This window comes from Lissotriton helveticus, chromosome 11 (genome assembly GCF_964261635.1).
Source record: "Lissotriton helveticus chromosome 11, aLisHel1.1, whole genome shotgun sequence".
Taxonomy (NCBI): Eukaryota; Metazoa; Chordata; class Amphibia; order Caudata; family Salamandridae; genus Lissotriton; species Lissotriton helveticus.
In genome coordinates this window covers 304,834,439-304,978,617 of record NC_136072.1, presented here as the reverse complement: position 1 = coordinate 304,978,617, position 144,179 = coordinate 304,834,439, and positions in this window count along the sequence as shown.

Below are 144,179 nucleotides of genomic sequence, written 5' to 3'. Positions count from 1 at the left end.
TGAAATGCACCATCTCACGTATGAAAAATAGTGTTACATTCTCACGGTAGGAAGCTCATTTAACCTCTTCTCCTGCACTCTGTATGTTGGGCTCTGATACTCAAGATGGATTTTTGTTAAGGATAATCTGTCTTTGTACCCCCATCCCACTTTCAAAAAGGACACAGAGCTTTGACTGTTTCAGATTCCTTTACCATTCCCCCTCCTACGTGGCTGGCAGTCATGAATACGGATAGTAACCTACTGCATAACTTCTGATATCTCATCCTCCTGTGTGGTCAGCTTCCACAAGGACAATTGGTCCAGGGGGGCCTGACATCATAAAGCTAAAGCAAGAAGTTGTCTGACATGTGGTGCCATTCTGTTGCCTAGCAGTCTGACATCATAAAGCTAAAGCAAGATGCTTTCTGACATGAGAGCCACTCTGTTGCCTAACAAAGAGTAGGATACATTTATCTTGGTAATGATATGAGTTGCCGGGTAGACAGGATGCCCAACTGAAAGTGTTGATGGTAAGATGAAAGAAATTAGGACTTTATTTAGACTTCTATATTTGTATGAACGCAAGTTTGAGCATAAGAGTCTCAACTTCACTCTTGCTGAACTGGTAGGATTTGGCTAAAGAGAAGATGGAAATGATGCTATTCATAGTTTCTATCATTCCCGTTAACTGTAGCATAACCCTTCCTCTCAACTTATCAGCTGGCTTAATTGCTACTGGTGTACCATATCCTAAAACTAAAGAAGTGAGAATGGTGCGCTGCCACTTGGCTGGCAAAAAGATCTATGTCCTAATGTACGTGCTCCAATTGTTTAGAGAGTTTTAGCAAATGAGTCAAGGGAATGCAGAGAAGTATGGGAGGTTATAAACACAAATTGAGATTTGATTTTTTTATTGAGCTGTTGATTTTCACAATAAAACAGACTCCATAGTATAGATCTGGTAACCCTTTATATAAATCAAAACTTTTTGTATTGCTTATATTAAATGTACTAACAGTGGACTTTTCCATCTGCAGATTATACTGAATGACCAGCAGTGGCAGTGTTTCACAGCAGAGTTTCTCTGAATTGCCGAGACTGAAGCAAAAAAAAAAAGGAAGTCTTCTGGCATAGTGCATCATTTTACCAATTTATGTGGTAAGTAAAACGCCCAATCATTCTTTTGGGCATTAAAAAGATGTTCATAGCAACGGAATGTCCTCACTACTTTATAGTGGAAACCTGTGCCTGAATATCATTTCTGTCAAGAAAGAAGTAATATGGATCACATTATGTTGGTCATGATAGTTAATAAAAGACTGACTGACTCGAACTCTACTAAAACCTGCTTTAGATCCTGGTGATAGCAATGTTCCATTCGAGGAAATTGCTGCCTTTGAGGCTGAAATGCACCATCTCACGTATGAAAAAGTAGTGTTACATTCTCACGGTAGGAAGCTCATTTAACCTCTTCTCCTGCACTCTGTATGTTGGGCTCTGATACTCAAGATGGATTTTTGTTAAGGATAATCTGTCTTTGTACCCCCATCCCACTTTCAAAAAGGACACAGAGCTTTGACTGTTTCAGATTCCTTTACCATTCCCCCTCTTACGTGGCTGGCAGTCATGAATACGGATAGTAACCTACTGCATAACTTCTGATATCTCATCCTCCTGTGTGGTCAGCTTCCACAAGGACAATTGGTCCAGGGGGGCCTGACATCATAAAGCTAAAGCAAGAAGTTGTCTGACATGTGGTGCCATTCTGTTGCCTAGCAGTCTGACATCATAAAGCTAAAGCAAGATGCTTTCTGACATGAGAGCCACTCTGTTGCCTAACAAAGAGTAGGATACATTTATCTTGGTAATGATATGAGTTGCAGGGTAGACAGGATGCCCAACTGAAAGTGTTGATGGTAAGATGAAAGAAATTAGGACTTTATTTAGACTTCTATATTTGTATGAACGCAAGTTTGAGCATAAGAGTCTCAACTTCACTCTTGCTGAACTGGTAGGATTTGGCTAAAGAGAAGATGGAAATGATGCTATTCATAGTTTCTATCATTCCCGTTAACTGTAGCATAACCCTTCCTCTCAACTTATCAGCTGGCTTAATTGCTACTGGTGTACCATATCCTAAAACTAAAGAAGTGAGAATGGTGCGCTGCCACTTGGCTGGCAAAAAGATCTATGTCCTAATGTACGTGCTACAATTGTTTAGAGAGTTTTAGCAAATGAGTCAAGGGAATGCAGAGAAGTATGGGAGGTTATAAACACAAATTGAGATTTGATTTTTTTATTGAGCTGTTGATTTTCACAATAAAACAGACTCCATAGTATAGATCTGGTAACCCTTTATATAAATCAAAACTTTTTGTATTGCTTATATTAAATGTACTAACAGTGGACTTTTCCATCTGCAGATTATACTGAATGACCAGCAGTGGCAGTGTTTCACAGCAGAGTTTCTCTGAATTGCCGAGACTGAAGCAAAAAAAAAAAAGGAAGTCTTCTGGCATAGTGCATCATTTTACCAATTTACGTGGTAAGTAAAACGCCCAATCATTCTTTTGGGCATTAAAAAGATGTTCATAGCAACGGAATGTCCTCACTACTTTATAGTGGAAACCTGTGCCTGAATATCATTTCTGTCAAGAAAGAAGTAATATGGATCACATTATGTTGGTCATGATAGTTAATAAAAGACTGACTGACTCGAACTCTACTAAAACCTGCTTTAGATCCTGGTGATAGCAATGTTCCATTCGAGGAAATTGCTGCCTTTGAGGCTGAAATGCACCATCTCACGTATGAAAAATAGTGTTACATTCTCACGGTAGGAAGCTCATTTAACCTCTTCTCCTGCACTCTGTATGTTGGGCTCTGATACTCAAGATGGATTTTTGTTAAGGATAATCTGTCTTTGTACCCCCATCCCACTTTCAAAAAGGACACAGAGCTTTGACTGTTTCAGATTCCTTTACCATTCCCCCTCCTACGTGGCTGGCAGTCATGAATACGGATAGTAACCTACTGCATAACTTCTGATATCTCATCCTCCTGTGTGGTCAGCTTCCACAAGGACAATTGGTCCAGGGGGGCCTGACATCATAAAGCTAAAGCAAGAAGTTGTCTGACATGTGGTGCCATTCTGTTGCCTAGCAGTCTGACATCATAAAGCTAAAGCAAGATGCTTTCTGACATGAGAGCCACTCTGTTGCCTAACAAAGAGTAGGATACATTTATCTTGGTAATGATATGAGTTGCAGGGTAGACAGGATGCCCAACTGAAAGTGTTGATGGTAAGATGAAAGAAATTAGGACTTTATTTAGACTTCTATATTTGTATGAACGCAAGTTTGAGCATAAGAGTCTCAACTTCACTCTTTCTGAACTGGTAGGATTTGGCTAAAGAGAAGATGGAAATGATGCTATTCATAGTTTCTATCATTCCCGTTAACTGTAGCATAACCCTTCCTCTCAACTTATCAGCTGGCTTAATTGCTACTGGTGTACCATATCCTAAAACTAAAGAAGTGAGAATGGTGCGCTGCCACTTGGCTGGCAAAAAGATCTATGTCCTAATGTACGTGCTACAATTGTTTAGAGAGTTTTAGCAAATGAGTCAAGGGAATGCAGAGAAGTATGGGAGGTTATAAACACAAATTGAGATTTGATTTTTTTATTGAGCTGTTGATTTTCACAATAAAACAGACTCCATAGTATAGATCTGGTAACCCTTTATATAAATCAAAACTTTTTGTATTGCTTATATTAAATGTACTAACAGTGGACTTTTCCATCTGCAGATTATACTGAATGACCAGCAGTGGCAGTGTTTCACAGCAGAGTTTCTCTGAATTGCAGAGACTGAAGCAAAAAAAAAAAAGGAAGTCTTCTGGCATAGTGCATCATTTTACCAATTTACGTGGTAAGTAAAACGCCCAATCATTCTTTTGGGCATTAAAAAGATGTTCATAGCAACGGAATGTCCTCACTACTTTATAGTGGAAACCTGTGCCTGAATATCATTTCTGTCAAGAAAGAAGTAATATGGATCACATTATGTTGGTCATGATAGTTAATAAAAGACTGACTGACTCGAACTCTACTAAAACCTGCTTTAGATCCTGGTGATAGCAATGTTCCATTCGAGGAAATTGCTGCCTTTGAGGCTGAAATGCACCATCTCACGTATGAAAAATAGTGTTACATTCTCACGGTAGGAAGCTCATTTAACCTCTTCTCCTGCACTCTGTATGTTGGGCTCTGATACTCAAGATGGATTTTTGTTAAGGATAATCTGTCTTTGTACCCCCATCCCACTTTCAAAAAGGACACAGAGCTTTGACTGTTTCAGATTCCTTTACCATTCCCCCTCCTACGTGGCTGGCAGTCATGAATACGGATAGTAACCTACTGCATAACTTCTGATATCTCATCCTCCTGTGTGGTCAGCTTCCACAAGGACAATTGGTCCAGGGGGGCCTGACATCATAAAGCTAAAGCAAGAAGTTGTCTGACATGTGGTGCCATTCTGTTGCCTAGCAGTCTGACATCATAAAGCTAAAGCAAGATGCTTTCTGACATGAGAGCCACTCTGTTGCCTAACAAAGAGTAGGATACATTTATCTTGGTAATGATATGAGTTGCAGGGTAGACAGGATGCCCAACTGAAAGTGTTGATGGTAAGATGAAAGAAATTAGGACTTTATTTAGACTTCTATATTTGTATGAACGCAAGTTTGAGCATAAGAGTCTCAACTTCACTCTTTCTGAACTGGTAGGATTTGGCTAAAGAGAAGATGGAAATGATGCTATTCATAGTTTCTATCATTCCCGTTAACTGTAGCATAACCCTTCCTCTCAACTTATCAGCTGGCTTAATTGCTACTGGTGTACCATATCCTAAAACTAAAGAAGTGAGAATGGTGCGCTGCCACTTGGCTGGCAAAAAGATCTATGTCCTAATGTACGTGCTACAATTGTTTAGAGAGTTTTAGCAAATGAGTCAAGGGAATGCAGAGAAGTATGGGAGGTTATAAACACAAATTGAGATTTGATTTTTTTATTGAGCTGTTGATTTTCACAATAAAACAGACTCCATAGTATAGATCTGGTAACCCTTTATATAAATCAAAACTTTTTGTATTGCTTATATTAAATGTACTAACAGTGGACTTTTCCATCTGCAGATTATACTGAATGACCAGCAGTGGCAGTGTTTCACAGCAGAGTTTCTCTGAATTGCCGAGACTGAAGCAAAAAAAAAAAAGGAAGTCTTCTGGCATAGTGCATCATTTTACCAATTTACGTGGTAAGTAAAACGCCCAATCATTCTTTTGGGCATTAAAAAGATGTTCATAGCAACGGAATGTCCTCACTACTTTATAGTGGAAACCTGTGCCTGAATATCATTTCTGTCAAGAAAGAAGTAATATGGATCACATTATGTTGGTCATGATAGTTAATAAAAGACTGACTGACTCGAACTCTACTAAAACCTGCTTTAGATCCTGGTGATAGCAATGTTCCATTCGAGGAAATTGCTGCCTTTGAGGCTGAAATGCACCATCTCACGTATGAAAAATAGTGTTACATTCTCACGGTAGGAAGCTCATTTAACCTCTTCTCCTGCACTCTGTATGTTGGGCTCTGATACTCAAGATGGATTTTTGTTAAGGATAATCTGTCTTTGTACCCCCATCCCACTTTCAAAAAGGACACAGAGCTTTGACTGTTTCAGATTCCTTTACCATTCCCCCTCCTACGTGGCTGGCAGTCATGAATACGGATAGTAACCTACTGCATAACTTCTGATATCTCATCCTCCTGTGTGGTCAGCTTCCACAAGGACAATTGGTCCAGGGGGGCCTGACATCATAAAGCTAAAGCAAGAAGTTGTCTGACATGTGGTGCCATTCTGTTGCCTAGCAGTCTGACATCATAAAGCTAAAGCAAGATGCTTTCTGACATGAGAGCCACTCTGTTGCCTAACAAAGAGTAGGATACATTTATCTTGGTAATGATATGAGTTGCAGGGTAGACAGGATGCCCAACTGAAAGTGTTGATGGTAAGATGAAAGAAATTAGGACTTTATTTAGACTTCTATATTTGTATGAACGCAAGTTTGAGCATAAGAGTCTCAACTTCACTCTTGCTGAACTGGTAGGATTTGGCTAAAGAGAAGATGGAAATGATGCTATTCATAGTTTCTATCATTCCCGTTAACTGTAGCATAACCCTTCCTCTCAACTTATCAGCTGGCTTAATTGCTACTGGTGTACCATATCCTAAAACTAAAGAAGTGAGAATGGTGCGCTGCCACTTGGCTGGCAAAAAGATCTATGTCCTAATGTACGTGCTACAATTGTTTAGAGAGTTTTAGCAAATGAGTCAAGGGAATGCAGAGAAGTATGGGAGGTTATAAACACAAATTGAGATTTGATTCTTTTATTGAGCTGTTGATTTTCACAATAAAACAGACTCCATAGTATAGATCTGGTAACCCTTTATATAAATCAAAACTTTTTGTATTGCTTATATTAAATGTACTAACAGTGGACTTTTCCATCTGCAGATTATACTGAATGACCAGCAGTGGCAGTGTTTCACAGCAGAGTTTCTCTGACTTGCCGAGACTGAAGCAAAAAAAAAAAAAGGAAGTCTTCTGGCATAGTGCATCATTTTACCAATTTACGTGGTAAGTAAAACGCCCAATCATTCTTTTGGGCATTAAAAAGATGTTCATAGCAACGGAATGTCCTCACTACTTTATAGTGGAAACCTGTGCCTGAATATCATTTCTGTCAAGAAAGAAGTAATATGGATCACATTATGTTGGTCATGATAGTTAATAAAAGACTGACTGACTCGAACTCTACTAAAACCTGCTTTAGATCCTGGTGATAGCAATGTTCCATTCGAGGAAATTGCTGCCTTTGAGGCTGAAATGCACCATCTCACGTATGAAAAATAGTGTTACATTCTCACGGTAGGAAGCTCATTTAACCTCTTCTCCTGCACTCTGTATGTTGGGCTCTGATACTCAAGATGGATTTTTGTTAAGGATAATCTGTCTTTGTACCCCCATCCCACTTTCAAAAAGGACACAGAGCTTTGACTGTTTCAGATTCCTTTACCATTCCCCCTCCTACGTGGCTGGCAGTCATGAATACGGATAGTAACCTACTGCATAACTTCTGATATCTCATCCTCCTGTGTGGTCAGCTTCCACAAGGACAATTGGTCCAGGGGGGCCTGACATCATAAAGCTAAAGCAAGAAGTTGTCTGACATGTGGTGCCATTCTGTTGCCTAGCAGTCTGACATCATAAAGCTAAAGCAAGATGCTTTCTGACATGAGAGCCACTCTGTTGCCTAACAAAGAGTAGGATACATTTATCTTGGTAATGATATGAGTTGCCGGGTAGACAGGATGCCCAACTGAAAGTGTTGATGGTAATATGAAAGAAATTAGGACTTTATTTAGACTTCTATATTTGTATGAACGCAAGTTTGAGCATAAGAGTCTCAACTTCACTCTTGCTGAACTGGTAGGATTTGGCTAAAGAGAAGATGGAAATGATGCTATTCATAGTTTCTATCATTCCCGTTAACTGTAGCATAACCCTTCCTCTCAACTTATCAGCTGGCTTAATTGCTACTGGTGTACCATATCCTAAAACTAAAGAAGTGAGAATGGTGCGCTGCCACTTGGCTGGCAAAAAGATCTATGTCCTAATGTACGTGCTACAATTGTTTAGAGAGTTTTAGCAAATGAGTCAAGGGAATGCAGAGAAGTATGGGAGGTTATAAACACAAATTGAGATTTGATTTTTTTATTGAGCTGTTGATTTTCACAATAAAACAGACTCCATAGTATAGATCTGGTAACCCTTTATATAAATCAAAACTTTTTGTATTGCTTATATTAAATGTACTAACAGTGGACTTTTCCATCTGCAGATTATACTGAATGACCAGCAGTGGCAGTGTTTCACAGCAGAGTTTCTCTGAATTGCCGAGACTGAAGCAAAAAAAAAAAAAGGAAGTCTTCTGGCATAGTGCATCATTTTACCAATTTACGTGGTAAGTAAAACGCCCAATCATTCTTTTGGGCATTAAAAAGATGTTCATAGCAACGGAATGTCCTCACTACTTTATAGTGGAAACCTGTGCCTGAATATCATTTCTGTCAAGAAAGAAGTAATATGGATCACATTATGTTGGTCATGATAGTTAATAAAAGACTGACTGACTCGAACTCTACTAAAACCTGCTTTAGATCCTGGTGATAGCAATGTTCCATTCGAGGAAATTGCTGCCTTTGAGGCTGAAATGCACCATCTCACGTATGAAAAATAGTGTTACATTCTCACGGTAGGAAGCTCATTTAACCTCTTCTCCTGCACTCTGTATGTTGGGCTCTGATACTCAAGATGGATTTTTGTTAAGGATAATCTGTCTTTGTACCCCCATCCCACTTTCAAAAAGGACACAGAGCTTTGACTGTTTCAGATTCCTTTACCATTCCCCCTCCTACGTGGCTGGCAGTCATGAATACGGATAGTAACCTACTGCATAACTTCTGATATCTCATCCTCCTGTGTGGTCAGCTTCCACAAGGACAATTGGTCCAGGGGGGCCTGACATCATAAAGCTAAAGCAAGAAGTTGTCTGACATGTGGTGCCATTCTGTTGCCTAGCAGTCTGACATCATAAAGCTAAAGCAAGATGCTTTCTGACATGAGAGCCACTCTGTTGCCTAACAAAGAGTAGGATACATTTATCTTGGTAATGATATGAGTTGCCGGGTAGACAGGATGCCCAACTGAAAGTGTTGATGGTAAGATGAAAGAAATTAGGACTTTATTTAGACTTCTATATTTGTATGAACGCAAGTTTGAGCATAAGAGTCTCAACTTCACTCTTGCTGAACTGGTAGGATTTGGCTAAAGAGAAGATGGAAATGATGCTATTCATAGTTTCTATCATTCCCGTTAACTGTAGCATAACCCTTCCTCTCAACTTATCAGCTGGCTTAATTGCTACTGGTGTACCATATCCTAAAACTAAAGAAGTGAGAATGGTGCGCTGCCACTTGGCTGGCAAAAAGATCTATGTCCTAATGTACGTGCTACAATTGTTTAGAGAGTTTTAGCAAATGAGTCAAGGGAATGCAGAGAAGTATGGGAGGTTATAAACACAAATTGAGATTTGATTTTTTTATTGAGCTGTTGATTTTCACAATAAAACAGACTCCATAGTATAGATCTGGTAACCCTTTATATAAATCAAAACTTTTTGTATTGCTTATATTAAATGTACTAACAGTGGACTTTTCCATCTGCAGATTATACTGAATGACCAGCAGTGGCAGTGTTTCACAGCAGAGTTTCTCTGAATTGCCGAGACTGAAGCAAAAAAAAAAAAGGAAGTCTTCTGGCATAGTGCATCATTTTACCAATTTACGTGGTAAGTAAAACGCCCAATCATTCTTTTGGGCATTAAAAAGATGTTCATAGCAACGGAATGTCCTCACTACTTTATAGTGGAAACCTGTGCCTGAATATCATTTCTGTCAAGAAAGAAGTAATATGGATCACATTATGTTGGTCATGATAGTTAATAAAAGACTGACTGACTCGAACTCTACTAAAACCTGCTTTAGATCCTGGTGATAGCAATGTTCCATTCGAGGAAATTGCTGCCTTTGAGGCTGAAATGCACCATCTCACGTATGAAAAATAGTGTTACATTCTCACGGTAGGAAGCTCATTTAACCTCTTCTCCTGCACTCTGTATGTTGGGCTCTGATACTCAAGATGGATTTTTGTTAAGGATAATCTGTCTTTGTACCCCCATCCCACTTTCAAAAAGGACACAGAGCTTTGACTGTTTCAGATTCCTTTACCATTCCCCCTCCTACGTGGCTGGCAGTCATGAATACGGATAGTAACCTACTGCATAACTTCTGATATCTCATCCTCCTGTGTGGTCAGCTTCCACAAGGACAATTGGTCCAGGGGGGCCTGACATCATAAAGCTAAAGCAAGAAGTTGTCTGACATGTGGTGCCATTCTGTTGCCTAGCAGTCTGACATCATAAAGCTAAAGCAAGATGCTTTCTGACATGAGAGCCACTCTGTTGCCTAACAAAGAGTAGGATACATTTATCTTGGTAATGATATGAGTTGCAGGGTAGACAGGATGCCCAACTGAAAGTGTTGATGGTAAGATGAAAGAAATTAGGACTTTATTTAGACTTCTATATTTGTATGAACGCAAGTTTGAGCATAAGAGTCTCAACTTCACTCTTGCTGAACTGGTAGGATTTGGCTAAAGAGAAGATGGAAATGATGCTATTCATAGTTTCTATCATTCCCGTTAACTGTAGCATAACCCTTCCTCTCAACTTATCAGCTGGCTTAATTGCTACTGGTGTACCATATCCTAAAACTAAAGAAGTGAGAATGGTGCGCTGCCACTTGGCTGGCAAAAAGATCTATGTCCTAATGTACGTGCTACAATTGTTTAGAGAGTTTTAGCAAATGAGTCAAGGGAATGCAGAGAAGTATGGGAGGTTATAAACACAAATTGAGATTTGATTTTTTTATTGAGCTGTTGATTTTCACAATAAAACAGACTCCATAGTATAGATCTGGTAACCCTTTATATAAATCAAAACTTTTTGTATTGCTTATATTAAATGTACTAACAGTGGACTTTTCCATCTGCAGATTATACTGAATGACCAGCAGTGGCAGTGTTTCACAGCAGAGTTTCTCTGAATTGCCGAGACTGAAGCAAAAAAAAAAAAGGAAGTCTTCTGGCATAGTGCATCATTTTACCAATTTACGTGGTAAGTAAAACGCCCAATCATTCTTTTGGGCATTAAAAAGATGTTCATAGCAACGGAATGTCCTCACTACTTTATAGTGGAAACCTGTGCCTGAATATCATTTCTGTCAAGAAAGAAGTAATATGGATCACATTATGTTGGTCATGATAGTTAATAAAAGACTGACTGACTCGAACTCTACTAAAACCTGCTTTAGATCCTGGTGATAGCAATGTTCCATTCGAGGAAATTGCTGCCTTTGAGGCTGAAATGCACCATCTCACGTATGAAAAATAGTGTTACATTCTCACGGTAGGAAGCTCATTTAACCTCTTCTCCTGCACTCTGTATGTTGGGCTCTGATACTCAAGATGGATTTTTGTTAAGGATAATCTGTCTTTGTACCCCCATCCCACTTTCAAAAAGGACACAGAGCTTTGACTGTTTCAGATTCCTTTACCATTCCCCCTCCTACGTGGCTGGCAGTCATGAATACGGATAGTAACCTACTGCATAACTTCTGATATCTCATCCTCCTGTGTGGTCAGCTTCCACAAGGACAATTGGTCCAGGGGGGCCTGACATCATAAAGCTAAAGCAAGAAGTTGTCTGACATGTGGTGCCATTCTGTTGCCTAGCAGTCTGACATCATAAAGCTAAAGCAAGATGCTTTCTGACATGAGAGCCACTCTGTTGCCTAACAAAGAGTAGGATACATTTATCTTGGTAATGATATGAGTTGCAGGGTAGACAGGATGCCCAACTGAAAGTGTTGATGGTAAGATGAAAGAAATTAGGACTTTATTTAGACTTCTATATTTGTATGAACGCAAGTTTGAGCATAAGAGTCTCAACTTCACTCTTTCTGAACTGGTAGGATTTGGCTAAAGAGAAGATGGAAATGATGCTATTCATAGTTTCTATCATTCCCGTTAACTGTAGCATAACCCTTCCTCTCAACTTATCAGCTGGCTTAATTGCTACTGGTGTACCATATCCTAAAACTAAAGAAGTGAGAATGGTGCGCTGCCACTTGGCTGGCAAAAAGATCTATGTCCTAATGTACGTGCTACAATTGTTTAGAGAGTTTTAGCAAATGAGTCAAGGGAATGCAGAGAAGTATGGGAGGTTATAAACACAAATTGAGATTTGATTTTTTTATTGAGCTGTTGATTTTCACAATAAAACAGACTCCATAGTATAGATCTGGTAACCCTTTATATAAATCAAAACTTTTTGTATTGCTTATATTAAATGTACTAACAGTGGACTTTTCCATCTGCAGATTATACTGAATGACCAGCAGTGGCAGTGTTTCACAGCAGAGTTTCTCTGAATTGCAGAGACTGAAGCAAAAAAAAAAAAGGAAGTCTTCTGGCATAGTGCATCATTTTACCAATTTACGTGGTAAGTAAAACGCCCAATCATTCTTTTGGGCATTAAAAAGATGTTCATAGCAACGGAATGTCCTCACTACTTTATAGTGGAAACCTGTGCCTGAATATCATTTCTGTCAAGAAAGAAGTAATATGGATCACATTATGTTGGTCATGATAGTTAATAAAAGACTGACTGACTCGAACTCTACTAAAACCTGCTTTAGATCCTGGTGATAGCAATGTTCCATTCGAGGAAATTGCTGCCTTTGAGGCTGAAATGCACCATCTCACGTATGAAAAATAGTGTTACATTCTCACGGTAGGAAGCTCATTTAACCTCTTCTCCTGCACTCTGTATGTTGGGCTCTGATACTCAAGATGGATTTTTGTTAAGGATAATCTGTCTTTGTACCCCCATCCCACTTTCAAAAAGGACACAGAGCTTTGACTGTTTCAGATTCCTTTACCATTCCCCCTCCTACGTGGCTGGCAGTCATGAATACGGATAGTAACCTACTGCATAACTTCTGATATCTCATCCTCCTGTGTGGTCAGCTTCCACAAGGACAATTGGTCCAGGGGGGCCTGACATCATAAAGCTAAAGCAAGAAGTTGTCTGACATGTGGTGCCATTCTGTTGCCTAGCAGTCTGACATCATAAAGCTAAAGCAAGATGCTTTCTGACATGAGAGCCACTCTGTTGCCTAACAAAGAGTAGGATACATTTATCTTGGTAATGATATGAGTTGCAGGGTAGACAGGATGCCCAACTGAAAGTGTTGATGGTAAGATGAAAGAAATTAGGACTTTATTTAGACTTCTATATTTGTATGAACGCAAGTTTGAGCATAAGAGTCTCAACTTCACTCTTGCTGAACTGGTAGGATTTGGCTAAAGAGAAGATGGAAATGATGCTATTCATAGTTTCTATCATTCCCGTTAACTGTAGCATAACCCTTCCTCTCAACTTATCAGCTGGCTTAATTGCTACTGGTGTACCATATCCTAAAACTAAAGAAGTGAGAATGGTGCGCTGCCACTTGGCTGGCAAAAAGATCTATGTCCTAATGTACGTGCTACAATTGTTTAGAGAGTTTTAGCAAATGAGTCAAGGGAATGCAGAGAAGTATGGGAGGTTATAAACACAAATTGAGATTTGATTCTTTTATTGAGCTGTTGATTTTCACAATAAAACAGACTCCATAGTATAGATCTGGTAACCCTTTATATAAATCAAAACTTTTTGTATTGCTTATATTAAATGTACTAACAGTGGACTTTTCCATCTGCAGATTATACTGAATGACCAGCAGTGGCAGTGTTTCACAGCAGAGTTTCTCTGACTTGCCGAGACTGAAGCAAAAAAAAAAAAAGGAAGTCTTCTGGCATAGTGCATCATTTTACCAATTTACGTGGTAAGTAAAACGCCCAATCATTCTTTTGGGCATTAAAAAGATGTTCATAGCAACGGAATGTCCTCACTACTTTATAGTGGAAACCTGTGCCTGAATATCATTTCTGTCAAGAAAGAAGTAATATGGATCACATTATGTTGGTCATGATAGTTAATAAAAGACTGACTGACTCGAACTCTACTAAAACCTGCTTTAGATCCTGGTGATAGCAATGTTCCATTCGAGGAAATTGCTGCCTTTGAGGCTGAAATGCACCATCTCACGTATGAAAAATAGTGTTACATTCTCACGGTAGGAAGCTCATTTAACCTCTTCTCCTGCACTCTGTATGTTGGGCTCTGATACTCAAGATGGATTTTTGTTAAGGATAATCTGTCTTTGTACCCCCATCCCACTTTCAAAAAGGACACAGAGCTTTGACTGTTTCAGATTCCTTTACCATTCCCCCTCCTACGTGGCTGGCAGTCATGAATACGGATAGTAACCTACTGCATAACTTCTGATATCTCATCCTCCTGTGTGGTCAGCTTCCACAAGGACAATTGGTCCAGGGGGGCCTGACATCATAAAGCTAAAGCAAGAAGTTGTCTGACATGTGGTGCCATTCTGTTGCCTAGCAGTCTGACATCATAAAGCTAAAGCAAGATGCTTTCTGACATGAGAGCCACTCTGTTGCCTAACAAAGAGTAGGATACATTTATCTTGGTAATGATATGAGTTGCCGGGTAGACAGGATGCCCAACTGAAAGTGTTGATGGTAAGATGAAAGAAATTAGGACTTTATTTAGACTTCTATATTTGTATGAACGCAAGTTTGAGCATAAGAGTCTCAACTTCACTCTTGCTGAACTGGTAGGATTTGGCTAAAGAGAAGATGGAAATGATGCTATTCATAGTTTCTATCATTCCCGTTAACTGTAGCATAACCCTTCCTCTCAACTTATCAGCTGGCTTAATTGCTACTGGTGTACCATATCCTAAAACTAAAGAAGTGAGAATGGTGCGCTGCCACTTGGCTGGCAAAAAGATCTATGTCCTAATGTACGTGCTACAATTGTTTAGAGAGTTTTAGCAAATGAGTCAAGGGAATGCAGAGAAGTATGGGAGGTTATAAACACAAATTGAGATTTGATTTTTTTATTGAGCTGTTGATTTTCACAATAAAACAGACTCCATAGTATAGATCTGGTAACCCTTTATATAAATCAAAACTTTTTGTATTGCTTATATTAAATGTACTAACAGTGGACTTTTCCATCTGCAGATTATACTGAATGACCAGCAGTGGCAGTGTTTCACAGCAGAGTTTCTCTGAATTGCCGAGACTGAAGCAAAAAAAAAAAAGGAAGTCTTCTGGCATAGTGCATCATTTTACCAATTTACGTGGTAAGTAAAACGCCCAATCATTCTTTTGGGCATTAAAAAGATGTTCATAGCAACGGAATGTCCTCACTACTTTATAGTGGAAACCTGTGCCTGAATATCATTTCTGTCAAGAAAGAAGTAATATGGATCACATTATGTTGGTCATGATAGTTAATAAAAGACTGACTGACTCGAACTCTACTAAAACCTGCTTTAGATCCTGGTGATAGCAATGTTCCATTCGAGGAAATTGCTGCCTTTGAGGCTGAAATGCACCATCTCACGTATGAAAAATAGTGTTACATTCTCACGGTAGGAAGCTCATTTAACCTCTTCTCCTGCACTCTGTATGTTGGGCTCTGATACTCAAGATGGATTTTTGTTAAGGATAATCTGTCTTTGTACCCCCATCCCACTTTCAAAAAGGACACAGAGCTTTGACTGTTTCAGATTCCTTTACCATTCCCCCTCCTACGTGGCTGGCAGTCATGAATACGGATAGTAACCTACTGCATAACTTCTGATATCTCATCCTCCTGTGTGGTCAGCTTCCACAAGGACAATTGGTCCAGGGGGGCCTGACATCATAAAGCTAAAGCAAGAAGTTGTCTGACATGTGGTGCCATTCTGTTGCCTAGCAGTCTGACATCATAAAGCTAAAGCAAGATGCTTTCTGACATGAGAGCCACTCTGTTGCCTAACAAAGAGTAGGATACATTTATCTTGGTAATGATATGAGTTGCCGGGTAGACAGGATGCCCAACTGAAAGTGTTGATGGTAAGATGAAAGAAATTAGGACTTTATTTAGACTTCTATATTTGTATGAACGCAAGTTTGAGCATAAGAGTCTCAACTTCACTCTTGCTGAACTGGTAGGATTTGGCTAAAGAGAAGATGGAAATGATGCTATTCATAGTTTCTATCATTCCCGTTAACTGTAGCATAACCCTTCCTCTCAACTTATCAGCTGGCTTAATTGCTACTGGTGTACCATATCCTAAAACTAAAGAAGTGAGAATGGTGCGCTGCCACTTGGCTGGCAAAAAGATCTATGTCCTAATGTACGTGCTCCAATTGTTTAGAGAGTTTTAGCAAATGAGTCAAGGGAATGCAGAGAAGTATGGGAGGTTATAAACACAAATTGAGATTTGATTTTTTTATTGAGCTGTTGATTTTCACAATAAAACAGACTCCATAGTATAGATCTGGTAACCCTTTATATAAATCAAAACTTTTTGTATTGCTTATATTAAATGTACTAACAGTGGAGTTTTCCATCTGCAGATTATACTGAATGACCAGCAGTGGCAGTGTTTCACAGCAGAGTTTCTCTGAATTGCCGAGACTGAAGCAAAAAAAAAAAGGAAGTCTTCTGGCATAGTGCATCATTTTACCAATTTATGTGGTAAGTAAAACGCCCAATCATTCTTTTGGGCATTAAAAAGATGTTCATAGCAACGGAATGTCCTCACTACTTTATAGTGGAAACCTGTGCCTGAATATCATTTCTGTCAAGAAAGAAGTAATATGGATCACATTATGTTGGTCATGATAGTTAATAAAAGACTGACTGACTCGAACTCTACTAAAACCTGCTTTAGATCCTGGTGATAGCAATGTTCCATTCGAGGAAATTGCTGCCTTTGAGGCTGAAATGCACCATCTCACGTATGAAAAAGTAGTGTTACATTCTCACGGTAGGAAGCTCATTTAACCTCTTCTCCTGCACTCTGTATGTTGGGCTCTGATACTCAAGATGGATTTTTGTTAAGGATAATCTGTCTTTGTACCCCCATCCCACTTTCAAAAAGGACACAGAGCTTTGACTGTTTCAGATTCCTTTACCATTCCCCCTCTTACGTGGCTGGCAGTCATGAATACGGATAGTAACCTACTGCATAACTTCTGATATCTCATCCTCCTGTGTGGTCAGCTTCCACAAGGACAATTGGTCCAGGGGGGCCTGACATCATAAAGCTAAAGCAAGAAGTTGTCTGACATGTGGTGCCATTCTGTTGCCTAGCAGTCTGACATCATAAAGCTAAAGCAAGATGCTTTCTGACATGAGAGCCACTCTGTTGCCTAACAAAGAGTAGGATACATTTATCTTGGTAATGATATGAGTTGCAGGGTAGACAGGATGCCCAACTGAAAGTGTTGATGGTAAGATGAAAGAAATTAGGACTTTATTTAGACTTCTATATTTGTATGAACGCAAGTTTGAGCATAAGAGTCTCAACTTCACTCTTGCTGAACTGGTAGGATTTGGCTAAAGAGAAGATGGAAATGATGCTATTCATAGTTTCTATCATTCCCGTTAACTGTAGCATAACCCTTCCTCTCAACTTATCAGCTGGCTTAATTGCTACTGGTGTACCATATCCTAAAACTAAAGAAGTGAGAATGGTGCGCTGCCACTTGGCTGGCAAAAAGATCTATGTCCTAATGTACGTGCTACAATTGTTTAGAGAGTTTTAGCAAATGAGTCAAGGGAATGCAGAGAAGTATGGGAGGTTATAAACACAAATTGAGATTTGATTTTTTTATTGAGCTGTTGATTTTCACAATAAAACAGACTCCATAGTATAGATCTGGTAACCCTTTATATAAATCAAAACTTTTTGTATTGCTTATATTAAATGTACTAACAGTGGACTTTTCCATCTGCAGATTATACTGAATGACCAGCAGTGGCAGTGTTTCACAGCAGAGTTTCTCTGAATTGCCGAGACTGAAGCAAAAAAAAAAAAGGAAGTCTTCTGGCATAGTGCATCATTTTACCAATTTACGTGGTAAGTAAAACGCCCAATCATTCTTTTGGGCATTAAAAAGATGTTCATAGCAACGGAATGTCCTCACTACTTTATAGTGGAAACCTGTGCCTGAATATCATTTCTGTCAAGAAAGAAGTAATATGGATCACATTATGTTGGTCATGATAGTTAATAAAAGACTGACTGACTCGAACTCTACTAAAACCTGCTTTAGATCCTGGTGATAGCAATGTTCCATTCGAGGAAATTGCTGCCTTTGAGGCTGAAATGCACCATCTCACGTATGAAAAATAGTGTTACATTCTCACGGTAGGAAGCTCATTTAACCTCTTCTCCTGCACTCTGTATGTTGGGCTCTGATACTCAAGATGGATTTTTGTTAAGGATAATCTGTCTTTGTACCCCCATCCCACTTTCAAAAAGGACACAGAGCTTTGACTGTTTCAGATTCCTTTACCATTCCCCCTCCTACGTGGCTGGCAGTCATGAATACGGATAGTAACCTACTGCATAACTTCTGATATCTCATCCTCCTGTGTGGTCAGCTTCCACAAGGACAATTGGTCCAGGGGGGCCTGACATCATAAAGCTAAAGCAAGAAGTTGTCTGACATGTGGTGCCATTCTGTTGCCTAGCAGTCTGACATCATAAAGCTAAAGCAAGATGCTTTCTGACATGAGAGCCACTCTGTTGCCTAACAAAGAGTAGGATACATTTATCTTGGTAATGATATGAGTTGCAGGGTAGACAGGATGCCCAACTGAAAGTGTTGATGGTAAGATGAAAGAAATTAGGACTTTATTTAGACTTCTATATTTGTATGAACGCAAGTTTGAGCATAAGAGTCTCAACTTCACTCTTTCTGAACTGGTAGGATTTGGCTAAAGAGAAGATGGAAATGATGCTATTCATAGTTTCTATCATTCCCGTTAACTGTAGCATAACCCTTCCTCTCAACTTATCAGCTGGCTTAATTGCTACTGGTGTACCATATCCTAAAACTAAAGAAGTGAGAATGGTGCGCTGCCACTTGGCTGGCAAAAAGATCTATGTCCTAATGTACGTGCTACAATTGTTTAGAGAGTTTTAGCAAATGAGTCAAGGGAATGCAGAGAAGTATGGGAGGTTATAAACACAAATTGAGATTTGATTTTTTTATTGAGCTGTTGATTTTCACAATAAAACAGACTCCATAGTATAGATCTGGTAACCCTTTATATAAATCAAAACTTTTTGTATTGCTTATATTAAATGTACTAACAGTGGACTTTTCCATCTGCAGATTATACTGAATGACCAGCAGTGGCAGTGTTTCACAGCAGAGTTTCTCTGACTTGCCGAGACTGAAGCAAAAAAAAAAAAAGGAAGTCTTCTGGCATAGTGCATCATTTTACCAATTTACGTGGTAAGTAAAACGCCCAATCATTCTTTTGGGCATTAAAAAGATGTTCATAGCAACGGAATGTCCTCACTACTTTATAGTGGAAACCTGTGCCTGAATATCATTTCTGTCAAGAAAGAAGTAATATGGATCACATTATGTTGGTCATGATAGTTAATAAAAGACTGACTGACTCGAACTCTACTAAAACCTGCTTTAGATCCTGGTGATAGCAATGTTCCATTCGAGGAAATTGCTGCCTTTGAGGCTGAAATGCACCATCTCACGTATGAAAAATAGTGTTACATTCTCACGGTAGGAAGCTCATTTAACCTCTTCTCCTGCACTCTGTATGTTGGGCTCTGATACTCAAGATGGATTTTTGTTAAGGATAATCTGTCTTTGTACCCCCATCCCACTTTCAAAAAGGACACAGAGCTTTGACTGTTTCAGATTCCTTTACCATTCCCCCTCTTACGTGGCTGGCAGTCATGAATACGGATAGTAACCTACTGCATAACTTCTGATATCTCATCCTCCTGTGTGGTCAGCTTCCACAAGGACAATTGGTCCAGGGGGGCCTGACATCATAAAGCTAAAGCAAGAAGTTGTCTGACATGTGGTGCCATTCTGTTGCCTAGCAGTCTGACATCATAAAGCTAAAGCAAGATGCTTTCTGACATGAGAGCCACTCTGTTGCCTAACAAAGAGTAGGATACATTTATCTTGGTAATGATATGAGTTGCAGGGTAGACAGGATGCCCAACTGAAAGTGTTGATGGTAAGATGAAAGAAATTAGGACTTTATTTAGACTTCTATATTTGTATGAACGCAAGTTTGAGCATAAGAGTCTCAACTTCACTCTTGCTGAACTGGTAGGATTTGGCTAAAGAGAAGATGGAAATGATGCTATTCATAGTTTCTATCATTCCCGTTAACTGTAGCATAACCCTTCCTCTCTCAACTTATCAGCTGGCTTAATTGCTACTGGTGTACCATATCCTAAAACTAAAGAAGTGAGAATGGTGCGCTGCCACTTGGCTGGCAAAAAGATCTATGTCCTAATGTACGTGCTACAATTGTTTAGAGAGTTTTAGCAAATGAGTCAAGGGAATGCAGAGAAGTATGGGAGGTTATAAACACAAATTGAGATTTGATTTTTTTATAGAGCTGTTGATTTTCACAATAAAACAGACTCCATAGTATAGATCTGGTAACCCTTTATATAAATCAAAACTTTTTGTATTGCTTATAATAAATGTACTAACAGTGGACTTTTCCATCTGCAGATTATACTGAATGACCAGCAGTGGCAGTGTTTCACAGCAGAGTTTCTCTGAATTGCCGAGACTGAAGCAAAAAAAAAAAAGGAAGTCTTCTGGCATAGTGCATCATTTTACCAATTTACGTGGTAAGTAAAACGCCCAATCATTCTTTTGGGCATTAAAAAGATGTTCATAGCAACGGAATGTCCTCACTACTTTATAGTGGAAACCTGTGCCTGAATATCATTTCTGTCAAGAAAGAAGTAATATGGATCACATTATGTTGGTCATGATAGTTAATAAAAGACTGACTGACTCGAACTCTACTAAAACCTGCTTTAGATCCTGGTGATAGCAATGTTCCATTCGAGGAAATTGCTGCCTTTGAGGCTGAAATGCACCATCTCACGTATGAAAAATAGTGTTACATTCTCACGGTAGGAAGCTCATTTAACCTCTTCTCCTGCACTCTGTATGTTGGGCTCTGATACTCAAGATGGATTTTTGTTAAGGATAATCTGTCTTTGTACCCCCATCCCACTTTCAAAAAGGACACAGAGCTTTGACTGTTTCAGATTCCTTTACCATTCCCCCTCCTACGTGGCTGGCAGTCATGAATACGGATAGTAACCTACTGCATAACTTCTGATATCTCATCCTCCTGTGTGGTCAGCTTCCACAAGGACAATTGGTCCAGGGGGGCCTGACATCATAAAGCTAAAGCAAGAAGTTGTCTGACATGTGGTGCCATTCTGTTGCCTAGCAGTCTGACATCATAAAGCTAAAGCAAGATGCTTTCTGACATGAGAGCCACTCTGTTGCCTAACAAAGAGTAGGATACATTTATCTTGGTAATGATATGAGTTGCCGGGTAGACAGGATGCCCAACTGAAAGTGTTGATGGTAAGATGAAAGAAATTAGGACTTTATTTAGACTTCTATATTTGTATGAACGCAAGTTTGAGCATAAGAGTCTCAACTTCACTCTTGCTGAACTGGTAGGATTTGGCTAAAGAGAAGATGGAAATGATGCTATTCATAGTTTCTATCATTCCCGTTAACTGTAGCATAACCCTTCCTCTCAACTTATCAGCTGGCTTAATTGCTACTGGTGTACCATATCCTAAAACTAAAGAAGTGAGAATGGTGCGCTGCCACTTGGCTGGCAAAAAGATCTATGTCCTAATGTACGTGCTCCAATTGTTTAGAGAGTTTTAGCAAATGAGTCAAGGGAATGCAGAGAAGTATGGGAGGTTATAAACACAAATTGAGATTTGATTTTTTTATTGAGCTGTTGATTTTCACAATAAAACAGACTCCATAGTATAGATCTGGTAACCCTTTATATAAATCAAAACTTTTTGTATTGCTTATATTAAATGTACTAACAGTGGACTTTTCCATCTGCAGATTATACTGAATGACCAGCAGTGGCAGTGTTTCACAGCAGAGTTTCTCTGAATTGCCGAGACTGAAGCAAAAAAAAAAAGGAAGTCTTCTGGCATAGTGCATCATTTTACCAATTTATGTGGTAAGTAAAACGCCCAATCATTCTTTTGGGCATTAAAAAGATGTTCATAGCAACGGAATGTCCTCACTACTTTATAGTGGAAACCTGTGCCTGAATATCATTTCTGTCAAGAAAGAAGTAATATGGATCACATTATGTTGGTCATGATAGTTAATAAAAGACTGACTGACTCGAACTCTACTAAAACCTGCTTTAGATCCTGGTGATAGCAATGTTCCATTCGAGGAAATTGCTGCCTTTGAGGCTGAAATGCACCATCTCACGTATGAAAAAGTAGTGTTACATTCTCACGGTAGGAAGCTCATTTAACCTCTTCTCCTGCACTCTGTATGTTGGGCTCTGATACTCAAGATGGATTTTTGTTAAGGATAATCTGTCTTTGTACCCCCATCCCACTTTCAAAAAGGACACAGAGCTTTGACTGTTTCAGATTCCTTTACCATTCCCCCTCTTACGTGGCTGGCAGTCATGAATACGGATAGTAACCTACTGCATAACTTCTGATATCTCATCCTCCTGTGTGGTCAGCTTCCACAAGGACAATTGGTCCAGGGGGGCCTGACATCATAAAGCTAAAGCAAGAAGTTGTCTGACATGTGGTGCCATTCTGTTGCCTAGCAGTCTGACATCATAAAGCTAAAGCAAGATGCTTTCTGACATGAGAGCCACTCTGTTGCCTAACAAAGAGTAGGATACATTTATCTTGGTAATGATATGAGTTGCAGGGTAGACAGGATGCCCAACTGAAAGTGTTGATGGTAAGATGAAAGAAATTAGGACTTTATTTAGACTTCTATATTTGTATGAACGCAAGTTTGAGCATAAGAGTCTCAACTTCACTCTTGCTGAACTGGTAGGATTTGGCTAAAGAGAAGATGGAAATGATGCTATTCATAGTTTCTATCATTCCCGTTAACTGTAGCATAACCCTTCCTCTCAACTTATCAGCTGGCTTAATTGCTACTGGTGTACCATATCCTAAAACTAAAGAAGTGAGAATGGTGCGCTGCCACTTGGCTGGCAAAAAGATCTATGTCCTAATGTACGTGCTACAATTGTTTAGAGAGTTTTAGCAAATGAGTCAAGGGAATGCAGAGAAGTATGGGAGGTTATAAACACAAATTGAGATTTGATTTTTTTATTGAGCTGTTGATTTTCACAATAAAACAGACTCCATAGTATAGATCTGGTAACCCTTTATATAAATCAAAACTTTTTGTATTGCTTATATTAAATGTACTAACAGTGGACTTTTCCATCTGCAGATTATACTGAATGACCAGCAGTGGCAGTGTTTCACAGCAGAGTTTCTCTGAATTGCCGAGACTGAAGCAAAAAAAAAAAAGGAAGTCTTCTGGCATAGTGCATCATTTTACCAATTTACGTGGTAAGTAAAACGCCCAATCATTCTTTTGGGCATTAAAAAGATGTTCATAGCAACGGAATGTCCTCACTACTTTATAGTGGAAACCTGTGCCTGAATATCATTTCTGTCAAGAAAGAAGTAATATGGATCACATTATGTTGGTCATGATAGTTAATAAAAGACTGACTGACTCGAACTCTACTAAAACCTGCTTTAGATCCTGGTGATAGCAATGTTCCATTCGAGGAAATTGCTGCCTTTGAGGCTGAAATGCACCATCTCACGTATGAAAAATAGTGTTACATTCTCACGGTAGGAAGCTCATTTAACCTCTTCTCCTGCACTCTGTATGTTGGGCTCTGATACTCAAGATGGATTTTTGTTAAGGATAATCTGTCTTTGTACCCCCATCCCACTTTCAAAAAGGACACAGAGCTTTGACTGTTTCAGATTCCTTTACCATTCCCCCTCCTACGTGGCTGGCAGTCATGAATACGGATAGTAACCTACTGCATAACTTCTGATATCTCATCCTCCTGTGTGGTCAGCTTCCACAAGGACAATTGGTCCAGGGGGGCCTGACATCATAAAGCTAAAGCAAGAAGTTGTCTGACATGTGGTGCCATTCTGTTGCCTAGCAGTCTGACATCATAAAGCTAAAGCAAGATGCTTTCTGACATGAGAGCCACTCTGTTGCCTAACAAAGAGTAGGATACATTTATCTTGGTAATGATATGAGTTGCAGGGTAGACAGGATGCCCAACTGAAAGTGTTGATGGTAAGATGAAAGAAATTAGGACTTTATTTAGACTTCTATATTTGTATGAACGCAAGTTTGAGCATAAGAGTCTCAACTTCACTCTTTCTGAACTGGTAGGATTTGGCTAAAGAGAAGATGGAAATGATGCTATTCATAGTTTCTATCATTCCCGTTAACTGTAGCATAACCCTTCCTCTCAACTTATCAGCTGGCTTAATTGCTACTGGTGTACCATATCCTAAAACTAAAGAAGTGAGAATGGTGCGCTGCCACTTGGCTGGCAAAAAGATCTATGTCCTAATGTACGTGCTACAATTGTTTAGAGAGTTTTAGCAAATGAGTCAAGGGAATGCAGAGAAGTATGGGAGGTTATAAACACAAATTGAGATTTGATTTTTTTATTGAGCTGTTGATTTTCACAATAAAACAGACTCCATAGTATAGATCTGGTAACCCTTTATATAAATCAAAACTTTTTGTATTGCTTATATTAAATGTACTAACAGTGGACTTTTCCATCTGCAGATTATACTGAATGACCAGCAGTGGCAGTGTTTCACAGCAGAGTTTCTCTGAATTGCAGAGACTGAAGCAAAAAAAAAAAAGGAAGTCTTCTGGCATAGTGCATCATTTTACCAATTTACGTGGTAAGTAAAACGCCCAATCATTCTTTTGGGCATTAAAAAGATGTTCATAGCAACGGAATGTCCTCACTACTTTATAGTGGAAACCTGTGCCTGAATATCATTTCTGTCAAGAAAGAAGTAATATGGATCACATTATGTTGGTCATGATAGTTAATAAAAGACTGACTGACTCGAACTCTACTAAAACCTGCTTTAGATCCTGGTGATAGCAATGTTCCATTCGAGGAAATTGCTGCCTTTGAGGCTGAAATGCACCATCTCACGTATGAAAAATAGTGTTACATTCTCACGGTAGGAAGCTCATTTAACCTCTTCTCCTGCACTCTGTATGTTGGGCTCTGATACTCAAGATGGATTTTTGTTAAGGATAATCTGTCTTTGTACCCCCATCCCACTTTCAAAAAGGACACAGAGCTTTGACTGTTTCAGATTCCTTTACCATTCCCCCTCCTACGTGGCTGGCAGTCATGAATACGGATAGTAACCTACTGCATAACTTCTGATATCTCATCCTCCTGTGTGGTCAGCTTCCACAAGGACAATTGGTCCAGGGGGGCCTGACATCATAAAGCTAAAGCAAGAAGTTGTCTGACATGTGGTGCCATTCTGTTGCCTAGCAGTCTGACATCATAAAGCTAAAGCAAGATGCTTTCTGACATGAGAGCCACTCTGTTGCCTAACAAAGAGTAGGATACATTTATCTTGGTAATGATATGAGTTGCAGGGTAGACAGGATGCCCAACTGAAAGTGTTGATGGTAAGATGAAAGAAATTAGGACTTTATTTAGACTTCTATATTTGTATGAACGCAAGTTTGAGCATAAGAGTCTCAACTTCACTCTTTCTGAACTGGTAGGATTTGGCTAAAGAGAAGATGGAAATGATGCTATTCATAGTTTCTATCATTCCCGTTAACTGTAGCATAACCCTTCCTCTCAACTTATCAGCTGGCTTAATTGCTACTGGTGTACCATATCCTAAAACTAAAGAAGTGAGAATGGTGCGCTGCCACTTGGCTGGCAAAAAGATCTATGTCCTAATGTACGTGCTACAATTGTTTAGAGAGTTTTAGCAAATGAGTCAAGGGAATGCAGAGAAGTATGGGAGGTTATAAACACAAATTGAGATTTGATTTTTTTATTGAGCTGTTGATTTTCACAATAAAACAGACTCCATAGTATAGATCTGGTAACCCTTTATATAAATCAAAACTTTTTGTATTGCTTATATTAAATGTACTAACAGTGGACTTTTCCATCTGCAGATTATACTGAATGACCAGCAGTGGCAGTGTTTCACAGCAGAGTTTCTCTGAATTGCCGAGACTGAAGCAAAAAAAAAAAAGGAAGTCTTCTGGCATAGTGCATCATTTTACCAATTTACGTGGTAAGTAAAACGCCCAATCATTCTTTTGGGCATTAAAAAGATGTTCATAGCAACGGAATGTCCTCACTACTTTATAGTGGAAACCTGTGCCTGAATATCATTTCTGTCAAGAAAGAAGTAATATGGATCACATTATGTTGGTCATGATAGTTAATAAAAGACTGACTGACTCGAACTCTACTAAAACCTGCTTTAGATCCTGGTGATAGCAATGTTCCATTCGAGGAAATTGCTGCCTTTGAGGCTGAAATGCACCATCTCACGTATGAAAAATAGTGTTACATTCTCACGGTAGGAAGCTCATTTAACCTCTTCTCCTGCACTCTGTATGTTGGGCTCTGATACTCAAGATGGATTTTTGTTAAGGATAATCTGTCTTTGTACCCCCATCCCACTTTCAAAAAGGACACAGAGCTTTGACTGTTTCAGATTCCTTTACCATTCCCCCTCCTACGTGGCTGGCAGTCATGAATACGGATAGTAACCTACTGCATAACTTCTGATATCTCATCCTCCTGTGTGGTCAGCTTCCACAAGGACAATTGGTCCAGGGGGGCCTGACATCATAAAGCTAAAGCAAGAAGTTGTCTGACATGTGGTGCCATTCTGTTGCCTAGCAGTCTGACATCATAAAGCTAAAGCAAGATGCTTTCTGACATGAGAGCCACTCTGTTGCCTAACAAAGAGTAGGATACATTTATCTTGGTAATGATATGAGTTGCAGGGTAGACAGGATGCCCAACTGAAAGTGTTGATGGTAAGATGAAAGAAATTAGGACTTTATTTAGACTTCTATATTTGTATGAACGCAAGTTTGAGCATAAGAGTCTCAACTTCACTCTTGCTGAACTGGTAGGATTTGGCTAAAGAGAAGATGGAAATGATGCTATTCATAGTTTCTATCATTCCCGTTAACTGTAGCATAACCCTTCCTCTCAACTTATCAGCTGGCTTAATTGCTACTGGTGTACCATATCCTAAAACTAAAGAAGTGAGAATGGTGCGCTGCCACTTGGCTGGCAAAAAGATCTATGTCCTAATGTACGTGCTACAATTGTTTAGAGAGTTTTAGCAAATGAGTCAAGGGAATGCAGAGAAGTATGGGAGGTTATAAACACAAATTGAGATTTGATTCTTTTATTGAGCTGTTGATTTTCACAATAAAACAGACTCCATAGTATAGATCTGGTAACCCTTTATATAAATCAAAACTTTTTGTATTGCTTATATTAAATGTACTAACAGTGGACTTTTCCATCTGCAGATTATACTGAATGACCAGCAGTGGCAGTGTTTCACAGCAGAGTTTCTCTGACTTGCCGAGACTGAAGCAAAAAAAAAAAAAGGAAGTCTTCTGGCATAGTGCATCATTTTACCAATTTACGTGGTAAGTAAAACGCCCAATCATTCTTTTGGGCATTAAAAAGATGTTCATAGCAACGGAATGTCCTCACTACTTTATAGTGGAAACCTGTGCCTGAATATCATTTCTGTCAAGAAAGAAGTAATATGGATCACATTATGTTGGTCATGATAGTTAATAAAAGACTGACTGACTCGAACTCTACTAAAACCTGCTTTAGATCCTGGTGATAGCAATGTTCCATTCGAGGAAATTGCTGCCTTTGAGGCTGAAATGCACCATCTCACGTATGAAAAATAGTGTTACATTCTCACGGTAGGAAGCTCATTTAACCTCTTCTCCTGCACTCTGTATGTTGGGCTCTGATACTCAAGATGGATTTTTGTTAAGGATAATCTGTCTTTGTACCCCCATCCCACTTTCAAAAAGGACACAGAGCTTTGACTGTTTCAGATTCCTTTACCATTCCCCCTCCTACGTGGCTGGCAGTCATGAATACGGATAGTAACCTACTGCATAACTTCTGATATCTCATCCTCCTGTGTGGTCAGCTTCCACAAGGACAATTGGTCCAGGGGGGCCTGACATCATAAAGCTAAAGCAAGAAGTTGTCTGACATGTGGTGCCATTCTGTTGCCTAGCAGTCTGACATCATAAAGCTAAAGCAAGATGCTTTCTGACATGAGAGCCACTCTGTTGCCTAACAAAGAGTAGGATACATTTATCTTGGTAATGATATGAGTTGCCGGGTAGACAGGATGCCCAACTGAAAGTGTTGATGGTAATATGAAAGAAATTAGGACTTTATTTAGACTTCTATATTTGTATGAACGCAAGTTTGAGCATAAGAGTCTCAACTTCACTCTTGCTGAACTGGTAGGATTTGGCTAAAGAGAAGATGGAAATGATGCTATTCATAGTTTCTATCATTCCCGTTAACTGTAGCATAACCCTTCCTCTCAACTTATCAGCTGGCTTAATTGCTACTGGTGTACCATATCCTAAAACTAAAGAAGTGAGAATGGTGCGCTGCCACTTGGCTGGCAAAAAGATCTATGTCCTAATGTACGTGCTACAATTGTTTAGAGAGTTTTAGCAAATGAGTCAAGGGAATGCAGAGAAGTATGGGAGGTTATAAACACAAATTGAGATTTGATTTTTTTATTGAGCTGTTGATTTTCACAATAAAACAGACTCCATAGTATAGATCTGGTAACCCTTTATATAAATCAAAACTTTTTGTATTGCTTATATTAAATGTACTAACAGTGGACTTTTCCATCTGCAGATTATACTGAATGACCAGCAGTGGCAGTGTTTCACAGCAGAGTTTCTCTGAATTGCCGAGACTGAAGCAAAAAAAAAAAAAGGAAGTCTTCTGGCATAGTGCATCATTTTACCAATTTACGTGGTAAGTAAAACGCCCAATCATTCTTTTGGGCATTAAAAAGATGTTCATAGCAACGGAATGTCCTCACTACTTTATAGTGGAAACCTGTGCCTGAATATCATTTCTGTCAAGAAAGAAGTAATATGGATCACATTATGTTGGTCATGATAGTTAATAAAAGACTGACTGACTCGAACTCTACTAAAACCTGCTTTAGATCCTGGTGATAGCAATGTTCCATTCGAGGAAATTGCTGCCTTTGAGGCTGAAATGCACCATCTCACGTATGAAAAATAGTGTTACATTCTCACGGTAGGAAGCTCATTTAACCTCTTCTCCTGCACTCTGTATGTTGGGCTCTGATACTCAAGATGGATTTTTGTTAAGGATAATCTGTCTTTGTACCCCCATCCCACTTTCAAAAAGGACACAGAGCTTTGACTGTTTCAGATTCCTTTACCATTCCCCCTCCTACGTGGCTGGCAGTCATGAATACGGATAGTAACCTACTGCATAACTTCTGATATCTCATCCTCCTGTGTGGTCAGCTTCCACAAGGACAATTGGTCCAGGGGGGCCTGACATCATAAAGCTAAAGCAAGAAGTTGTCTGACATGTGGTGCCATTCTGTTGCCTAGCAGTCTGACATCATAAAGCTAAAGCAAGATGCTTTCTGACATGAGAGCCACTCTGTTGCCTAACAAAGAGTAGGATACATTTATCTTGGTAATGATATGAGTTGCCGGGTAGACAGGATGCCCAACTGAAAGTGTTGATGGTAAGATGAAAGAAATTAGGACTTTATTTAGACTTCTATATTTGTATGAACGCAAGTTTGAGCATAAGAGTCTCAACTTCACTCTTGCTGAACTGGTAGGATTTGGCTAAAGAGAAGATGGAAATGATGCTATTCATAGTTTCTATCATTCCCGTTAACTGTAGCATAACCCTTCCTCTCAACTTATCAGCTGGCTTAATTGCTACTGGTGTACCATATCCTAAAACTAAAGAAGTGAGAATGGTGCGCTGCCACTTGGCTGGCAAAAAGATCTATGTCCTAATGTACGTGCTACAATTGTTTAGAGAGTTTTAGCAAATGAGTCAAGGGAATGCAGAGAAGTATGGGAGGTTATAAACACAAATTGAGATTTGATTTTTTTATTGAGCTGTTGATTTTCACAATAAAACAGACTCCATAGTATAGATCTGGTAACCCTTTATATAAATCAAAACTTTTTGTATTGCTTATATTAAATGTACTAACAGTGGACTTTTCCATCTGCAGATTATACTGAATGACCAGCAGTGGCAGTGTTTCACAGCAGAGTTTCTCTGAATTGCCGAGACTGAAGCAAAAAAAAAAAAGGAAGTCTTCTGGCATAGTGCATCATTTTACCAATTTACGTGGTAAGTAAAACGCCCAATCATTCTTTTGGGCATTAAAAAGATGTTCATAGCAACGGAATGTCCTCACTACTTTATAGTGGAAACCTGTGCCTGAATATCATTTCTGTCAAGAAAGAAGTAATATGGATCACATTATGTTGGTCATGATAGTTAATAAAAGACTGACTGACTCGAACTCTACTAAAACCTGCTTTAGATCCTGGTGATAGCAATGTTCCATTCGAGGAAATTGCTGCCTTTGAGGCTGAAATGCACCATCTCACGTATGAAAAATAGTGTTACATTCTCACGGTAGGAAGCTCATTTAACCTCTTCTCCTGCACTCTGTATGTTGGGCTCTGATACTCAAGATGGATTTTTGTTAAGGATAATCTGTCTTTGTACCCCCATCCCACTTTCAAAAAGGACACAGAGCTTTGACTGTTTCAGATTCCTTTACCATTCCCCCTCCTACGTGGCTGGCAGTCATGAATACGGATAGTAACCTACTGCATAACTTCTGATATCTCATCCTCCTGTGTGGTCAGCTTCCACAAGGACAATTGGTCCAGGGGGGCCTGACATCATAAAGCTAAAGCAAGAAGTTGTCTGACATGTGGTGCCATTCTGTTGCCTAGCAGTCTGACATCATAAAGCTAAAGCAAGATGCTTTCTGACATGAGAGCCACTCTGTTGCCTAACAAAGAGTAGGATACATTTATCTTGGTAATGATATGAGTTGCAGGGTAGACAGGATGCCCAACTGAAAGTGTTGATGGTAAGATGAAAGAAATTAGGACTTTATTTAGACTTCTATATTTGTATGAACGCAAGTTTGAGCATAAGAGTCTCAACTTCACTCTTGCTGAACTGGTAGGATTTGGCTAAAGAGAAGATGGAAATGATGCTATTCATAGTTTCTATCATTCCCGTTAACTGTAGCATAACCCTTCCTCTCAACTTATCAGCTGGCTTAATTGCTACTGGTGTACCATATCCTAAAACTAAAGAAGTGAGAATGGTGCGCTGCCACTTGGCTGGCAAAAAGATCTATGTCCTAATGTACGTGCTACAATTGTTTAGAGAGTTTTAGCAAATGAGTCAAGGGAATGCAGAGAAGTATGGGAGGTTATAAACACAAATTGAGATTTGATTTTTTTATTGAGCTGTTGATTTTCACAATAAAACAGACTCCATAGTATAGATCTGGTAACCCTTTATATAAATCAAAACTTTTTGTATTGCTTATATTAAATGTACTAACAGTGGACTTTTCCATCTGCAGATTATACTGAATGACCAGCAGTGGCAGTGTTTCACAGCAGAGTTTCTCTGAATTGCCGAGACTGAAGCAAAAAAAAAAAAGGAAGTCTTCTGGCATAGTGCATCATTTTACCAATTTACGTGGTAAGTAAAACGCCCAATCATTCTTTTGGGCATTAAAAAGATGTTCATAGCAACGGAATGTCCTCACTACTTTATAGTGGAAACCTGTGCCTGAATATCATTTCTGTCAAGAAAGAAGTAATATGGATCACATTATGTTGGTCATGATAGTTAATAAAAGACTGACTGACTCGAACTCTACTAAAACCTGCTTTAGATCCTGGTGATAGCAATGTTCCATTCGAGGAAATTGCTGCCTTTGAGGCTGAAATGCACCATCTCACGTATGAAAAATAGTGTTACATTCTCACGGTAGGAAGCTCATTTAACCTCTTCTCCTGCACTCTGTATGTTGGGCTCTGATACTCAAGATGGATTTTTGTTAAGGATAATCTGTCTTTGTACCCCCATCCCACTTTCAAAAAGGACACAGAGCTTTGACTGTTTCAGATTCCTTTACCATTCCCCCTCCTACGTGGCTGGCAGTCATGAATACGGATAGTAACCTACTGCATAACTTCTGATATCTCATCCTCCTGTGTGGTCAGCTTCCACAAGGACAATTGGTCCAGGGGGGCCTGACATCATAAAGCTAAAGCAAGAAGTTGTCTGACATGTGGTGCCATTCTGTTGCCTAGCAGTCTGACATCATAAAGCTAAAGCAAGATGCTTTCTGACATGAGAGCCACTCTGTTGCCTAACAAAGAGTAGGATACATTTATCTTGGTAATGATATGAGTTGCAGGGTAGACAGGATGCCCAACTGAAAGTGTTGATGGTAAGATGAAAGAAATTAGGACTTTATTTAGACTTCTATATTTGTATGAACGCAAGTTTGAGCATAAGAGTCTCAACTTCACTCTTTCTGAACTGGTAGGATTTGGCTAAAGAGAAGATGGAAATGATGCTATTCATAGTTTCTATCATTCCCGTTAACTGTAGCATAACCCTTCCTCTCAACTTATCAGCTGGCTTAATTGCTACTGGTGTACCATATCCTAAAACTAAAGAAGTGAGAATGGTGCGCTGCCACTTGGCTGGCAAAAAGATCTATGTCCTAATGTACGTGCTACAATTGTTTAGAGAGTTTTAGCAAATGAGTCAAGGGAATGCAGAGAAGTATGGGAGGTTATAAACACAAATTGAGATTTGATTTTTTTATTGAGCTGTTGATTTTCACAATAAAACAGACTCCATAGTATAGATCTGGTAACCCTTTATATAAATCAAAACTTTTTGTATTGCTTATATTAAATGTACTAACAGTGGACTTTTCCATCTGCAGATTATACTGAATGACCAGCAGTGGCAGTGTTTCACAGCAGAGTTTCTCTGAATTGCAGAGACTGAAGCAAAAAAAAAAAAGGAAGTCTTCTGGCATAGTGCATCATTTTACCAATTTACGTGGTAAGTAAAACGCCCAATCATTCTTTTGGGCATTAAAAAGATGTTCATAGCAACGGAATGTCCTCACTACTTTATAGTGGAAACCTGTGCCTGAATATCATTTCTGTCAAGAAAGAAGTAATATGGATCACATTATGTTGGTCATGATAGTTAATAAAAGACTGACTGACTCGAACTCTACTAAAACCTGCTTTAGATCCTGGTGATAGCAATGTTCCATTCGAGGAAATTGCTGCCTTTGAGGCTGAAATGCACCATCTCACGTATGAAAAATAGTGTTACATTCTCACGGTAGGAAGCTCATTTAACCTCTTCTCCTGCACTCTGTATGTTGGGCTCTGATACTCAAGATGGATTTTTGTTAAGGATAATCTGTCTTTGTACCCCCATCCCACTTTCAAAAAGGACACAGAGCTTTGACTGTTTCAGATTCCTTTACCATTCCCCCTCCTACGTGGCTGGCAGTCATGAATACGGATAGTAACCTACTGCATAACTTCTGATATCTCATCCTCCTGTGTGGTCAGCTTCCACAAGGACAATTGGTCCAGGGGGGCCTGACATCATAAAGCTAAAGCAAGAAGTTGTCTGACATGTGGTGCCATTCTGTTGCCTAGCAGTCTGACATCATAAAGCTAAAGCAAGATGCTTTCTGACATGAGAGCCACTCTGTTGCCTAACAAAGAGTAGGATACATTTATCTTGGTAATGATATGAGTTGCAGGGTAGACAGGATGCCCAACTGAAAGTGTTGATGGTAAGATGAAAGAAATTAGGACTTTATTTAGACTTCTATATTTGTATGAACGCAAGTTTGAGCATAAGAGTCTCAACTTCACTCTTGCTGAACTGGTAGGATTTGGCTAAAGAGAAGATGGAAATGATGCTATTCATAGTTTCTATCATTCCCGTTAACTGTAGCATAACCCTTCCTCTCAACTTATCAGCTGGCTTAATTGCTACTGGTGTACCATATCCTAAAACTAAAGAAGTGAGAATGGTGCGCTGCCACTTGGCTGGCAAAAAGATCTATGTCCTAATGTACGTGCTACAATTGTTTAGAGAGTTTTAGCAAATGAGTCAAGGGAATGCAGAGAAGTATGGGAGGTTATAAACACAAATTGAGATTTGATTCTTTTATTGAGCTGTTGATTTTCACAATAAAACAGACTCCATAGTATAGATCTGGTAACCCTTTATATAAATCAAAACTTTTTGTATTGCTTATATTAAATGTACTAACAGTGGACTTTTCCATCTGCAGATTATACTGAATGACCAGCAGTGGCAGTGTTTCACAGCAGAGTTTCTCTGACTTGCCGAGACTGAAGCAAAAAAAAAAAAAGGAAGTCTTCTGGCATAGTGCATCATTTTACCAATTTACGTGGTAAGTAAAACGCCCAATCATTCTTTTGGGCATTAAAAAGATGTTCATAGCAACGGAATGTCCTCACTACTTTATAGTGGAAACCTGTGCCTGAATATCATTTCTGTCAAGAAAGAAGTAATATGGATCACATTATGTTGGTCATGATAGTTAATAAAAGACTGACTGACTCGAACTCTACTAAAACCTGCTTTAGATCCTGGTGATAGCAATGTTCCATTCGAGGAAATTGCTGCCTTTGAGGCTGAAATGCACCATCTCACGTATGAAAAATAGTGTTACATTCTCACGGTAGGAAGCTCATTTAACCTCTTCTCCTGCACTCTGTATGTTGGGCTCTGATACTCAAGATGGATTTTTGTTAAGGATAATCTGTCTTTGTACCCCCATCCCACTTTCAAAAAGGACACAGAGCTTTGACTGTTTCAGATTCCTTTACCATTCCCCCTCCTACGTGGCTGGCAGTCATGAATACGGATAGTAACCTACTGCATAACTTCTGATATCTCATCCTCCTGTGTGGTCAGCTTCCACAAGGACAATTGGTCCAGGGGGGCCTGACATCATAAAGCTAAAGCAAGAAGTTGTCTGACATGTGGTGCCATTCTGTTGCCTAGCAGTCTGACATCATAAAGCTAAAGCAAGATGCTTTCTGACATGAGAGCCACTCTGTTGCCTAACAAAGAGTAGGATACATTTATCTTGGTAATGATATGAGTTGCCGGGTAGACAGGATGCCCAACTGAAAGTGTTGATGGTAAGATGAAAGAAATTAGGACTTTATTTAGACTTCTATATTTGTATGAACGCAAGTTTGAGCATAAGAGTCTCAACTTCACTCTTGCTGAACTGGTAGGATTTGGCTAAAGAGAAGATGGAAATGATGCTATTCATAGTTTCTATCATTCCCGTTAACTGTAGCATAACCCTTCCTCTCAACTTATCAGCTGGCTTAATTGCTACTGGTGTACCATATCCTAAAACTAAAGAAGTGAGAATGGTGCGCTGCCACTTGGCTGGCAAAAAGATCTATGTCCTAATGTACGTGCTACAATTGTTTAGAGAGTTTTAGCAAATGAGTCAAGGGAATGCAGAGAAGTATGGGAGGTTATAAACACAAATTGAGATTTGATTTTTTTATTGAGCTGTTGATTTTCACAATAAAACAGACTCCATAGTATAGATCTGGTAACCCTTTATATAAATCAAAACTTTTTGTATTGCTTATATTAAATGTACTAACAGTGGACTTTTCCATCTGCAGATTATACTGAATGACCAGCAGTGGCAGTGTTTCACAGCAGAGTTTCTCTGAATTGCCGAGACTGAAGCAAAAAAAAAAAAGGAAGTCTTCTGGCATAGTGCATCATTTTACCAATTTACGTGGTAAGTAAAACGCCCAATCATTCTTTTGGGCATTAAAAAGATGTTCATAGCAACGGAATGTCCTCACTACTTTATAGTGGAAACCTGTGCCTGAATATCATTTCTGTCAAGAAAGAAGTAATATGGATCACATTATGTTGGTCATGATAGTTAATAAAAGACTGACTGACTCGAACTCTACTAAAACCTGCTTTAGATCCTGGTGATAGCAATGTTCCATTCGAGGAAATTGCTGCCTTTGAGGCTGAAATGCACCATCTCACGTATGAAAAATAGTGTTACATTCTCACGGTAGGAAGCTCATTTAACCTCTTCTCCTGCACTCTGTATGTTGGGCTCTGATACTCAAGATGGATTTTTGTTAAGGATAATCTGTCTTTGTACCCCCATCCCACTTTCAAAAAGGACACAGAGCTTTGACTGTTTCAGATTCCTTTACCATTCCCCCTCCTACGTGGCTGGCAGTCATGAATACGGATAGTAACCTACTGCATAACTTCTGATATCTCATCCTCCTGTGTGGTCAGCTTCCACAAGGACAATTGGTCCAGGGGGGCCTGACATCATAAAGCTAAAGCAAGAAGTTGTCTGACATGTGGTGCCATTCTGTTGCCTAGCAGTCTGACATCATAAAGCTAAAGCAAGATGCTTTCTGACATGAGAGCCACTCTGTTGCCTAACAAAGAGTAGGATACATTTATCTTGGTAATGATATGAGTTGCAGGGTAGACAGGATGCCCAACTGAAAGTGTTGATGGTAAGATGAAAGAAATTAGGACTTTATTTAGACTTCTATATTTGTATGAACGCAAGTTTGAGCATAAGAGTCTCAACTTCACTCTTGCTGAACTGGTAGGATTTGGCTAAAGAGAAGATGGAAATGATGCTATTCATAGTTTCTATCATTCCCGTTAACTGTAGCATAACCCTTCCTCTCAACTTATCAGCTGGCTTAATTGCTACTGGTGTACCATATCCTAAAACTAAAGAAGTGAGAATGGTGCGCTGCCACTTGGCTGGCAAAAAGATCTATGTCCTAATGTACGTGCTACAATTGTTTAGAGAGTTTTAGCAAATGAGTCAAGGGAATGCAGAGAAGTATGGGAGGTTATAAACACAAATTGAGATTTGATTTTTTTATTGAGCTGTTGATTTTCACAATAAAACAGACTCCATAGTATAGATCTGGTAACCCTTTATATAAATCAAAACTTTTTGTATTGCTTATATTAAATGTACTAACAGTGGACTTTTCCATCTGCAGATTATACTGAATGACCAGCAGTGGCAGTGTTTCACAGCAGAGTTTCTCTGAATTGCCGAGACTGAAGCAAAAAAAAAAAAGGAAGTCTTCTGGCATAGTGCATCATTTTACCAATTTACGTGGTAAGTAAAACGCCCAATCATTCTTTTGGGCATTAAAAAGATGTTCATAGCAACGGAATGTCCTCACTACTTTATAGTGGAAACCTGTGCCTGAATATCATTTCTGTCAAGAAAGAAGTAATATGGATCACATTATGTTGGTCATGATAGTTAATAAAAGACTGACTGACTCGAACTCTACTAAAACCTGCTTTAGATCCTGGTGATAGCAATGTTCCATTCGAGGAAATTGCTGCCTTTGAGGCTGAAATGCACCATCTCACGTATGAAAAATAGTGTTACATTCTCACGGTAGGAAGCTCATTTAACCTCTTCTCCTGCACTCTGTATGTTGGGCTCTGATACTCAAGATGGATTTTTGTTAAGGATAATCTGTCTTTGTACCCCCATCCCACTTTCAAAAAGGACACAGAGCTTTGACTGTTTCAGATTCCTTTACCATTCCCCCTCCTACGTGGCTGGCAGTCATGAATACGGATAGTAACCTACTGCATAACTTCTGATATCTCATCCTCCTGTGTGGTCAGCTTCCACAAGGACAATTGGTCCAGGGGGGCCTGACATCATAAAGCTAAAGCAAGAAGTTGTCTGACATGTGGTGCCATTCTGTTGCCTAGCAGTCTGACATCATAAAGCTAAAGCAAGATGCTTTCTGACATGAGAGCCACTCTGTTGCCTAACAAAGAGTAGGATACATTTATCTTGGTAATGATATGAGTTGCAGGGTAGACAGGATGCCCAACTGAAAGTGTTGATGGTAAGATGAAAGAAATTAGGACTTTATTTAGACTTCTATATTTGTATGAACGCAAGTTTGAGCATAAGAGTCTCAACTTCACTCTTGCTGAACTGGTAGGATTTGGCTAAAGAGAAGATGGAAATGATGCTATTCATAGTTTCTATCATTCCCGTTAACTGTAGCATAACCCTTCCTCTCAACTTATCAGCTGGCTTAATTGCTACTGGTGTACCATATCCTAAAACTAAAGAAGTGAGAATGGTGCGCTGCCACTTGGCTGGCAAAAAGATCTATGTCCTAATGTACGTGCTACAATTGTTTAGAGAGTTTTAGCAAATGAGTCAAGGGAATGCAGAGAAGTATGGGAGGTTATAAACACAAATTGAGATTTGATTTTTTTATTGAGCTGTTGATTTTCACAATAAAACAGACTCCATAGTATAGATCTGGTAACCCTTTATATAAATCAAAACTTTTTGTATTGCTTATATTAAATGTACTAACAGTGGACTTTTCCATCTGCAGATTATACTGAATGACCAGCAGTGGCAGTGTTTCACAGCAGAGTTTCTCTGACTTGCCGAGACTGAAGGAAAAAAAAAAAAAAGGAAGTCTTCTGGCATAGTGCATCATTTTACCAATTTACGTGGTAAGTAAAACGCCCAATCATTCTTTTGGGCATTAAAAAGATGTTCATAGCAACGGAATGTCCTCACTACTTTATAGTGGAAACCTGTGCCTGAATATCATTTCTGTCAAGAAAGAAGTAATATGGATCACATTATGTTGGTCATGATAGTTAATAAAAGACTGACTGACTCGAACTCTACTAAAACCTGCTTTAGATCCTGGTGATAGCAATGTTCCATTCGAGGAAATTGCTGCCTTTGAGGCTGAAATGCACCATCTCACGTATGAAAAATAGTGTTACATTCTCACGGTAGGAAGCTCATTTAACCTCTTCTCCTGCACTCTGTATGTTGGGCTCTGATACTCAAGATGGATTTTTGTTAAGGATAATCTGTCTTTGTACCCCCATCCCACTTTCAAAAAGGACACAGAGCTTTGACTGTTTCAGATTCCTTTACCATTCCCCCTCTTACGTGGCTGGCAGTCATGAATACGGATAGTAACCTACTGCATAACTTCTGATATCTCATCCTCCTGTGTGGTCAGCTTCCACAAGGACAATTGGTCCAGGGGGGCCTGACATCATAAAGCTAAAGCAAGAAGTTGTCTGACATGTGGTGCCATTCTGTTGCCTAGCAGTCTGACATCATAAAGCTAAAGCAAGATGCTTTCTGACATGAGAGCCACTCTGTTGCCTAACAAAGAGTAGGATACATTTATCTTGGTAATGATATGAGTTGCAGGGTAGACAGGATGCCCAACTGAAAGTGTTGATGGTAAGATGAAAGAAATTAGGACTTTATTTAGACTTCTATATTTGTATGAACGCAAGTTTGAGCATAAGAGTCTCAACTTCACTCTTGCTGAACTGGTAGGATTTGGCTAAAGAGAAGATGGAAATGATGCTATTCATAGTTTCTATCATTCCCGTTAACTGTAGCATAACCCTTCCTCTCTCAACTTATCAGCTGGCTTAATTGCTACTGGTGTACCATATCCTAAAACTAAAGAAGTGAGAATGGTGCGCTGCCACTTGGCTGGCAAAAAGATCTATGTCCTAATGTACGTGCTACAATTGTTTAGAGAGTTTTAGCAAATGAGTCAAGGGAATGCAGAGAAGTATGGGAGGTTATAAACACAAATTGAGATTTGATTTTTTTATTGAGCTGTTGATTTTCACAATAAAACAGACTCCATAGTATAGATCTGGTAACCCTTTATATAAATCAAAACTTTTTGTATTGCTTATATTAAATGTACTAACAGTGGACTTTTCCATCTGCAGATTATACTGAATGACCAGCAGTGGCAGTGTTTCACAGCAGAGTTTCTCTGACTTGCCGAGACTGAAGCAAAAAAAAAAAGGAAGTCTTCTGGCATAGTGCATCATTTTACCAATTTACGTGGTAAGTAAAACGCCCAATCATTTTTTTGGGCATTAAAAAGATGTTCATAGCAACGGAATGTCCTCACTACTTTATAGTGGAAACCTGTGCCTGAATATCATTTCTGTCAAGAAAGAAGTAATATGGATCACATTATGTTGGTCATGATAGTTAATAAAAGACTGACTGACTCGAACTCTACTAAAACCTGCTTTAGATCCTGGTGATAGCAATGTTCCATTCGAGGAAATTGCTGCCTTTGAGGCTGAAATGCACCATCTCACGTATGAAAAATAGTGTTACATTCTCACGGTAGGAAGCTCATTTAACCTCTTCTCCTGCACTCTGTATGTTGGGCTCTGATACTCAAGATGGATTTTTGTTAAGGATAATCTGTCTTTGTACCCCCATCCCACTTTCAAAAAGGACACAGAGCTTTGACTGTTTCAGATTCCTTTACCATTCCCCCTCCTACGTGGCTGGCAGTCATGAATACGGATAGTAACCTACTGCATAACTTCTGATATCTCATCCTCCTGTGTGGTCAGCTTCCACAAGGACAATTGGTCCAGGGGGGCCTGACATCATAAAGCTAAAGCAAGAAGTTGTCTGACATGTGGTGCCATTCTGTTGCCTAGCAGTCTGACATCATAAAGCTAAAGCAAGATGCTTTCTGACATGAGAGCCACTCTGTTGCCTAACAAAGAGTAGGATACATTTATCTTGGTAATGATATGAGTTGCAGGGTAGACAGGATGCCCAACTGAAAGTGTTGATGGTAAGATGAAAGAAATTAGGACTTTATTTAGACTTCTATATTTGTATGAACGCAAGTTTGAGCATAAGAGTCTCAACTTCACTCTTGCTGAACTGGTAGGATTTGGCTAAAGAGAAGATGGAAATGATGCTATTCATAGTTTCTATCATTCCCGTTAACTGTAGCATAACCCTTCCTCTCTCAACTTATCAGCTGGCTTAATTGCTACTGGTGTACCATATCCTAAAACTAAAGAAGTGAGAATGGTGCGCTGCCACTTGGCTGGCAAAAAGATCTATGTCCTAATGTACGTGCTACAATTGTTTAGAGAGTTTTAGCAAATGAGTCAAGGGAATGCAGAGAAGTATGGGAGGTTATAAACACAAATTGAGATTTGATTTTTTTATTGAGCTGTTGATTTTCACAATAAAACAGACTCCATAGTATAGATCTGGTAACCCTTTATATAAATCAAAACTTTTTGTATTGCTTATATTAAATGTACTAACAGTGGACTTTTCCATCTGCAGATTATACTGAATGACCAGCAGTGGCAGTGTTTCACAGCAGAGTTTCTCTGACTTGCCGAGACTGAAGCAAAAAAAAAAGGAAGTCTTCTGGCATAGTGCATCATTTTACCAATTTACGTGGTAAGTAAAACGCCCAATCATTCTTTTGGGCATTAAAAAGATGTTCATAGCAACGGAATGTCCTCACTACTTTATAGTGGAAACCTGTGCCTGAATATCATTTCTGTCAAGAAAGAAGTAATATGGATCACATTATGTTGGTCATGATAGTTAATAAAAGACTGACTGACTCGAACTCTACTAAAACCTGCTTTAGATCCTGGTGATAGCAATGTTCCATTCGAGGAAATTGCTGCCTTTGAGGCTGAAATGCACCATCTCACGTATGAAAAATAGTGTTACATTCTCACGGTAGGAAGCTCATTTAACCTCTTCTCCTGCACTCTGTATGTTGGGCTCTGATACTCAAGATGGATTTTTGTTAAGGATAATCTGTCTTTGTACCCCCATCCCACTTTCAAAAAGGACACAGAGCTTTGACTGTTTCAGATTCCTTTACCATTCCCCCTCCTACGTGGCTGGCAGTCATGAATACGGATAGTAACCTACTGCATAACTTCTGATATCTCATCCTCCTGTGTGGTCAGCTTCCACAAGGACAATTGGTCCAGGGGGGCCTGACATCATAAAGCTAAAGCAAGAAGTTGTCTGACATGTGGTGCCATTCTGTTGCCTAGCAGTCTGACATCATAAAGCTAAAGCAAGATGCTTTCTGACATGAGAGCCACTCTGTTGCCTAACAAAGAGTAGGATACATTTATCTTGGTAATGATATGAGTTGCAGGGTAGACAGGATGCCCAACTGAAAGTGTTGATGGTAAGATGAAAGAAATTAGGACTTTATTTAGACTTCTATATTTGTATGAACGCAAGTTTGAGCATAAGAGTCTCAACTTCACTCTTGCTGAACTGGTAGGATTTGACTAAAGAGAAGATGGAAATGATGCTATTCATAGTTTCTATCATTCCCGTTAACTGTAGCATAACCCTTCCTCTCTCAACTTATCAGCTGGCTTAATTGCTACTGGTGTACCATATCCTAAAACTAAAGAAGTGAGAATGGTGCGCTGCCACTTGGCTGGCAAAAAGATCTATGTCCTAATGTACGTGCTACAATTGTTTAGAGAGTTTTAGCAAATGAGTCAAGGGAATGCAGAGAAGTATGGGAGGTTATAAACACAAATTGAGATTTGATTTTTTTATTGAGCTGTTGATTTTCACAATAAAACAGACTCCATAGTATAGATCTGGTAACCCTTTATATAAATCAAAACTTTTTGTATTGCTTATATTAAATGTACTAACAGTGGACTTTTCCATCTGCAGATTATACTGAATGACCAGCAGTGGCAGTGTTTCACAGCAGAGTTTCTCTGACTTGCCGAGACTGAAGCAAAAAAAAAAGGAAGTCTTCTGGCATAGTGCATCATTTTACCAATTTACGTGGTAAGTAAAACGCCCAATCATTCTTTTGGGCATTAAAAAGATGTTCATAGCAACGGAATGTCCTCACTACTTTATAGTGGAAACCTGTGCCTGAATATCATTTCTGTCAAGAAAGAAGTAATATGGATCACATTATGTTGGTCATGATAGTTAATAAAAGACTGACTGACTCGAACTCTACTAAAACCTGCTTTAGATCCTGGTGATAGCAATGTTCCATTCGAGGAAATTGCTGCCTTTGAGGCTGAAATGCACCATCTCACGTATGAAAAATAGTGTTACATTCTCACGGTAGGAAGCTCATTTAACCTCTTCTCCTGCACTCTGTATGTTGGGCTCTGATACTCAAGATGGATTTTTGTTAAGGATAATCTGTCTTTGTACCCCCATCCCACTTTCAAAAAGGACACAGAGCTTTGACTGTTTCAGATTCCTTTACCATTCCCCCTCTTACGTGGCTGGCAGTCATGAATACGGATAGTAACCTACTGCATAACTTCTGATATCTCATCCTCCTGTGTGGTCAGCTTCCACAAGGACAATTGGTCCAGGGGGGCCTGACATCATAAAGCTAAAGCAAGAAGTTGTCTGACATGTGGTGCCATTCTGTTGCCTAGCAGTCTGACATCATAAAGCTAAAGCAAGATGCTTTCTGACATGAGAGCCACTCTGTTGCCTAACAAAGAGTAGGATACATTTATCTTGGTAATGATATGAGTTGCAGGGTAGACAGGATGCCCAACTGAAAGTGTTGATGGTAAGATGAAAGAAATTAGGACTTTATTTAGACTTCTATATTTGTATGAACGCAAGTTTGAGCATAAGAGTCTCAACTTCACTCTTGCTGAACTGGTAGGATTTGGCTAAAGAGAAGATGGAAATGATGCTATTCATAGTTTCTATCATTCCCGTTAACTGTAGCATAACCCTTCCTCTCTCAACTTATCAGCTGGCTTAATTGCTACTGGTGTACCATATCCTAAAACTAAAGAAGTGAGAATGGTGCGCTGCCACTTGGCTGGCAAAAAGATCTATGTCCTAATGTACGTGCTACAATTGTTTAGAGAGTTTTAGCAAATGAGTCAAGGGAATGCAGAGAAGTATGGGAGGTTATAAACACAAATTGAGATTTGATTTTTTTATTGAGCTGTTGATTTTCACAATAAAACAGACTCCATAGTATAGATCTGGTAACCCTTTATATAAATCAAAACTTTTTGTATTGCTTATATTAAATGTACTAACAGTGGACTTTTCCATCTGCAGATTATACTGAATGACCAGCAGTGGCAGTGTTTCACAGCAGAGTTTCTCTGAATTGCCGAGACTGAAGCAAAAAAAAAAAGGAAGTCTTCTGGCATAGTGCATCATTTTACCAATTTACGTGGTAAGTAAAACGCCCAATCATTCTTTTGGGCATTAAAAAGATGTTCATAGCAACGGAATGTCCTCACTACTTTATAGTGGAAACCTGTGCCTGAATATCATTTCTGTCAAGAAAGAAGTAATATGGATCACATTATGTTGGTCATGATAGTTAATAAAAGACTGACTGACTCGAACTCTACTAAAACCTGCTTTAGATCCTGGTGATAGCAATGTTCCATTCGAGGAAATTGCTGCCTTTGAGGCTGAAATGCACCATCTCACGTATGAAAAATAGTGTTACATTCTCACGGTAGGAAGCTCATTTAACCTCTTCTCCTGCACTCTGTATGTTGGGCTCTGATACTCAAGATGGATTTTTGTTAAGGATAATCTGTCTTTGTACCCCCATCCCACTTTCAAAAAGGACACAGAGCTTTGACTGTTTCAGATTCCTTTACCATTCCCCCTCCTACGTGGCTGGCAGTCATGAATACGGATAGTAACCTACTGCATAACTTCTGATATCTCATCCTCCTGTGTGGTCAGCTTCCACAAGGACAATTGGTCCAGGGGGGCCTGACATCATAAAGCTAAAGCAAGAAGTTGTCTGACATGTGGTGCCATTCTGTTGCCTAGCAGTCTGACATCATAAAGCTAAAGCAAGATGCTTTCTGACATGAGAGCCACTCTGTTGCCTAACAAAGAGTAGGATACATTTATCTTGGTAATGATATGAGTTGCAGGGTAGACAGGATGCCCAACTGAAAGTGTTGATGGTAAGATGAAAGAAATTAGGACTTTATTTAGACTTCTATATTTGTATGAACGCAAGTTTGAGCATAAGAGTCTCAACTTCACTCTTGCTGAACTGGTAGGATTTGGCTAAAGAGAAGATGGAAATGATGCTATTCATAGTTTCTATCATTCCCGTTAACTGTAGCATAACCCTTCCTCTCTCAACTTATCAGCTGGCTTAATTGCTACTGGTGTACCATATCCTAAAACTAAAGAAGTGAGAATGGTGCGCTGCCACTTGGCTGGCAAAAAGATCTATGTCCTAATGTACGTGCTACAATTGTTTAGAGAGTTTTAGCAAATGAGTCAAGGGAATGCAGAGAAGTATGGGAGGTTATAAACACAAATTGAGATTTGATTTTTTTATTGAGCTGTTGATTTTCACAATAAAACAGACTCCATAGTATAGATCTGGTAACCCTTTATATAAATCAAAACTTTTTGTATTGCTTATATTAAATGTACTAACAGTGGACTTTTCCATCTGCAGATTATACTGAATGACCAGCAGTGGCAGTGTTTCACAGCAGAGTTTCTCTGACTTGCCGAGACTGAAGCAAAAAAAAAAAAAGGAAGTCTTCTGGCATAGTGCATCATTTTACCAATTTACGTGGTAAGTAAAACGCCCAATCATTCTTTTGGGCATTAAAAAGATGTTCATAGCAACGGAATGTCCTCACTACTTTATAGTGGAAACCTGTGCCTGAATATCATTTCTGTCAAGAAAGAAGTAATATGGATCACATTATGTTGGTCATGATAGTTAATAAAAGACTGACTGACTCGAACTCTACTAAAACCTGCTTTAGATCCTGGTGATAGCAATGTTCCATTCGAGGAAATTGCTGCCTTTGAGGCTGAAATGCACCATCTCACGTATGAAAAATAGTGTTACATTCTCACGGTAGGAAGCTCATTTAACCTCTTCTCCTGCACTCTGTATGTTGGGCTCTGATACTCAAGATGGATTTTTGTTAAGGATAATCTGTCTTTGTACCCCCATCCCACTTTCAAAAAGGACACAGAGCTTTGACTGTTTCAGATTCCTTTACCATTCCCCCTCTTACGTGGCTGGCAGTCATGAATACGGATAGTAACCTACTGCATAACTTCTGATATCTCATCCTCCTGTGTGGTCAGCTTCCACAAGGACAATTGGTCCAGGGGGGCCTGACATCATAAAGCTAAAGCAAGAAGTTGTCTGACATGTGGTGCCATTCTGTTGCCTAGCAGTCTGACATCATAAAGCTAAAGCAAGATGCTTTCTGACATGAGAGCCACTCTGTTGCCTAACAAAGAGTAGGATACATTTATCTTGGTAATGATATGAGTTGCAGGGTAGACAGGATGCCCAACTGAAAGTGTTGATGGTAAGATGAAAGAAATTAGGACTTTATTTAGACTTCTATATTTGTATGAACGCAAGTTTGAGCATAAGAGTCTCAACTTCACTCTTGCTGAACTGGTAGGATTTGGCTAAAGAGAAGATGGAAATGATGCTATTCATAGTTTCTATCATTCCCGTTAACTGTAGCATAACCCTTCCTCTCTCAACTTATCAGCTGGCTTAATTGCTACTGGTGTACCATATCCTAAAACTAAAGAAGTGAGAATGGTGCGCTGCCACTTGGCTGGCAAAAAGATCTATGTCCTAATGTACGTGCTACAATTGTTTAGAGAGTTTTAGCAAATGAGTCAAGGGAATGCAGAGAAGTATGGGAGGTTATAAACACAAATTGAGATTTGATTTTTTTATTGAGCTGTTGATTTTCACAATAAAACAGACTCCATAGTATAGATCTGGTAACCCTTTATATAAATCAAAACTTTTTGTATTGCTTATATTAAATGTACTAACAGTGGACTTTTCCATCTGCAGATTATACTGAATGACCAGCAGTGGCAGTGTTTCACAGCAGAGTTTCTCTGACTTGCCGAGACTGAAGCAAAAAAAAAAAAAGGAAGTCTTCTGGCATAGTGCATCATTTTACCAATTTACGTGGTAAGTAAAACGCCCAATCATTCTTTTGGGCATTAAAAAGATGTTCATAGCAACGGAATGTCCTCACTACTTTATAGTGGAAACCTGTGCCTGAATATCATTTCTGTCAAGAAAGAAGTAATATGGATCACATTATGTTGGTCATGATAGTTAATAAAAGACTGACTGACTCGAACTCTACTAAAACCTGCTTTAGATCCTGGTGATAGCAATGTTCCATTCGAGGAAATTGCTGCCTTTGAGGCTGAAATGCACCATCTCACGTATGAAAAATAGTGTTACATTCTCACGGTAGGAAGCTCATTTAACCTCTTCTCCTGCACTCTGTATGTTGGGCTCTGATACTCAAGATGGATTTTTGTTAAGGATAATCTGTCTTTGTACCCCCATCCCACTTTCAAAAAGGACACAGAGCTTTGACTGTTTCAGATTCCTTTACCATTCCCCCTCTTACGTGGCTGGCAGTCATGAATACGGATAGTAACCTACTGCATAACTTCTGATATCTCATCCTCCTGTGTGGTCAGCTTCCACAAGGACAATTGGTCCAGGGGGGCCTGACATCATAAAGCTAAAGCAAGAAGTTGTCTGACATGTGGTGCCATTCTGTTGCCTAGCAGTCTGACATCATAAAGCTAAAGCAAGATGCTTTCTGACATGAGAGCCACTCTGTTGCCTAACAAAGAGTAGGATACATTTATCTTGGTAATGATATGAGTTGCAGGGTAGACAGGATGCCCAACTGAAAGTGTTGATGGTAAGATGAAAGAAATTAGGACTTTATTTAGACTTCTATATTTGTATGAACGCAAGTTTGAGCATAAGAGTCTCAACTTCACTCTTGCTGAACTGGTAGGATTTGGCTAAAGAGAAGATGGAAATGATGCTATTCATAGTTTCTATCATTCCCGTTAACTGTAGCATAACCCTTCCTCTCTCAACTTATCAGCTGGCTTAATTGCTACTGGTGTACCATATCCTAAAACTAAAGAAGTGAGAATGGTGCGCTGCCACTTGGCTGGCAAAAAGATCTATGTCCTAATGTACGTGCTACAATTGTTTAGAGAGTTTTAGCAAATGAGTCAAGGGAATGCAGAGAAGTATGGGAGGTTATAAACACAAATTGAGATTTGATTTTTTTATTGAGCTGTTGATTTTCACAATAAAACAGACTCCATAGTATAGATCTGGTAACCCTTTATATAAATCAAAACTTTTTGTATTGCTTATAATAAATGTACTAACAGTGGACTTTTCCATCTGCAGATTATACTGAATGACCAGCAGTGGCAGTGTTTCACAGCAGAGTTTCTCTGAATTGCCGAGACTGAAGCAAAAAAAAAAAAGGAAGTCTTCTGGCATAGTGCATCATTTTACCAATTTACGTGGTAAGTAAAACGCCCAATCATTCTTTTGGGCATTAAAAAGATGTTCATAGCAACGGAATGTCCTCACTACTTTATAGTGGAAACCTGTGCCTGAATATCATTTCTGTCAAGAAAGAAGTAATATGGATCACATTATGTTGGTCATGATAGTTAATAAAAGACTGACTGACTCGAACTCTACTAAAACCTGCTTTAGATCCTGGTGATAGCAATGTTCCATTCGAGGAAATTGCTGCCTTTGAGGCTGAAATGCACCATCTCACGTATGAAAAATAGTGTTACATTCTCACGGTAGGAAGCTCATTTAACCTCTTCTCCTGCACTCTGTATGTTGGGCTCTGATACTCAAGATGGATTTTTGTTAAGGATAATCTGTCTTTGTACCCCCATCCCACTTTCAAAAAGGACACAGAGCTTTGACTGTTTCAGATTCCTTTACCATTCCCCCTCCTACGTGGCTGGCAGTCATGAATACGGATAGTAACCTACTGCATAACTTCTGATATCTCATCCTCCTGTGTGGTCAGCTTCCACAAGGACAATTGGTCCAGGGGGGCCTGACATCATAAAGCTAAAGCAAGAAGTTGTCTGACATGTGGTGCCATTCTGTTGCCTAGCAGTCTGACATCATAAAGCTAAAGCAAGATGCTTTCTGACATGAGAGCCACTCTGTTGCCTAACAAAGAGTAGGATACATTTATCTTGGTAATGATATGAGTTGCAGGGTAGACAGGATGCCCAACTGAAAGTGTTTATGGTAAGATGAAAGAAATTAGGACTTTATTTAGACTTCTATATTTGTATGAACGCAAGTTTGAGCATAAGAGTCTCAACTTCACTCTTGCTGAACTGGTAGGATTTGGCTAAAGAGAAGATGGAAATGATGCTATTCATAGTTTCTATCATTCCCGTTAACTGTAGCATAACCCTTCCTCTCAACTTATCAGCTGGCTTAATTGCTACTGGTGTACCATATCCTAAAACTAAAGAAGTGAGAATGGTGCGCTGCCACTTGGCTGGCAAAAAGATCTATGTCCTAATGTACGTGCTACAATTGTTTAGAGAGTTTTAGCAAATGAGTCAAGGGAATGCAGAGAAGTATGGGAGGTTATAAACACAAATTGAGATTTGATTTTTTTATTGAGCTGTTGATTTTCACAATAAAACAGACTCCATAGTATAGATCTGGTAACCCTTTATATAAATCAAAACTTTTTGTATTGCTTATAATAAATGTACTAACAGTGGACTTTTCCATCTGCAGATTATACTGAATGACCAGCAGTGGCAGTGTTTCACAGCAGAGTTTCTCTGAATTGCCGAGACTGAAGCAAAAAAAAAAAAGGAAGTCTTCTGGCATAGTGCATCATTTTACCAATTTACGTGGTAAGTAAAACGCCCAATCATTCTTTTGGGCATTAAAAAGATGTTCATAGCAACGGAATGTCCTCACTACTTTATAGTGGAAACCTGTGCCTGAATATCATTTCTGTCAAGAAAGAAGTAATATGGATCACATTATGTTGGTCATGATAGTTAATAAAAGACTGACTGACTCGAACTCTACTAAAACCTGCTTTAGATCCTGGTGATAGCAATGTTCCATTCGAGGAAATTGCTGCCTTTGAGGCTGAAATGCACCATCTCACGTATGAAAAATAGTGTTACATTCTCACGGTAGGAAGCTCATTTAACCTCTTCTCCTGCACTCTGTATGTTGGGCTCTGATACTCAAGATGGATTTTTGTTAAGGATAATCTGTCTTTGTACCCCCATCCCACTTTCAAAAAGGACACAGAGCTTTGACTGTTTCAGATTCCTTTACCATTCCCCCTCCTACGTGGCTGGCAGTCATGAATACGGATAGTAACCTACTGCATAACTTCTGATATCTCATCCTCCTGTGTGGTCAGCTTCCACAAGGACAATTGGTCCAGGGGGGCCTGACATCATAAAGCTAAAGCAAGAAGTTGTCTGACATGTGGTGCCATTCTGTTGCCTAGCAGTCTGACATCATAAAGCTAAAGCAAGATGCTTTCTGACATGAGAGCCACTCTGTTGCCTAACAAAGAGTAGGATACATTTATCTTGGTAATGATATGAGTTGCCGGGTAGACAGGATGCCCAACTGAAAGTGTTGATGGTAAGATGAAAGAAATTAGGACTTTATTTAGACTTCTATATTTGTATGAACGCAAGTTTGAGCATAAGAGTCTCAACTTCACTCTTGCTGAACTGGTAGGATTTGGCTAAAGAGAAGATGGAAATGATGCTATTCATAGTTTCTATCATTCCCGTTAACTGTAGCATAACCCTTCCTCTCTCAACTTATCAGCTGGCTTAATTGCTACTGGTGTACCATATCCTAAAACTAAAGAAGTGAGAATGGTGCGCTGCCACTTGGCTGGCAAAAAGATCTATGTCCTAATGTACGTGCTACAATTGTTTAGAGAGTTTTAGCAAATGAGTCAAGGGAATGCAGAGAAGTATGGGAGGTTATAAACACAAATTGAGATTTGATTTTTTTATTGAGCTGTTGATTTTCACAATAAAACAGACTCCATAGTATAGATCTGGTAACCCTTTATATAAATCAAAACTTTTTGTATTGCTTATAATAAATGTACTAACAGTGGACTTTTCCATCTGCAGATTATACTGAATGACCAGCAGTGGCAGTGTTTCACAGCAGAGTTTCTCTGAATTGCCGAGACTGAAGCAAAAAAAAAAAAGGAAGTCTTCTGGCATAGTGCATCATTTTACCAATTTACGTGGTAAGTAAAACGCCCAATCATTCTTTTGGGCATTAAAAAGATGTTCATAGCAACGGAATGTCCTCACTACTTTATAGTGGAAACCTGTGCCTGAATATCATTTCTGTCAAGAAAGAAGTAATATGGATCACATTATGTTGGTCATGATAGTTAATAAAAGACTGACTGACTCGAACTCTACTAAAACCTGCTTTAGATCCTGGTGATAGCAATGTTCCATTCGAGGAAATTGCTGCCTTTGAGGCTGAAATGCACCATCTCACGTATGAAAAATAGTGTTACATTCTCACGGTAGGAAGCTCATTTAACCTCTTCTCCTGCACTCTGTATGTTGGGCTCTGATACTCAAGATGGATTTTTGTTAAGGATAATCTGTCTTTGTACCCCCATCCCACTTTCAAAAAGGACACAGAGCTTTGACTGTTTCAGATTCCTTTACCATTCCCCCTCCTACGTGGCTGGCAGTCATGAATACGGATAGTAACCTACTGCATAACTTCTGATATCTCATCCTCCTGTGTGGTCAGCTTCCACAAGGACAATTGGTCCAGGGGGGCCTGACATCATAAAGCTAAAGCAAGAAGTTGTCTGACATGTGGTGCCATTCTGTTGCCTAGCAGTCTGACATCATAAAGCTAAAGCAAGATGCTTTCTGACATGAGAGCCACTCTGTTGCCTAACAAAGAGTAGGATACATTTATCTTGGTAATGATATGAGTTGCCGGGTAGACAGGATGCCCAACTGAAAGTGTTGATGGTAAGATGAAAGAAATTAGGACTTTATTTAGACTTCTATATTTGTATGAACGCAAGTTTGAGCATAAGAGTCTCAACTTCACTCTTGCTGAACTGGTAGGATTTGGCTAAAGAGAAGATGGAAATGATGCTATTCATAGTTTCTATCATTCCCGTTAACTGTAGCATAACCCTTCCTCTCAACTTATCAGCTGGCTTAATTGCTACTGGTGTACCATATCCTAAAACTAAAGAAGTGAGAATGGTGCGCTGCCACTTGGCTGGCAAAAAGATCTATGTCCTAATGTACGTGCTCCAATTGTTTAGAGAGTTTTAGCAAATGAGTCAAGGGAATGCAGAGAAGTATGGGAGGTTATAAACACAAATTGAGATTTGATTTTTTTATTGAGCTGTTGATTTTCACAATAAAACAGACTCCATAGTATAGATCTGGTAACCCTTTATATAAATCAAAACTTTTTGTATTGCTTATATTAAATGTACTAACAGTGGACTTTTCCATCTGCAGATTATACTGAATGACCAGCAGTGGCAGTGTTTCACAGCAGAGTTTCTCTGACTTGCCGAGACTGAAGCAAAAAAAAAAAGGAAGTCTTCTGGCATAGTGCATCATTTTACCAATTTATGTGGTAAGTAAAACGCCCAATCATTCTTTTGGGCATTAAAAAGATGTTCATAGCAACGGAATGTCCTCACTACTTTATAGTGGAAACCTGTGCCTGAATATCATTTCTGTCAAGAAAGAAGTAATATGGATCACATTATGTTGGTCATGATAGTTAATAAAAGACTGACTGACTCGAACTCTACTAAAACCTGCTTTAGATCCTGGTGATAGCAATGTTCCATTCGAGGAAATTGCTGCCTTTGAGGCTGAAATGCACCATCTCACGTATGAAAAAGTAGTGTTACATTCTCACGGTAGGAAGCTCATTTAACCTCTTCTCCTGCACTCTGTATGTTGGGCTCTGATACTCAAGATGGATTTTTGTTAAGGATAATCTGTCTTTGTACCCCCATCCCACTTTCAAAAAGGACACAGAGCTTTGACTGTTTCAGATTCCTTTACCATTCCCCCTCTTACGTGGCTGGCAGTCATGAATACGGATAGTAACCTACTGCATAACTTCTGATATCTCATCCTCCTGTGTGGTCAGCTTCCACAAGGACAATTGGTCCAGGGGGGCCTGACATCATAAAGCTAAAGCAAGAAGTTGTCTGACATGTGGTGCCATTCTGTTGCCTAGCAGTCTGACATCATAAAGCTAAAGCAAGATGCTTTCTGACATGAGAGCCACTCTGTTGCCTAACAAAGAGTAGGATACATTTATCTTGGTAATGATATGAGTTGCAGGGTAGACAGGATGCCCAACTGAAAGTGTTGATGGTAAGATGAAAGAAATTAGGACTTTATTTAGACTTCTATATTTGTATGAACGCAAGTTTGAGCATAAGAGTCTCAACTTCACTCTTGCTGAACTGGTAGGATTTGGCTAAAGAGAAGATGGAAATGATGCTATTCATAGTTTCTATCATTCCCGTTAACTGTAGCATAACCCTTCCTCTCTCAACTTATCAGCTGGCTTAATTGCTACTGGTGTACCATATCCTAAAACTAAAGAAGTGAGAATGGTGCGCTGCCACTTGGCTGGCAAAAAGATCTATGTCCTAATGTACGTGCTACAATTGTTTAGAGAGTTTTAGCAAATGAGTCAAGGGAATGCAGAGAAGTATGGGAGGTTATAAACACAAATTGAGATTTGATTTTTTTATTGAGCTGTTGATTTTCACAATAAAACAGACTCCATAGTATAGATCTGGTAACCCTTTATATAAATCAAAACTTTTTGTATTGCTTATAATAAATGTACTAACAGTGGACTTTTCCATCTGCAGATTATACTGAATGACCAGCAGTGGCAGTGTTTCACAGCAGAGTTTCTCTGAATTGCCGAGACTGAAGCAAAAAAAAAAAAGGAAGTCTTCTGGCATAGTGCATCATTTTACCAATTTACGTGGTAAGTAAAACGCCCAATCATTCTTTTGGGCATTAAAAAGATGTTCATAGCAACGGAATGTCCTCACTACTTTATAGTGGAAACCTGTGCCTGAATATCATTTCTGTCAAGAAAGAAGTAATATGGATCACATTATGTTGGTCATGATAGTTAATAAAAGACTGACTGACTCGAACTCTACTAAAACCTGCTTTAGATCCTGGTGATAGCAATGTTCCATTCGAGGAAATTGCTGCCTTTGAGGCTGAAATGCACCATCTCACGTATGAAAAATAGTGTTACATTCTCACGGTAGGAAGCTCATTTAACCTCTTCTCCTGCACTCTGTATGTTGGGCTCTGATACTCAAGATGGATTTTTGTTAAGGATAATCTGTCTTTGTACCCCCATCCCACTTTCAAAAAGGACACAGAGCTTTGACTGTTTCAGATTCCTTTACCATTCCCCCTCCTACGTGGCTGGCAGTCATGAATACGGATAGTAACCTACTGCATAACTTCTGATATCTCATCCTCCTGTGTGGTCAGCTTCCACAAGGACAATTGGTCCAGGGGGGCCTGACATCATAAAGCTAAAGCAAGAAGTTGTCTGACATGTGGTGCCATTCTGTTGCCTAGCAGTCTGACATCATAAAGCTAAAGCAAGATGCTTTCTGACATGAGAGCCACTCTGTTGCCTAACAAAGAGTAGGATACATTTATCTTGGTAATGATATGAGTTGCCGGGTAGACAGGATGCCCAACTGAAAGTGTTGATGGTAAGATGAAAGAAATTAGGACTTTATTTAGACTTCTATATTTGTATGAACGCAAGTTTGAGCATAAGAGTCTCAACTTCACTCTTGCTGAACTGGTAGGATTTGGCTAAAGAGAAGATGGAAATGATGCTATTCATAGTTTCTATCATTCCCGTTAACTGTAGCATAACCCTTCCTCTCAACTTATCAGCTGGCTTAATTGCTACTGGTGTACCATATCCTAAAACTAAAGAAGTGAGAATGGTGCGCTGCCACTTGGCTGGCAAAAAGATCTATGTCCTAATGTACGTGCTCCAATTGTTTAGAGAGTTTTAGCAAATGAGTCAAGGGAATGCAGAGAAGTATGGGAGGTTATAAACACAAATTGAGATTTGATTTTTTTATTGAGCTGTTGATTTTCACAATAAAACAGACTCCATAGTATAGATCTGGTAACCCTTTATATAAATCAAAACTTTTTGTATTGCTTATATTAAATGTACTAACAGTGGACTTTTCCATCTGCAGATTATACTGAATGACCAGCAGTGGCAGTGTTTCACAGCAGAGTTTCTCTGACTTGCCGAGACTGAAGCAAAAAAAAAAAGGAAGTCTTCTGGCATAGTGCATCATTTTACCAATTTATGTGGTAAGTAAAACGCCCAATCATTCTTTTGGGCATTAAAAAGATGTTCATAGCAACGGAATGTCCTCACTACTTTATAGTGGAAACCTGTGCCTGAATATCATTTCTGTCAAGAAAGAAGTAATATGGATCACATTATGTTGGTCATGATAGTTAATAAAAGACTGACTGACTCGAACTCTACTAAAACCTGCTTTAGATCCTGGTGATAGCAATGTTCCATTCGAGGAAATTGCTGCCTTTGAGGCTGAAATGCACCATCTCACGTATGAAAAAGTAGTGTTACATTCTCACGGTAGGAAGCTCATTTAACCTCTTCTCCTGCACTCTGTATGTTGGGCTCTGATACTCAAGATGGATTTTTGTTAAGGATAATCTGTCTTTGTACCCCCATCCCACTTTCAAAAAGGACACAGAGCTTTGACTGTTTCAGATTCCTTTACCATTCCCCCTCTTACGTGGCTGGCAGTCATGAATACGGATAGTAACCTACTGCATAACTTCTGATATCTCATCCTCCTGTGTGGTCAGCTTCCACAAGGACAATTGGTCCAGGGGGGCCTGACATCATAAAGCTAAAGCAAGAAGTTGTCTGACATGTGGTGCCATTCTGTTGCCTAGCAGTCTGACATCATAAAGCTAAAGCAAGATGCTTTCTGACATGAGAGCCACTCTGTTGCCTAACAAAGAGTAGGATACATTTATCTTGGTAATGATATGAGTTGCAGGGTAGACAGGATGCCCAACTGAAAGTGTTGATGGTAAGATGAAAGAAATTAGGACTTTATTTAGACTTCTATATTTGTATGAACGCAAGTTTGAGCATAAGAGTCTCAACTTCACTCTTGCTGAACTGGTAGGATTTGGCTAAAGAGAAGATGGAAATGATGCTATTCATAGTTTCTATCATTCCCGTTAACTGTAGCATAACCCTTCCTCTCTCAACTTATCAGCTGGCTTAATTGCTACTGGTGTACCATATCCTAAAACTAAAGAAGTGAGAATGGTGCGCTGCCACTTGGCTGGCAAAAAGATCTATGTCCTAATGTACGTGCTACAATTGTTTAGAGAGTTTTAGCAAATGAGTCAAGGGAATGCAGAGAAGTATGGGAGGTTATAAACACAAATTGAGATTTGATTTTTTTATTGAGCTGTTGATTTTCACAATAAAACAGACTCCATAGTATAGATCTGGTAACCCTTTATATAAATCAAAACTTTTTGTATTGCTTATAATAAATGTACTAACAGTGGACTTTTCCATCTGCAGATTATACTGAATGACCAGCAGTGGCAGTGTTTCACAGCAGAGTTTCTCTGAATTGCCGAGACTGAAGCAAAAAAAAAAAAGGAAGTCTTCTGGCATAGTGCATCATTTTACCAATTTACGTGGTAAGTAAAACGCCCAATCATTCTTTTGGGCATTAAAAAGATGTTCATAGCAACGGAATGTCCTCACTACTTTATAGTGGAAACCTGTGCCTGAATATCATTTCTGTCAAGAAAGAAGTAATATGGATCACATTATGTTGGTCATGATAGTTAATAAAAGACTGACTGACTCGAACTCTACTAAAACCTGCTTTAGATCCTGGTGATAGCAATGTTCCATTCGAGGAAATTGCTGCCTTTGAGGCTGAAATGCACCATCTCACGTATGAAAAATAGTGTTACATTCTCACGGTAGGAAGCTCATTTAACCTCTTCTCCCGCACTCTGTATGTTGGGCTCTGATACTCAAGATGGATTTTTGTTAAGGATAATCTGTCTTTGTACCCCCATCCCACTTTCAAAAAGGACACAGAGCTTTGACTGTTTCAGATTCCTTTACCATTCCCCCTCCTACGTGGCTGGCAGTCATGAATACGGATAGTAACCTACTGCATAACTTCTGATATCTCATCCTCCTGTGTGGTCAGCTTCCACAAGGACAATTGGTCCAGGGGGGCCTGACATCATAAAGCTAAAGCAAGAAGTTGTCTGACATGTGGTGCCATTCTGTTGCCTAGCAGTCTGACATCATAAAGCTAAAGCAAGATGCTTTCTGACATGAGAGCCACTCTGTTGCCTAACAAAGAGTAGGATACATTTATCTTGGTAATGATATGAGTTGCAGGGTAGACAGGATGCCCAACTGAAAGTGTTGATGGTAAGATGAAAGAAATTAGGACTTTATTTAGACTTCTATATTTGTATGAACGCAAGTTTGAGCATAAGAGTCTCAACTTCACTCTTGCTGAACTGGTAGGATTTGGCTAAAGAGAAGATGGAAATGATGCTATTCATAGTTTCTATCATTCCCGTTAACTGTAGCATAACCCTTCCTCTCTCAACTTATCAGCTGGCTTAATTGCTACTGGTGTACCATATCCTAAAACTAAAGAAGTGAGAATGGTGCGCTGCCACTTGGCTGGCAAAAAGATCTATGTCCTAATGTACGTGCTACAATTGTTTAGAGAGTTTTAGCAAATGAGTCAAGGGAATGCAGAGAAGTATGGGAGGTTATAAACACAAATTGAGATTTGATTTTTTTATTGAGCTGTTGATTTTCACAATAAAACAGACTCCATAGTATAGATCTGGTAACCCTTTATATAAATCAAAACTTTTTGTATTGCTTATATTAAATGTACTAACAGTGGACTTTTCCATCTGCAGATTATACTGAATGACCAGCAGTGGCAGTGTTTCACAGCAGAGTTTCTCTGAATTGCCGAGACTGAAGCAAAAAAAAAAAGGAAGTCTTCTGGCATAGTGCATCATTTTACCAATTTATGTGGTAAGTAAAACGCCCAATCATTCTTTTGGGCATTAAAAAGATGTTCATAGCAACGGAATGTCCTCACTACTTTATAGTGGAAACCTGTGCCTGAATATCATTTCTGTCAAGAAAGAAGTAATATGGATCACATTATGTTGGTCATGATAGTTAATAAAAGACTGACTGACTCGAACTCTACTAAAACCTGCTTTAGATCCTGGTGATAGCAATGTTCCATTCGAGGAAATTGCTGCCTTTGAGGCTGAAATGCACCATCTCACGTATGAAAAAGTAGTGTTACATTCTCACGGTAGGAAGCTCATTTAACCTCTTCTCCTGCACTCTGTATGTTGGGCTCTGATACTCAAGATGGATGTTTGTTAAGGATAATCTGTCTTTGTACCCCCATCCCACTTTCAAAAAGGACACAGAGCTTTGACTGTTTCAGATTCCTTTACCATTCCCCCTCCTACGTGGCTGGCAGTCATGAATACGGATAGTAACCTACTGCATAACTTCTGATATCTCATCCTCCTGTGTGGTCAGCTTCCACAAGGACAATTGGTCCAGGGGGGCCTGACATCATAAAGCTAAAGCAAGAAGTTGTCTGACATGTGGTGCCATTCTGTTGCCTAGCAGTCTGACATCATAAAGCTAAAGCAAGATGCTTTCTGACATGAGAGCCACTCTGTTGCCTAACAAAGAGTAGGATACATTTATCTTGGTAATGATATGAGTTGCAGGGTAGACAGGATGCCCAACTGAAAGTGTTGATGGTAAGATGAAAGAAATTAGGACTTTATTTAGACTTCTATATTTGTATGAACGCAAGTTTGAGCATAAGAGTCTCAACTTCACTCTTGCTGAACTGGTAGGATTTGGCTAAAGAGAAGATGGAAATGATGCTATTCATAGTTTCTATCATTCCCGTTAACTGTAGCATAACCCTTCCTCTCTCAACTTATCAGCTGGCTTAATTGCTACTGGTGTACCATATCCTAAAACTAAAGAAGTGAGAATGGTGCGCTGCCACTTGGCTGGCAAAAAGATCTATGTCCTAATGTACGTGCTACAATTGTTTAGAGAGTTTTAGCAAATGAGTCAAGGGAATGCAGAGAAGTATGGGAGGTTATAAACACAAATTGAGATTTGATTTTTTTATTGAGCTGTTGATTTTCACAATAAAACAGACTCCATAGTATAGATCTGGTAACCCTTTATATAAATCAAAACTTTTTGTATTGCTTATATTAAATGTACTAACAGTGGACTTTTCCATCTGCAGATTATACTGAATGACCAGCAGTGGCAGTGTTTCACAGCAGAGTTTCTCTGAATTGCCGAGACTGAAGCAAAAAAAAAAAGGAAGTCTTCTGGCATAGTGCATCATTTTACCAATTTATGTGGTAAGTAAAACGCCCAATCATTCTTTTGGGCATTAAAAAGATGTTCATAGCAACGGAATGTCCTCACTACTTTATAGTGGAAACCTGTGCCTGAATATCATTTCTGTCAAGAAAGAAGTAATATGGATCACATTATGTTGGTCATGATAGTTAATAAAAGACTGACTGACTCGAACTCTACTAAAACCTGCTTTAGATCCTGGTGATAGCAATGTTCCATTCGAGGAAATTGCTGCCTTTGAGGCTGAAATGCACCATCTCACGTATGAAAAATAGTGTTACATTCTCACGGTAGGAAGCTCATTTAACCTCTTCTCCTGCACTCTGTATGTTGGGCTCTGATACTCAAGGTGGATTTTTGTTAAGGATAATCTGTCTTTGTACCCCCATCCCACTTTCAAAAAGGACACAGAGCTTTGACTGTTTCAGATTCCTTTACCATTCCCCCTCCTACGTGGCTGGCAGTCATGAATACGGATAGTAACCTACTGCATAACTTCTGATATCTCATCCTCCTGTGTGGTCAGCTTCCACAAGGACAATTGGTCCAGGGGGGCCTGACATCATAAAGCTAAAGCAAGAAGTTGTCTGACATGTGGTGCCATTCTGTTGCCTAGCAGTCTGACATCATAAAGCTAAAGCAAGATGCTTTCTGACATGAGAGCCACTCTGTTGCCTAACAAAGAGTAGGATACATTTATCTTGGTAATGATATGAGTTGCAGGGTAGACAGGATGCCCAACTGAAAGTGTTGATGGTAAGATGAAAGAAATTAGGACTTTATTTAGACTTCTATATTTGTATGAACGCAAGTTTGAGCATAAGAGTCTCAACTTCACTCTTGCTGAACTGGTAGGATTTGGCTAAAGAGAAGATGGAAATGATGCTATTCATAGTTTCTATCATTCCCGTTAACTGTAGCATAACCCTTCCTCTCTCAACTTATCAGCTGGCTTAATTGCTACTGGTGTACCATATCCTAAAACTAAAGAAGTGAGAATGGTGCGCTGCCACTTGGCTGGCAAAAAGATCTATGTCCTAATGTACGTGCTACAATTGTTTAGAGAGTTTTAGCAAATGAGTCAAGGGAATGCAGAGAAGTATGGGAGGTTATAAACACAAATTGAGATTTGATTTTTTTATTGAGCTGTTGATTTTCACAATAAAACAGACTCCATAGTATAGATCTGGTAACCCTTTATATAAATCAAAACTTTTTGTATTGCTTATATTAAATGTACTAACAGTGGACTTTTCCATCTGCAGATTATACTGAATGACCAGCAGTGGCAGTGTTTCACAGCAGAGTTTCTCTGAATTGCCGAGACTGAAGCAAAAAAAAAAAGGAAGTCTTCTGGCATAGTGCATCATTTTACCAATTTATGTGGTAAGTAAAACGCCCAATCATTCTTTTGGGCATTAAAAAGATGTTCATAGCAACGGAATGTCCTCACTACTTTATAGTGGAAACCTGTGCCTGAATATCATTTCTGTCAAGAAAGAAGTAATATGGATCACATTATGTTGGTCATGATAGTTAATAAAAGACTGACTGACTCGAACTCTACTAAAACCTGCTTTAGATCCTGGTGATAGCAATGTTCCATTCGAGGAAATTGCTGCCTTTGAGGCTGAAATGCACCATCTCACGTATGAAAAATAGTGTTACATTCTCACGGTAGGAAGCTCATTTAACCTCTTCTCCTGCACTCTGTATGTTGGGCTCTGATACTCAAGATGGATTTTTGTTAAGGATAATCTGTCTTTGTACCCCCATCCCACTTTCAAAAAGGACACAGAGCTTTGACTGTTTCAGATTCCTTTACCATTCCCCCTCCTACGTGGCTGGCAGTCATGAATACGGATAGTAACCTACTGCATAACTTCTGATATCTCATCCTCCTGTGTGGTCAGCTTCCACAAGGACAATTGGTCCAGGGGGGCCTGACATCATAAAGCTAAAGCAAGAAGTTGTCTGACATGTGGTGCCATTCTGTTGCCTAGCAGTCTGACATCATAAAGCTAAAGCAAGATGCTTTCTGACATGAGAGCCACTCTGTTGCCTAACAAAGAGTAGGATACATTTATCTTGGTAATGATATGAGTTGCAGGGTAGACAGGATGCCCAACTGAAAGTGTTGATGGTTAGATGAAAGAAATTAGGACTTTATTTAGACTTCTATATTTGTATGAACGCAAGTTTGAGCATAAGAGTCTCAACTTCACTCTTGCTGAACTGGTAGGATTTGGCTAAAGAGAAGATGGAAATGATGCTATTCATAGTTTCTATCATTCCCGTTAACTGTAGCATAACCCTTCCTCTCTCAACTTATCAGCTGGCTTAATTGCTACTGGTGTACCATATCCTAAAACTAAAGAAGTGAGAATGGTGCGCTGCCACTTGGCTGGCAAAAAGATCTATGTCCTAATGTACGTGCTACAATTGTTTAGAGAGTTTTAGCAAATGAGTCAAGGGAATGCAGAGAAGTATGGGAGGTTATAAACACAAATTGAGATTTGATTTTTTTATTGAGCTGTTGATTTTCACAATAAAACAGACTCCATAGTATAGATCTGGTAACCCTTTATATAAATCAAAACTTTTTGTATTGCTTATATTAAATGTACTAACAGTGGACTTTTCCATCTGCAGATTATACTGAATGACCAGCAGTGGCAGTGTTTCACAGCAGAGTTTCTCTGACTTGCCGAGACTGAAGCAAAAAAAAAAAGGAAGTCTTCTGGCATAGTGCATCATTTTACCAATTTACGTGGTAAGTAAAACGCCCAATCATTCTTTTGGGCATTAAAAAGATGTTCATAGCAACGGAATGTCCTCACTACTTTATAGTGGAAACCTGTGCCTGAATATCATTTCTGTCAAGAAAGAAGTAATATGGATCACATTATGTTGGTCATGATAGTTAATAAAAGACTGACTGACTCGAACTCTACTAAAACCTGCTTTAGATCCTGGTGATAGCAATGTTCCATTCGAGGAAATTGCTGCCTTTGAGGCTGAAATGCACCATCTCACGTATGAAAAATAGTGTTACATTCTCACGGTAGGAAGCTCATTTAACCTCTTCTCCTGCACTCTGTATGTTGGGCTCTGATACTCAAGATGGATTTTGTTAAGGATAATCTGTCTTTGTACCCCCATCCCACTTTCAAAAAGGACACAGAGCTTTGACTGTTTCAGATTCCTTTACCATTCCCCCTCCTACGTGGCTGGCAGTCATGAATACGGATAGTAACCTACTGCATAACTTCTGATATCTCATCCTCCTGTGTGGTCAGCTTCCACAAGGACAATTGGTCCAGGGGGGCCTGACATCATAAAGCTAAAGCAAGAAGTTGTCTGACATGTGGTGCCATTCTGTTGCCTAGCAGTCTGACATCATAAAGCTAAAGCAAGATGCTTTCTGACATGAGAGCCACTCTGTTGCCTAACAAAGAGTAGGATACATTTATCTTGGTAATGATATGAGTTGCAGGGTAGACAGGATGCCCAACTGAAAGTGTTGATGGTTAGATGAAAGAAATTAGGACTTTATTTAGACTTCTATATTTGTATGAACGCAAGTTTGAGCATAAGAGTCTCAACTTCACTCTTGCTGAACTGGTAGGATTTGGCTAAAGAGAAGATGGAAATGATGCTATTCATAGTTTCTATCATTCCCGTTAACTGTAGCATAACCCTTCCTCTCTCAACTTATCAGCTGGCTTAATTGCTACTGGTGTACCATATCCTAAAACTAAAGAAGTGAGAATGGTGCGCTGCCACTTGGCTGGCAAAAAGATCTATGTCCTAATGTACGTGCTACAATTGTTTAGAGAGTTTTAGCAAATGAGTCAAGGGAATGCAGAGAAGTATGGGAGGTTATAAACACAAATTGAGATTTGATTTTTTTATTGAGCTGTTGATTTTCACAATAAAACAGACTCCATAGTATAGATCTGGTAACCCTTTATATAAATCAAAACTTTTTGTATTGCTTATATTAAATGTACTAACAGTGGACTTTTCCATCTGCAGATTATACTGAATGACCAGCAGTGGCAGTGTTTCACAGCAGAGTTTCTCTGACTTGCCGAGACTGAAGCAAAAAAAAAAGGAAGTCTTCTGGCATAGTGCATCATTTTACCAATTTACGTGGTAAGTAAAACGCCCAATCATTCTTTTGGGCATTAAAAAGATGTTCATAGCAACGGAATGTCCTCACTACTTTATAGTGGAAACCTGTGCCTGAATATCATTTCTGTCAAGAAAGAAGTAATATGGATCACATTATGTTGGTCATGATAGTTGATAAAAGACTGACTGACTCGAACTCTACTAAAACCTGCTTTAGATCCTTGTGATAGCAATGTTCCATTCGAGGAAATTGCTGCCTTTGAGGCTGAAATGCACCATCTCACGTATGAAAAATAGTGTTACATTCTCACGGTAGGAAGCTCATTTAACCTCTTCTCCTGCACTCTGTATGTTGGGCTCTGATACTCAAGATGGATTTTTGTTAAGGATAATCTGTCTTTGTACCCCCATCCCACTTTCAAAAAGGACACAGAGCTTTGACTGTTTCAGATTCCTTTACCATTCCCCCTCCTACGTGGCTGGCAGTCATGAATACGGATAGTAACCTACTGCATAACTTCTGATATCTCATCCTCCTGTGTGGTCAGCTTCCACAAGGACAATTGGTCCAGGGGGGCCTGACATCATAAAGCTAAAGCAAGAAGTTGTCTGACATGTGGTGCCATTCTGTTGCCTAGCAGTCTGACATCATAAAGCTAAAGCAAGATGCTTTCTGACATGAGAGCCACTCTGTTGCCTAACAAAGAGTAGGATACATTTATCTTGGTAATGATATGAGTTGCCGGGTAGACAGGATGCCCAACTGAAAGTGTTGATGGTAAGATGAAAGAAATTAGGACTTTATTTAGACTTCTATATTTGTATGAACGCATGTTTGAGCATAAGAGTCTCAACTTCACTCTTGCTGAACTGGTAGGATTTGGCTAAAGAGAAGATGGAAATGATGCTATTCATAGTTTCTATCATTCCCGTTAACTGTAGCATAACCCTTCCTCTCTCAACTTATCAGCTGGCTTAATTGCTACTGGTGTACCATATCCTAAAACTAAAGAAGTGAGAATGGTGCGCTGCCACTTGGCTGGCAAAAAGATCTATGTCCTAATGTACGTGCTACAATTGTTTAGAGAGTTTTAGCAAATGAGTCAAGGGAATGCAGAGAAGTATGGGAGGTTATAAACACAAATTGAGATTTGATTTTTTTATTGAGCTGTTGATTTTCACAATAAAACAGACTCCATAGTATAGATCTGGTAACCCTTTATATAAATCAAAACTTTTTGTATTGCTTATATTAAATGTACTAACAGTGGACTTTTCCATCTGCAGATTATACTGAATGACCAGCAGTGGCAGTGTTTCACAGCAGAGTTTCTCTGACTTGCCGAGACTGAAGCAAAAAAAAAAGGAAGTCTTCTGGCATAGTGCATCATTTTACCAATTTACGTGGTAAGTAAAACGCCCAATCATTCTTTTGGGCATTAAAAAGATGTTCATAGCAACGGAATGTCCTCACTACTTTATAGTGGAAACCTGTGCCTGAATATCATTTCTGTCAAGAAAGAAGTAATATGGATCACATTATGTTGGTCATGATAGTTAATAAAAGACTGACTGACTCGAACTCTACTAAAACCTGCTTTAGATCCTGGTGATAGCAATGTTCCATTCGAGGAAATTGCTGCCTTTGAGGCTGAAATGCACCATCTCACGTATGAAAAATAGTGTTACATTCTCACGGTAGGAAGCTCATTTAACCTCTTCTCCTGCACTCTGTATGTTGGGCTCTGATACTCAAGATGGATTTTTGTTAAGGATAATCTGTCTTTGTACCCCCATCCCACTTTCAAAAAGGACACAGAGCTTTGACTGTTTCAGATTCCTTTACCATTCCCCCTCCTACGTGGCTGGCAGTCATGAATACGGATAGTAACCTACTGCATAACTTCTGATATCTCATCCTCCTGTGTGGTCAGCTTCCACAAGGACAATTGGTCCAGGGGGGCCTGACATCATAAAGCTAAAGCAAGAAGTTGTCTGACATGTGGTGCCATTCTGTTGCCTAGCAGTCTGACATCATAAAGCTAAAGCAAGATGCTTTCTGACATGAGAGCCACTCTGTTGCCTAACAAAGAGTAGGATACATTTATCTTGGTAATGATATGAGTTGCAGGGTAGACAGGATGCCCAACTGAAAGTGTTGATGGTAAGATGAAAGAAATTAGGACTTTATTTAGACTTCTATATTTGTATGAACGCAAGTTTGAGCATAAGAGTCTCAACTTCACTCTTGCTGAACTGGTAGGATTTGGCTAAAGAGAAGATGGAAATGATGCTATTCATAGTTTCTATCATTCCCGTTAACTGTAGCATAACCCTTCCTCTCTCAACTTATCAGCTGGCTTAATTGCTACTGGTGTACCATATCCTAAAACTAAAGAAGTGAGAATGGTGCGCTGCCACTTGGCTGGCAAAAAGATCTATGTCCTAATGTACGTGCTACAATTGTTTAGAGAGTTTTAGCAAATGAGTCAAGGGAATGCAGAGAAGTATGGGAGGTTATAAACACAAATTGAGATTTGATTTTTTTATTGAGCTGTTGATTTTCACAATAAAACAGACTCCATAGTATAGATCTGGTAACCCTTTATATAAATCAAAACTTTTTGTATTGCTTATATTAAATGTACTAACAGTGGACTTTTCCATCTGCAGATTATACTGAATGACCAGCAGTGGCAGTGTTTCACAGCAGAGTTTCTCTGAATTGCCGAGACTGAAGCAAAAAAAAAAAGGAAGTCTTCTGGCATAGTGCATCATTTTACCAATTTATGTGGTAAGTAAAACGCCCAATCATTCTTTTGGGCATTAAAAAGATGTTCATAGCAACGGAATGTCCTCACTACTTTATAGTGGAAACCTGTGCCTGAATATCATTTCTGTCAAGAAAGAAGTAATATGGATCACATTATGTTGGTCATGATAGTTAATAAAAGACTGACTGACTCGAACTCTACTAAAACCTGCTTTAGATCCTGGTGATAGCAATGTTCCATTCGAGGAAATTGCTGCCTTTGAGGCTGAAATGCACCATCTCACGTATGAAAAATAGTGTTACATTCTCACGGTAGGAAGCTCATTTAACCTCTTCTCCTGCACTCTGTATGTTGGGCTCTGATACTCAAGATGGATTTTTGTTAAGGATAATCTGTCTTTGTACCCCCATCCCACTTTCAAAAAGGACACAGAGCTTTGACTGTTTCAGATTCCTTTACCATTCCCCCTCCTACGTGGCTGGCAGTCATGAATACGGATAGTAACCTACTGCATAACTTCTGATATCTCATCCTCCTGTGTGGTCAGCTTCCACAAGGACAATTGGTCCAGGGGGGCCTGACATCATAAAGCTAAAGCAAGAAGTTGTCTGACATGTGGTGCCATTCTGTTGCCTAGCAGTCTGACATCATAAAGCTAAAGCAAGATGCTTTCTGACATGAGAGCCACTCTGTTGCCTAACAAAGAGTAGGATACATTTATCTTGGTAATGATATGAGTTGCAGGGTAGACAGGATGCCCAACTGAAAGTGTTGATGGTTAGATGAAAGAAATTAGGACTTTATTTAGACTTCTATATTTGTATGAACGCAAGTTTGAGCATAAGAGTCTCAACTTCACTCTTGCTGAACTGGTAGGATTTGGCTAAAGAGAAGATGGAAATGATGCTATTCATAGTTTCTATCATTCCCGTTAACTGTAGCATAACCCTTCCTCTCTCAACTTATCAGCTGGCTTAATTGCTACTGGTGTACCATATCCTAAAACTAAAGAAGTGAGAATGGTGCGCTGCCACTTGGCTGGCAAAAAGATCTATGTCCTAATGTACGTGCTACAATTGTTTAGAGAGTTTTAGCAAATGAGTCAAGGGAATGCAGAGAAGTATGGGAGGTTATAAACACAAATTGAGATTTGATTTTTTTATTGAGCTGTTGATTTTCACAATAAAACAGACTCCATAGTATAGATCTGGTAACCCTTTATATAAATCAAAACTTTTTGTATTGCTTATATTAAATGTACTAACAGTGGACTTTTCCATCTGCAGATTATACTGAATGACCAGCAGTGGCAGTGTTTCACAGCAGAGTTTCTCTGACTTGCCGAGACTGAAGCAAAAAAAAAAAGGAAGTCTTCTGGCATAGTGCATCATTTTACCAATTTACGTGGTAAGTAAAACGCCCAATCATTCTTTTGGGCATTAAAAAGATGTTCATAGCAACGGAATGTCCTCACTACTTTATAGTGGAAACCTGTGCCTGAATATCATTTCTGTCAAGAAAGAAGTAATATGGATCACATTATGTTGGTCATGATAGTTAATAAAAGACTGACTGACTCGAACTCTACTAAAACCTGCTTTAGATCCTGGTGATAGCAATGTTCCATTCGAGGAAATTGCTGCCTTTGAGGCTGAAATGCACCATCTCACGTATGAAAAATAGTGTTACATTCTCACGGTAGGAAGCTCATTTAACCTCTTCTCCTGCACTCTGTATGTTGGGCTCTGATACTCAAGATGGATTTTGTTAAGGATAATCTGTCTTTGTACCCCCATCCCACTTTCAAAAAGGACACAGAGCTTTGACTGTTTCAGATTCCTTTACCATTCCCCCTCCTACGTGGCTGGCAGTCATGAATACGGATAGTAACCTACTGCATAACTTCTGATATCTCATCCTCCTGTGTGGTCAGCTTCCACAAGGACAATTGGTCCAGGGGGGCCTGACATCATAAAGCTAAAGCAAGAAGTTGTCTGACATGTGGTGCCATTCTGTTGCCTAGCAGTCTGACATCATAAAGCTAAAGCAAGATGCTTTCTGACATGAGAGCCACTCTGTTGCCTAACAAAGAGTAGGATACATTTATCTTGGTAATGATATGAGTTGCAGGGTAGACAGGATGCCCAACTGAAAGTGTTGATGGTTAGATGAAAGAAATTAGGACTTTATTTAGACTTCTATATTTGTATGAACGCAAGTTTGAGCATAAGAGTCTCAACTTCACTCTTGCTGAACTGGTAGGATTTGGCTAAAGAGAAGATGGAAATGATGCTATTCATAGTTTCTATCATTCCCGTTAACTGTAGCATAACCCTTCCTCTCTCAACTTATCAGCTGGCTTAATTGCTACTGGTGTACCATATCCTAAAACTAAAGAAGTGAGAATGGTGCGCTGCCACTTGGCTGGCAAAAAGATCTATGTCCTAATGTACGTGCTACAATTGTTTAGAGAGTTTTAGCAAATGAGTCAAGGGAATGCAGAGAAGTATGGGAGGTTATAAACACAAATTGAGATTTGATTTTTTTATTGAGCTGTTGATTTTCACAATAAAACAGACTCCATAGTATAGATCTGGTAACCCTTTATATAAATCAAAACTTTTTGTATTGCTTATATTAAATGTACTAACAGTGGACTTTTCCATCTGCAGATTATACTGAATGACCAGCAGTGGCAGTGTTTCACAGCAGAGTTTCTCTGACTTGCCGAGACTGAAGCAAAAAAAAAAGGAAGTCTTCTGGCATAGTGCATCATTTTACCAATTTACGTGGTAAGTAAAACGCCCAATCATTCTTTTGGGCATTAAAAAGATGTTCATAGCAACGGAATGTCCTCACTACTTTATAGTGGAAACCTGTGCCTGAATATCATTTCTGTCAAGAAAGAAGTAATATGGATCACATTATGTTGGTCATGATAGTTAATAAAAGACTGACTGACTCGAACTCTACTAAAACCTGCTTTAGATCCTGGTGATAGCAATGTTCCATTCGAGGAAATTGCTGCCTTTGAGGCTGAAATGCACCATCTCACGTATGAAAAATAGTGTTACATTCTCACGGTAGGAAGCTCATTTAACCTCTTCTCCTGCACTCTGTATGTTGGGCTCTGATACTCAAGATGGATTTTTGTTAAGGATAATCTGTCTTTGTACCCCCATCCCACTTTCAAAAAGGACACAGAGCTTTGACTGTTTCAGATTCCTTTACCATTCCCCCTCCTACGTGGCTGGCAGTCATGAATACGGATAGTAACCTACTGCATAACTTCTGATATCTCATCCTCCTGTGTGGTCAGCTTCCACAAGGACAATTGGTCCAGGGGGGCCTGACATCATAAAGCTAAAGCAAGAAGTTGTCTGACATGTGGTGCCATTCTGTTGCCTAGCAGTCTGACATCATAAAGCTAAAGCAAGATGCTTTCTGACATGAGAGCCACTCTGTTGCCTAACAAAGAGTAGGATACATTTATCTTGGTAATGATATGAGTTGCAGGGTAGACAGGATGCCCAACTGAAAGTGTTGATGGTAAGATGAAAGAAATTAGGACTTTATTTAGACTTCTATATTTGTATGAACGCAAGTTTGAGCATAAGAGTCTCAACTTCACTCTTGCTGAACTGGTAGGATTTGGCTAAAGAGAAGATGGAAATGATGCTATTCATAGTTTCTATCATTCCCGTTAACTGTAGCATAACCCTTCCTCTCTCAACTTATCAGCTGGCTTAATTGCTACTGGTGTACCATATCCTAAAACTAAAGAAGTGAGAATGGTGCGCTGCCACTTGGCTGGCAAAAAGATCTATGTCCTAATGTACGTGCTACAATTGTTTAGAGAGTTTTAGCAAATGAGTCAAGGGAATGCAGAGAAGTATGGGAGGTTATAAACACAAATTGAGATTTGATTTTTTTATTGAGCTGTTGATTTTCACAATAAAACAGACTCCATAGTATAGATCTGGTAACCCTTTATATAAATCAAAACTTTTTGTATTGCTTATATTAAATGTACTAACAGTGGACTTTTCCATCTGCAGATTATACTGAATGACCAGCAGTGGCAGTGTTTCACAGCAGAGTTTCTCTGAATTGCCGAGACTGAAGCAAAAAAAAAAAGGAAGTCTTCTGGCATAGTGCATCATTTTACCAATTTATGTGGTAAGTAAAACGCCCAATCATTCTTTTGGGCATTAAAAAGATGTTCATAGCAACGGAATGTCCTCACTACTTTATAGTGGAAACCTGTGCCTGAATATCATTTCTGTCAAGAAAGAAGTAATATGGATCACATTATGTTGGTCATGATAGTTAATAAAAGACTGACTGACTCGAACTCTACTAAAACCTGCTTTAGATCCTGGTGATAGCAATGTTCCATTCGAGGAAATTGCTGCCTTTGAGGCTGAAATGCACCATCTCACGTATGAAAAATAGTGTTACATTCTCACGGTAGGAAGCTCATTTAACCTCTTCTCCTGCACTCTGTATGTTGGGCTCTGATACTCAAGATGGATTTTTGTTAAGGATAATCTGTCTTTGTACCCCCATCCCACTTTCAAAAAGGACACAGAGCTTTGACTGTTTCAGATTCCTTTACCATTCCCCCTCCTACGTGGCTGGCAGTCATGAATACGGATAGTAACCTACTGCATAACTTCTGATATCTCATCCTCCTGTGTGGTCAGCTTCCACAAGGACAATTGGTCCAGGGGGGCCTGACATCATAAAGCTAAAGCAAGAAGTTGTCTGACATGTGGTGCCATTCTGTTGCCTAGCAGTCTGACATCATAAAGCTAAAGCAAGATGCTTTCTGACATGAGAGCCACTCTGTTGCCTAACAAAGAGTAGGATACATTTATCTTGGTAATGATATGAGTTGCAGGGTAGACAGGATGCCCAACTGAAAGTGTTGATGGTTAGATGAAAGAAATTAGGACTTTATTTAGACTTCTATATTTGTATGAACGCAAGTTTGAGCATAAGAGTCTCAACTTCACTCTTGCTGAACTGGTAGGATTTGGCTAAAGAGAAGATGGAAATGATGCTATTCATAGTTTCTATCATTCCCGTTAACTGTAGCATAACCCTTCCTCTCTCAACTTATCAGCTGGCTTAATTGCTACTGGTGTACCATATCCTAAAACTAAAGAAGTGAGAATGGTGCGCTGCCACTTGGCTGGCAAAAAGATCTATGTCCTAATGTACGTGCTACAATTGTTTAGAGAGTTTTAGCAAATGAGTCAAGGGAATGCAGAGAAGTATGGGAGGTTATAAACACAAATTGAGATTTGATTTTTTTATTGAGCTGTTGATTTTCACAATAAAACAGACTCCATAGTATAGATCTGGTAACCCTTTATATAAATCAAAACTTTTTGTATTGCTTATATTAAATGTACTAACAGTGGACTTTTCCATCTGCAGATTATACTGAATGACCAGCAGTGGCAGTGTTTCACAGCAGAGTTTCTCTGACTTGCCGAGACTGAAGCAAAAAAAAAAAGGAAGTCTTCTGGCATAGTGCATCATTTTACCAATTTACGTGGTAAGTAAAACGCCCAATCATTCTTTTGGGCATTAAAAAGATGTTCATAGCAACGGAATGTCCTCACTACTTTATAGTGGAAACCTGTGCCTGAATATCATTTCTGTCAAGAAAGAAGTAATATGGATCACATTATGTTGGTCATGATAGTTAATAAAAGACTGACTGACTCGAACTCTACTAAAACCTGCTTTAGATCCTGGTGATAGCAATGTTCCATTCGAGGAAATTGCTGCCTTTGAGGCTGAAATGCACCATCTCACGTATGAAAAATAGTGTTACATTCTCACGGTAGGAAGCTCATTTAACCTCTTCTCCTGCACTCTGTATGTTGGGCTCTGATACTCAAGATGGATTTTGTTAAGGATAATCTGTCTTTGTACCCCCATCCCACTTTCAAAAAGGACACAGAGCTTTGACTGTTTCAGATTCCTTTACCATTCCCCCTCCTACGTGGCTGGCAGTCATGAATACGGATAGTAACCTACTGCATAACTTCTGATATCTCATCCTCCTGTGTGGTCAGCTTCCACAAGGACAATTGGTCCAGGGGGGCCTGACATCATAAAGCTAAAGCAAGAAGTTGTCTGACATGTGGTGCCATTCTGTTGCCTAGCAGTCTGACATCATAAAGCTAAAGCAAGATGCTTTCTGACATGAGAGCCACTCTGTTGCCTAACAAAGAGTAGGATACATTTATCTTGGTAATGATATGAGTTGCAGGGTAGACAGGATGCCCAACTGAAAGTGTTGATGGTTAGATGAAAGAAATTAGGACTTTATTTAGACTTCTATATTTGTATGAACGCAAGTTTGAGCATAAGAGTCTCAACTTCACTCTTGCTGAACTGGTAGGATTTGGCTAAAGAGAAGATGGAAATGATGCTATTCATAGTTTCTATCATTCCCGTTAACTGTAGCATAACCCTTCCTCTCTCAACTTATCAGCTGGCTTAATTGCTACTGGTGTACCATATCCTAAAACTAAAGAAGTGAGAATGGTGCGCTGCCACTTGGCTGGCAAAAAGATCTATGTCCTAATGTACGTGCTACAATTGTTTAGAGAGTTTTAGCAAATGAGTCAAGGGAATGCAGAGAAGTATGGGAGGTTATAAACACAAATTGAGATTTGATTTTTTTATTGAGCTGTTGATTTTCACAATAAAACAGACTCCATAGTATAGATCTGGTAACCCTTTATATAAATCAAAACTTTTTGTATTGCTTATATTAAATGTACTAACAGTGGACTTTTCCATCTGCAGATTATACTGAATGACCAGCAGTGGCAGTGTTTCACAGCAGAGTTTCTCTGACTTGCCGAGACTGAAGCAAAAAAAAAAGGAAGTCTTCTGGCATAGTGCATCATTTTACCAATTTACGTGGTAAGTAAAACGCCCAATCATTCTTTTGGGCATTAAAAAGATGTTCATAGCAACGGAATGTCCTCACTACTTTATAGTGGAAACCTGTGCCTGAATATCATTTCTGTCAAGAAAGAAGTAATATGGATCACATTATGTTGGTCATGATAGTTAATAAAAGACTGACTGACTCGAACTCTACTAAAACCTGCTTTAGATCCTGGTGATAGCAATGTTCCATTCGAGGAAATTGCTGCCTTTGAGGCTGAAATGCACCATCTCACGTATGAAAAATAGTGTTACATTCTCACGGTAGGAAGCTCATTTAACCTCTTCTCCTGCACTCTGTATGTTGGGCTCTGATACTCAAGATGGATTTTTGTTAAGGATAATCTGTCTTTGTACCCCCATCCCACTTTCAAAAAGGACACAGAGCTTTGACTGTTTCAGATTCCTTTACCATTCCCCCTCCTACGTGGCTGGCAGTCATGAATACGGATAGTAACCTACTGCATAACTTCTGATATCTCATCCTCCTGTGTGGTCAGCTTCCACAAGGACAATTGGTCCAGGGGGGCCTGACATCATAAAGCTAAAGCAAGAAGTTGTCTGACATGTGGTGCCATTCTGTTGCCTAGCAGTCTGACATCATAAAGCTAAAGCAAGATGCTTTCTGACATGAGAGCCACTCTGTTGCCTAACAAAGAGTAGGATACATTTATCTTGGTAATGATATGAGTTGCAGGGTAGACAGGATGCCCAACTGAAAGTGTTGATGGTAAGATGAAAGAAATTAGGACTTTATTTAGACTTCTATATTTGTATGAACGCAAGTTTGAGCATAAGAGTCTCAACTTCACTCTTGCTGAACTGGTAGGATTTGGCTAAAGAGAAGATGGAAATGATGCTATTCATAGTTTCTATCATTCCCGTTAACTGTAGCATAACCCTTCCTCTCTCAACTTATCAGCTGGCTTAATTGCTACTGGTGTACCATATCCTAAAACTAAAGAAGTGAGAATGGTGCGCTGCCACTTGGCTGGCAAAAAGATCTATGTCCTAATGTACGTGCTACAATTGTTTAGAGAGTTTTAGCAAATGAGTCAAGGGAATGCAGAGAAGTATGGGAGGTTATAAACACAAATTGAGATTTGATTTTTTTATTGAGCTGTTGATTTTCACAATAAAACAGACTCCATAGTATAGATCTGGTAACCCTTTATATAAATCAAAACTTTTTGTATTGCTTATATTAAATGTACTAACAGTGGACTTTTCCATCTGCAGATTATACTGAATGACCAGCAGTGGCAGTGTTTCACAGCAGAGTTTCTCTGAATTGCCGAGACTGAAGCAAAAAAAAAAAGGAAGTCTTCTGGCATAGTGCATCATTTTACCAATTTATGTGGTAAGTAAAACGCCCAATCATTCTTTTGGGCATTAAAAAGATGTTCATAGCAACGGAATGTCCTCACTACTTTATAGTGGAAACCTGTGCCTGAATATCATTTCTGTCAAGAAAGAAGTAATATGGATCACATTATGTTGGTCATGATAGTTAATAAAAGACTGACTGACTCGAACTCTACTAAAACCTGCTTTAGATCCTGGTGATAGCAATGTTCCATTCGAGGAAATTGCTGCCTTTGAGGCTGAAATGCACCATCTCACGTATGAAAAATAGTGTTACATTCTCACGGTAGGAAGCTCATTTAACCTCTTCTCCTGCACTCTGTATGTTGGGCTCTGATACTCAAGATGGATTTTTGTTAAGGATAATCTGTCTTTGTACCCCCATCCCACTTTCAAAAAGGACACAGAGCTTTGACTGTTTCAGATTCCTTTACCATTCCCCCTCCTACGTGGCTGGCAGTCATGAATACGGATAGTAACCTACTGCATAACTTCTGATATCTCATCCTCCTGTGTGGTCAGCTTCCACAAGGACAATTGGTCCAGGGGGGCCTGACATCATAAAGCTAAAGCAAGAAGTTGTCTGACATGTGGTGCCATTCTGTTGCCTAGCAGTCTGACATCATAAAGCTAAAGCAAGATGCTTTCTGACATGAGAGCCACTCTGTTGCCTAACAAAGAGTAGGATACATTTATCTTGGTAATGATATGAGTTGCAGGGTAGACAGGATGCCCAACTGAAAGTGTTGATGGTTAGATGAAAGAAATTAGGACTTTATTTAGACTTCTATATTTGTATGAACGCAAGTTTGAGCATAAGAGTCTCAGCTTCACTCTTGCTGAACTGGTAGGATTTGGCTAAAGAGAAGATGGAAATGATGCTATTCATAGTTTCTATCATTCCCGTTAACTGTAGCATAACCCTTCCTCTCTCAACTTATCAGCTGGCTTAATTGCTACTGGTGTACCATATCCTAAAACTAAAGAAGTGAGAATGGTGCGCTGCCACTTGGCTGGCAAAAAGATCTATGTCCTAATGTACGTGCTACAATTGTTTAGAGAGTTTTAGCAAATGAGTCAAGGGAATGCAGAGAAGTATGGGAGGTTATAAACACAAATTGAGATTTGATTTTTTTATTGAGCTGTTGATTTTCACAATAAAACAGACTCCATAGTATAGATCTGGTAACCCTTTATATAAATCAAAACTTTTTGTATTGCTTATATTAAATGTACTAACAGTGGACTTTTCCATCTGCAGATTATACTGAATGACCAGCAGTGGCAGTGTTTCACAGCAGAGTTTCTCTGACTTGCCGAGACTGAAGCAAAAAAAAAAGGAAGTCTTCTGGCATAGTGCATCATTTTACCAATTTACGTGGTAAGTAAAACGCCCAATCATTCTTTTGGGCATTAAAAAGATGTTCATAGCAACGGAATGTCCTCACTACTTTATAGTGGAAACCTGTGCCTGAATATCATTTCTGTCAAGAAAGAAGTAATATGGATCACATTATGTTGGTCATGATAGTTAATAAAAGACTGACTGACTCGAACTCTACTAAAACCTGCTTTAGATCCTGGTGATAGCAATGTTCCATTCGAGGAAATTGCTGCCTTTGAGGCTGAAATGCACCATCTCACGTATGAAAAATAGTGTTACATTCTCACGGTAGGAAGCTCATTTAACATCTTCTCCTGCACTCTGTATGTTGGGCTCTGATACTCAAGATGGATTTTTGTTAAGGATAATCTGTCTTTGTACCCCCATCCCACTTTCAAAAAGGACACAGAGCTTTGACTGTTTCAGATTCCTTTACCATTCCCCCTCCTACGTGGCTGGCAGTCATGAATACGGATAGTAACCTACTGCATAACTTCTGATATCTCATCCTCCTGTGTGGTCAGCTTCCACAAGGACAATTGGTCCAGGGGGGCCTGACATCATAAAGCTAAAGCAAGAAGTTGTCTGACATGTGGTGCCATTCTGTTGCCTAGCAGTCTGACATCATAAAGCTAAAGCAAGATGCTTTCTGACATGAGAGCCACTCTGTTGCCTAACAAAGAGTAGGATACATTTATCTTGGTAATGATATGAGTTGCAGGGTAGACAGGATGCCCAACTGAAAGTGTTGATGGTAAGATGAAAGAAATTAGGACTTTATTTAGACTTCTATATTTGTATGAACGCAAGTTTGAGCATAAGAGTCTCAACTTCACTCTTGCTGAACTGGTAGGATTTGGCTAAAGAGAAGATGGAAATGATGCTATTCATAGTTTCTATCATTCCCGTTAACTGTAGCATAACCCTTCCTCTCTCAACTTATCAGCTGGCTTAATTGCTACTGGTGTACCATATCCTAAAACTAAAGAAGTGAGAATGGTGCGCTGCCACTTGGCTGGCAAAAAGATCTATGTCCTAATGTACGTGCTACAATTGTTTAGAGAGTTTTAGCAAATGAGTCAAGGGAATGCAGAGAAGTATGGGAGGTTATAAACACAAATTGAGATTTGATTTTTTTATTGAGCTGTTGATTTTCACAATAAAACAGACTCCATAGTATAGATCTGGTAACCCTTATATAAATCAAAACTTTTTGTATTGCTTATATTAAATGTACTAACAGTGGACTTTTCCATCTGCAGATTATACTGAATGACCAGCAGTGGCAGTGTTTCACAGCAGAGTTTCTCTGACTTGCCGAGACTGAAGCAAAAAAAAAAAGGAAGTCTTCTGGCATAGTGCATCATTTTACCAATTTACGTGGTAAGTAAAACGCCCAATCATTCTTTTGGGCATTAAAAAGATGTTCATAGCAACGGAATGTCCTCACTACTTTATAGTGGAAACCTGTGCCTGAATATCATTTCTGTCAAGAAAGAAGTAATATGGATCACATTATGTTGGTCATGATAGTTAATAAAAGACTGACTGACTCGAACTCTACTAAAACCTGCTTTAGATCCTGGTGATAGCAATGTTCCATTCGAGGAAATTGCTGCCTTTGAGGCTGAAATGCACCATCTCACGTATGAAAAATAGTGTTACATTCTCACGGTAGGAAGCTCATTTAACCTCTTCTCCTGCACTCTGTATGTTGGGCTCTGATACTCAAGATGGATTTTTGTTAAGGATAATCTGTCTTTGTACCCCCATCCCACTTTCAAAAAGGACACAGAGCTTTGACTGTTTCAGATTCCTTTACCATTCCCCCTCTTACGTGGCTGGCAGTCATGAATACGGATAGTAACCTACTGCATAACTTCTGATATCTCATCCTCCTGTGTGGTCAGCTTCCACAAGGACAATTGGTCCAGGGGGGCCTGACATCATAAAGCTAAAGCAAGAAGTTGTCTGACATGTGGTGCCATTCTGTTGCCTAGCAGTCTGACATCATAAAGCTAAAGCAAGATGCTTTCTGACATGAGACCCACTCTGTTGCCTAACAAAGAGTAGGATACATTTATCTTGGTAATGATATGAGTTGCAGGGTAGACAGGATGCCCAACTGAAAGTGTTGATGGTAAGATGAAAGAAATTAGGACTTTATTTAGACTTCTATATTTGTATGAACGCAAGTTTGAGCATAAGAGTCTCAACTTCACTCTTGCTGAACTGGTAGGATTTGGCTAAAGAGAAGATGGAAATGATGCTATTCATAGTTTCTATCATTCCCGTTAACTGTAGCATAACCCTTCCTCTCTCAACTTATCAGCTGGCTTAATTGCTACTGGTGTACCATATCCTAAAACTAAAGAAGTGAGAATGGTGCGCTGCCACTTGGCTGGCAAAAAGATCTATGTCCTAATGTACGTGCTACAATTGTTTAGAGAGTTTTAGCAAATGAGTCAAGGGAATGCAGAGAAGTATGGGAGGTTATAAACACAAATTGAGATTTGATTTTTTTATTGAGCTGTTGATTTTCACAATAAAACAGACTCCATAGTATAGATCTGGTAACCCTTTATATAAATCAAAACTTTTTGTATTGCTTATATTAAATGTACTAACAGTGGACTTTTCCATCTGCAGATTATACTGAATGACCAGCAGTGGCAGTGTTTCACAGCAGAGTTTCTCTGACTTGCCGAGACTGAAGCAAAAAAAAAAAGGAAGTCTTCTGGCATAGTGCATCATTTTACCAATTTACGTGGTAAGTAAAACGCCCAATCATTCTTTTGGGCATTAAAAAGATGTTCATAGCAACGGAATGTCCTCACTACTTTATAGTGGAAACCTGTGCCTGAATATCATTTCTGTCAAGAAAGAAGTAATATGGATCACATTATGTTGGTCATGATAGTTAATAAAAGACTGACTGACTCGAACTCTACTAAAACCTGCTTTAGATCCTGGTGATAGCAATGTTCCATTCGAGGAAATTGCTGCCTTTGAGGCTGAAATGCACCATCTCACGTATGAAAAATAGTGTTACATTCTCACGGTAGGAAGCTCATTTAACCTCTTCTCCCGCACTCTGTATGTTGGGCTCTGATACTCAAGATGGATTTTTGTTAAGGATAATCTGTCTTTGTACCCCCATCCCACTTTCAAAAAGGACACAGAGCTTTGACTGTTTCAGATTCCTTTACCATTCCCCCTCCTACGTGGCTGGCAGTCATGAATACGGATAGTAACCTACTGCATAACTTCTGATATCTCATCCTCCTGTGTGGTCAGCTTCCACAAGGACAATTGGTCCAGGGGGGCCTGACATCATAAAGCTAAAGCAAGAAGTTGTCTGACATGTGGTGCCATTCTGTTGCCTAGCAGTCTGACATCATAAAGCTAAAGCAAGATGCTTTCTGACATGAGAGCCACTCTGTTGCCTAACAAAGAGTAGGATACATTTATCTTGGTAATGATATGAGTTGCAGGGTAGACAGGATGCCCAACTGAAAGTGTTGATGGTAAGATGAAAGAAATTAGGACTTTATTTAGACTTCTATATTTGTATGAACGCAAGTTTGAGCATAAGAGTCTCAACTTCACTCTTGCTGAACTGGTAGGATTTGGCTAAAGAGAAGATGGAAATGATGCTATTCATAGTTTCTATCATTCCCGTTAACTGTAGCATAACCCTTCCTCTCTCAACTTATCAGCTGGCTTAATTGCTACTGGTGTACCATATCCTAAAACTAAAGAAGTGAGAATGGTGCGCTGCCACTTGGCTGGCAAAAAGATCTATGTCCTAATGTACGTGCTACAATTGTTTAGAGAGTTTTAGCAAATGAGTCAAGGGAATGCAGAGAAGTATGGGAGGTTATAAACACAAATTGAGATTTGATTTTTTTATTGAGCTGTTGATTTTCACAATAAAACAGACTCCATAGTATAGATCTGGTAACCCTTTATATAAATCAAAACTTTTTGTATTGCTTATATTAAATGTACTAACAGTGGACTTTTCCATCTGCAGATTATACTGAATGACCAGCAGTGGCAGTGTTTCACAGCAGAGTTTCTCTGACTTGCCGAGACTGAAGCAAAAAAAAAAAGGAAGTCTTCTGGCATAGTGCATCATTTTACCAATTTACGTGGTAAGTAAAACGCCCAATCATTCTTTTGGGCATTAAAAAGATGTTCATAGCAACGGAATGTCCTCACTACTTTATAGTGGAAACCTGTGCCTGAATATCATTTCTGTCAAGAAAGAAGTAATATGGATCACATTATGTTGGTCATGATAGTTAATAAAAGACTGACTGACTCGAACTCTACTAAAACCTGCTTTAGATCCTGGTGATAGCAATGTTCCATTCGAGGAAATTGCTGCCTTTGAGGCTGAAATGCACCATCTCACGTATGAAAAATAGTGTTACATTCTCACGGTAGGAAGCTCATTTAACCTCTTCTCCTGCACTCTGTATGTTGGGCTCTGATACTCAAGATGGATTTTTGTTAAGGATAATCTGTCTTTGTACCCCCATCCCACTTTCAAAAAGGACACAGAGCTTTGACTGTTTCAGATTCCTTTACCATTCCCCCTCCTACGTGGCTGGCAGTCATGAATACGGATAGTAACCTACTGCATAACTTCTGATATCTCATCCTCCTGTGTGGTCAGCTTCCACAAGGACAATTGGTCCAGGGGGGCCTGACATCATAAAGCTAAAGCAAGAAGTTGTCTGACATGTGGTGCCATTCTGTTGCCTAGCAGTCTGACATCATAAAGCTAAAGCAAGATGCTTTCTGACATGAGAGCCACTCTGTTGCCTAACAAAGAGTAGGATACATTTATCTTGGTAATGATATGAGTTGCAGGGTAGACAGGATGCCCAACTGAAAGTGTTGATGGTAAGATGAAAGAAATTAGGACTTTATTTAGACTTCTATATTTGTATGAACGCAAGTTTGAGCATAAGAGTCTCAACTTCACTCTTGCTGAACTGGTAGGATTTGGCTAAAGAGAAGATGGAAATGATGCTATTCATAGTTTCTATCATTCCCGTTAACTGTAGCATAACCCTTCCTCTCTCAACTTATCAGCTGGCTTAATTGCTACTGGTGTACCATATCCTAAAACTAAAGAAGTGAGAATGGTGCGCTGCCACTTGGCTGGCAAAAAGATCTATGTCCTAATGTACGTGCTACAATTGTTTAGAGAGTTTTAGCAAATGAGTCAAGGGAATGCAGAGAAGTATGGGAGGTTATAAACACAAATTGAGATTTGATTTTTTTATTGAGCTGTTGATTTTCACAATAAAACAGACTCCATAGTATAGATCTGGTAACCCTTTATATAAATCAAAACTTTTTGTATTGCTTATATTAAATGTACTAACAGTGGACTTTTCCATCTGCAGATTATACTGAATGACCAGCAGTGGCAGTGTTTCACAGCAGAGTTTCTCTGAATTGCCGAGACTGAAGCAAAAAAAAAAAGGAAGTCTTCTGGCATAGTGCATCATTTTACCAATTTACGTGGTAAGTAAAACGCCCAATCATTCTTTTAGGCATTAAAAAGATGTTCATAGCAACGGAATGTCCTCACTACTTTATAGTGGAAACCTGTGCCTGAATATCATTTCTGTCAAGAAAGAAGTAATATGGATCACATTATGTTGGTCATGATAGTTAATAAAAGACTGACTGACTCGAACTCTACTAAAACCTGCTTTAGATCCTGGTGATAGCAATGTTCCATTCGAGGAAATTGCTGCCTTTGAGGCTGAAATGCACCATCTCACGTATGAAAAATAGTGTTACATTCTCACGGTAGGAAGCTCATTTAACCTCTTCTCCTGCACTCTGTATGTTGGGCTCTGATACTCAAGATGGATTTTTGTTAAGGATAATCTGTCTTTGTAACCCCTTCCCACTTTCAAAAAGGACACAGAGCTTTGACTGTTTCAGATTCCTTTACCATTCCCCCTCCTACGTGGCTGGCAGTCATGAATACGGATAGTAACCTACTGCATAACTTCTGATATCTCATCCTCCTGTGTGGTCAGCTTCCACAAGGACAATTGGTCCAAGGGTGTCTGACATCATAAAGCTAAAGCAAGAAGTTGCCTGACATGTGGTGCCATTCTGTTGCCTAGCAGTCTGACATCATCAAGCTAAAGCAAGATGCTTTCTGACATGAGAGCCACTCTGTTGCCTAACAAAGAGTAGGATACATTTATCTTGGTAATGATATGAGTTGCAGGGTAGACAGGATGCCCAACTGAAAGTGTTGATGGTAAGATGAAAGAAATTAGGACTTTATTTAGACTTATATATTTGTATGAACGCAAGTTTGAGCATAAGAGTCTCAACTTCACTGTTGCTGAACTGGTAGGATTTGGCTAAAGAGAAGATGGAAATGATGCTATTCATAGTTTCTATCATTCCCGTTAACTGTAGCATAACCCTTCCTCTCTCAGCTTATCAGCTGGCTTAATTGCTACTGGTGTACCATATCCTAAAACTAAAGAAGTGAGAATGGTGCGCTGCCACTTGGCTGGCAAAAAGATCTATGTCCTAATGTACGTGCTACAATTGTTTAGAGAGTTTTAGCAAATGAGTCAAGGGAATGCAGAGAAGTATGGGAGGTTATAAACACAAATTGAGATTTGATTTTTTTATTGAGCTGTTGATTTTCGCAATAAAACAGACTCCATAGTATAGATCTGGTAACCCTTTATATAAATCAAAACTTTTTGTATTGCTTATATTAAATGTACTAACAGTGGACTTTTCCATCTGCAGATTATACTGAATGACCAGCAGTGGCAGTGTTTCACAGCAGAGTTTCTCTGACTTGCCGAGACTGAAGCAAAAAAAAAAAGGAAGTCTTCTGGCATAGTGCATCATTTTACCAATTTACGTGGTAAGTAAAACGCCCAATCATTCTTTTGGGCATTAAAAAGATGTTCATAGCAACGGAATGTCCTCACTACTTTATAGTGGAAACCTGTGCCTGAATATCATTTCTGTCAAGAAAGAAGTAATATGGATCACATTATGTTGGTCATGATAGTTAATAAAAGACTGACTGACTCGAACTCTACTAAAACCTGCTTTAGATCCTGGTGATAGCAATGTTCCATTCGAGGAAATTGCTGCCTTTGAGGCTGAAATGCACCATCTCACGTATGAAAAATAGTGTTACATTCTCACGGTAGGAAGCTCTTTTAACCTCTTCTCCTGCACTCTGTATGTTGGGCTCTGATACTCAAGATGGATTTTTGTTAAGGATAATCTGTCTTTGTACCCCCATCCCACTTTCAAAAAGGACACAGAGCTTTGACTGTTTCAGATTCCTTTACCATTCCCCCTCCTACGTGGCTGGCAGTCATGAATACGGATAGTAACCTACTGCATAACTTCTGATATCTCATCCTCCTGTGTGGTCAGCTTCCACAAGGACAATTGGTCCAGGGGGGCCTGACATCATAAAGCTAAAGCAAGAAGTTGTCTGACATGTGGTGCCATTCTGTTGCCTAGCAGTCTGACATCATAAAGCTAAAGCAAGATGCTTTCTGACATGAGAGCCACTCTGTTGCCTAACAAAGAGTAGGATACATTTATCTTGGTAATGATATGAGTTGCAGGGTAGACAGGATGCCCAACTGAAAGTGTTGATGGTAAGATGAAAGAAATTAGGACTTTATTTAGACTTCTATATTTGTATGAACGCAAGTTTGAGCATAAGAGTCTCAACTTCACTCTTGCTGAACTGGTAGGATTTGGCTAAAGAGAAGATGGAAATGATGCTATTCATAGTTTCTATCATTCCCGTTAACTGTAGCATAACCCTTCCTCTCTCAACTTATCAGCTGGCTTAATTGCTACTGGTGTACCATATCCTAAAACTAAAGAAGTGAGAATGGTGCGCTGCCACTTGGCTGGCAAAAAGATCTATGTCCTAATGTACGTGCTACAATTGTTTAGAGAGTTTTAGCAAATGAGTCAAGGGAATGCAGAGAAGTATGGGAGGTTATAAACACAAATTGAGATTTGATTTTTTTATTGAGCTGTTGATTTTCACAATAAAACAGACTCCATAGTATAGATCTGGTAACCCTTTATATAAATCAAAACTTTTTGTATTGCTTATATTAAATGTACTAACAGTGGACTTTTCCATCTGCAGATTATACTGAATGACCAGCAGTGGCAGTGTTTCACAGCAGAGTTTCTCTGACTTGCCGAGACTGAAGCAAAAAAAAAAGGAAGTCTTCTGGCATAGTGCATCATTTTACCAATTTACGTGGTAAGTAAAACGCCCAATCATTCTTTTGGGCATTAAAAAGATGTTCATAGCAACGGAATGTCCTCACTACTTTATAGTGGAAACCTGTGCCTGAATATCATTTCTGTCAAGAAAGAAGTAATATGGATCACATTATGTTGGTCATGATAGTTAATAAAAGACTGACTGACTCGAACTCTACTAAAACCTGCTTTAGATCCTGGTGATAGCAATGTTCCATTCGAGGAAATTGCTGCCTTTGAGGCTGAAATGCACCATCTCACGTATGAAAAATAGTGTTACATTCTCACGGTAGGAAGCTCATTTAACATCTTCTCCTGCACTCTGTATGTTGGGCTCTGATACTCAAGATGGATTTTTGTTAAGGATAATCTGTCTTTGTACCCCCATCCCACTTTCAAAAAGGACACAGAGCTTTGACTGTTTCAGATTCCTTTACCATTCCCCCTCCTACGTGGCTGGCAGTCATGAATACGGATAGTAACCTACTGCATAACTTCTGATATCTCATCCTCCTGTGTGGTCAGCTTCCACAAGGACAATTGGTCCAGGGGGGCCTGACATCATAAAGCTAAAGCAAGAAGTTGTCTGACATGTGGTGCCATTCTGTTGCCTAGCAGTCTGACATCATAAAGCTAAAGCAAGATGCTTTCTGACATGAGAGCCACTCTGTTGCCTAACAAAGAGTAGGATACATTTATCTTGGTAATGATATGAGTTGCAGGGTAGACAGGATGCCCAACTGAAAGTGTTGATGGTAAGATGAAAGAAATTAGGACTTTATTTAGACTTCTATATTTGTATGAACGCAAGTTTGAGCATAAGAGTCTCAACTTCACTCTTGCTGAACTGGTAGGATTTGGCTAAAGAGAAGATGGAAATGATGCTATTCATAGTTTCTATCATTCCCGTTAACTGTAGCATAACCCTTCCTCTCTCAACTTATCAGCTGGCTTAATTGCTACTGGTGTACCATATCCTAAAACTAAAGAAGTGAGAATGGTGCGCTGCCACTTGGCTGGCAAAAAGATCTATGTCCTAATGTACGTGCTACAATTGTTTAGAGAGTTTTAGCAAATGAGTCAAGGGAATGCAGAGAAGTATGGGAGGTTATAAACACAAATTGAGATTTGATTTTTTTATTGAGCTGTTGATTTTCACAATAAAACAGACTCCATAGTATAGATCTGGTAACCCTTATATAAATCAAAACTTTTTGTATTGCTTATATTAAATGTACTAACAGTGGACTTTTCCATCTGCAGATTATACTGAATGACCAGCAGTGGCAGTGTTTCACAGCAGAGTTTCTCTGACTTGCCGAGACTGAAGCAAAAAAAAAAAGGAAGTCTTCTGGCATAGTGCATCATTTTACCAATTTACGTGGTAAGTAAAACGCCCAATCATTCTTTTGGGCATTAAAAAGATGTTCATAGCAACGGAATGTCCTCACTACTTTATAGTGGAAACCTGTGCCTGAATATCATTTCTGTCAAGAAAGAAGTAATATGGATCACATTATGTTGGTCATGATAGTTAATAAAAGACTGACTGACTCGAACTCTACTAAAACCTGCTTTAGATCCTGGTGATAGCAATGTTCCATTCGAGGAAATTGCTGCCTTTGAGGCTGAAATGCACCATCTCACGTATGAAAAATAGTGTTACATTCTCACGGTAGGAAGCTCATTTAACCTCTTCTCCTGCACTCTGTATGTTGGGCTCTGATACTCAAGATGGATTTTTGTTAAGGATAATCTGTCTTTGTACCCCCATCCCACTTTCAAAAAGGACACAGAGCTTTGACTGTTTCAGATTCCTTTACCATTCCCCCTCTTACGTGGCTGGCAGTCATGAATACGGATAGTAACCTACTGCATAACTTCTGATATCTCATCCTCCTGTGTGGTCAGCTTCCACAAGGACAATTGGTCCAGGGGGGCCTGACATCATAAAGCTAAAGCAAGAAGTTGTCTGACATGTGGTGCCATTCTGTTGCCTAGCAGTCTGACATCATAAAGCTAAAGCAAGATGCTTTCTGACATGAGACCCACTCTGTTGCCTAACAAAGAGTAGGATACATTTATCTTGGTAATGATATGAGTTGCAGGGTAGACAGGATGCCCAACTGAAAGTGTTGATGGTAAGATGAAAGAAATTAGGACTTTATTTAGACTTCTATATTTGTATGAACGCAAGTTTGAGCATAAGAGTCTCAACTTCACTCTTGCTGAACTGGTAGGATTTGGCTAAAGAGAAGATGGAAATGATGCTATTCATAGTTTCTATCATTCCCGTTAACTGTAGCATAACCCTTCCTCTCTCAACTTATCAGCTGGCTTAATTGCTACTGGTGTACCATATCCTAAAACTAAAGAAGTGAGAATGGTGCGCTGCCACTTGGCTGGCAAAAAGATCTATGTCCTAATGTACGTGCTACAATTGTTTAGAGAGTTTTAGCAAATGAGTCAAGGGAATGCAGAGAAGTATGGGAGGTTATAAACACAAATTGAGATTTGATTTTTTTATTGAGCTGTTGATTTTCACAATAAAACAGACTCCATAGTATAGATCTGGTAACCCTTTATATAAATCAAAACTTTTTGTATTGCTTATATTAAATGTACTAACAGTGGACTTTTCCATCTGCAGATTATACTGAATGACCAGCAGTGGCAGTGTTTCACAGCAGAGTTTCTCTGACTTGCCGAGACTGAAGCAAAAAAAAAAAGGAAGTCTTCTGGCATAGTGCATCATTTTACCAATTTACGTGGTAAGTAAAACGCCCAATCATTCTTTTGGGCATTAAAAAGATGTTCATAGCAACGGAATGTCCTCACTACTTTATAGTGGAAACCTGTGCCTGAATATCATTTCTGTCAAGAAAGAAGTAATATGGATCACATTATGTTGGTCATGATAGTTAATAAAAGACTGACTGACTCGAACTCTACTAAAACCTGCTTTAGATCCTGGTGATAGCAATGTTCCATTCGAGGAAATTGCTGCCTTTGAGGCTGAAATGCACCATCTCACGTATGAAAAATAGTGTTACATTCTCACGGTAGGAAGCTCATTTAACCTCTTCTCCCGCACTCTGTATGTTGGGCTCTGATACTCAAGATGGATTTTTGTTAAGGATAATCTGTCTTTGTACCCCCATCCCACTTTCAAAAAGGACACAGAGCTTTGACTGTTTCAGATTCCTTTACCATTCCCCCTCCTACGTGGCTGGCAGTCATGAATACGGATAGTAACCTACTGCATAACTTCTGATATCTCATCCTCCTGTGTGGTCAGCTTCCACAAGGACAATTGGTCCAGGGGGGCCTGACATCATAAAGCTAAAGCAAGAAGTTGTCTGACATGTGGTGCCATTCTGTTGCCTAGCAGTCTGACATCATAAAGCTAAAGCAAGATGCTTTCTGACATGAGAGCCACTCTGTTGCCTAACAAAGAGTAGGATACATTTATCTTGGTAATGATATGAGTTGCAGGGTAGACAGGATGCCCAACTGAAAGTGTTGATGGTAAGATGAAAGAAATTAGGACTTTATTTAGACTTCTATATTTGTATGAACGCAAGTTTGAGCATAAGAGTCTCAACTTCACTCTTGCTGAACTGGTAGGATTTGGCTAAAGAGAAGATGGAAATGATGCTATTCATAGTTTCTATCATTCCCGTTAACTGTAGCATAACCCTTCCTCTCTCAACTTATCAGCTGGCTTAATTGCTACTGGTGTACCATATCCTAAAACTAAAGAAGTGAGAATGGTGCGCTGCCACTTGGCTGGCAAAAAGATCTATGTCCTAATGTACGTGCTACAATTGTTTAGAGAGTTTTAGCAAATGAGTCAAGGGAATGCAGAGAAGTATGGGAGGTTATAAACACAAATTGAGATTTGATTTTTTTATTGAGCTGTTGATTTTCACAATAAAACAGACTCCATAGTATAGATCTGGTAACCCTTTATATAAATCAAAACTTTTTGTATTGCTTATATTAAATGTACTAACAGTGGACTTTTCCATCTGCAGATTATACTGAATGACCAGCAGTGGCAGTGTTTCACAGCAGAGTTTCTCTGACTTGCCGAGACTGAAGCAAAAAAAAAAAGGAAGTCTTCTGGCATAGTGCATCATTTTACCAATTTACGTGGTAAGTAAAACGCCCAATCATTCTTTTGGGCATTAAAAAGATGTTCATAGCAACGGAATGTCCTCACTACTTTATAGTGGAAACCTGTGCCTGAATATCATTTCTGTCAAGAAAGAAGTAATATGGATCACATTATGTTGGTCATGATAGTTAATAAAAGACTGACTGACTCGAACTCTACTAAAACCTGCTTTAGATCCTGGTGATAGCAATGTTCCATTCGAGGAAATTGCTGCCTTTGAGGCTGAAATGCACCATCTCACGTATGAAAAATAGTGTTACATTCTCACGGTAGGAAGCTCATTTAACCTCTTCTCCTGCACTCTGTATGTTGGGCTCTGATACTCAAGATGGATTTTTGTTAAGGATAATCTGTCTTTGTACCCCCATCCCACTTTCAAAAAGGACACAGAGCTTTGACTGTTTCAGATTCCTTTACCATTCCCCCTCCTACGTGGCTGGCAGTCATGAATACGGATAGTAACCTACTGCATAACTTCTGATATCTCATCCTCCTGTGTGGTCAGCTTCCACAAGGACAATTGGTCCAGGGGGGCCTGACATCATAAAGCTAAAGCAAGAAGTTGTCTGACATGTGGTGCCATTCTGTTGCCTAGCAGTCTGACATCATAAAGCTAAAGCAAGATGCTTTCTGACATGAGAGCCACTCTGTTGCCTAACAAAGAGTAGGATACATTTATCTTGGTAATGATATGAGTTGCAGGGTAGACAGGATGCCCAACTGAAAGTGTTGATGGTAAGATGAAAGAAATTAGGACTTTATTTAGACTTCTATATTTGTATGAACGCAAGTTTGAGCATAAGAGTCTCAACTTCACTCTTGCTGAACTGGTAGGATTTGGCTAAAGAGAAGATGGAAATGATGCTATTCATAGTTTCTATCATTCCCGTTAACTGTAGCATAACCCTTCCTCTCTCAACTTATCAGCTGGCTTAATTGCTACTGGTGTACCATATCCTAAAACTAAAGAAGTGAGAATGGTGCGCTGCCACTTGGCTGGCAAAAAGATCTATGTCCTAATGTACGTGCTACAATTGTTTAGAGAGTTTTAGCAAATGAGTCAAGGGAATGCAGAGAAGTATGGGAGGTTATAAACACAAATTGAGATTTGATTTTTTTATTGAGCTGTTGATTTTCACAATAAAACAGACTCCATAGTATAGATCTGGTAACCCTTTATATAAATCAAAACTTTTTGTATTGCTTATATTAAATGTACTAACAGTGGACTTTTCCATCTGCAGATTATACTGAATGACCAGCAGTGGCAGTGTTTCACAGCAGAGTTTCTCTGACTTGCCGAGACTGAAGCAAAAAAAAAAAGGAAGTCTTCTGGCATAGTGCATCATTTTACCAATTTACGTGGTAAGTAAAACGCCCAATCATTCTTTTGGGCATTAAAAAGATGTTCATAGCAACGGAATGTCCTCACTACTTTATAGTGGAAACCTGTGCCTGAATATCATTTCTGTCAAGAAAGAAGTAATATGGATCACATTATGTTGGTCATGATAGTTAATAAAAGACTGACTGACTCGAACTCTACTAAAACCTGCTTTAGATCCTGGTGATAGCAATGTTCCATTCGAGGAAATTGCTGCCTTTGAGGCTGAAATGCACCATCTCACGTATGAAAAATAGTGTTACATTCTCACGGTAGGAAGCTCATTTAACCTCTTCTCCTGCACTCTGTATGTTGGGCTCTGATACTCAAGATGGATTTTTGTTAAGGATAATCTGTCTTTGTACCCCCATCCCACTTTCAAAAAGGACACAGAGCTTTGACTGTTTCAGATTCCTTTACCATTCCCCCTCCTACGTGGCTGGCAGTCATGAATACGGATAGTAACCTACTGCATAACTTCTGATATCTCATCCTCCTGTGTGGTCAGCTTCCACAAGGACAATTGGTCCAGGGGGGCCTGACATCATAAAGCTAAAGCAAGAAGTTGTCTGACATGTGGTGCCATTCTGTTGCCTAGCAGTCTGACATCATAAAGCTAAAGCAAGATGCTTTCTGACATGAGAGCCACTCTGTTGCCTAACAAAGAGTAGGATACATTTATCTTGGTAATGATATGAGTTGCAGGGTAGACAGGATGCCCAACTGAAAGTGTTGATGGTAAGATGAAAGAAATTAGGACTTTATTTAGACTTCTATATTTGTATGAACGCAAGTTTGAGCATAAGAGTCTCAACTTCACTCTTGCTGAACTGGTAGGATTTGGCTAAAGAGAAGATGGAAATGATGCTATTCATAGTTTCTATCATTCCCGTTAACTGTAGCATAACCCTTCCTCTCTCAACTTATCAGCTGGCTTAATTGCTACTGGTGTACCATATCCTAAAACTAAAGAAGTGAGAATGGTGCGCTGCCACTTGGCTGGCAAAAAGATCTATGTCCTAATGTACGTGCTACAATTGTTTAGAGAGTTTTAGCAAATGAGTCAAGGGAATGCAGAGAAGTATGGGAGGTTATAAACACAAATTGAGATTTGATTTTTTTATTGAGCTGTTGATTTTCACAATAAAACAGACTCCATAGTATAGATCTGGTAACCCTTTATATAAATCAAAACTTTTTGTATTGCTTATATTAAATGTACTAACAGTGGACTTTTCCATCTGCAGATTATACTGAATGACCAGCAGTGGCAGTGTTTCACAGCAGAGTTTCTCTGAATTGCCGAGACTGAAGCAAAAAAAAAAAGGAAGTCTTCTGGCATAGTGCATCATTTTACCAATTTACGTGGTAAGTAAAACGCCCAATCATTCTTTTAGGCATTAAAAAGATGTTCATAGCAACGGAATGTCCTCACTACTTTATAGTGGAAACCTGTGCCTGAATATCATTTCTGTCAAGAAAGAAGTAATATGGATCACATTATGTTGGTCATGATAGTTAATAAAAGACTGACTGACTCGAACTCTACTAAAACCTGCTTTAGATCCTGGTGATAGCAATGTTCCATTCGAGGAAATTGCTGCCTTTGAGGCTGAAATGCACCATCTCACGTATGAAAAATAGTGTTACATTCTCACGGTAGGAAGCTCATTTAACCTCTTCTCCTGCACTCTGTATGTTGGGCTCTGATACTCAAGATGGATTTTTGTTAAGGATAATCTGTCTTTGTAACCCCTTCCCACTTTCAAAAAGGACACAGAGCTTTGACTGTTTCAGATTCCTTTACCATTCCCCCTCCTACGTGGCTGGCAGTCATGAATACGGATAGTAACCTACTGCATAACTTCTGATATCTCATCCTCCTGTGTGGTCAGCTTCCACAAGGACAATTGGTCCAAGGGTGTCTGACATCATAAAGCTAAAGCAAGAAGTTGCCTGACATGTGGTGCCATTCTGTTGCCTAGCAGTCTGACATCATCAAGCTAAAGCAAGATGCTTTCTGACATGAGAGCCACTCTGTTGCCTAACAAAGAGTAGGATACATTTATCTTGGTAATGATATGAGTTGCAGGGTAGACAGGATGCCCAACTGAAAGTGTTGATGGTAAGATGAAAGAAATTAGGACTTTATTTAGACTTATATATTTGTATGAACGCAAGTTTGAGCATAAGAGTCTCAACTTCACTGTTGCTGAACTGGTAGGATTTGGCTAAAGAGAAGATGGAAATGATGCTATTCATAGTTTCTATCATTCCCGTTAACTGTAGCATAACCCTTCCTCTCTCAGCTTATCAGCTGGCTTAATTGCTACTGGTGTACCATATCCTAAAACTAAAGAAGTGAGAATGGTGCGCTGCCACTTGGCTGGCAAAAAGATCTATGTCCTAATGTACGTGCTACAATTGTTTAGAGAGTTTTAGCAAATGAGTCAAGGGAATGCAGAGAAGTATGGGAGGTTATAAACACAAATTGAGATTTGATTTTTTTATTGAGCTGTTGATTTTCGCAATAAAACAGACTCCATAGTATAGATCTGGTAACCCTTTATATAAATCAAAACTTTTTGTATTGCTTATATTAAATGTACTAACAGTGGACTTTTCCATCTGCAGATTATACTGAATGACCAGCAGTGGCAGTGTTTCACAGCAGAGTTTCTCTGACTTGCCGAGACTGAAGCAAAAAAAAAAAGGAAGTCTTCTGGCATAGTGCATCATTTTACCAATTTACGTGGTAAGTAAAACGCCCAATCATTCTTTTGGGCATTAAAAAGATGTTCATAGCAACGGAATGTCCTCACTACTTTATAGTGGAAACCTGTGCCTGAATATCATTTCTGTCAAGAAAGAAGTAATATGGATCACATTATGTTGGTCATGATAGTTAATAAAAGACTGACTGACTCGAACTCTACTAAAACCTGCTTTAGATCCTGGTGATAGCAATGTTCCATTCGAGGAAATTGCTGCCTTTGAGGCTGAAATGCACCATCTCACGTATGAAAAATAGTGTTACATTCTCACGGTAGGAAGCTCTTTTAACCTCTTCTCCTGCACTCTGTATGTTGGGCTCTGATACTCAAGATGGATTTTTGTTAAGGATAATCTGTCTTTGTACCCCCATCCCACTTTCAAAAAGGACACAGAGCTTTGACTGTTTCAGATTCCTTTACCATTCCCCCTCCTACGTGGCTGGCAGTCATGAATACGGATAGTAACCTACTGCATAACTTCTGATATCTCATCCTCCTGTGTGGTCAGCTTCCACAAGGACAATTGGTCCAGGGGGGCCTGACATCATAAAGCTAAAGCAAGAAGTTGTCTGACATGTGGTGCCATTCTGTTGCCTAGCAGTCTGACATCATAAAGCTAAAGCAAGATGCTTTCTGACATGAGAGCCACTCTGTTGCCTAACAAAGAGTAGGATACATTTATCTTGGTAATGATATGAGTTGCAGGGTAGACAGGATGCCCAACTGAAAGTGTTGATGGTAAGATGAAAGAAATTAGGACTTTATTTAGACTTCTATATTTGTATGAACGCAAGTTTGAGCATAAGAGTCTCAACTTCACTCTTGCTGAACTGGTAGGATTTGGCTAAAGAGAAGATGGAAATGATGCTATTCATAGTTTCTATCATTCCCGTTAACTGTAGCATAACCCTTCCTCTCTCAACTTATCAGCTGGCTTAATTGCTACTGGTGTACCATATCCTAAAACTAAAGAAGTGAGAATGGTGCGCTGCCACTTGGCTGGCAAAAAGATCTATGTCCTAATGTACGTGCTACAATTGTTTAGAGAGTTTTAGCAAATGAGTCAAGGGAATGCAGAGAAGTATGGGAGGTTATAAACACAAATTGAGATTTGATTTTTTTATTGAGCTGTTGATTTTCACAATAAAACAGACTCCATAGTATAGATCTGGTAACCCTTTATATAAATCAAAACTTTTTGTATTGCTTATATTAAATGTACTAACAGTGGACTTTTCCATCTGCAGATTATACTGAATGACCAGCAGTGGCAGTGTTTCACAGCAGAGTTTCTCTGACTTGCCGAGACTGAAGCAAAAAAAAAAGGAAGTCTTCTGGCATAGTGCATCATTTTACCAATTTACGTGGTAAGTAAAACGCCCAATCATTCTTTTGGGCATTAAAAAGATGTTCATAGCAACGGAATGTCCTCACTACTTTATAGTGGAAACCTGTGCCTGAATATCATTTCTGTCAAGAAAGAAGTAATATGGATCACATTATGTTGGTCATGATAGTTGATAAAAGACTGACTGACTCGAACTCTACTAAAACCTGCTTTAGATCCTGGTGATAGCAATGTTCCATTCGAGGAAATTGCTGCCTTTGAGGCTGAAATGCACCATCTCACGTATGAAAAATAGTGTTACATTCTCACGGTAGGAAGCTCATTTAACCTCTTCTCCTGCACTCTGTATGTTGGGCTCTGATACTCAAGATGGATTTTTGTTAAGGATAATCTGTCTTTGTACCCCCATCCCACTTTCAAAAAGGACACAGAGCTTTGACTGTTTCAGATTCCTTTACCATTCCCCCTCCTACGTGGCTGGCAGTCATGAATACGGATAGTAACCTACTGCATAACTTCTGATATCTCATCCTCCTGTGTGGTCAGCTTCCACAAGGACAATTGGTCCAGGGGGGCCTGACATCATAAAGCTAAAGCAAGAAGTTGTCTGACATGTGGTGCCATTCTGTTGCCTAGCAGTCTGACATCATAAAGCTAAAGCAAGATGCTTTCTGACATGAGAGCCACTCTGTTGCCTAACAAAGAGTAGGATACATTTATCTTGGTAATGATATGAGTTGCCGGGTAGACAGGATGCCCAACTGAAAGTGTTGATGGTAAGATGAAAGAAATTAGGACTTTATTTAGACTTCTATATTTGTATGAACGCATGTTTGAGCATAAGAGTCTCAACTTCACTCTTGCTGAACTGGTAGGATTTGGCTAAAGAGAAGATGGAAATGATGCTATTCATAGTTTCTATCATTCCCGTTAACTGTAGCATAACCCTTCCTCTCTCAACTTATCAGCTGGCTTAATTGCTACTGGTGTACCATATCCTAAAACTAAAGAAGTGAGAATGGTGCGCTGCCACTTGGCTGGCAAAAAGATCTATGTCCTAATGTACGTGCTACAATTGTTTAGAGAGTTTTAGCAAATGAGTCAAGGGAATGCAGAGAAGTATGGGAGGTTATAAACACAAATTGAGATTTGATTTTTTTATTGAGCTGTTGATTTTCACAATAAAACAGACTCCATAGTATAGATCTGGTAACCCTTTATATAAATCAAAACTTTTTGTATTGCTTATATTAAATGTACTAACAGTGGACTTTTCCATCTGCAGATTATACTGAATGACCAGCAGTGGCAGTGTTTCACAGCAGAGTTTCTCTGACTTGCCGAGACTGAAGCAAAAAAAAAAGGAAGTCTTCTGGCATAGTGCATCATTTTACCAATTTACGTGGTAAGTAAAACGCCCAATCATTCTTTTGGGCATTAAAAAGATGTTCATAGCAACGGAATGTCCTCACTACTTTATAGTGGAAACCTGTGCCTGAATATCATTTCTGTCAAGAAAGAAGTAATATGGATCACATTATGTTGGTCATGATAGTTAATAAAAGACTGACTGACTCGAACTCTACTAAAACCTGCTTTAGATCCTGGTGATAGCAATGTTCCATTCGAGGAAATTGCTGCCTTTGAGGCTGAAATGCACCATCTCACGTATGAAAAATAGTGTTACATTCTCACGGTAGGAAGCTCATTTAACCTCTTCTCCTGCACTCTGTATGTTGGGCTCTGATACTCAAGATGGATTTTTGTTAAGGATAATCTGTCTTTGTACCCCCATCCCACTTTCAAAAAGGACACAGAGCTTTGACTGTTTCAGATTCCTTTACCATTCCCCCTCCTACGTGGCTGGCAGTCATGAATACGGATAGTAACCTACTGCATAACTTCTGATATCTCATCCTCCTGTGTGGTCAGCTTCCACAAGGACAATTGGTCCAGGGGGGCCTGACATCATAAAGCTAAAGCAAGAAGTTGTCTGACATGTGGTGCCATTCTGTTGCCTAGCAGTCTGACATCATAAAGCTAAAGCAAGATGCTTTCTGACATGAGAGCCACTCTGTTGCCTAACAAAGAGTAGGATACATTTATCTTGGTAATGATATGAGTTGCAGGGTAGACAGGATGCCCAACTGAAAGTGTTGATGGTTAGATGAAAGAAATTAGGACTTTATTTAGACTTCTATATTTGTATGAACGCAAGTTTGAGCATAAGAGTCTCAGCTTCACTCTTGCTGAACTGGTAGGATTTGGCTAAAGAGAAGATGGAAATGATGCTATTCATAGTTTCTATCATTCCCGTTAACTGTAGCATAACCCTTCCTCTCTCAACTTATCAGCTGGCTTAATTGCTACTGGTGTACCATATCCTAAAACTAAAGAAGTGAGAATGGTGCGCTGCCACTTGGCTGGCAAAAAGATCTATGTCCTAATGTACGTGCTACAATTGTTTAGAGAGTTTTAGCAAATGAGTCAAGGGAATGCAGAGAAGTATGGGAGGTTATAAACACAAATTGAGATTTGATTTTTTTATTGAGCTGTTGATTTTCACAATAAAACAGACTCCATAGTATAGATCTGGTAACCCTTTATATAAATCAAAACTTTTTGTATTGCTTATATTAAATGTACTAACAGTGGACTTTTCCATCTGCAGATTATACTGAATGACCAGCAGTGGCAGTGTTTCACAGCAGAGTTTCTCTGACTTGCCGAGACTGAAGCAAAAAAAAAAGGAAGTCTTCTGGCATAGTGCATCATTTTACCAATTTACGTGGTAAGTAAAACGCCCAATCATTCTTTTGGGCATTAAAAAGATGTTCATAGCAACGGAATGTCCTCACTACTTTATAGTGGAAACCTGTGCCTGAATATCATTTCTGTCAAGAAAGAAGTAATATGGATCACATTATGTTGGTCATGATAGTTAATAAAAGACTGACTGACTCGAACTCTACTAAAACCTGCTTTAGATCCTGGTGATAGCAATGTTCCATTCGAGGAAATTGCTGCCTTTGAGGCTGAAATGCACCATCTCACGTATGAAAAATAGTGTTACATTCTCACGGTAGGAAGCTCATTTAACATCTTCTCCTGCACTCTGTATGTTGGGCTCTGATACTCAAGATGGATTTTTGTTAAGGATAATCTGTCTTTGTACCCCCATCCCACTTTCAAAAAGGACACAGAGCTTTGACTGTTTCAGATTCCTTTACCATTCCCCCTCCTACGTGGCTGGCAGTCATGAATACGGATAGTAACCTACTGCATAACTTCTGATATCTCATCCTCCTGTGTGGTCAGCTTCCACAAGGACAATTGGTCCAGGGGGGCCTGACATCATAAAGCTAAAGCAAGAAGTTGTCTGACATGTGGTGCCATTCTGTTGCCTAGCAGTCTGACATCATAAAGCTAAAGCAAGATGCTTTCTGACATGAGAGCCACTCTGTTGCCTAACAAAGAGTAGGATACATTTATCTTGGTAATGATATGAGTTGCAGGGTAGACAGGATGCCCAACTGAAAGTGTTGATGGTAAGATGAAAGAAATTAGGACTTTATTTAGACTTCTATATTTGTATGAACGCAAGTTTGAGCATAAGAGTCTCAACTTCACTCTTGCTGAACTGGTAGGATTTGGCTAAAGAGAAGATGGAAATGATGCTATTCATAGTTTCTATCATTCCCGTTAACTGTAGCATAACCCTTCCTCTCTCAACTTATCAGCTGGCTTAATTGCTACTGGTGTACCATATCCTAAAACTAAAGAAGTGAGAATGGTGCGCTGCCACTTGGCTGGCAAAAAGATCTATGTCCTAATGTACGTGCTACAATTGTTTAGAGAGTTTTAGCAAATGAGTCAAGGGAATGCAGAGAAGTATGGGAGGTTATAAACACAAATTGAGATTTGATTTTTTTATTGAGCTGTTGATTTTCACAATAAAACAGACTCCATAGTATAGATCTGGTAACCCTTTATATAAATCAAAACTTTTTGTATTGCTTATATTAAATGTACTAACAGTGGACTTTTCCATCTGCAGATTATACTGAATGACCAGCAGTGGCAGTGTTTCACAGCAGAGTTTCTCTGACTTGCCGAGACTGAAGCAAAAAAAAAAAGGAAGTCTTCTGGCATAGTGCATCATTTTACCAATTTACGTGGTAAGTAAAATGCCCAATCATTCTTTTGGGCATTAAAAAGATGTTCATAGCAACGGAATGTCCTCACTACTTTATAGTGGAAACCTGTGCCTGAATATCATTTCTGTCAAGAAAGAAGTAATATGGATCACATTATGTTGGTCATGATAGTTAATAAAAGACTGACTGACTCGAACTCTACTAAAACCTGCTTTAGATCCTGGTGATAGCAATGTTCCATTCGAGGAAATTGCTGCCTTTGAGGCTGAAATGCACCATCTCACGTATGAAAAATAGTGTTACATTCTCACGGTAGGAAGCTCATTTAACCTCTTCTCCCGCACTCTGTATGTTGGGCTCTGATACTCAAGATGGATTTTTGTTAAGGATAATCTGTCTTTGTACCCCCATCCCACTTTCAAAAAGGACACAGAGCTTTGACTGTTTCAGATTCCTTTACCATTCCCCCTCCTACGTGGCTGGCAGTCATGAATACGGATAGTAACCTACTGCATAACTTCTGATATCTCATCCTCCTGTGTGGTCAGCTTCCACAAGGACAATTGGTCCAGGGGGGCCTGACATCATAAAGCTAAAGCAAGAAGTTGTCTGACATGTGGTGCCATTCTGTTGCCTAGCAGTCTGACATCATAAAGCTAAAGCAAGATGCTTTCTGACATGAGAGCCACTCTGTTGCCTAACAAAGAGTAGGATACATTTATCTTGGTAATGATATGAGTTGCAGGGTAGACAGGATGCCCAACTGAAAGTGTTGATGGTAAGATGAAAGAAATTAGGACTTTATTTAGACTTCTATATTTGTATGAACGCAAGTTTGAGCATAAGAGTCTCAACTTCACTCTTGCTGAACTGGTAGGATTTGGCTAAAGAGAAGATGGAAATGATGCTATTCATAGTTTCTATCATTCCCGTTAACTGTAGCATAACCCTTCCTCTCTCAACTTATCAGCTGGCTTAATTGCTACTGGTGTACCATATCCTAAAACTAAAGAAGTGAGAATGGTGCGCTGCCACTTGGCTGGCAAAAAGATCTATGTCCTAATGTACGTGCTACAATTGTTTAGAGAGTTTTAGCAAATGAGTCAAGGGAATGCAGAGAAGTATGGGAGGTTATAAACACAAATTGAGATTTGATTTTTTTATTGAGCTGTTGATTTTCACAATAAAACAGACTCCATAGTATAGATCTGGTAACCCTTTATATAAATCAAAACTTTTTGTATTGCTTATATTAAATGTACTAACAGTGGACTTTTCCATCTGCAGATTATACTGAATGACCAGCAGTGGCAGTGTTTCACAGCAGAGTTTCTCTGACTTGCCGAGACTGAAGCAAAAAAAAAAAGGAAGTCTTCTGGCATAGTGCATCATTTTACCAATTTACGTGGTAAGTAAAACGCCCAATCATTCTTTTGGGCATTAAAAAGATGTTCATAGCAACGGAATGTCCTCACTACTTTATAGTGGAAACCTGTGCCTGAATATCATTTCTGTCAAGAAAGAAGTAATATGGATCACATTATGTTGGTCATGATAGTTAATAAAAGACTGACTGACTCGAACTCTACTAAAACCTGCTTTAGATCCTGGTGATAGCAATGTTCCATTCGAGGAAATTGCTGCCTTTGAGGCTGAAATGCACCATCTCACGTATGAAAAATAGTGTTACATTCTCACGGTAGGAAGCTCATTTAACCTCTTCTCCTGCACTCTGTATGTTGGGCTCTGATACTCAAGATGGATTTTTGTTAAGGATAATCTGTCTTTGTACCCCCATCCCACTTTCAAAAAGGACACAGAGCTTTGACTGTTTCAGATTCCTTTACCATTCCCCCTCCTACGTGGCTGGCAGTCATGAATACGGATAGTAACCTACTGCATAACTTCTGATATCTCATCCTCCTGTGTGGTCAGCTTCCACAAGGACAATTGGTCCAGGGGGGCCTGACATCATAAAGCTAAAGCAAGAAGTTGTCTGACATGTGGTGCCATTCTGTTGCCTAGCAGTCTGACATCATAAAGCTAAAGCAAGATGCTTTCTGACATGAGAGCCACTCTGTTGCCTAACAAAGAGTAGGATACATTTATCTTGGTAATGATATGAGTTGCAGGGTAGACAGGATGCCCAACTGAAAGTGTTGATGGTAAGATGAAAGAAATTAGGACTTTATTTAGACTTCTATATTTGTATGAACGCAAGTTTGAGCATAAGAGTCTCAACTTCACTCTTGCTGAACTGGTAGGATTTGGCTAAAGAGAAGATGGAAATGATGCTATTCATAGTTTCTATCATTCCCGTTAACTGTAGCATAACCCTTCCTCTCTCAACTTATCAGCTGGCTTAATTGCTACTGGTGTACCATATCCTAAAACTAAAGAAGTGAGAATGGTGCGCTGCCACTTGGCTGGCAAAAAGATCTATGTCCTAATGTACGTGCTACAATTGTTTAGAGAGTTTTAGCAAATGAGTCAAGGGAATGCAGAGAAGTATGGGAGGTTATAAACACAAATTGAGATTTGATTTTTTTATTGAGCTGTTGATTTTCACAATAAAACAGACTCCATAGTATAGATCTGGTAACCCTTTATATAAATCAAAACTTTTTGTATTGCTTATATTAAATGTACTAACAGTGGACTTTTCCATCTGCAGATTATACTGAATGACCAGCAGTGGCAGTGTTTCACAGCAGAGTTTCTCTGACTTGCCGAGACTGAAGCAAAAAAAAAAAGGAAGTCTTCTGGCATAGTGCATCATTTTACCAATTTACGTGGTAAGTAAAACGCCCAATCATTCTTTTGGGCATTAAAAAGATGTTCATAGCAACGGAATGTCCTCACTACTTTATAGTGGAAACCTGTGCCTGAATATCATTTCTGTCAAGAAAGAAGTAATATGGATCACATTATGTTGGTCATGATAGTTAATAAAAGACTGACTGACTCGAACTCTACTAAAACCTGCTTTAGATCCTGGTGATAGCAATGTTCCATTCGAGGAAATTGCTGCCTTTGAGGCTGAAATGCACCATCTCACGTATGAAAAATAGTGTTACATTCTCACGGTAGGAAGCTCATTTAACCTCTTCTCCTGCACTCTGTATGTTGGGCTCTGATACTCAAGATGGATTTTTGTTAAGGATAATCTGTCTTTGTACCCCCATCCCACTTTCAAAAAGGACACAGAGCTTTGACTGTTTCAGATTCCTTTACCATTCCCCCTCCTACGTGGCTGGCAGTCATGAATACGGATAGTAACCTACTGCATAACTTCTGATATCTCATCCTCCTGTGTGGTCAGCTTCCACAAGGACAATTGGTCCAGGGGGGCCTGACATCATAAAGCTAAAGCAAGAAGTTGTCTGACATGTGGTGCCATTCTGTTGCCTAGCAGTCTGACATCATAAAGCTAAAGCAAGATGCTTTCTGACATGAGAGCCACTCTGTTGCCTAACAAAGAGTAGGATACATTTATCTTGGTAATGATATGAGTTGCAGGGTAGACAGGATGCCCAACTGAAAGTGTTGATGGTAAGATGAAAGAAATTAGGACTTTATTTAGACTTCTATATTTGTATGAACGCAAGTTTGAGCATAAGAGTCTCAACTTCACTCTTGCTGAACTGGTAGGATTTGGCTAAAGAGAAGATGGAAATGATGCTATTCATAGTTTCTATCATTCCCGTTAACTGTAGCATAACCCTTCCTCTCTCAACTTATCAGCTGGCTTAATTGCTACTGGTGTACCATATCCTAAAACTAAAGAAGTGAGAATGGTGCGCTGCCACTTGGCTGGCAAAAAGATCTATGTCCTAATGTACGTGCTACAATTGTTTAGAGAGTTTTAGCAAATGAGTCAAGGGAATGCAGAGAAGTATGGGAGGTTATAAACACAAATTGAGATTTGATTTTTTTATTGAGCTGTTGATTTTCACAATAAAACAGACTCCATAGTATAGATCTGGTAACCCTTTATATAAATCAAAACTTTTTGTATTGCTTATATTAAATGTACTAACAGTGGACTTTTCCATCTGCAGATTATACTGAATGACCAGCAGTGGCAGTGTTTCACAGCAGAGTTTCTCTGAATTGCCGAGACTGAAGCAAAAAAAAAAAAGGAAGCCTTCTGGCATAGTGCATCATTTTACCAATTTACGTGGTAAGTAAAACGCCCAATCATTCTTTTAGGCATTAAAAAGATGTTCATAGCAACGGAATGTCCTCACTACTTTATAGTGGAAACCTGTGCCTGAATATCATTTCTGTCAAGAAAGAAGTAATATGGATCACATTATGTTGGTCATGATAGTTAATAAAAGACTGACTGACTCGAACTCTACTAAAACCTGCTTTAGATCCTGGTGATAGCAATGTTCCATTCGAGGAAATTGCTGCCTTTGAGGCTGAAATGCACCATCTCACGTATGAAAAATAGTGTTACATTCTCACGGTAGGAAGCTCATTTAACCTCTTCTCCTGCACTCTGTATGTTGGGCTCTGATACTCAAGATGGATTTTTGTTAAGGATAATCTGTCTTTGTAACCCCTTCCCACTTTCAAAAAGGACACAGAGCTTTGACTGTTTCAGATTCCTTTACCATTCCCCCTCCTACGTGGCTGGCAGTCATGAATACGGATAGTAACCTACTGCATAACTTCTGATATCTCATCCTCCTGTGTGGTCAGCTTCCACAAGGACAATTGGTCCAAGGGTGTCTGACATCATAAAGCTAAAGCAAGAAGTTGCCTGACATGTGGTGCCATTCTGTTGCCTAGCAGTCTGACATCATCAAGCTAAAGCAAGATGCTTTCTGACATGAGAGCCACTCTGTTGCCTAACAAAGAGTAGGATACATTTATCTTGGTAATGATATGAGTTGCAGGGTAGACAGGATGCCCAACTGAAAGTGTTGATGGTAAGATGAAAGAAATTAGGACTTTATTTAGACTTATATATTTGTATGAACGCAAGTTTGAGCATAAGAGTCTCAACTTCACTGTTGCTGAACTGGTAGGATTTGGCTAAAGAGAAGATGGAAATGATGCTATTCATAGTTTCTATCATTCCCGTTAACTGTAGCATAACCCTTCCTCTCTCAGCTTATCAGCTGGCTTAATTGCTACTGGTGTACCATATCCTAAAACTAAAGAAGTGAGAATGGTGCGCTGCCACTTGGCTGGCAAAAAGATCTATGTCCTAATGTACGTGCTACAATTGTTTAGAGAGTTTTAGCAAATGAGTCAAGGGAATGCAGAGAAGTATGGGAGGTTATAAACACAAATTGAGATTTGATTTTTTTATTGAGCTGTTGATTTTCGCAATAAAACAGACTCCATAGTATAGATCTGGTAACCCTTTATATAAATCAAAACTTTTTGTATTGCTTATATTAAATGTACTAACAGTGGACTTTTCCATCTGCAGATTATACTGAATGACCAGCAGTGGCAGTGTTTCACAGCAGAGTTTCTCTGACTTGCCGAGACTGAAGCAAAAAAAAAAAAGGAAGTCTTCTGGCATAGTGCATCATTTTACCAATTTACGTGGTAAGTAAAACGCCCAATCATTCTTTTGGGCATTAAAAAGATGTTCATAGCAACGGAATGTCCTCACTACTTTATAGTGGAAACCTGTGCCTGAATATCATTTCTGTCAAGAAAGAAGTAATATGGATCACATTATGTTGGTCATGATAGTTAATAAAAGACTGACTGACTCGAACTCTACTAAAACCTGCTTTAGATCCTGGTGATAGCAATGTTCCATTCGAGGAAATTGCTGCCTTTGAGGCTGAAATGCACCATCTCACGTATGAAAAATAGTGTTACATTCTCACGGTAGGAAGCTCTTTTAACCTCTTCTCCTGCACTCTGTATGTTGGGCTCTGATACTCAAGATGGATTTTTGTTAAGGATAATCTGTCTTTGTACCCCCATCCCACTTTCAAAAAGGACACAGAGCTTTGACTGTTTCAGATTCCTTTACCATTCCCCCTCCTACGTGGCTGGCAGTCATGAATACGGATAGTAACCTACTGCATAACTTCTGATATCTCATCCTCCTGTGTGGTCAGCTTCCACAAGGACAATTGGTCCAGGGGGGCCTGACATCATAAAGCTAAAGCAAGAAGTTGTCTGACATGTGGTGCCATTCTGTTGCCTAGCAGTCTGACATCATAAAGCTAAAGCAAGATGCTTTCTGACATGAGAGCCACTCTGTTGCCTAACAAAGAGTAGGATACATTTATCTTGGTAATGATATGAGTTGCAGGGTAGACAGGATGCCCAACTGAAAGTGTTGATGGTAAGATGAAAGAAATTAGGACTTTATTTAGACTTCTATATTTGTATGAACGCAAGTTTGAGCATAAGAGTCTCAACTTCACTCTTGCTGAACTGGTAGGATTTGGCTAAAGAGAAGATGGAAATGATGCTATTCATAGTTTCTATCATTCCCGTTAACTGTAGCATAACCCTTCCTCTCTCAACTTATCAGCTGGCTTAATTGCTACTGGTGTACCATATCCTAAAACTAAAGAAGTGAGAATGGTGCGCTGCCACTTGGCTGGCAAAAAGATCTATGTCCTAATGTACGTGCTACAATTGTTTAGAGAGTTTTAGCAAATGAGTCAAGGGAATGCAGAGAAGTATGGGAGGTTATAAACACAAATTGAGATTTGATTTTTTTATTGAGCTGTTGATTTTCACAATAAAACAGACTCCATAGTATAGATCTGGTAACCCTTTATATAAATCAAAACTTTTTGTATTGCTTATATTAAATGTACTAACAGTGGACTTTTCCATCTGCAGATTATACTGAATGACCAGCAGTGGCAGTGTTTCACAGCAGAGTTTCTCTGACTTGCCGAGACTGAAGCAAAAAAAAAAAGGAAGTCTTCTGGCATAGTGCATCATTTTACCAATTTACGTGGTAAGTAAAACGCCCAATCATTCTTTTGGGCATTAAAAAGATGTTCATAGCAACGGAATGTCCTCACTACTTTATAGTGGAAACCTGTGCCTGAATATCATTTCTGTCAAGAAAGAAGTAATATGGATCACATTATGTTGGTCATGATAGTTAATAAAAGACTGACTGACTCGAACTCTACTAAAACCTGCTTTAGATCCTGGTGATAGCAATGTTCCATTCGAGGAAATTGCTGCCTTTGAGGCTGAAATGCACCATCTCACGTATGAAAAATAGTGTTACATTCTCACGGTAGGAAGCTCATTTAACCTCTTCTCCTGCACTCTGTATGTTGGGCTCTGATACTCAAGATGGATTTTTGTTAAGGATAATCTGTCTTTGTACCCCCATCCCACTTTCAAAAAGGACACAGAGCTTTGACTGTTTCAGATTCCTTTACCATTCCCCCTCTTACGTGGCTGGCAGTCATGAATACGGATAGTAACCTACTGCATAACTTCTGATATCTCATCCTCCTGTGTGGTCAGCTTCCACAAGGACAATTGGTCCAGGGGGGCCTGACATCATAAAGCTAAAGCAAGAAGTTGTCTGACATGTGGTGCCATTCTGTTGCCTAGCAGTCTGACATCATAAAGCTAAAGCAAGATGCTTTCTGACATGAGAGCCACTCTGTTGCCTAACAAAGAGTAGGATACATTTATCTTGGTAATGATATGAGTTGCAGGGTAGACAGGATGCCCAACTGAAAGTGTTGATGGTAAGATGAAAGAAATTAGGACTTTATTTAGACTTCTATATTTGTATGAACGCAAGTTTGAGCATAAGAGTCTCAACTTCACTCTTGCTGAACTGGTAGGATTTGGCTAAAGAGAAGATGGAAATGATGCTATTCATAGTTTCTATCATTCCCGTTAACTGTAGCATAACCCTTCCTCTCTCAACTTATCAGCTGGCTTAATTGCTACTGGTGTACCATATCCTAAAACTAAAGAAGTGAGAATGGTGCGCTGCCACTTGGCTGGCAAAAAGATCTATGTCCTAATGTACGTGCTACAATTGTTTAGAGAGTTTTAGCAAATGAGTCAAGGGAATGCAGAGAAGTATGGGAGGTTATAAACACAAATTGAGATTTGATTTTTTTATTGAGCTGTTGATTTTCACAATAAAACAGACTCCATAGTATAGATCTGGTAACCCTTTATATAAATCAAAACTTTTTGTATTGCTTATATTAAATGTACTAACAGTGGACTTTTCCATCTGCAGATTATACTGAATGACCAGCAGTGGCAGTGTTTCACAGCAGAGTTTCTCTGAATTGCCGAGACTGAAGCAAAAAAAAAAAGGAAGTCTTCTGGCATAGTGCATCATTTTACCAATTTACGTGGTAAGTAAAACGCCCAATCATTCTTTTGGGCATTAAAAAGATGTTCATAGCAACGGAATGTCCTCACTACTTTATAGTGGAAACCTGTGCCTGAATATCATTTCTGTCAAGAAAGAAGTAATATGGATCACATTATGTTGGTCATGATAGTTAATAAAAGACTGACTGACTCGAACTCTACTAAAACCTGCTTTAGATCCTGGTGATAGCAATGTTCCATTCGAGGAAATTGCTGCCTTTGAGGCTGAAATGCACCATCTCACGTATGAAAAATAGTGTTACATTCTCACGGTAGGAAGCTCATTTAACCTCTTCTCCTGCACTCTGTATGTTGGGCTCTGATACTCAAGATGGATTTTTGTTAAGGATAATCTGTCTTTGTACCCCCATCCCACTTTCAAAAAGGACACAGAGCTTTGACTGTTTCAGATTCCTTTACCATTCCCCCTCCTACGTGGCTGGCAGTCATGAATACGGATAGTAACCTACTGCATAACTTCTGATATCTCATCCTCCTGTGTGGTCAGCTTCCACAAGGACAATTGGTCCAGGGGGGCCTGACATCATAAAGCTAAAGCAAGAAGTTGTCTGACATGTGGTGCCATTCTGTTGCCTAGCAGTCTGACATCATAAAGCTAAAGCAAGATGCTTTCTGACATGAGAGCCACTCTGTTGCCTAACAAAGAGTAGGATACATTTATCTTGGTAATGATATGAGTTGCAGGGTAGACAGGATGCCCAACTGAAAGTGTTGATGGTAAGATGAAAGAAATTAGGACTTTATTTAGACTTCTATATTTGTATGAACGCAAGTTTGAGCATAAGAGTCTCAACTTCACTCTTGCTGAACTGGTAGGATTTGGCTAAAGAGAAGATGGAAATGATGCTATTCATAGTTTCTATCATTCCCGTTAACTGTAGCATAACCCTTCCTCTCTCAACTTATCAGCTGGCTTAATTGCTACTGGTGTACCATATCCTAAAACTAAAGAAGTGAGAATGGTGCGCTGCCACTTGGCTGGCAAAAAGATCTATGTCCTAATGTACGTGCTACAATTGTTTAGAGAGTTTTAGCAAATGAGTCAAGGGAATGCAGAGAAGTATGGGAGGTTATAAACACAAATTGAGATTTGATTTTTTTATTGAGCTGTTGATTTTCACAATAAAACAGACTCCATAGTATAGATCTGGTAACCCTTTATATAAATCAAAACTTTTTGTATTGCTTATATTAAATGTACTAACAGTGGACTTTTCCATCTGCAGATTATACTGAATGACCAGCAGTGGCAGTGTTTCACAGCAGAGTTTCTCTGAATTGCCGAGACTGAAGCAAAAAAAAAGGAAGTCTTCTGGCATAGTGCATCATTTTACCAATTTACGTGGTAAGTAAAACGCCCAATCATTCTTTTGGGCATTAAAAAGATGTTCATAGCAACGGAATGTCCTCACTACTTTATAGTGGAAACCTGTGCCTGAATATCATTTCTGTCAAGAAAGAAGTAATATGGATCACATTATGTTGGTCATGATAGTTAATAAAAGACTGACTGACTCGAACTCTACTAAAACCTGCTTTAGATCCTGGTGATAGCAATGTTCCATTCGAGGAAATTGCTGCCTTTGAGGCTGAAATGCACCATCTCACGTATGAAAAATAGTGTTACATTCTCACGGTAGGAAGCTCATTTAACCTCTTCTCCTGCACTCTGTATGTTGGGCTCTGATACTCAAGATGGATTTTTGTTAAGGATAATCTGTCTTTGTACCCCCATCCCACTTTCAAAAAGGACACAGAGCTTTGACTGTTTCAGATTCCTTTACCATTCCCCCTCCTACGTGGCTGGCAGTCATGAATACGGATAGTAACCTACTGCATAACTTCTGATATCTCATCCTCCTGTGTGGTCAGCTTCCACAAGGACAATTGGTCCAGGGGGGCCTGACATCATAAAGCTAAAGCAAGAAGTTGTCTGACATGTGGTGCCATTCTGTTGCCTAGCAGTCTGACATCATAAAGCTAAAGCAAGATGCTTTCTGACATGAGAGCCACTCTGTTGCCTAACAAAGAGTAGGATACATTTATCTTGGTAATGATATGAGTTGCAGGGTAGACAGGATGCCCAACTGAAAGTGTTGATGGTAAGATGAAAGAAATTAGGACTTTATTTAGACTTCTATATTTGTATGAACGCAAGTTTGAGCATAAGAGTCTCAACTTCACTCTTGCTGAACTGGTAGGATTTGGCTAAAGAGAAGATGGAAATGATGCTATTCATAGTTTCTATCATTCCCGTTAACTGTAGCATAACCCTTCCTCTCTCAACTTATCAGCTGGCTTAATTGCTACTGGTGTACCATATCCTAAAACTAAAGAAGTGAGAATGGTGCGCTGCCACTTGGCTGGCAAAAAGATCTATGTCCTAATGTACGTGCTACAATTGTTTAGAGAGTTTTAGCAAATGAGTCAAGGGAATGCAGAGAAGTATGGGAGGTTATAAACACAAATTGAGATTTGATTTTTTTATTGAGCTGTTGATTTTCACAATAAAACAGACTCCATAGTATAGATCTGGTAACCCTTTATATAAATCAAAACTTTTTGTATTGCTTATATTAAATGTACTAACAGTGGACTTTTCCATCTGCAGATTATACTGAATGACCAGCAGTGGCAGTGTTTCACAGCAGAGTTTCTCTGAATTGCCGAGACTGAAGCAAAAAAAAAAAGGAAGTCTTCTGGCATAGTGCATCATTTTACCAATTTACGTGGTAAGTAAAACGCCCAATCATTCTTTTAGGCATTAAAAAGATGTTCATAGCAACGGAATGTCCTCACTACTTTATAGTGGAAACCTGTGCCTGAATATCATTTCTGTCAAGAAAGAAGTAATATGGATCACATTATGTTGGTCATGATAGTTAATAAAAGACTGACTGACTCGAACTCTACTAAAACCTGCTTTAGATCCTGGTGATAGCAATGTTCCATTCGAGGAAATTGCTGCCTTTGAGGCTGAAATGCACCATCTCACGTATGAAAAATAGTGTTACATTCTCACGGTAGGAAGCTCATTTAACCTCTTCTCCTGCACTCTGTATGTTGGGCTCTGATACTCAAGATGGATTTTTGTTAAGGATAATCTGTCTTTGTAACCCCTTCCCACTTTCAAAAAGGACACAGAGCTTTGACTGTTTCAGATTCCTTTACCATTCCCCCTCCTACGTGGCTGGCAGTCATGAATACGGATAGTAACCTACTGCATAACTTCTGATATCTCATCCTCCTGTGTGGTCAGCTTCCACAAGGACAATTGGTCCAAGGGTGTCTGACATCATAAAGCTAAAGCAAGAAGTTGCCTGACATGTGGTGCCATTCTGTTGCCTAGCAGTCTGACATCATCAAGCTAAAGCAAGATGCTTTCTGACATGAGAGCCACTCTGTTGCCTAACAAAGAGTAGGATACATTTATCTTGGTAATGATATGAGTTGCAGGGTAGACAGGATGCCCAACTGAAAGTGTTGATGGTAAGATGAAAGAAATTAGGACTTTATTTAGACTTATATATTTGTATGAACGCAAGTTTGAGCATAAGAGTCTCAACTTCACTGTTGCTGAACTGGTAGGATTTGGCTAAAGAGAAGATGGAAATGATGCTATTCATAGTTTCTATCATTCCCGTTAACTGTAGCATAACCCTTCCTCTCTCAGCTTATCAGCTGGCTTAATTGCTACTGGTGTACCATATCCTAAAACTAAAGAAGTGAGAATGGTGCGCTGCCACTTGGCTGGCAAAAAGATCTATGTCCTAATGTACGTGCTACAATTGTTTAGAGAGTTTTAGCAAATGAGTCAAGGGAATGCAGAGAAGTATGGGAGGTTATAAACACAAATTGAGATTTGATTTTTTTATTGAGCTGTTGATTTTCACAATAAAACAGACTCCATAGTATAGATCTGGTAACCCTTTATATAAATCAAAACTTTTTGTATTGCTTATATTAAATGTACTAACAGTGGACTTTTCCATCTGCAGATTATACTGAATGACCAGCAGTGGCAGTGTTTCACAGCAGAGTTTCTCTGACTTGCCGAGACTGAAGCAAAAAAAAAAAGGAAGTCTTCTGGCATAGTGCATCATTTTACCAATTTACGTGGTAAGTAAAACGCCCAATCATTCTTTTGGGCATTAAAAAGATGTTCATAGCAACGGAATGTCCTCACTACTTTATAGTGGAAACCTGTGCCTGAATATCATTTCTGTCAAGAAAGAAGTAATATGGATCACATTATGTTGGTCATGATAGTTAATAAAAGACTGACTGACTCGAACTCTACTAAAACCTGCTTTAGATCCTGGTGATAGCAATGTTCCATTCGAGGAAATTGCTGCCTTTGAGGCTGAAATGCACCATCTCACGTATGAAAAATAGTGTTACATTCTCACGGTAGGAAGCTCTTTTAACCTCTTCTCCTGCACTCTGTATGTTGGGCTCTGATACTCAAGATGGATTTTTGTTAAGGATAATCTGTCTTTGTACCCCCATCCCACTTTCAAAAAGGACACAGAGCTTTGACTGTTTCAGATTCCTTTACCATTCCCCCTCCTACGTGGCTGGCAGTCATGAATACGGATAGTAACCTACTGCATAACTTCTGATATCTCATCCTCTTGTGTGGTCAGCTTCCACAAGGACAATTGGTCCAGGGGGGCCTGACATCATAAAGCTAAAGCAAGAAGTTGTCTGACATGTGGTGCCATTCTGTTGCCTAGCAGTCTGACATCATAAAGCTAAAGCAAGATGCTTTCTGACATGAGAGCCACTCTGTTGCCTAACAAAGAGTAGGATACATTTATCTTGGTAATGATATGAGTTGCAGGGTAGACAGGATGCCCAACTGAAAGTGTTGATGGTAAGATGAAAGAAATTAGGACTTTATTTAGACTTCTATATTTGTATGAACGCAAGTTTGAGCATAAGAGTCTCAACTTCACTCTTGCTGAACTGGTAGGATTTGGCTAAAGAGAAGATGGAAATGATGCTATTCATAGTTTCTATCATTCCCGTTAACTGTAGCATAACCCTTCCTCTCTCAACTTATCAGCTGGCTTAATTGCTACTGGTGTACCATATCCTAAAACTAAAGAAGTGAGAATGGTGCGCTGCCACTTGGCTGGCAAAAAGATCTATGTCCTAATGTACGTGCTACAATTGTTTAGAGAGTTTTAGCAAATGAGTCAAGGGAATGCAGAGAAGTATGGGAGGTTATAAACACAAATTGAGATTTGATTTTTTTATTGAGCTGTTGATTTTCACAATAAAACAGACTCCATAGTATAGATCTGGTAACCCTTTATATAAATCAAAACTTTTTGTATTGCTTATATTAAATGTACTAACAGTGGACTTTTCCATCTGCAGATTATACTGAATGACCAGCAGTGGCAGTGTTTCACAGCAGAGTTTCTCTGACTTGCCGAGACTGAAGCAAAAAAAAAAAGGAAGTCTTCTGGCATAGTGCATCATTTTACCAATTTACGTGGTAAGTAAAACGCCCAATCATTCTTTTGGGCATTAAAAAGATGTTCATAGCAACGGAATGTCCTCACTACTTTATAGTGGAAACCTGTGCCTGAATATCATTTCTGTCAAGAAAGAAGTAATATGGATCACATTATGTTGGTCATGATAGTTAATAAAAGACTGACTGACTCGAACTCTACTAAAACCTGCTTTAGATCCTGGTGATAGCAATGTTCCATTCGAGGAAATTGCTGCCTTTGAGGCTGAAATGCACCATCTCACGTATGAAAAATAGTGTTACATTCTCACGGTAGGAAGCTCATTTAACCTCTTCTCCTGCACTCTGTATGTTGGGCTCTGATACTCAAGATGGATTTTTGTTAAGGATAATCTGTCTTTGTACCCCCATCCCACTTTCAAAAAGGACACAGAGCTTTGACTGTTTCAGATTCCTTTACCATTCCCCCTCTTACGTGGCTGGCAGTCATGAATACGGATAGTAACCTACTGCATAACTTCTGATATCTCATCCTCCTGTGTGGTCAGCTTCCACAAGGACAATTGGTCCAGGGGGGCCTGACATCATAAAGCTAAAGCAAGAAGTTGTCTGACATGTGGTGCCATTCTGTTGCCTAGCAGTCTGACATCATAAAGCTAAAGCAAGATGCTTTCTGACATGAGAGCCACTCTGTTGCCTAACAAAGAGTAGGATACATTTATCTTGGTAATGATATGAGTTGCAGGGTAGACAGGATGCCCAACTGAAAGTGTTGATGGTAAGATGAAAGAAATTAGGACTTTATTTAGACTTCTATATTTGTATGAACGCAAGTTTGAGCATAAGAGTCTCAACTTCACTCTTGCTGAACTGGTAGGATTTGGCTAAAGAGAAGATGGAAATGATGCTATTCATAGTTTCTATCATTCCCGTTAACTGTAGCATAACCCTTCCTCTCTCAACTTATCAGCTGGCTTAATTGCTACTGGTGTACCATATCCTAAAACTAAAGAAGTGAGAATGGTGCGCTGCCACTTGGCTGGCAAAAAGATCTATGTCCTAATGTACGTGCTACAATTGTTTAGAGAGTTTTAGCAAATGAGTCAAGGGAATGCAGAGAAGTATGGGAGGTTATAAACACAAATTGAGATTTGATTTTTTTATTGAGCTGTTGATTTTCACAATAAAACAGACTCCATAGTATAGATCTGGTAACCCTTTATATAAATCAAAACTTTTTGTATTGCTTATATTAAATGTACTAACAGTGGACTTTTCCATCTGAAGATTATACTGAATGACCAGCAGTGGCAGTGTTTCACAGCAGAGTTTCTCTGAATTGCCGAGACTGAAGCAAAAAAAAAAAGGAAGTCTTCTGGCATAGTGCATCATTTTACCAATTTACGTGGTAAGTAAAACGCCCAATCATTCTTTTGGGCATTAAAAAGATGTTCATAGCAACGGAATGTCCTCACTACTTTATAGTGGAAACCTGTGCCTGAATATCATTTCTGTCAAGAAAGAAGTAATATGGATCACATTATGTTGGTCATGATAGTTAATAAAAGACTGACTGACTCGAACTCTACTAAAACCTGCTTTAGATCCTGGTGATAGCAATGTTCCATTCGAGGAAATTGCTGCCTTTGAGGCTGAAATGCACCATCTCACGTATGAAAAATAGTGTTACATTCTCACGGTAGGAAGCTCATTTAACCTCTTCTCCTGCACTCTGTATGTTGGGCTCTGATACTCAAGATGGATTTTTGTTAAGGATAATCTGTCTTTGTACCCCCATCCCACTTTCAAAAAGGACACAGAGCTTTGACTGTTTCAGATTCCTTTACCATTCCCCCTCCTACGTGGCTGGCAGTCATGAATACGGATAGTAACCTACTGCATAACTTCTGATATCTCATCCTCCTGTGTGGTCAGCTTCCACAAGGACAATTGGTCCAGGGGGGCCTGACATCATAAAGCTAAAGCAAGAAGTTGTCTGACATGTGGTGCCATTCTGTTGCCTAGCAGTCTGACATCATAAAGCTAAAGCAAGATGCTTTCTGACATGAGAGCCACTCTGTTGCCTAACAAAGAGTAGGATACATTTATCTTGGTAATGATATGAGTTGCAGGGTAGACAGGATGCCCAACTGAAAGTGTTGATGGTAAGATGAAAGAAATTAGGACTTTATTTAGACTTCTATATTTGTATGAACGCAAGTTTGAGCATAAGAGTCTCAACTTCACTCTTGCTGAACTGGTAGGATTTGGCTAAAGAGAAGATGGAAATGATGCTATTCATAGTTTCTATCATTCCCGTTAACTGTAGCATAACCCTTCCTCTCTCAACTTATCAGCTGGCTTAATTGCTACTGGTGTACCATATCCTAAAACTAAAGAAGTGAGAATGGTGCGCTGCCACTTGGCTGGCAAAAAGATCTATGTCCTAATGTACGTGCTACAATTGTTTAGAGAGTTTTAGCAAATGAGTCAAGGGAATGCAGAGAAGTATGGGAGGTTATAAACACAAATTGAGATTTGATTTTTTTATTGAGCTGTTGATTTTCACAATAAAACAGACTCCATAGTATAGATCTGGTAACCCTTTATATAAATCAAAACTTTTTGTATTGCTTATATTAAATGTACTAACAGTGGACTTTTCCATCTGCAGATTATACTGAATGACCAGCAGTGGCAGTGTTTCACAGCAGAGTTTCTCTGAATTGCCGAGACTGAAGCAAAAAAAAAGGAAGTCTTCTGGCATAGTGCATCATTTTACCAATTTACGTGGTAAGTAAAACGCCCAATCATTCTTTTGGGCATTAAAAAGATGTTCATAGCAACGGAATGTCCTCACTACTTTATAGTGGAAACCTGTGCCTGAATATCATTTCTGTCAAGAAAGAAGTAATATGGATCACATTATGTTGGTCATGATAGTTAATAAAAGACTGACTGACTCGAACTCTACTAAAACCTGCTTTAGATCCTGGTGATAGCAATGTTCCATTCGAGGAAATTGCTGCCTTTGAGGCTGAAATGCACCATCTCACGTATGAAAAATAGTGTTACATTCTCACGGTAGGAAGCTCATTTAACCTCTTCTCCTGCACTCTGTATGTTGGGCTCTGATACTCAAGATGGATTTTTGTTAAGGATAATCTGTCTTTGTACCCCCATCCCACTTTCAAAAAGGACACAGAGCTTTGACTGTTTCAGATTCCTTTACCATTCCCCCTCCTACGTGGCTGGCAGTCATGAATACGGATAGTAACCTACTGCATAACTTCTGATATCTCATCCTCCTGTGTGGTCAGCTTCCACAAGGACAATTGGTCCAGGGGGGCCTGACATCATAAAGCTAAAGCAAGAAGTTGTCTGACATGTGGTGCCATTCTGTTGCCTAGCAGTCTGACATCATAAAGCTAAAGCAAGATGCTTTCTGACATGAGAGCCACTCTGTTGCCTAACAAAGAGTAGGATACATTTATCTTGGTAATGATATGAGTTGCAGGGTAGACAGGATGCCCAACTGAAAGTGTTGATGGTAAGATGAAAGAAATTAGGACTTTATTTAGACTTCTATATTTGTATGAACGCAAGTTTGAGCATAAGAGTCTCAACTTCACTCTTGCTGAACTGGTAGGATTTGGCTAAAGAGAAGATGGAAATGATGCTATTCATAGTTTCTATCATTCCCGTTAACTGTAGCATAACCCTTCCTCTCTCAACTTATCAGCTGGCTTAATTGCTACTGGTGTACCATATCCTAAAACTAAAGAAGTGAGAATGGTGCGCTGCCACTTGGCTGGCAAAAAGATCTATGTCCTAATGTACGTGCTACAATTGTTTAGAGAGTTTTAGCAAATGAGTCAAGGGAATGCAGAGAAGTATGGGAGGTTATAAACACAAATTGAGATTTGATTTTTTTATTGAGCTGTTGATTTTCACAATAAAACAGACTCCATAGTATAGATCTGGTAACCCTTTATATAAATCAAAACTTTTTGTATTGCTTATATTAAATGTACTAACAGTGGACTTTTCCATCTGCAGATTATACTGAATGACCAGCAGTGGCAGTGTTTCACAGCAGAGTTTCTCTGACTTGCCGAGACTGAAGCAAAAAAAAAAAGGAAGTCTTCTGGCATAGTGCATCATTTTACCAATTTACGTGGTAAGTAAAACGCCCAATCATTCTTTTGGGCATTAAAAAGATGTTCATAGCAACGGAATGTCCTCACTACTTTATAGTGGAAACCTGTGCCTGAATATCATTTCTGTCAAGAAAGAAGTAATATGGATCACATTATGTTGGTCATGATAGTTAATAAAAGACTGACTGACTCGAACTCTACTAAAACCTGCTTTAGATCCTGGTGATAGCAATGTTCCATTCGAGGAAATTGCTGCCTTTGAGGCTGAAATGCACCATCTCACGTATGAAAAATAGTGTTACATTCTCACGGTAGGAAGCTCATTTAACCTCTTCTCCTGCACTCTGTATGTTGGGCTCTGATACTCAAGATGGATTTTTGTTAAGGATAATCTGTCTTTGTACCCCCATCCCACTTTCAAAAAGGACACAGAGCTTTGACTGTTTCAGATTCCTTTACCATTCCCCCTCCTACGTGGCTGGCAGTCATGAATACGGATAGTAACCTACTGCATAACTTCTGATATCTCATCCTCCTGTGTGGTCAGCTTCCACAAGGACAATTGGTCCAGGGGGGCCTGACATCATAAAGCTAAAGCAAGAAGTTGTCTGACATGTGGTGCCATTCTGTTGCCTAGCAGTCTGACATCATAAAGCTAAAGCAAGATGCTTTCTGACATGAGAGCCACTCTGTTGCCTAACAAAGAGTAGGATACATTTATCTTGGTAATGATATGAGTTGCAGGGTAGACAGGATGCCCAACTGAAAGTGTTGATGGTAAGATGAAAGAAATTAGGACTTTATTTAGACTTCTATATTTGTATGAACGCAAGTTTGAGCATAAGAGTCTCAACTTCACTCTTGCTGAACTGGTAGGATTTGGCTAAAGAGAAGATGGAAATGATGCTATTCATAGTTTCTATCATTCCCGTTAACTGTAGCATAACCCTTCCTCTCTCAACTTATCAGCTGGCTTAATTGCTACTGGTGTACCATATCCTAAAACTAAAGAAGTGAGAATGGTGCGCTGCCACTTGGCTGGCAAAAAGATCTATGTCCTAATGTACGTGCTACAATTGTTAAGAGAGTTTTAGCAAATGAGTCAAGGGAATGCAGAGAAGTATGGGAGGTTATAAACACAAATTGAGATTTGATTTTTTTATTGAGCTGTTGATTTTCACAATAAAACAGACTCCATAGTATAGATCTGGTAACCCTTTATATAAATCAAAACTTTTTGTATTGCTTATATTAAATGTACTAACAGTGGACTTTTCCATCTGCAGATTATACTGAATGACCAGCAGTGGCAGTGTTTCACAGCAGAGTTTCTCTGAATTGCCGAGACTGAAGCAAAAAAAAAAAGGAAGTCTTCTGGCATAGTGCATCATTTTACCAATTTATGTGGTAAGTAAAACGCCCAATCATTCTTTTAGGCATTAAAAAGATGTTCATAGCAACGGAATGTCCTCACTACTTTATAGTGGAAACCTGTGCCTGAATATCATTTCTGTCAAGAAAGAAGTAATATGGATCACATTATGTTGGTCATGATAGTTAATAAAAGACTGACTGACTCGAACTCTACTAAAACCTGCTTTAGATCCTGGTGATAGCAATGTTCCATTCGAGGAAATTGCTGCCTTTGAGGCTGAAATGCACCATCTCACGTATGAAAAATAGTGTTACATTCTCACGGTAGGAAGCTCATTTAACCTCTTCTCCTGCACTCTGTATGTTGGGCTCTGATACTCAAGATGGATTTTTGTTAAGGATAATCTGTCTTTGTACCCCCATCCCACTTTCAAAAAGGACACAGAGCTTTGACTGTTTCAGATTCCTTTACCATTCCCCCTCCTACGTGGCTGGCAGTCATGAATACGGATAGTAACCTACTGCATAACTTCTGATATCTCATCCTCCTGTGTGGTCAGCTTCCACAAGGACAATTGGTCCAGGGGGGCCTGACATCATAAAGCTAAAGCAAGAAGTTGTCTGACATGTGGTGCCATTCTGTTGCCTAGCAGTCTGACATCATAAAGCTAAAGCAAGATGCTTTCTGACATGAGAGCCACTCTGTTGCCTAACAAAGAGTAGGATACATTTATCTTGGTAATGATATGAGTTGCAGGGTAGACAGGATGCCCAACTGAAAGTGTTGATGGTAAGATGAAAGAAATTAGGACTTTATTTAGACTTCTATATTTGTATGAACGCAAGTTTGAGCATAAGAGTCTCAACTTCACTCTTGCTGAACTGGTAGGATTTGGCTAAAGAGAAGATGGAAATGATGCTATTCATAGTTTCTATCATTCCCGTTAACTGTAGCATAACCCTTCCTCTCTCAACTTATCAGCTGGCTTAATTGCTACTGGTGTACCATATCCTAAAACTAAAGAAGTGAGAATGGTGCGCTGCCACTTGGCTGGCAAAAAGATCTATGTCCTAATGTACGTGCTACAATTGTTTAGAGAGTTTTAGCAAATGAGTCAAGGGAATGCAGAGAAGTATGGGAGGTTATAAACACAAATTGAGATTTGATTTTTTTATTGAGCTGTTGATTTTCACAATAAAACAGACTCCATAGTATAGATCTGGTAACCCTTTATATAAATCAAAACTTTTTGTATTGCTTATATTAAATGTACTAACAGTGGACTTTTCCATCTGCAGATTATACTGAATGACCAGCAGTGGCAGTGTTTCACAGCAGAGTTTCTCTGAATTGCCGAGACTGAAGCAAAAAAAAAAGGAAGTCTTCTGGCATAGTGCATCATTTTACCAATTTACGTGGTAAGTAAAACGCCCAATCATTCTTTTGGGCATTAAAAAGATGTTCATAGCAACGGAATGTCCTCACTACTTTATAGTGGAAACCTGTGCCTGAATATCATTTCTGTCAAGAAAGAAGTAATATGGATCACATTATGTTGGTCATGATAGTTAATAAAAGACTGACTGACTCGAACTCTACTAAAACCTGCTTTAGATCCTGGTGATAGCAATGTTCCATTCGAGGAAATTGCTGCCTTTGAGGCTGAAATGCACCATCTCACGTATGAAAAATAGTGTTACATTCTCACGGTAGGAAGCTCATTTAACCTCTTCTCCTGCACTCTGTATGTTGGGCTCTGATACTCAAGATGGATTTTTGTTAAGGATAATCTGTCTTTGTACCCCCATCCCACTTTCAAAAAGGACACAGAGCTTTGACTGTTTCAGATTCCTTTACCATTCCCCCTCCTACGTGGCTGGCAGTCATGAATACGGATAGTAACCTACTGCATAACTTCTGATATCTCATCCTCCTGTGTGGTCAGCTTCCACAAGGACAATTGGTCCAGGGGGGCCTGACATCATAAAGCTAAAGCAAGAAGTTGTCTGACATGTGGTGCCATTCTGTTGCCTAGCAGTCTGACATCATAAAGCTAAAGCAAGATGCTTTCTGACATGAGAGCCACTCTGTTGCCTAACAAAGAGTAGGATACATTTATCTTGGTAATGATATGAGTTGCAGGGTAGACAGGATGCCCAACTGAAAGTGTTGATGGTAAGATGAAAGAAATTAGGACTTTATTTAGACTTCTATATTTGTATGAACGCAAGTTTGAGCATAAGAGTCTCAACTTCACTCTTGCTGAACTGGTAGGATTTGGCTAAAGAGAAGATGGAAATGATGCTATTCATAGTTTCTATCATTCCCGTTAACTGTAGCATAACCCTTCCTCTCTCAACTTATCAGCTGGCTTAATTGCTACTGGTGTACCATATCCTAAAACTAAAGAAGTGAGAATGGTGCGCTGCCACTTGGCTGGCAAAAAGATCTATGTCCTAATGTACGTGCTACAATTGTTTAGAGAGTTTTAGCAAATGAGTCAAGGGAATGCAGAGAAGTATGGGAGGTTATAAACACAAATTGAGATTTGATTTTTTTATTGAGCTGTTGATTTTCACAATAAAACAGACTCCATAGTATAGATCTGGTAACCCTTTATATAAATCAAAACTTTTTGTATTGCTTATATTAAATGTACTAACAGTGGACTTTTCCATCTGCAGATTATACTGAATGACCAGCAGTGGCAGTGTTTCACAGCAGAGTTTCTCTGACTTGCCGAGACTGAAGCAAAAAAAAAAAAGGAAGTCTTCTGGCATAGTGCATCATTTTACCAATTTACGTGGTAAGTAAAACGCCCAATCATTCTTTTGGGCATTAAAAAGATGTTCATAGCAACGGAATGTCCTCACTACTTTATAGTGGAAACCTGTGCCTGAATATCATTTCTGTCAAGAAAGAAGTAATATGGATCACATTATGTTGGTCATGATAGTTAATAAAAGACTGACTGACTCGAACTCTACTAAAACCTGCTTTAGATCCTGGTGATAGCAATGTTCCATTCGAGGAAATTGCTGCCTTTGAGGCTGAAATGCACCATCTCACGTATGAAAAATAGTGTTACATTCTCACGGTAGGAAGCTCATTTAACCTCTTCTCCTGCACTCTGTATGTTGGGCTCTGATACTCAAGATGGATTTTTGTTAAGGATAATCTGTCTTTGTACCCCCATCCCACTTTCAAAAAGGACACAGAGCTTTGACTGTTTCAGATTCCTTTACCATTCCCCCTCCTACGTGGCTGGCAGTCATGAATACGGATAGTAACCTACTGCATAACTTCTGATATCTCATCCTCCTGTGTGGTCAGCTTCCACAAGGACAATTGGTCCAGGGGGGCCTGACATCATAAAGCTAAAGCAAGAAGTTGTCTGACATGTGGTGCCATTCTGTTGCCTAGCAGTCTGACATCATAAAGCTAAAGCAAGATGCTTTCTGACATGAGAGCCACTCTGTTGCCTAACAAAGAGTAGGATACATTTATCTTGGTAATGATATGAGTTGCAGGGTAGACAGGATGCCCAACTGAAAGTGTTGATGGTAAGATGAAAGAAATTAGGACTTTATTTAGACTTCTATATTTGTATGAACGCAAGTTTGAGCATAAGAGTCTCAACTTCACTCTTGCTGAACTGGTAGGATTTGGCTAAAGAGAAGATGGAAATGATGCTATTCATAGTTTCTATCATTCCCGTTAACTGTAGCATAACCCTTCCTCTCTCAACTTATCAGCTGGCTTAATTGCTACTGGTGTACCATATCCTAAAACTAAAGAAGTGAGAAAGGTGCGCTGCCACTTGGCTGGCAAAAAGATCTATGTCCTAATGTACGTGCTACAATTGTTTAGAGAGTTTTAGCAAATGAGTCAAGGGAATGCAGAGAAGTATGGGAGGTTATAAACACAAATTGAGATTTGATTTTTTTATTGAGCTGTTGATTTTCACAATAAAACAGACTCCATAGTATAGATCTGGTAACCCTTTATATAAATCAAAACTTTTTGTATTGCTTATATTAAATGTACTAACAGTGGACTTTTCCATCTGCAGATTATACTGAATGACCAGCAGTGGCAGTGTTTCACAGCAGAGTTTCTCTGACTTGCCGAGACTAAAGCAAAAAAAAAAAGGAAGTCTTCTGGCATAGTGCATCATTTTACCAATTTACGTGGTGAGTAAAACGCCCAATCATTCTTTTGGGCATTAAAAAGATGTTCATAGCAACGGAATGTCCTCACTACTTTATAGTGGAAACCTGTGCCTGAATATCATTTCTGTCAAGAAAGAAGTAATATGGATCACATTATGTTGGTCATGATAGTTAATAAAAGACTGACTGACTCGAACTCTACTAAAACCTGCTTTAGATCCTGGTGATAGCAATGTTCCATTCGAGGAAATTGCTGCCTTTGAGGCTGAAATGCACCATCTCACGTATGAAAAATAGTGTTACATTCTCACGGTAGGAAGCTCATTTAACCTCTTCTCCTGCACTCTGTATGTTGGGCTCTGATACTCAAGATGGATTTTTGTTAAGGATAATCTGTCTTTGTACCCCCATCCCACTTTCAAAAAGGACACAGAGCTTTGACTGTTTAAGATTCCTTTACCATTCCCCCTCTTACGTGGCTGGCAGTCATGAATACGGATAGTAACCTACTGCATAACTTCTGATATCTCATCCTCCTGTGTGGTCAGCTTCCACAAGGACAATTGGTCCAGGGGGGCCTGACATCATAAAGCTAAAGCAAGAAGTTGTCTGACATGTGGTGCCATTCTGTTGCCTAGCAGTCTGACATCATAAAGCTAAAGCAAGATGCTTTCTGACATGAGAGCCACTCTGTTGCCTAACAGAGTAGGATACATTTATCTTGGTAATGATATGAGTTGCAGGGTAGACAGGATGCCCAACTGAAAGTGTTGATGGTAAGATGAAAGAAATTAGGACTTTATTTAGACTTCTATATTTGTATGAACGCAAGTTTGAGCATAAGAGTCTCAACTTCACTCTTGCTGAACTGGTAGGATTTGGCTAAAGAGAAGATGGAAATGATGCTATTCATAGTTTCTATCATTCCCGTTAACTGTAGCATAACCCTTCCTCTCTCAACTTATCAGCTGGCTTAATTGCTACTGGTGTACCATATCCTAAAACTAAAGAAGTGAGAATGGTGCGCTGCCACTTGGCTGGCAAAAAGATCTATGTCCTAATGTACGTGCTACAATTGTTTAGAGAGTTTTAGCAAATGAGTCAAGGGAATGCAGAGAAGTATGGGAGGTTATAAACACAAATTGAGATTTGATTTTTTTATTGAGCTGTTGATTTTCACAATAAAACAGACTCCATAGTATAGATCTGGTAACCCTTTATATAAATCAAAACTTTTTGTATTGCTTATATTAAATGTACTAACAGTGGACTTTTCCATCTGCAGATTATACTGAATGACCAGCAGTGGCAGTGTTTTACAGCAGAGTTTCTCTGAATTGCCGAGACTGAAGCAAAAAAAAAAAGGAAGTCTTCTGGCATAGTGCATCATTTTACCAATTTACGTGGTAAGTAAAACGCCCAATCATTCTTTTAGGCATTAAAAAGATGTTCATAGCAACGGAATGTCCTCACTACTTTTTAGTGGAAACCTGTGCCTGAATATCATTTCTGTCAAGAAAGAAGTAATATGGATCACATTATGTTGGTCATGATAGTTAATAAAAGACTGACTGACTCGAACTCTACTAAAACCTGCTTTAGATCCTGGTGATAGCAATGTTCCATTCGAGGAAATTGCTGCCTTTGAGGCTGAAATGCACCATCTCACGTATGAAAAATAGTGTTACATTCTCACGGTAGGAAGCTCATTTAACCTCTTCTCCTGCACTCTGTATGTTGGGCTCTGATACTCAAGATGGATTTTTGTTAAGGATAATCTGTCTTTGTACCCCCATCCCACTTTCAAAAAGGACACAGAGCTTTGACTGTTTCAGATTCCTTTACCATTCCCCCTCCTACGTGGCTGGCAGTCATGAATACGGATAGTAACCTACTGCATAACTTCTGATATCTCATCCTCCTGTGTGGTCAGCTTCCACAAGGACAATTGGTCCAGGGGGGCCTGACATCATAAAGCTAAAGCAAGAAGTTGTCTGACATGTGGTGCCATTCTGTTGCCTAGCAGTCTGACATCATAAAGCTAAAGCAAGATGCTTTCTGACATGAGAGCCACTCTGTTGCCTAACAAAGAGTAGGATACATTTATCTTGGTAATGATATGAGTTGCCGGGTAGACAGGATGCCCAACTGAAAGTGTTGATGGTAAGATGAAAGAAATTAGGACTTTATTTAGACTTCTATATTTGTATGAACGCAAGTTTGAGCATAAGAGTCTCAACTTCACTCTTGCTGAACTGGTAGGATTTGGCTAAAGAGAAGATGGAAATGATGCTATTCATAGTTTCTATCATTCCCGTTAACTGTAGCATAACCCTTCCTCTCAACTTATCAGCTGGCTTAATTGCTACTGGTGTACCATATCCTAAAACTAAAGAAGTGAGAATGGTGCGCTGCCACTTGGCTGGCAAAAAGATCTATGTCCTAATGTACGTGCTCCAATTGTTTAGAGAGTTTTAGCAAATGAGTCAAGGGAATGCAGAGAAGTATGGGAGGTTATAAACACAAATTGAGATTTGATTTTTTTATTGAGCTGTTGATTTTCACAATAAAACAGACTCCATAGTATAGATCTGGTAACCCTTTATATAAATCAAAACTTTTTGTATTGCTTATATTAAATGTACTAACAGTGGACTTTTCCATCTGCAGATTATACTGAATGACCAGCAGTGGCAGAGTTTCACAGCAGAGTTTCTCTGAATTGCCGAGACTGAAGCAAAAAAAAAAAGGAAGTCTTCTGGCATAGTGCATCATTTTACCAATTTACGTGGTGAGTAAAACGCCCAATCATTCTTTTAGGCATTAAAAAGATGTTCATAGCAACGGAATGTCCTCACTACTTTTTAGTGGAAACCTGTGCCTGAATATCATTTCTGTCAAGAAAGAAGTAATATGGATCACATTATGTTGGTCATGATAGTTAATAAAAGACTGACTGACTCGAACTCTACTAAAACCTGCTTTAGATCCTGGTGATAGCAATGTTCCATTCGAGGAAATTGCTGCCTTTGAGGCTGAAATGCACCATCTCACGTATGAAAAATAGTGTTACATTCTCACGGTAGGAAGCTCATTTAACCTCTTCTCCTGCACTCTGTATGTTGGGCTCTGATACTCAAGATGGATTTTTGTTAAGGATAATCTGTCTTTGTACCCCCATCCCACTTTCAAAAAGGACACAGAGCTTTGACTGTTTCAGATTCCTTTACCATTCCCCCTCCTACGTGGCTGGCAGTCATGAATACGGATAGTAACCTACTGCATAACTTCTGATATCTCATCCTCCTGTGTGGTCAGCTTCCACAAGGACAATTGGTCCAGGGGGGCCTGACATCATAAAGCTAAAGCAAGAAGTTGTCTGACATGTGGTGCCATTCTGTTGCCTAGCAGTCTGACATCATAAAGCTAAAGCAAGATGCTTTCTGACATGAGAGCCACTCTGTTGCCTAACAAAGAGTAGGATACATTTATCTTGGTAATGATATGAGTTGCAGGGTAGACAGGATGCCCAACTGAAAGTGTTGATGGTAAGATGAAAGAAATTAGGACTTTATTTAGACTTCTATATTTGTATGAACGCAAGTTTGAGCATAAGAGTCTCAACTTCACTCTTGCTGAACTGGTAGGATTTGGCTAAAGAGAAGATGGAAATGATGCTATTCATAGTTTCTATCATTCCCGTTAACTGTAGCATAACCCTTCCTCTCTCAACTTATCAGCTGGCTTAATTGCTACTGGTGTACCATATCCTAAAACTAAAGAAGTGAGAAAGGTGCGCTGCCACTTGGCTGGCAAAAAGATCTATGTCCTAATGTACGTGCTACAATTGTTTAGAGAGTTTTAGCAAATGAGTCAAGGGAATGCAGAGAAGTATGGGAGGTTATAAACACAAATTGAGATTTGATTTTTTTATTGAGCTGTTGATTTTCACAATAAAACAGACTCCATAGTATAGATCTGGTAACCCTTTATATAAATCAAAACTTTTTGTATTGCTTATATTAAATGTACTAACAGTGGACTTTTCCATCTGCAGATTATACTGAATGACCAGCAGTGGCAGTGTTTCACAGCAGAGTTTCTCTGACTTGCCGAGACTAAAGCAAAAAAAAAAAGGAAGTCTTCTGGCATAGTGCATCATTTTACCAATTTACGTGGTGAGTAAAACGCCCAATCATTCTTTTGGGCATTAAAAAGATGTTCATAGCAACGGAATGTCCTCACTACTTTATAGTGGAAACCTGTGCCTGAATATCATTTCTGTCAAGAAAGAAGTAATATGGATCACATTATGTTGGTCATGATAGTTAATAAAAGACTGACTGACTCGAACTCTACTAAAACCTGCTTTAGATCCTGGTGATAGCAATGTTCCATTCGAGGAAATTGCTGCCTTTGAGGCTGAAATGCACCATCTCACGTATGAAAAATAGTGTTACATTCTCACGGTAGGAAGCTCATTTAACCTCTTCTCCTGCACTCTGTATGTTGGGCTCTGATACTCAAGATGGATTTTTGTTAAGGATAATCTGTCTTTGTACCCCCATCCCACTTTCAAAAAGGACACAGAGCTTTGACTGTTTAAGATTCCTTTACCATTCCCCCTCTTACGTGGCTGGCAGTCATGAATACGGATAGTAACCTACTGCATAACTTCTGATATCTCATCCTCCTGTGTGGTCAGCTTCCACAAGGACAATTGGTCCAGGGGGGCCTGACATCATAAAGCTAAAGCAAGAAGTTGTCTGACATGTGGTGCCATTCTGTTGCCTAGCAGTCTGACATCATAAAGCTAAAGCAAGATGCTTTCTGACATGAGAGCCACTCTGTTGCCTAACAAAGAGTAGGATACATTTATCTTGGTAATGATATGAGTTGCAGGGTAGACAGGATGCCCAACTGAAAGTGTTGATGGTAAGATGAAAGAAATTAGGACTTTATTTAGACTTCTATATTTGTATGAACGCAAGTTTGAGCATAAGAGTCTCAACTTCACTCTTGCTGAACTGGTAGGATTTGGCTAAAGAGAAGATGGAAATGATGCTATTCATAGTTTCTATCATTCCCGTTAACTGTAGCATAACCCTTCCTCTCTCAGCTTATCAGCTGGCTTAATTGCTACTGGTGTACCATATCCTAAAACTAAAGAAGTGAGAATGGTGCGCTGCCACTTGGCTGGCAAAAAGATCTATGTCCTAATGTACGTGCTACAATTGTTTAGAGAGTTTTAGCAAATGAGTCAAGGGAATGCAGAGAAGTATGGGAGGTTATAAACACAAATTGAGATTTGATTTTTTTATTGAGCTGTTGATTTTCACAATAAAACAGACTCCATAGTATAGATCTGGTAACCCTTTATATAAATCAAAACTTTTTGTATTGCTTATATTAAATGTACTAACAGTGGACTTTTCCATCTGCAGATTATACTGAATGACCAGCAGTGGCAGTGTTTCACAGCAGAGTTTCTCTGACTTGCCGAGACTGAAGCAAAAAAAAAAGGAAGTCTTCTGGCATAGTGCATCATTTTACCAATTTACGTGGTAAGTAAAACGCCCAATCATTCTTTTGGGCATTAAAAAGATGTTCATAGCAACGGAATGTCCTCACTACTTTATAGTGGAAACCTGTGCCTGAATATCATTTCTGTCAAGAAAGAAGTAATATGGATCACATTATGTTGGTCATGATAGTTAATAAAAGACTGACTGACTCGAACTCTACTAAAACCTGCTTTAGATCCTGGTGATAGCAATGTTCCATTCGAGGAAATTGCTGCCTTTGAGGCTGAAATGCACCATCTCACGTATGAAAAATAGTGTTACATTCTCACGGTAGGAAGCTCATTTAACCTCTTCTCCTGCACTCTGTATGTTGGGCTCTGATACTCAAGATGGATTTTTGTTAAGGATAATCTGTCTTTGTACCCCCATCCCACTTTCAAAAAGGACACAGAGCTTTGACTGTTTCAGATTCCTTTACCATTCCCCCTCCTACGTGGCTGGCAGTCATGAATACGGATAGTAACCTACTGCATAACTTCTGATATCTCATCCTCCTGTGTGGTCAGCTTCCACAAGGACAATTGGTCCAGGGGGGCCTGACATCATAAAGCTAAAGCAAGAAGTTGTCTGACATGTGGTGCCATTCTGTTGCCTAGCAGTCTGACATCATAAAGCTAAAGCAAGATGCTTTCTGACATGAGAGCCACTCTGTTGCCTAACAAAGAGTAGGATACATTTATCTTGGTAATGATATGAGTTGCAGGGTAGACAGGATGCCCAACTGAAAGTGTTGATGGTAAGATGAAAGAAATTAGGACTTTATTTAGACTTCTATATTTGTATGAACGCAAGTTTGAGCATAAGAGTCTCAACTTCACTCTTGCTGAACTGGTAGGATTTGGCTAAAGAGAAGATGGAAATGATGCTATTCATAGTTTCTATCATTCCCGTTAACTGTAGCATAACCATTCCTCTCTCAACTTATCAGCTGGCTTAATTGCTACTGGTGTACCATATCCTAAAACTAAAGAAGTGAGAATGGTGCGCTGCCACTTGGCTGGCAAAAAGATCTATGTCCTAATGTACGTGCTACAATTGTTTAGAGAGTTTTAGCAAATGAGTCAAGGGAATGCAGAGAAGTATGGGAGGTTATAAACACAAATTGAGATTTGATTTTTTATTGAGCTGTTGATTTTCACAATAAAACAGACTCCATAGTATAGATCTGGTAACCCTTTATATAAATCAAAACTTTTTGTATTGCTTATATTAAATGTACTAACAGTGGACTTTTCCATCTGCAGATTATACTGAATGACCAGCAGTGGCAGTGTTTCACAGCAGAGTTTCTCTGAATTGCCGAGACTGAAGCAAAAAATAAAAGGAAGTCTTCTGGCATAGTGCATCATTTTACCAATTTACGTGGTAAGTAAAACGCCCAATCATTCTTTTGGGCATTAAAAAGATGTTCATAGCAATGGAATGTCCTCACTACTTTATAGTGGAAACCTGAGCCTGAATATAATTTCTGTCAAGAAAGAAGTAATATGGATCACATTATGTTGGTCATGATAGTTAATAAAAGACTGACTGACTCGAACTCTACTAAAACCTGCTTTAGATCCTGGTGATAGCAATGTTCCATTCGAGGAAATTGCTGCCTTTGAGGCTGAAATGCACCATCTCACGTATGAAAAATAGTGTTACATTCTCACGGTAGGAAGCTCATTTAACCTCTTCTCCTGCACTCTGTATGTTGGGCTCTGATACTCAAGATGGATTTTTGTTAAGGATAATCTGTCTTTGTACCCCCATCCCACTTTCAAAAAGGACACAGAGCTTTGACTGTTTCAGATTCCTTTACCATTCCCCCTCCTACGTGGCTGGCAGTCATGAATACGGATAGTAACCTACTGCATAACTTCTGATATCTCATCCTCCTGTGTGGTCAGCTTCCACAAGGACAATTGGTCCAGGGGGGCCTGACATCATAAAGCTAAAGCAAGAAGTTGTCTGACATGTGGTGCCATTCTGTTGCCTAGCAGTCTGACATCATAAAGCTAAAGCAAGATGCTTTCTGACATGAGAGCCACTCTGTTGCCTAACAAAGAGTAGGATACATTTATCTTGGTAATGATATGAGTTGCAGGGTAGACAGGATGCCCAACTGAAAGTGTTGATGGTAAGATGAAAGAAATTAGGACTTTATTTAGACTTCTATATTTGTATGAACGCAAGTTTGAGCATAAGAGTCTCAACTTCACTCTTGCTGAACTGGTAGGATTTGGCTAAAGAGAAGATGGAAATGATGCTATTCATAGTTTCTATCATTCCCGTTAACTGTAGCATAACCCTTCCTCTCTCAACTTATCAGCTGGCTTAATTGCTACTGGTGTACCATATCCTAAAACTAAAGAAGTGAGAAAGGTGCGCTGCCACTTGGCTGGCAAAAAGATCTATGTCCTAATGTACGTGCTACAATTGTTTAGAGAGTTTTAGCAAATGAGTCAAGGGAATGCAGAGAAGTATGGGAGGTTATAAACACAAATTGAGATTTGATTTTTTTATTGAGCTGTTGATTTTCACAATAAAACAGACTCCATAGTATAGATCTGGTAACCCTTTATATAAATCAAAACTTTTTGTATTGCTTATATTAAATGTACTAACAGTGGACTTTTCCATCTGCAGATTATACTGAATGACCAGCAGTGGCAGTGTTTCACAGCAGAGTTTCTCTGACTTGCCGAGACTAAAGCAAAAAAAAAAAGGAAGTCTTCTGGCATAGTGCATCATTTTACCAATTTACGTGGTGAGTAAAACGCCCAATCATTCTTTTGGGCATTAAAAAGATGTTCATAGCAACGGAATGTCCTCACTACTTTATAGTGGAAACCTGTGCCTGAATATCATTTCTGTCAAGAAAGAAGTAATATGGATCACATTATGTTGGTCATGATAGTTAATAAAAGACTGACTGACTCGAACTCTACTAAAACCTGCTTTAGATCCTGGTGATAGCAATGTTCCATTCGAGGAAATTGCTGCCTTTGAGGCTGAAATGCACCATCTCACGTATGAAAAATAGTGTTACATTCTCACGGTAGGAAGCTCATTTAACCTCTTCTCCTGCACTCTGTATGTTGGGCTCTGATACTCAAGATGGATTTTTGTTAAGGATAATCTGTCTTTGTACCCCCATCCCACTTTCAAAAAGGACACAGAGCTTTGACTGTTTAAGATTCCTTTACCATTCCCCCTCTTACGTGGCTGGCAGTCATGAATACGGATAGTAACCTACTGCATAACTTCTGATATCTCATCCTCCTGTGTGGTCAGCTTCCACAAGGACAATTGGTCCAGGGGGGCCTGACATCATAAAGCTAAAGCAAGAAGTTGTCTGACATGTGGTGCCATTCTGTTGCCTAGCAGTCTGACATCATAAAGCTAAAGCAAGATGCTTTCTGACATGAGAGCCACTCTGTTGCCTAACAGAGTAGGATACATTTATCTTGGTAATGATATGAGTTGCAGGGTAGACAGGATGCCCAACTGAAAGTGTTGATGGTAAGATGAAAGAAATTAGGACTTTATTTAGACTTCTATATTTGTATGAACGCAAGTTTGAGCATAAGAGTCTCAACTTCACTCTTGCTGAACTGGTAGGATTTGGCTAAAGAGAAGATGGAAATGATGCTATTCATAGTTTCTATCATTCCCGTTAACTGTAGCATAACCCTTCCTCTCTCAACTTATCAGCTGGCTTAATTGCTACTGGTGTACCATATCCTAAAACTAAAGAAGTGAGAATGGTGCGCTGCCACTTGGCTGGCAAAAAGATCTATGTCCTAATGTACGTGCTACAATTGTTTAGAGAGTTTTAGCAAATGAGTCAAGGGAATGCAGAGAAGTATGGGAGGTTATAAACACAAATTGAGATTTGATTTTTTTATTGAGCTGTTGATTTTCACAATAAAACAGACTCCATAGTATAGATCTGGTAACCCTTTATGTAAATCAAAACTTTTTGTATTGCTTATATTAAATGTACTAACAGTGGACTTTTCCATCTGCAGATTATACTGAATGACCAGCAGTGGCAGTGTTTCACAGCAGAGTTTCTCTGAATTGCCGAGACTGAAGCAAAAAAAAAAAGGAAGTCTTCTGGCATAGTGCATCATTTTACCAATTTACGTGGTAAGTAAAACGCCCAATCATTCTTTTAGGCATTAAAAAGATGTTCATAGCAACGGAATGTCCTCACTACTTTTTAGTGGAAACCTGTGCCTGAATATCATTTCTGTCAAGAAAGAAGTAATATGGATCACATTATGTTGGTCATGATAGTTAATAAAAGACTGACTGACTCGAACTCTACTAAAACCTGCTTTAGATCCTGGTGATAGCAATGTTCCATTCGAGGAAATTGCTGCCTTTGAGGCTGAAATGCACCATCTCACGTATGAAAAATAGTGTTACATTCTCACGGTAGGAAGCTCATTTAACCTCTTCTCCTGCACTCTGTATGTTGGGCTCTGATACTCAAGATGGATTTTTGTTAAGGATAATCTGTCTTTGTACCCCCATCCCACTTTCAAAAAGGACACAGAGCTTTGACTGTTTCAGATTCCTTTACCATTCCCCCTCCTACGTGGCTGGCAGTCATGAATACGGATAGTAACCTACTGCATAACTTCTGATATCTCATCCTCCTGTGTGGTCAGCTTCCACAAGGACAATTGGTCCAGGGGGGCCTGACATCATAAAGCTAAAGCAAGAAGTTGTCTGACATGTGGTGCCATTCTGTTGCCTAGCAGTCTGACATCATAAAGCTAAAGCAAGATGCTTTCTGACATGAGAGCCACTCTGTTGCCTAACAAAGAGTAGGATACATTTATCTTGGTAATGATATGAGTTGCAGGGTAGACAGGATGCCCAACTGAAAGTGTTGATGGTAAGATGAAAGAAATTAGGACTTTATTTAGACTTCTATATTTGTATGAACGCAAGTTTGAGCATAAGAGTCTCAACTTCACTCTTGCTGAACTGGTAGGATTTGGCTAAAGAGAAGATGGAAATGATGCTATTCATAGTTTCTATCATTCCCGTTAACTGTAGCATAACCCTTCCTCTCTCAACTTATCAGCTGGCTTAATTGCTACTGGTGTACCATATCCTAAAACTAAAGAAGTGAGAATGTTGCGCTGCCACTTGGCTGGCAAAAAGATCTATGTCCTAATGTACGTGCTACAATTGTTTAGAGAGTTTTAGCAAATGAGTCAAGGGAATGCAGAGAAGTATGGGAGGTTATAAACACAAATTGAGATTTGATTTTTTTATTGAGCTGTTGATTTTCACAATAAAACAGACTCCATAGTATAGATCTGGTAACCCTTTATATAAATCAAAACTTTTTGTATTGCTTATATTAAATGTACTAACAGTGGACTTTTCCATCTGCAGATTATACTGAATGACCAGCAGTGGCAGTGTTTCACAGCAGAGTTTCTCTGACTTGCCGAGACTGAAGCAAAAAAAAAAGGAAGTCTTCTGGCATAGTGCATCATTTTACCAATTTACGTGGTAAGTAAAACGCCCAATCATTCTTTTGGGCATTAAAAAGATGTTCATAGCAACGGAATGTCCTCACTACTTTATAGTGGAAACCTGTGCCTGAATATCATTTCTGTCAAGAAAGAAGTAATATGGATCACATTATGTTGGTCATGATAGTTAATAAAAGACTGACTCGAACTCTACTAAAACCTGCTTTAGATCCTGGTGATAGCAATGTTCCATTCGAGGAAATTGCTGCCTTTGAGGCTGAAATGCACCATCTCACGTATGAAAAATAGTGTTACATTCTCACGGTAGGAAGCTCATTTAACCTCTTCTCCTGCACTCTGTATGTTGGGCTCTGATACTCAAGATGGATTTTTGTTAAGGATAATCTGTCTTTGTACCCCCATCCCACTTTCAAAAAGGACACAGAGCTTGGACTGTTTCAGATTCCTTTACCATTCCCCCTCCTACGTGGCTGGCAGTCATGAATACGGATAGTAACCTACTGCATAACTTCTGATATCTCATCCTCCTGTGTGGTCAGCTTCCACAAGGACAATTGGTCCAGGGGGGCCTGACATCATAAAGCTAAAGCAAGAAGTTGTCTGACATGTGGTGCCATTCTGTTGCCTAGCAGTCTGACATCATAAAGCTAAAGCAAGATGCTTTCTGACATGAGAGCCACTCTGTTGCCTAACAAAGAGTAGGATACATTTATCTTGGTAATGATATGAGTTGCAGGGTAGACAGGATGCCCAACTGAAAGTGTTGATGGTAAGATGAAAGAAATTAGGACTTTATTTAGACTTCTATATTTGTATGAACGCAAGTTTGAGCATAAGAGTCTCAACTTCACTCTTGCTGAACTGGTAGGATTTGGCTAAAGAGAAGATGGAAATGATGCTATTCATAGTTTCTATCATTCCCGTTAACTGTAGCATAACCCTTCCTCTCTCAACTTATCAGCTGGCTTAATTGCTACTGGTGTACCATATCCTAAAACTAAAGAAGTGAGAATGGTGCGCTGCCACTTGGCTGGCAAAAAGATCTATGTCCTAATGTACGTGCTACAATTGTTTAGAGAGTTTTAGCAAATGAGTCAAGGGAATGCAGAGAAGTATGGGAGGTTATAAACACAAATTGAGATTTGATTTTTTTATTGAGCTGTTGATTTTCACAATAAAACAGACTCCATAGTATAGATCTGGTAACCCTTTATATAAATCAAAACTTTTTGTATTGCTTATATTAAATGTACTAACAGTGGACTTTTCCATCTGCAGATTATACTGAATGACCAGCAGTGGCAGTGTTTCACAGCAGAGTTTCTCTGACTTGCCGAGACTAAAGCAAAAAAAAAAAGGAAGTCTTCTGGCATAGTGCATCATTTTACCAATTTACGTGGTGAGTAAAACGCCCAATCATTCTTTTGGGCATTAAAAAGATGCTCATAGCAACGGAATGTCCTCACTACTTTATAGTGGAAACCTGTGCCTGAATATCATTTCTGTCAAGAAAGAAGTAATATGGATCACATTATGTTGGTCATGATAGTTAATAAAAGACTGACTGACTCGAACTCTACTAAAACCTGCTTTAGATCCTGGTGATAGCAATGTTCCATTCGAGGAAATTGCTGCCTTTGAGGCTGAAATGCACCATCTCACGTATGAAAAATAGTGTTACATTCTCACGGTAGGAAGCTCATTTAACCTCTTCTCCTGCACTCTGTATGTTGGGCTCTGATACTCAAGATGGATTTTTGTTAAGGATAATCTGTCTTTGTACCCCCATCCCACTTTCAAAAAGGACACAGAGCTTTGACTGTTTAAGATTCCTTTACCATTCCCCCTCTTACGTGGCTGGCAGTCATGAATACGGATAGTAACCTACTGCATAACTTCTGATATCTCATCCTCCTGTGTGGTCAGCTTCCACAAGGACAATTGGTCCAGGGGGGCCTGACATCATAAAGCTAAAGCAAGAAGTTGTCTGACATGTGGTGCCATTCTGTTGCCTAGCAGTCTGACATCATAAAGCTAAAGCAAGATGCTTTCTGACATGAGAGCCACTCTGTTGCCTAACAGAGTAGGATACATTTATCTTGGTAATGATATGAGTTGCAGGGTAGACAGGATGCCCAACTGAAAGTGTTGATGGTAAGATGAAAGAAATTAGGACTTTATTTAGACTTCTATATTTGTATGAACGCAAGTTTGAGCATAAGAGTCTCAACTTCACTCTTGCTGAACTGGTAGGATTTGGCTAAAGAGAAGATGGAAATGATGCTATTCATAGTTTCTATCATTCCCGTTAACTGTAGCATAACCCTTCCTCTCTCAACTTATCAGCTGGCTTAATTGCTACTGGTGTACCATATCCTAAAACTAAAGAAGTGAGAATGGTGCGCTGCCACTTGGCTGGCAAAAAGATCTATGTCCTAATGTACGTGCTACAATTGTTTAGAGAGTTTTAGCAAATGAGTCAAGGGAATGCAGAGAAGTATGGGAGGTTATAAACACAAATTGAGATTTGATTTTTTTATTGAGCTGTTGATTTTCACAATAAAACAGACTCCATAGTATAGATCTGGTAACCCTTTATATAAATCAAAACTTTTTGTATTGCTTATATTAAATGTACTAACAGTGGACTTTTCCATCTGCAGATTATACTGAATGACCAGCAGTGGCAGTGTTTCACAGCAGAGTTTCTCTGACTTGCCGAGACTAAAGCAAAAAAAAAAAGGAAGTCTTCTGGCATAGTGCATCATTTTACCAATTTACGTGGTGAGTAAAACGCCCAATCATTCTTTTGGGCATTAAAAAGATGTTCATAGCAACGGAATGTCCTCACTACTTTATAGTGGAAACCTGTGCCTGAATATCATTTCTGTCAAGAAAGAAGTAATATGGATCACATTATGTTGGTCATGATAGTTAATAAAAGACTGACTGACTCGAACTCTACTAAAACCTGCTTTAGATCCTGGTGATAGCAATGTTCCATTCGAGGAAATTGCTGCCTTTGAGGCTGAAATGCACCATCTCACGTATGAAAAATAGTGTTACATTCTCACGGTAGGAAGCTCATTTAACCTCTTCTCCTGCACTCTGTATGTTGGGCTCTGATACTCAAGATGGATTTTTGTTAAGGATAATCTGTCTTTGTACCCCCATCCCACTTTCAAAAAGGACACAGAGCTTTGACTGTTTAAGATTCCTTTACCATTCCCCCTCTTACGTGGCTGGCAGTCATGAATACGGATAGTAACCTACTGCATAACTTCTGATATCTCATCCTCCTGTGTGGTCAGCTTCCACAAGGACAATTGGTCCAGGGGGGCCTGACATCATAAAGCTAAAGCAAGAAGTTGTCTGACATGTGGTGCCATTCTGTTGCCTAGCAGTCTGACATCATAAAGCTAAAGCAAGATGCTTTCTGACATGAGAGCCACTCTGTTGCCTAACAGAGTAGGATACATTTATCTTGGTAATGATATGAGTTGCAGGGTAGACAGGATGCCCAACTGAAAGTGTTGATGGTAAGATGAAAGAAATTAGGACTTTATTTAGACTTCTATATTTGTATGAACGCAAGTTTGAGCATAAGAGTCTCAACTTCACTCTTGCTGAACTGGTAGGATTTGGCTAAAGAGAAGATGGAAATGATGCTATTCATAGTTTCTATCATTCCCGTTAACTGTAGCATAACCCTTCCTCTCTCAACTTATCAGCTGGCTTAATTGCTACTGGTGTACCATATCCTAAAACTAAAGAAGTGAGAATGGTGCGCTGCCACTTGGCTGGCAAAAAGATCTATGTCCTAATGTACGTGCTACAATTGTTTAGAGAGTTTTAGCAAATGAGTCAAGGGAATGCAGAGAAGTATGGGAGGTTATAAACACAAATTGAGATTTGATTTTTTTATTGAGCTGTTGATTTTCACAATAAAACAGACTCCATAGTATAGATCTGGTAACCCTTTATATAAATCAAAACTTTTTGTATTGCTTATATTAAATGTACTAACAGTGGACTTTTCCATCTGCAGATTAAACTGAATGACCAGCAGTGGCAGTGTTTCACAGCAGAGTTTCTCTGAATTGCCGAGACTGAAGCAAAAAAAAAAAGGAAGTCTTCTGGCATAGTGCATCATTTTACCAATTTACGTGGTAAGTAAAACGCCCAATCATTCTTTTGGGCATTAAAAAGATGTTCATAGCAACGGAATGTCCTCACTACTTTATAGTGGAAACCTGTGCCTGAATATCATTTCTGTCAAGAAAGAAGTAATATGGATCACATTATGTTGGTCATGATAGTTAATAAAAGACTGACTGACTCGAACTCTACTAAAACCTGCTTTAGATCCTGGTGATAGCAATGTTCCATTCGAGGAAATTGCTGCCTTTGAGGCTGAAATGCACCATCTCACGTATGAAAAATAGTGTTACATTCTCACGGTAGGAAGCTCATTTAACCTCTTCTCCTGCACTCTGTATGTTGGGCTCTGATACTCAAGATGGATTTTTGTTAAGGATAATCTGTCTTTGTACCCCCATCCCACTTTCAAAAAGGACACAGAGCTTTGACTGTTTCAGATTCCTTTACCATTCCCCCTCCTACGTGGCTGGCAGTCATGAATACGGATAGTAACCTACTGCATAACTTCTGATATCTCATCCTCCTGTGTGGTCAGCTTCCACAAGGACAATTGGTCCAGGGGGGCCTGACATCATAAAGCTAAAGCAAGAAGTTGTCTGACATGTGGTGCCATTCTGTTGCCTAGCAGTCTGACATCATAAAGCTAAAGCAAGATGCTTTCTGACATGAGAGCCACTCTGTTGCCTAACAAAGAGTAGGATACATTTATCTTGGTAATGATATGAGTTGCAGGGTAGACAGGATGCCCAACTGAAAGTGTTGATGGTAAGATGAAAGAAATTAGGACTTTATTTAGACTTCTATATTTGTATGAACGCAAGTTTGAGCATAAGAGTCTCAACTTCACTCTTGCTGAACTGGTAGGATTTGGCTAAAGAGAAGATGGAAATGATGCTATTCATAGTTTCTATCATTCCCGTTAACTGTAGCATAACCCTTCCTCTCTCAACTTATCAGCTGGCTTAATTGCTACTGGTGTACCATATCCTAAAACTAAAGAAGTGAGAATGTTGCGCTGCCACTTGGCTGGCAAAAAGATCTATGTCCTAATGTACGTGCTACAATTGTTTAGAGAGTTTTAGCAAATGAGTCAAGGGAATGCAGAGAAGTATGGGAGGTTATAAACACAAATTGAGATTTGATTTTTTTATTGAGCTGTTGATTTTCACAATAAAACAGACTCCATAGTATAGATCTGGTAACCCTTTATATAAATCAAAACTTTTTGTATTGCTTATATTAAATGTACTAACAGTGGACTTTTCCATCTGCAGATTATACTGAATGACCAGCAGTGGCAGTGTTTCACAGCAGAGTTTCTCTGACTTGCCGAGACTGAAGCAAAAAAAAAAGGAAGTCTTCTGGCATAGTGCATCATTTTACCAATTTACGTGGTAAGTAAAACGCCCAATCATTCTTTTGGGCATTAAAAAGATGTTCATAGCAACGGAATGTCCTCACTACTTTATAGTGGAAACCTGTGCCTGAATATCATTTCTGTCAAGAAAGAAGTAATATGGATCACATTATGTTGGTCATGATAGTTAATAAAAGACTGACTCGAACTCTACTAAAACCTGCTTTAGATCCTGGTGATAGCAATGTTCCATTCGAGGAAATTGCTGCCTTTGAGGCTGAAATGCACCATCTCACGTATGAAAAATAGTGTTACATTCTCACGGTAGGAAGCTCATTTAACCTCTTCTCCTGCACTCTGTATGTTGGGCTCTGATACTCAAGATGGATTTTTGTTAAGGATAATCTGTCTTTGTACCCCCATCCCACTTTCAAAAAGGACACAGAGCTTTGACTGTTTCAGATTCCTTTACCATTCCCCCTCCTACGTGGCTGGCAGTCATGAATACGGATAGTAACCTACTGCATAACTTCTGATATCTCATCCTCCTGTGTGGTCAGCTTCCACAAGGACAATTGGTCCAGGGGGGCCTGACATCATAAAGCTAAAGCAAGAAGTTGTCTGACATGTGGTGCCATTCTGTTGCCTAGCAGTCTGACATCATAAAGCTAAAGCAAGATGCTTTCTGACATGAGAGCCACTCTGTTGCCTAACAAAGAGTAGGATACATTTATCTTGGTAATGATATGAGTTGCAGGGTAGACAGGATGCCCAACTGAAAGTGTTGATGGTAAGATGAAAGAAATTAGGACTTTATTTAGACTTCTATATTTGTATGAACGCAAGTTTGAGCATAAGAGTCTCAACTTCACTCTTGCTGAACTGGTAGGATTTGGCTAAAGAGAAGATGGAAATGATGCTATTCATAGTTTCTATCATTCCCGTTAACTGTAGCATAACCCTTCCTCTCTCAACTTATCAGCTGGCTTAATTGCTACTGGTGTACCATATCCTAAAACTAAAGAAGTGAGAATGGTGCGCTGCCACTTGGCTGGCAAAAAGATCTATGTCCTAATGTACGTGCTACAATTGTTTAGAGAGTTTTAGCAAATGAGTCAAGGGAATGCAGAGAAGTATGGGAGGTTATAAACACAAATTGAGATTTGATTTTTTTATTGAGCTGTTGATTTTCACAATAAAACAGACTCCATAGTATAGATCTGGTAACCCTTTATATAAATCAAAACTTTTTGTATTGCTTATATTAAATGTACTAACAGTGGACTTTTCCATCTGCAGATTATACTGAATGACCAGCAGTGGCAGTGTTTCACAGCAGAGTTTCTCTGACTTGCCGAGACTAAAGCAAAAAAAAAAAGGAAGTCTTCTGGCATAGTGCATCATTTTACCAATTTACGTGGTGAGTAAAACGCCCAATCATTCTTTTGGGCATTAAAAAGATGCTCATAGCAACGGAATGTCCTCACTACTTTATAGTGGAAACCTGTGCCTGAATATCATTTCTGTCAAGAAAGAAGTAATATGGATCACATTATGTTGGTCATGATAGTTAATAAAAGACTGACTGACTCGAACTCTACTAAAACCTGCTTTAGATCCTGGTGATAGCAATGTTCCATTCGAGGAAATTGCTGCCTTTGAGGCTGAAATGCACCATCTCACGTATGAAAAATAGTGTTACATTCTCACGGTAGGAAGCTCATTTAACCTCTTCTCCTGCACTCTGTATGTTGGGCTCTGATACTCAAGATGGATTTTTGTTAAGGATAATCTGTCTTTGTACCCCCATCCCACTTTCAAAAAGGACACAGAGCTTTGACTGTTTAAGATTCCTTTACCATTCCCCCTCTTACGTGGCTGGCAGTCATGAATACGGATAGTAACCTACTGCATAACTTCTGATATCTCATCCTCCTGTGTGGTCAGCTTCCACAAGGACAATTGGTCCAGGGGGGCCTGACATCATAAAGCTAAAGCAAGAAGTTGTCTGACATGTGGTGCCATTCTGTTGCCTAGCAGTCTGACATCATAAAGCTAAAGCAAGATGCTTTCTGACATGAGAGCCACTCTGTTGCCTAACAGAGTAGGATACATTTATCTTGGTAATGATATGAGTTGCAGGGTAGACAGGATGCCCAACTGAAAGTGTTGATGGTAAGATGAAAGAAATTAGGACTTTATTTAGACTTCTATATTTGTATGAACGCAAGTTTGAGCATAAGAGTCTCAACTTCACTCTTGCTGAACTGGTAGGATTTGGCTAAAGAGAAGATGGAAATGATGCTATTCATAGTTTCTATCATTCCCGTTAACTGTAGCATAACCCTTCCTCTCTCAACTTATCAGCTGGCTTAATTGCTACTGGTGTACCATATCCTAAAACTAAAGAAGTGAGAATGGTGCGCTGCCACTTGGCTGGCAAAAAGATCTATGTCCTAATGTACGTGCTACAATTGTTTAGAGAGTTTTAGCAAATGAGTCAAGGGAATGCAGAGAAGTATGGGAGGTTATAAACACAAATTGAGATTTGATTTTTTTATTGAGCTGTTGATTTTCACAATAAAACAGACTCCATAGTATAGATCTGGTAACCCTTTATATAAATCAAAACTTTTTGTATTGCTTATATTAAATGTACTAACAGTGGACTTTTCCATCTGCAGATTATACTGAATGACCAGCAGTGGCAGTGTTTCACAGCAGAGTTTCTCTGAATTGCCGAGACTGAAGCAAAAAAAAAAAGGAAGTCTTCTGGCATAGTGCATCATTTTACCAATTTACGTGGTAAGTAAAACGCCCAATCATTCTTTTAGGCATTAAAAAGATGTTCATAGCAACGGAATGTCCTCACTACTTTTTAGTGGAAACCTGTGCCTGAATATCATTTCTGTCAAGAAAGAAGTAATATGGATCACATTATGTTGGTCATGATAGTTAATAAAAGACTGACTGACTCGAACTCTACTAAAACCTGCTTTAGATCCTGGTGATAGCAATGTTCCATTCGAGGAAATTGCTGCCTTTGAGGCTGAAATGCACCATCTCACGTATGAAAAATAGTGTTACATTCTCACGGTAGGAAGCTCATTTAACCTCTTCTCCTGCACTCTGTATGTTGGGCTCTGATACTCAAGATGGATTTTTGTTAAGGATAATCTGTCTTTGTACCCCCATCCCACTTTCAAAAAGGACACAGAGCTTTGACTGTTTCAGATTCCTTTACCATTCCCCCTCCTACGTGGCTGGCAGTCATGAATACGGATAGTAACCTACTGCATAACTTCTGATATCTCATCCTCCTGTGTGGTCAGCTTCCACAAGGACAATTGGTCCAGGGGGGCCTGACATCATAAAGCTAAAGCAAGAAGTTGTCTGACATGTGGTGCCATTCTGTTGCCTAGCAGTCTGACATCATAAAGCTAAAGCAAGATGCTTTCTGACATGAGAGCCACTCTGTTGCCTAACAAAGAGTAGGATACATTTATCTTGGTAATGATATGAGTTGCAGGGTAGACAGGATGCCCAACTGAAAGTGTTGATGGTAAGATGAAAGAAATTAGGACTTTATTTAGACTTCTATATTTGTATGAACGCAAGTTTGAGCATAAGAGTCTCAACTTCACTGTTGCTGAACTGGTAGGATTTGGCTAAAGAGAAGATGGAAATGATGCTATTCATAGTTTCTATCATTCCCGTTAACTGTAGCATAACCCTTCCTCTCTCAGCTTATCAGCTGGCTTAATTGCTACTGGTGTACCATATCCTAAAACTAAAGAAGTGAGAATGTTGCGCTGCCACTTGGCTGGCAAAAAGATCTATGTCCTAATGTACGTGCTACAATTGTTTAGAGAGTTTTAGCAAATGAGTCAAGGGAATGCAGAGAAGTATGGGAGGTTATAAACACAAATTGAGATTTGATTTTTTTATTGAGCTGTTGATTTTCACAATAAAACAGACTCCATAGTATAGATCTGGTAACCCTTTATATAAATCAAAACTTTTTGTATTGCTTATATTAAATGTACTAACAGTGGACTTTTCCATCTGCAGATTATACTGAATGACCAGCAGTGGCAGTGTTTCACAGCAGAGTTTCTCTGACTTGCCGAGACTGAAGCAAACAAAAAAGGAAGTCTTCTGGCATAGTGCATCATTTTACCAATTTACGTGGTAAGTAAAACGCCCAATCATTCTTTTGGGCATTAAAAAGATGTTCATAGCAACGGAATGTCCTCACTACTTTATAGTGGAAACCTGTGCCTGAATATCATTTCTGTCAAGAAAGAAGTAATATGGATCACATTATGTTGGTCATGATAGTTAATAAAAGACTGACTGACTCGAACTCTACTAAAACCTGCTTTAGATCCTGGTGATAGCAATGTTCCATTCGAGGAAATTGCTGCCTTTGAGGCTGAAATGCACCATCTCACGTATGAAAAATAGTGTTACATTCTCACGGTAGGAAGCTCATTTAACCTCTTCTCCTGCACTCTGTATGTTGGGCTCTGATACTCAAGATGGATTTTTGTTAAGGATAATCTGTCTTTGTACCCCCATCCCACTTTCAAAAAGGACACAGAGCTTTGACTGTTTAAGATTCCTTTACCATTCCCCCTCTTACGTGGCTGGCAGTCATGAATACGGATAGTAACCTACTGCATAACTTCTGATATCTCATCCTCCTGTGTGGTCAGCTTCCACAAGGACAATTGGTCCAGGGGGGCCTGACATCATAAAGCTAAAGCAAGAAGTTGTCTGACATGTGGTGCCATTCTGTTGCCTAGCAGTCTGACATCATAAAGCTAAAGCAAGATGCTTTCTGACATGAGAGCCACTCTGTTGCCTAACAAAGAGTAGGATACATTTATCTTGGTAATGATATGAGTTGCAGGGTAGACAGGATGCCCAACTGAAAGTGTTGATGGTAAGATGAAAGAAATTAGGACTTTATTTAGACTTCTATATTTGTATGAACGCAAGTTTGAGCATAAGAGTCTCAACTTCACTCTTGCTGAACTGGTAGGATTTGGCTAAAGAGAAGATGGAAATGATGCTATTCATAGTTTCTATCATTCCCGTTAACTGTAGCATAACCCTTCCTCTCTCAACTTATCAGCTGGCTTAATTGCTACTGGTGTACCATATCCTAAAACTAAAGAAGTGAGAATGGTGCGCTGCCACTTGGCTGGCAAAAAGATCTATGTCCTAATGTACGTGCTACAATTGTTTAGAGAGTTTTAGCAAATGAGTCAAGGGAATGCAGAGAAGTATGGGAGGTTATAAACACAAATTGAGATTTGATTTTTTATTGAGCTGTTGATTTTCACAATAAAACAGACTCCATAGTATAGATCTGGTAACCCTTTATATAAATCAAAACTTTTTGTATTGCTTATATTAAATGTACTAACAGTGGACTTTTCCATCTGCAGATTATACTGAATGACCAGCAGTGGCAGTGTTTCACAGCAGAGTTTCTCTGAATTGCCGAGACTGAAGCAAAAAATAAAAGGAAGTCTTCTGGCATAGTGCATCATTTTACCAATTTACGTGGTAAGTAAAACGCCCAATCATTCTTTTGGGCATTAAAAAGATGTTCATAGCAATGGAATGTCCTCACTACTTTATAGTGGAAACCTGAGCCTGAATATAATTTCTGTCAAGAAAGAAGTAATATGGATCACATTATGTTGGTCATGATAGTTAATAAAAGACTGACTGACTCGAACTCTACTAAAACCTGCTTTAGATCCTGGTGATAGCAATGTTCCATTCGAGGAAATT